Below are 132723 nucleotides of genomic sequence, written 5' to 3' on the forward strand. Positions count from 1 at the left end.
GTGGATGTTGCATTTTTAACTGAATCAGAAGCACAGCCAGTAAAGGAAACACTTTCAGCTTGCTGATCTGTAAACCTGCTCTTATTTTGACTTCAGAAGTATTTTTAAAATAAGAAAAACTGCTAAAAAGGTTCAAATTAAAAATTTTTTATTTACATAAATGAAAACATCCAACTGTTCTGACTTGAATGTCGGGAAGAACTAAACAATCACAGTTAAGTAAATGACAAAAGAGAATTAAAAAAAGATACAAAGAAAAAAGATACATAGATAGATAGATAGATAGATAGATAGATAGATAGATAGATAGATAGATAGATAGATAGATAGATAGATAGATAGATAGATAGATAGATAGATAGATAGATAGATAGATAGATAGATAGATAGATAGATAGATAGATAGATAGATAGATAGATAGATAGATGCCATGGAACATTTTCTTTTCTTTTTTAGGTAGGTAGGTAGGTAGGTAGGTAGGTAGGTAGGTAGCTAGCTAGGTAGGCAGGCAGGCAGGCAGGCAGGCAGGCAGACAGACAGACAGACAGACAGACAGACAGACAGACACAGACAGACAGACAGACAGACAGACAGACAGACAGACAGACAGACAGACAGACAGATAGATAGATAGATAGATAGATAGATAGATAGATAGATAGATAGATAGATAGATAGATAGATAGATAGATAGATAGATAGATGTGAATTAATGTAGGGTGGCACAGTGGGTCATGGTTAGCGCTGTCACCTTACAATAAAAAGTCATGGCTGGGCCAGTTTGCGTTTCTGTGTGGAGTTTGCACACTCACTCTGTTCATGTGAATTTTTTAATTGGATGAACTAAATTGGTCGCAGTGTTTGTGTGTAAATGTGAGAGTGTATGGGTATTTCATAGTATTGGGTTGCAGCTGGAAGGGCATTCACTGCATATATGCCGGATTGGCTGTTCATTCCACTGTGGCAACCTCTGAAAAATAAGAGAATAAGGCCAAGGAAAATTAATGAATGAATATATTAATGTGTGAGAAAACTCTATTTCACCATTTCATTTCAAATCACTAACTGTTTTACACACAGATCAGCATACAGAAATTAATAACAGCTAACATATATAAAATATGAAAGTTACCTCAATCAATCATTACTAAATCAATAAAAACACTTATTACAAAAAAGTGTTTTTTTTTATCTCACAATTTTGACTTTTGTAAGATAAAAAAGTTGTTTTATGAATGAATTGATTAAACTGAGGGATTACAAGACATTTTTTCTTAGAATTATAATTACATTTTGGATTGTAATTCTTGGATTTCTGAGTATATATCACACAACGACGACATTTCTTCATAGAATTGTGAGCTTATTTCCAAATATACGCTTACAATTATCATTGACTGGGGTGATGGATTTAAAAATATGGTCATATTGATTCCACCAGCAGCAGGATTTTGGTGGACTCGCAGTTGTAATTGGTTCAAAAAGCTGCAAAACAGAGTTTGTGAAGCAACAGTGGTCACATTAAGGCTACAAATATATCTGCTCTTTATTAATTGTGTGACTGTTAGTGTCTGCTTTAATTTTCCGTTTTTATTCTGTGATTTATTTAGGATAATCTACACCCCCTCAATGTTTATTTTTATTTGATTATCACTGCACAAATCAGAAAAATAAAATCAAATGTTTGGACAAACAAGACACATGTTTGGGTGGATTTCTGACCATGCACATGGCTAGAGTCAGCTCTGATTGTGGGATATAAACTCAAAATTCTGAGTAATAAAGTCAGAATTGCGAGAAAGCTCATAAGTATAATTTATAATGGCAAGATCTGTACCCGCAACTCTTTGATGGTCAGAAGTGTTAGAAATGAACTCATAATTGCAAGAAAGCTTAAAGTTATAATTCCAAGAAATAAGTGCGTTTATGTGACTAAAAATATCAGAAGTGAGGCATAAAAGCAGAGATCTGCACCACACAATCACAATTATGAACTTATATCTTGCAACTCCATATGTATAAATAATTTCAGAAAGAAAGAAAAATGTGAAAGAAACTTTTAGTTTATATACGGTTTAATTTTACTGCTGAAATCAGGGCCATTTCTTACAGTGTAAACAGATATATTTACAAGAAATAAGCTGTATTCCTCCGAGGAAAAACAAAAACAAACAAACATCATTAGTGTGAGAAAAGCAAAGAGATCCGCATTTAACAACTTTTTTGTTATTTTTTTTTAAATCACAATCTTGCAATTCTAAAATTTTAGCTTACATCGTGACCTTTTCTAAATAAGTTCAAAAACAAAGAAAGAAAGTAAGAAAGAAAGAAAAAAAGGAAGAAAGAAAGAAAGAAAGAAAGAAAGAAAGAAAGAAAGAAAGAAAGAAAGAAAGAAAGAAAGAAAGAAAGAAAGACGAATATGGCCAATCAGACACACAATTATTTTGCTTTATTAAATGGAGTCTTTAGCCTCAGTAGACATGCACATATCTGTGAGATATCATCAATTCAGCTTCTGGCTCTCTCTGTTCATCCAGCAGGCCGAATGCTAATGTTAGCAGGGCAGGCTTTGGCCCAACATCCAACCTTACCAGTGTACTGCCAGACTTTATCCACTAATCTACAGTACACTCGCTTTGAATGTTATCACTCGATTAAATTTGTGTTATCAGTGGTTATCTGCTGATAGATATGGGCCAGTAGGGGCCTTCTGTGCCTGGTTAATCAGCTCTACTAATTGAGAAAACTCCAGTTGCATATCTGTTTTAATGTTTTTTTTTTATGTTTATCTGTTATCTGTTTTAAATTTAATAAATAGCATAAAATTTATTTTTACATTTTATATTTAATTTGTATTTTATTATAATTATTTTTTGCCACTTAATTTTGTGTGTGCTAGTTTTTAAGAAAGAAAGAAAGAAAGAAAGAAAGAAGGAAAGAAAGAAAGAAAGAAAGAAAGAAAGAAAGAAAGAAAGAAAGAAAGAAAGAAAGAAAGAAAGAAAGAAAGAAAGAAAGAAAAACGAATATGGCCAATCAGAAGCATAATTATTTTGCTTTAATTCAACAAATGCATCGGCAAACACAGCATCAGCTTCTCCCATACAAAAAAAAAGGCTGGATGGTCAGTTGTAATCGGATTCCAAGGTATTTACGACACAAAGGAATGTGCTCAGGACTGGACACACAGAAACCCGGAGAACTTCTATAAGCTCCTTGCTTAAGATTGATGGTTTAAATGTAAACTTTTATACTATATGTGCTATCAGGTGTATTGCAACAGGTCTCTTGCTCATGTATTGATATTATGGTTTTAATACTTCTGCAATCAATGTTTAACTGTACCACAGCTAAACAAGATCATATAGAGATGATGTCTGATGTCCCTGTAAAGCTAATTTGGTGTACTGAATGATTGTTTACAATTCATGTTAAAATGTGTGCAACATATTAACATTTTAAGAAACTTGAACATTTCTGCATCAGTATACAACCAAAATGCCTACGCAAATGAACCCACAATGAAACGAGGAGTTTAACTTCTCAGCTTGGCACCTGAGAGTGGGTACAAAACCATCCTTATAAAAGCTTGTGCCTAAAGCCACTGCCCAGAGACCCCAAACCTTGATACTGTATAAGGAATCCAGAGAGATTTTAGTAGACTACAGACTAAAAGCAAGCGGGGACCCAGACAAAATGGGCTAATCGCACAACTCTGACATTCTTATCTCTGATATCTTTTTTTCTTTCTTCCTTTTGTTTAAGTTTAGCATGCCGCAAAACCACAAGTTGAAACAAACAGTCTTTTTTGCCGCCTCAAAAACTTGAAACAACAGATTCCACCCCACTACAAGCCTTGTAAGGACAGAAGAAGTGATGACCAGCTAACCAGCTCAACAGAGGGAGTTCTGCACATCACAAAGGAATGCAAGTAACACCTCTAGACCAGTGGTTCCCAACCTTTTTCTTAGGGCCCCCCCCCATGAACATATACAAACATTGGAGCCCCCCCACCATTTAAATACACACGCACGCACACTCATATGTACTATATATATATATATATATATATATATATATATATATATATATATATATATATATATATATATATATATATATATATATATATATATATATATATATATATATACTGTATGTATGTGTTTGTGTAATATTAATATATAATATGTATAGAAAATATAAATTAATCAGTTTTAACTTGTCTTGGCCTTCAATAAAACCAAAATTTAGGTAGGCTTTGTCATACTGTCTAATCTTTTTCTTCACATCTGAAGAATAACTGCATTTAAATTTTCTCTGCCGATTTTGTTTTGATTTTAACTTTACGACACGTTGACAAGCACATTGCGTGAGTGAGCAAAATTTAAATAATTATTTAAAGTTATTTATTTTAGTTATTTTTACTATTATGTTGGAATTTTAAGCATGCATTTTGATATATATATATATATATATATATATATTTTTTTTTTTTTTTTGGTACTTAAAAATACCTATATAATAGTAGGGCTGCTCGATTTTGGGAAAAATCATAATCATGATTATTTTGGTCATAATTGTAATCACGATTATTCAAAACTATTATCAGTTAAAGTGAATATTATTAGCGCTCCTGAGAATTTTATTTTTTTTTTTATAAATATTTCCCAAATTATGTTTAACAGAACAAGAAATTTTAACAGTATTTCCTATAATATTTTTTCTTCTAGGCTTTTTTTGTTTTATTTTAGCTAGAATAAAAGCAGGTTTAAATATTTTGAAACCAATTTAAGATCAATATTATTAGCCCCCTTAAGCAATAAATATTTTTGATTGTCTGCAGAAGAAACTACTGTTATACAATGACTTGCCTTATTACCCTAATTAAGCCTTTGAATTGCACTTTAATCTGAATGCTTGTATTTTGAAAAATATCTAGTAAAATATTATGTACTGTCATCATAGCAAAGATAAAAGAAATCAGTAATTAGAAATGAGATATCAAAACTATTATGTTCAGAAATAAGTTAAAAAAAAAAAAAAAAAAAAAACTTCTTTCCATGAAACAGAAATTGGGAGGAAAAGGGTTGCAAATATTCTGGAGTGCTAATAATTCAGACTTCAAGTGTTTACATAGTTATTTTCCACCCTGCAAAGGAAAGAGAAATAAATACAATAGAACAAAAATATTAAACAAACTGTGCTTTAAGCATCTTCACTGTAAGAAAAACACTTTAGCTACAGCAGTCCTTTAGTCAAGACTAGTGAGGGATTTTCTCGTTGTTTGATTAATAGTCATAAAAACAGGCGGCAGCAGGAATATTTCTCGCTGTCTCTTTGGTTTCTCTTTCACATGTCTTTTGATCCTCAACTCGTTTGTTTATTACACAAATGAGGGTTAATATAAATAATCACTAAACACCGCGTTTTGACACCTATTTGACCATTAAAGCGCTCACGTTAATGACTTTAGATGTCTTCACTCCTCTGCTCGTCTCAGTGTGTGAATGAGAGTGAATGCTGACCGGCCGCATGCTTCTGACTGCACACACACATAAGCACGTGCTCCTTCGCGCTTTTAAGAGCAACACGTGTACAACTGTAAAGGTGGCGGTACATGATGCAATAATCCTTTATCTCGATTAATGCTTTTTTATAATTGTTTGAAATCGAAATCGGATTTTCGATTAATTGTACAGCCCTATATAATAGAAGCATTTTTATGCCTTTTTCTACCTCAACACTTATCCTCTCCCGTGCCCCCCTTGACCCCAGGTTGGGAACCACTGCTCTAGACTACCACTGAACTGGTGTAAACTAAATGCAACCCCAAAGAGACCAAAGAAGAGTTACACTGACTAATGTTGGTTCACTTGGCTTGGTCTTACAAAATCCAAGATTTTTCCATCATTACACTCTCTCAAACTCTTATTTTACTTTCATTACTCTTCTCTACACCTGTATGAATGTGTGTTTAAGTGTTAGTTTCTGTTAGATTAGTCAATAAAGTTTAATGTCTTAAACTTCAATCTTGCTACCCTGCCTAAACAAAAATGGGTTTTATTTGTTCAGATTTAAAGAGTTGATTCATTTGAATCCCCGTTCAGATGAATCTTCAATTCCCTCTGAGCTAATTCGCTATAAAAGAAAGACAAAACTGTAATGTAAAAACTCAAAAACAACCTTTAATTGTTTTTTATTATTTGTAGTAAACATGCTTCTACAAGTACACCAGTATTTGGTTATCAGACCTTGAATTAATCTGCTGAATGAGTGACTGGTCACTATCTAGTGCCTAACAATAAAATTGAACGACTCCCTTGACTAAATCTAAACCAGAGTCATGCAATAAAATCAACTCTCTGTAATTTTGTCATCCACACTATATGTACAGTATGCATTCGATTGCTTCACTGTGGTGATCCTCCAGTGGTAAAACGATAGCAGGGAACTGTCCTCCAGTCTGAACACTGGTGTGCTTTGTTTGCTCTGTTTCAGCCATTAGAACAGAAGATGACTCACTGCTCATCCACAGAGGAAATGATGTTATGATTAGTATGTGATCCTACAGTACAGCGAAGCCCAGAGGGGCATTACGTCCTTCACAGGAGGCGTCAGGAGAGCCCTTAAGGTCTTATTAGATGCTTCTGAAGAGCTTTTGCGGCCTCGTGATCAGCCAGAGCACATGCTGTGAGACACACGAGGTGAGCTTGCTGTAAGGCACCTGAGCTTTTCTCGATTGGAGACATGTCTGGCGATTTCATTTAAATTGGATATTTTAGGACCAGGGGATCGAGAGATTATTACGATGCAGACGGCGAGGCCTGTCTGTGACAAATTACCTGTGTATCTGTATGCTGCGAGTGGCATAATTAGAAAAGATCATATACTGAACTTTTGTTATTTAATATAGATTAGAATGGAAATGTCAAAATAATAATAATGAGACTGAAAATACTTGAAATATTACAGCACTCTTATCCAAAACACATTTCTTGTAAATACAACAAATGCCCTGGCCTATTTATTTATTTTATTTTATTATATTTATTTATTTTTTATTTTTTGTAAGCTATTGGTGTCTTTTAGATCTAATTCTAATCTAATCTAAAACACTCAAAATTTAAAATAAAAATGTTTACATATATGGCCCGTTTGCTCTGAGTGGTAGAGTATGGTACAGGTCAGTATGGGTCATATTTATAAGGCTTGCGTTTCCACTGCCAAAAGGGTACCAATGGTAATAATTGGTAATAACAGTTTAACGTATAAGTTTGTTCATGTTTTAGGTTGCTGAAAGAATCATTTGCTCCTTTGTTTTTACGGGCTTCTACTTTGTTTTTCGCACTTACCTCTTGTGTTTGTTGATTTCTAAAAGGATCGGATGTCAGAAGCACTTCAGTAATCATGCGTGCATTATTATCATCAGCTCAAGAAGTTTGTTATTTCAAATATACATGCGCGACGAGCTCTCTGGAGAAAGTCCAACCACTCGCATTTTTAGACGGCCTTGTAAAACAAAAACAGGACACTGCAGGTTTTGTTCTACTTGGCTTTGTAGCTGATCATCAAGACGACGACAAGGTTTGTTTGAGCTCAGGTCGACCATGGCTTGTTATTATATGTATATATTATCAATGTTTAAAGTCTCGGCTGTGTTTTTTTTATAATGGCGGTTTCTTAGTTTTCGTTCTCCTAGCTTGTTGCTGGAGTGATTGACATATGTGTGTAAACCAATTGCCTCCAGTTGGTCGTTTAGCTCCACCTTTTGATACCCTTTTGGCATGCAAGGTACCCTTTGCAAAGGGTACCCAAAAAGTGATATAATAGGGTTTGATTTTAGGCAACTTTTGACAATGGAAACAGCCATAAAAGCATACCGAACCGAACCACTCAGTGGAAAAGGGCCATTAGAGTTTTTATAACATATGAAAACATGTGCTATGTTTTTATACATTTTGATACCAGTTTAAACTTAAATTTATTAATTTAGCTGACATTGAGACATAAAGACACTCCTCCTGTCTTATGCTTCAGACATTTTGTTAAAAACACTTATATGCTTTACATTAGTTTGTGTTTGTTTATGTAACTGCTATTTTCATTTAAAGCACTTCATTTTTGCGTTGAAATTCAATATGTCTTGTTTAAATACACTATGAACAGCAGCTACGCTAATTATTTTCTTTGTTTTCTTTTCCACCTGGGGATACTCATCCCGAGGCCTCCAGAGATTGTGTAGTGCCATTGATGTGATTCAAGACCTGTGAAGAAATGATGCCAACCAAAGAGGACTTTCAGAGATATCCATAATCTTGGACCAGGCCGTATCCTGAAGCAGATGCGGTGGCGGTCATGGAAGAGTGGAGAGCATGAAGCTGAATCCTGAAAGACCCTAATGACAGATGAGTCTATGCACTGATCCTGTGGGCCAGCCTGAACACCTGCCGATGACCTACTCATACATGCAGCATCTCCACAATGGTCATCCAGTGTTCTGCAGCCTCCAGCACCTAGACTGCAGCTCTGACAGGATGTTTGGACAGAGGAAAAATGGTTTTGCTCAAATGAGCCGTTTTTCTCTAAAAGTTTTTTTTTTTTTTTTCTTCACTTCTTCAGTTGGTAAAGGTTTGTTCCTCACCACTGTTGCCATTGGCTTGCTTGGTTTGGGACTTACGGAGTTGCTCATCAATGGACTGTGTTTGGACTTTCAGCAGTGAATATTAAACCAAACTTAACTAAACTAAAATGAACTTCAACTCTGAAAACTGGACTGACACAATTTCAGTTTACTAGAATGTCTATGTTAAGCTGCTTTGACACAATCTACATTGTAAAAGTGCTATAGAAATAAAGATGAATTAAGAAATTAATATTTGGGAATCAAATGTGATTTTCAAACATAAATAAAACCTGTTATTTTAATGGTTTTTGTCACTTTTCTGTAAAACAAAAATTCTATATACTAAACACTGTAAAAATGCTGGGTTCCAAACAATTCCTTCACAGAAAGCTATGTTGATTAAACATAAAACAAACAAGTTTTCAAGAAAAACATAAAAACTCTGTTAATTCAGCTCATTTTAAATAATATATATAAAAGAAGGGATACTCTTTAAAACAGAGCAATAGGATGCACCTCCATTTTTTCTGGCATCCATTTTAAAAGCCTTGTCACATATACAGTATGTGGGTACACTAATGACATTACCAAAGTAAGCCATGCAGATAGCCTGGTTATGCCTGAACACACACATCTGATTTGACCACTTACAATTAAAAGTGTGGAAAGCCTGCCTGCAAAGGAAATATATGAAGAAGACGAACAAAGGACATATTCCACACAAGGTTGTATGGTTTTACCTTTATAATACAAACATTTTAAAACACACACAGAGGTAAAAAAAAGTATAGAGCACTTAATAAATTTTCTTAAAAAATATATTTCTAAAGGTGCTGTTGACTTGAATATTTCACCAGAAGTAAAATTCAAAGCAATACATTACAAATAAAACAAAACTAATCACTTTAGAAATAAGTAAGAAACTGAAATGAAACAGGGAAAAATATTAAACAAATCAAGAAAGGAAGTAGTAGAAAAGCATGGAAAGCTCAGACAGCTGCTGAAATCTTCTCACTGCCCTCCATCAGTGTAAATGAATATTAGATGCTTTTGTCACAAAACCTAAAATAACAGGTGATGAATATAAAAACAGGGTGGCGAGGGAATAGCAAAGACCCAAACACAGCCAAGGAAATTCTAAAAAAGTTTGAAAAAAGAAAAAAAAAGTGCAGGATGCCAGTCACCTGACCTGAATTTAATGAAAATTAAGAACCAAAAATCTGATTTGAAAGACGAGGTCCACAAAACTATCAAGATTTTTAGGCTCTGTTGGAGTCTTTAAAAAATAATAATAATAAATAAATAAATCAATCAACAATTCCATTCATCATATAAGTGCCATTTTTAAGCAAAAAAAGAAACTTTAAAAAGCATTAAATGCAATTCAGTTTTTTTTTTTGTTTGTTTTTTTTATCAATCCAATGTTATTATACATATATATAACTTTTTTGCTTGTTTGTTTTTGTTATTTAATTTATTTATTTTAGCTTGAATTGTTTACACTGTATAAAAAAAAGAAAAGAAAGAAAAAAAATCTTGGTAATTTATACATCACATTTATACACACTTCAATCTTATAAAATTGTTTAATGCAAATGTCATTTTGCACATTTTTTATTGACATTTACAACATTTTCCAGAAAGGTTTGTGAAAAGGAGTAATAAAATTGCAGCTTTGTAGGCATCATTTCAATGAGTTCATTGTCTGGTGTTATGTGATTCATGCACACTGCTGCAAGTGTTAGGTGTCCTTGTGTCTTTCTGTTGTGTAATACATTGAAGCTGTGTATAGATCTGCTTCACCCAACCTTGTGTTCTTTCACAACCAGTACAAAATAAAATTTATGAATAGCCATTATCTTGTGTTGCAAACTGCTTTGTAGACTAGCTATTATCCATCGTGGCATTAATATAAAAGAAACAACTATATTAAAACCTACTCAATATTTTTAAATGATTTTTCAGTAAACAAAAATCAAATGATTGAAGAATAATCAAAATGTGCATGTCATTGATTTGAATGAATACCATATTAGTAATAATATTGTATAGTACTATATGAACATTTATTAATTAATTGTGTGCACATCTTGCATTGAATATTATGAAGATGATCAAATAATAATTACTATGTTCAGTTGTGTTTAAGAACACATAAGTAGCCAAAGCCAATCAAGAAACAAAAAATATGAAGTAATCATATTGTTGCCTGCATTTTTCAGAGTTTAAATGACCATTGTTACAATTTTTTTTTCTGCAAAGAACCATCAGGAGAAAAGTATTTGACAAACATGTGTAATGTTTGGTTTGTTTTACATCCTGTTTAAGGGCTTGGATGTCTGACAGAGTTAATCCCACAATAACAGACCAGCATGGCAGAAAATCATTGGAATATCTGCACAGCAGCAGTGTTTACTTGAGGGGGAAATAAAGAATAAGAGAGAAGGGGGTCCCAAAACGCTTTAGGAGAAGTAAGGATGATAATGACAAAATCTATTCGCTCTCAGCAGTCAGCAAGACAGCAAATTCTAGGAATTACTCATTTACAGTAATTTATGCTTTTTCATATATATATTTTTTTTTTTACTAGACATTCTGTTCTGGTTTTTGCTGTTTGTATAAACATGTTACTTAAAATGAGCTGAATCAACACATTTTTTTTGGGGGGGCACAACTTTATTGTTTTATGTTCAATACATTTAAATTTGAAAAAAAAAAAAAATAAAAAAAAAATAAATAAATAAATAAATCAATAAATCAATCAATCAATCAATAAATAAATAAATAAATAAATGAATAAATAAAAAAATAAAATAAAATAAAATAAAATAAAATAAAATAAAATAAAATAAAATAAAATAAAATAAAATAAAATAAAAAACTATTCGGTTAACTTAGCAGGACAGTATGAAGGAGTTGTGTGGACTCCAACAGTGCAGTCATCAGAGATGACAAAAGTGCTCAAGTTACTCAAGTAGAAGTACAGATACTCTTGTTTCAGCCTGGAATTGGTACTTAAGTGAAAAGTATTAATTACTACCTTTTATAGTTTCTTGTTGGTAACTACACTGTACATCACGTACAGTTGTGCTCAAAAGTTTACACACCCCTTGAAGTATGTGTTAAAATGTGATTGATTTGAACAAAATAAAAGAGATCATAGAAAATGCATGTTATTTTTGTATTTAGTATTGTCCAGAGTAAGATATTTTACATAAACAATGTTTACATATACTTCACTACACAAACATTTAGCTGAAAGTATCAAAATAACACTTTACAAAAGTGTACATATCCATGGTTTTTAATACTGTGTGTAGTTTCCTGATGATCTGCGAGTGCTTTTCTGCTTTGTGATGATTGTCTCTTGTTTGGACTGAACAGTTCCCAAATTAAGGGTACAACTGACTGCTGTTCTTTAGAAACATCTTAAATCTCCTGCAGGTTTTTCTGTTTTTCAGCATCTTCTGCAGATCTGAACCCTTTCCAGCAGTTACTGTATGATTGTGAGATTCGTCTTTTCACACTGATGACTTTAAGGAAGATTGAGAGACTCAAACAATACTGTTTAAAAACACATTAAAACAAAAGTAGCGAGCCCGATTAAAAAAAAAAAAAAAAAAAAAGATGTCAGAAAAAGAAGTAGTGGAGTACAGTACTGATACCATAAAAATCTACAGTAGCTTTAGTACAGTAGCGAATCATTTGTACTTTGTTACTTCCCATTTCTGGCAATCTTTGCAATAAAAAATTAATTAAAGATTGGAAAATACTATAGATCTGAATGTAACATTAAAAATAATATTTACCACACTTAAAACATTTTTAAAGATGATTCATTGGATTTACTAATTTTCTTTTAAGGTAAGTGGTTGTAAACAACTTATGTGGGTTGAATTTAAACAAACAAATTCAGTTAAGTACTAATTTTTTTACAACAAAAAATGGTTTGCAGAAATCTTTTTTTTTTAGTGTAACAACATTAATTTTTTTTAGCATGTACACATTTTTGTAGCCCTTTTCAAGCATATGTTGTCAAATTGATGTGTGAAACTCAAATATGAGAAATATAAAAAACTCACTGTAACCATATAGGACATTCCACCAAAAATGTACATTTTTATAAAAAATGTGACAGGGCATGACCTTTAAGCCTGTCCTCCTCAAACAATCATAGAAAAAAACAAGCATAAAATCATGCAGTTCGATGATGGAGCACATCCTTGATGACTGTCAGCTTCTCCTCTGCCAAATGATGTCACTTGCTCTGAGTATAGCCAATGCAAATGTGACAAGACTGACAGATACATGCAAACAACTGCAAGAAAAAAGTATTTATTTGTAAAATGTAGTTAAAATTTCATGTTATATATACTTGCAGTTGCTGAAGTATTTAATTCTAAATAAAAGTGTTTAGCATAGCACAACTATTAAAGCTGCAGCCGGCAGCTGGCTCTCTGCAACTCTCACATGATCGCCTACTGAAGCTAAGTAGGGCTGCGTCTGGTCAGTACCTGCATTGGAGGCCACATGGGAAAGCTAGGTTGTTGCCGGAAGTGTGTTAGTGAGACCAGCAGGGGCTGTTCAACCTATGGTCTGTGTGGGTCCTAACGCCCCAGTATAGTGAAGGGGACTTGATACGGCTCAGTGAGCACCATCTTTCGGATGATACATTAAACCGAGGTCGTTAAATATTCCAGGACGTGCTTCTAAAAAGTTTAACCCCGGCATCCTGGCCTAATTTGCCCACTGGCCTCTGTCCATCATGGCCTTCTAACCATCGCCATATCATAATTGCCTCTCCACCAAATCAGCTGGTGTGTAGTGTGTGGTCTGGCACAAAATGGCTGCCGTCACATTATTCCGGTGGATGATGCACACTGATAGTGAATGAGGAGATTCCGCCCAGAGTGTAAAGCACTTTGAGTGTCCAGAAATGAGCTATATAAATGTAAGAAATTATTGTTTTATTATTATTATTATTATTATTATTATTATTATTATTATTAAAATCCTATAGGATCAATTGGATAATGACAGTGTTTGTGAATTTGTAAAGTGTTTTTAATAAAGAACAATCTGAGAACAAAATGGATGACATATTTCTTTACAGAACAACCAACAGAACCAGGAGTCCATTTTAGATTTTTTGGGGGATTAAATACTTTTTATTCACTGTATTTGTGTTTTTATGTCAAGGACAGATAATATTTCTGTTAGATAGACTCTTATAGCTAGCCTTTTATTACATTTAAATGCTGCACAAATCTGTTGTATTAATGTAAAGTACAGGTATGATACAAAATGTTTACATTGTGGATAAATCAGAAAAAAATGCTAATGAAATGAAATGCCTCCTGCTGCCACCTGGTTTATAAAAATAATAATAATAATTAAAAGTCTAAGCTAATTTGCATTACATTGAAGCTCAAGATGGTCTTTAGATCATTGCAAATCTATCTGGGGAACGTGATTATCAGGTTTAACACAAAAAGTGAAAGGCTAAACATTAAAACTGCTACAAAATAAACAGAAAAGGCTTATTGGATAAATACAGAATCTCTACTGTTATTCACAGGCTTTTGGACATCTATTAAAAGACTGGCTTGACAACTAGTGTGATTTGGGATTTTCTCAGTTCAAATAGCACCACAGAAAAGAGCTGCACAGCGTCAGATGGCTGCCGACTGAACTGACTATACTTTGTCACACTGGGGCTTGTTATTTCGGCAGTCTTTTGACATTTTTTGCGTACAATATGCATCAGGTGGTCCAAGAACAGACCATGGCAAGCACACACTTAATGTCGACAAAAAAAAAAAAAAAAAAAAAAACAGTGCACATCTTCAGTCTGACGGAGTGTGAGTTTTTGCAGAAGTGACTAGTTTTCTGTTCTACAAAATGTGAATCCATTTCAGGCCTTTCTCCAGGAAGCGGTGCTGTCACTAGAGGAAATGATCAATGTTTTAACCTCCATTTCTTCTGCTTTATTTTCTTTTTTAGCAGAAGGTGCGAGCTATCTCATCCAGCGCACGCCACCTGTCTACGCCTGAGCCTCTGCCAAACTGCTGAATTGTATGAATATAGAATTGGTCCTCTGTGACAAGACAAACTATGCAGAAAATTGAGAACACCTCCATCAGTATTTGCCACAGTCATCAAGCATGATCAAATATTCATGCATCTTTCCTCCAACCTCCTCCTTTCTCATATATAACAGTCCATTTATTCCAGTGCTCTTATCGACATCATTTTCTTTATTAAGCATATCTTACAATTTGTGTGGCATTTGGTGACTCTGGAAGTAAAATGTCAAGGTGTCAATAAGTCTTTTTTAGCAGATATTAAAATTATAGTCTATATGATTTAAGCTGATAAATGACCAATACCAAAAATGTCTATGTGTGTGTGTCTATATATATATATATATATATATATATATATATATATATATATATATATATATATATATATATATATATATATATATATATATATATATATATATATATATAAAATAATGCTTTATTTAGTAGAAATTCACTTATATAAAATTCCAGCCTTCTAGCCTATGGGATTTTAGCAGATAACAGATGAAATGATCGATATTAAAATTACAAGAGATACACTTATCTTATATAGTTTAAGAAGATAACAATATATACTACACACTACATTTTAATTATATACAATTTTATAATTAAAATAAAATTTATAGCCTATGCCATTTAAGGACACAACAGATTACTTTTTCAATATTAAAATATAAAACACCGCTTTTTTTTGTGTGTGTGATATGTCTGTATATCGGCAATGAGGTTAGGGATACGTTGCCTTATTTCCACACACCTGCAGCTGATGTCAAAACAGCAGAAACTGTTATTAATTAGCAGAGACGTATAGTAACAAAGTACAACTACTTCACTACTGTTCTTAAGTACTAGATGGCTGTATCTGTACTCTACTGGAGTATTGTTTTTTCTTCTACTTCCACTTTTTCAGTACATATTTTCGATGAGTTCAATACTTTTACTCCGAAAGATTTTTTTTATGTGCTGCATCGTTACTCGTTACTAGGGGTGTCAAAATTATTGATATCGGTTCAGTAATAGATCATTACCGGTTATTATGTACTGATGTAATTTATCTCCTATGCGCGATGACGTGATAGAATACTATGCCGAAGAAGACGAGGGCGAGTAAATAGTGCTCTTTCTACAATGAAGGTGGTACAGCACATAAGCTGTATTTCAGTACTACGGAGAAATGCTGTAAAACATGTCTGCCTCTCTCCCTCTCTCTCTCTCTCTCACCTTGGACATTTGACCTGCTGCGCTGGCCTGTTTGTGAGATAACTTTTCCTCTCCTCTTACCTGTTAAAGCGATACTTGTGGATCCAGACACGAGCGTTCCTGAGGTGCAAGTTTTCTCCACTGTGTATGTTATGGATTACCTGTTAACCGTGTATTATACGCATATAGACTATAACCGCAACTTTTCTTCCCGCCAATAGTGAACACTTTCATTTCTAAAGCCGATTGCGACCTTTCTGTTGAGCAGGTGAAGACAATAACCAATCATAGGGGTGTAAGACCTGTCAGCATTCAAAAAGCAAGCAGGATAATATTTACATTAGTTTATTTGCTATAAATGTTGCTGTCTTCGGTGCATGTATTGGAGTTTTGTTTGATACATTCAGCAATGTTTTTTTTGAGAAGGTCAAATTAGGGGTATAGTTCATGTATCTCACTGCTGTATTAAAGAACAAAATTGTATTACAAATAATATATAAATAAAAACATATTTATGGATTTAAATTTTTTTTTTTAATTTGTTATGTGAAGAAAAAAATAATTATGTATGGAAAGTACCGTCAATGCACCGAGGTGTCGAATTGAACCGAATCAATGACATGATATCCGTAACCGAACAAAACTGTGAGACCAGTGTAGATTCACACCCCTACTCGTTATAGACCTTTTTCTTGGCTGCTGCATGGAGGGCGCCATAGTGACCAAACTATAAACTACTTGCAATACTTAAGTACATAAAATGTTGAATACTTTAGTACTTCCACTTTAGTATGGTGCTTAAAGAGCATTTCAACTTCTACTCGAGCCACTTTTTTGATAGAGCACTTGTACTTTTACTTAAGTCTGGGTCTCTAGTAATTTATACATCTCTGCTAATTAGCCAACATCACTTTAGAGCTAGCATTTGAATGATTCTCTAGCCTAATATCCAAAGTGATGACAAAACATAAAATTTTACTCACAATCAGGAGATCAGAATAATTAACCTTGAAAAAGCCAAAGCAACCCCACTAAATTACTATGGTATATTCATATATATATATATATATATATATATATATATATATATATATATATATATATATATATATATATATATATAAATATATATAGCATATAAGAGAGATCGACTTAGAGTGTTACGAGTTTTACATGTTTTGATTAGCTGTAATTTGAAATGTATGTTTTTCTCCTTTAAAGGCTTATTATAGAGTCTCTGTCACCATCTTGTGGCAGAATGTCAACTCTCTTTGCTCTGCTCAATTTGACAGGCTGACGCGCTGAATCTCTGAAATTATAAATATAAAAAAAATATATAAAAAACACCATCCTTATTAATAAAGTGTATAGTTGTAATCTAAACAGTTACATTCTCAAAAAGCTTCAAAAGTTAAGTACATTATGTTGTCCAACAGCTGCAATAATTGTCAAACTAGTGAGTTTATTCATCTGCTATCACTTTATGTGGGTGGAATAATACGCAAGGGTGAAGAGGCTGCACAAGTGCTGATATTGCAGAATATCAAATGGTTATCAGCCAATCAGATTCAAGAAACAGACAGAAATGTTGTACAGCAGACTAAAATTAAAATCCAAGCTTATGTGATATAAGCAAACAACAACAAAAATATCATATTAAAAATTCTAAACTGTTTTGTATAAAATTTTACTTAATTCTAGCCCATGAGATTTATGCTGAAACAACCATTATTACATCTGTATACTCTGTATTAAAAATAAATATGAAAGCACTATGTGAGAAAAAGTATCTTCATTTGGACCTTTATTTTGAAATTAGGGGCAATATTCATTCATTCATTCATTTTCTTTCCGGCTTAGTCCCTTTATTAGTCTGGGGACGCCACAGCGAAATTAACCACCAATTTGTCCAGCATGTTTTACGCAGCGGATGCCCTTCCAGCTGCAACTGGAAAACAATAGGAGCAATATAAAAAAATGAGAATTATATTATCCTTTAGACATCTACAAGGAACACACAGTGGATGTTTTGATTCATTCAGTTATGAATCAAGTTTTTTAAACAAATTGGTTAAGTGAGACATTCAACGACTCCCCCATACAAACTGTTATCAGTCAATGGTTTTGAATGATTTGGAGGAGTCAATTTATAGAAGGACTCATGTCCTTCTTAATGTAATTGGTATGCTGAACAAATCATTTAAATTATTAAATGACTGATTAAGACAGTTATGAATCAGTGTTTTTAATGACTTATCTAATATAATGAATTACCCAGTCATTTTGCTTGTTGCTAGTCTCGTTTCTGAATCCGTCAGTGTTTGATTGAATTGATTGAAGGACTGATTGACTGATTGATTGATTGATTGATTTAATTAATTAGCTAAAAGATAACTACTTATTGAACTAGTCACTGAAAATATTGTCATCAATATGCAAATACAGACAAGCAGAGTTTTCAAATCATCCAATTAAATTAGACATCCTTAACCAGCTGCTGCATAACAGATGACACTACAAATAAATGAAAGATCTATAAACGTTGGATGATATCTAAATATGACATTAGCATATTGTACATCCATACTATTTATAACACGCAAGTCTAAGAAGACTTTGACAGCATCAGCCAATTGTTCACTTTGAACATGATGTGCCTCATCTTGTGTTTTCTTGCAACTGCAGTCTGTGTGTGGCATTTTGAGGTATTTCATAAGCATTGATCTAGGAAATGTTTTCAATGTGAAGCAGCAGCCAGCTATTTTTTGCTCTATGTTCCTTCCCTTGTAATCATATGCCTTTCAGTTTCAATCCAGGCCCAGATCCTGGTAAGAACATTAATTGAGAGCTGATATTGGAGGCGATAACAGTAGCTCGTCTGCTCTGTTGAAAGCAAATGAGCAGAGACTATGAAGAGGAGACTAAGCAAGATCCTCCCATCAATAATGAATCCTGCTAAACCTCTGAGAACTCTAAAATTTCTCCTTTACGTATGAATTATGCATGCGCTTCAGTGCATCGCTGATCTCTTTCAGTCTTTTTGCCAGGGTGTTTGTGACAGTAAAAGGCCAAATATTGCTGTCCTGTTTGCTCAGGAAGAAAGAATTATTACTGAGCCCACATACTGCAGAACCAGCCATTAATGTCGGCCAGCTCTGCGTGAGGCTGCCGAGAACTGCCAGATATTTTGATATTGTGATTTTTCAAGCCCGTTTTTTATTACTCGTAATAGCTTTTCAGGCTCACTTTTGTTTCTTGGTTGTCAAAACACTGGCATTTCTTGTCGTATAAATGATGATGACCAAAAAATGAAGATCCTGTCAACATTTACTTTAATTTGTTATTGCAAACCCGTCTGTATTTTTTTAGTGGACAGTGTATAAACAGCAATTAAAAATGGTAAAGAGAAAAAATATATATCCAAGTTGAACTAACATTCTTGTTTTGATTATTACACTCACCATGGTGAGTTTCACACTAAGAAATAAAGGTACAAAAGCTGTCACTGGGGTGGTATGTTTTCAAAAAGTACACGTTTGTAACTTACAGGTGCATAATGGTACCTTACAGGGACATTTATGTACTGTGGGGTATACTTTTGGTCACACTTTATTTTGATGGTCTGTTTGTTGAATTTATTTACATCGCATCTACATGCCAACTAGTTCTCATTCGATTGTAAGTAGATTGTTAGGTTAGGGTTAGGGTTAGTGTAAGTTGACATGTACGTGCAAAATTTATTATAGTCAGTTAAATGTCTGTTGAAGGAGCAGCATCAACAGATTTTAAGCACAGTCTAGTAATACTCAGATGGACCATCAAAATAAAGTGTTACCAAGTATACTTTTGTACATCTAGGGTACTATGAAGTGCACACATGTACTTTTTTATGTATTAATAGAATACATATTGCCTTTGCCTAAGCAAAGTCAAACCTTACTGTCCTAATTAAATAGTTTAAAAAAATCAGGGCATGATCATCTTATTTTTTGGTAAAATAAGTATAATCTAGAGGCCTTTGCCTTACATATAAACCACTTCTGATACCAAATGATCTACTGAAGTCAAATTATTACTTGTTGTTCCTAAAACTTGGATAGGTGACAGAACTTATGTCAGGTAGTGCACAGATATTGAAAGAGTTAGTAAATTATTACAGCATGCATCAATGTTTTTTGTCCAAGGGCGTACTCTCACTAGGTACAGTTGCATTGAGCCGTGCCGAAGCACCCCCCTTCCTTCTCCCCTGACAGTCTGCACTCACTTTGCATCCGAGCCTGAGCATGCCTACGTCATCGATGATGCGCTGTTCAGTAGAAAAGTGCTCTCCCTCTACACAGTTGAGAATTCTTTAGTTATATGTTTTAGTCATTTAGGATGCAGTGATACGCAGTCAAATATTTCACTCATAAATAATTATTAAAGTCCTAGTGTTGCAGGTTTTAGGAGGTTTGCTAAAGGTGCAGCTCTCGTGCAGTGAGGGGTTTCCGTCTTCAATAAACTATGACAGTTTTCGTTCATTGACCAATAAGAATGATTAATAAATCCATATGAAGCAGACCCTTAAAAAGTCACATCTCGTCTTCAGTTTCCGGCTCAGGCACGATTTGCACTCATACTACAAGCATACCGCACCAAGGCCCAAGTGAACTGCGTTCTGGCACAAATCTTCCAACAGGGCCAGGGCCGACCAACTGAACCATGCCTGAGCCCGATTCAGAGCACTCACACTTCTCAAACGAACTGGGAAACTCGCCTGGGCATGGTTCAGATAGCATAGTGTGAGTGCTCCCTAATTGTGTATTTTTGTGGCAAGTAGCCGTGTAATGAGCCAAATAACGTACATCTAGGTGGTTGTTTTTGCAGAATGAAGCCATTGAGTGTTATTCAAGAGCCTAGTGTGAAATAAACCTGTTTGGGCTTTATTTTGTGAGAACAACCACCTATTTATGTACATTAAGCCCTAACTTAAATTAACTACTAGCTATTGCTAATAGCTTTAAATCTCCACTTGCGTGAATAAAGGAAACTGTTTTCTTTCAGCAGTCTTCTTTTATTAGCACACCTTTCATATTGCTGCATAAATGGTTTTACATTCTTAGCATTTAAGCCTTTTAATCTTTACCTGTGATTGATGTTGACTCTCTCTTGATAATCAAATCACAGTATCTGCCCAGTTTTTATTAGGTTACCTGCTGTACCTCAATCAACTCCCCACTGGAAGGGTTTTAGGGCAAGCACGGGCCACTTTTGACTTTTTAATGCGAACACATAAACAATGTTTATCAACAAACTAGGCAGCCTGGGTACTAACACCACACTAGTCTCAACACTTCGACATTATTTTCGTTTAACTAAACAGTTTGTAATCAGGCAAGCCTACCAGCCCCAAACCATAACAGACAAAAAAAAAAAAAAAAGAAGTAAAAAAAAAAAAACTGTTGCATATATGGACGCAATCTATTAGCTTGGAAATGTATAACACATATTATCACCTTAGAGTTATAAGGTTATATCTGACATTTTTGTCAAAATTTAGTTATTGATGTATTCTTAATAAATGCTAATTTATTTACATTACCGGATGTTTTTTTTATTAGTTGTTTACATTTTAAGACTTTTTTATTTTAAAAAATCAAATGTTACATACATACCGTTTGCTATGGAATGCAAAAACTTTGAAGCTCAATATCTCAAAATCATTCAGAACGCAGATGGAACCTAATAATTCCAAGGTGACGATATCCGTAACCTAGTGGATTTATGACGTACATGAACACTGATAATATGTATATGCAAGCAATAGCGACACATTTCAGAAAGTCCTACTGTAGCTTTATGTTTCAAAGCATGTGATTGTACAGGCATCAGCTGAGCTTCCAATGAGGTAAAGTTGTTGTTTTTTCAAAAAATATGTGGGCCTGTACCATCATGCCACCAGAAAAGCCTGATTGCACTAATTTGGTTTTGTCAACTCAAATCTTGTAATCCTGAGTTTGTGAAGCCAACATTAAAGTACAGACACCAGGTGAGCTATCAAGCATGTTTACTTAATTGGAAAAAAGCAATACATATGCAGATGCAACAGTTTATAAATAATACAAGTTCTAAGTAAAATTGTTTTAAAGATATAACACAATGCATGGAACTGTGCTGAAGAGATTCATTCATTCGTTCATTTTTTTTTTTTTCGGCTTAGTCCCTTTATTAATCTGGGGTCGCCACAGCGGAAAGAATCACCAACTTATCCAGCATATGTTTTACACAGCGGATGCCTTTCCAACTACAACCCATCACAGGGGAACACTCATACACTCTCATTCACACTCATCCACTATGGACAAATTAGCCTACCCAATTTGCATGTCTTTGGACTGTGGGGGAAACCGGAGCACCTAGAGGAAACCCACTCAAACTCCACACAGAAATGCCAACTGACCCAGTCGAGGCTCGAACCAGCGATCTTCTTGCTTTGAGGCGACAGCACTACCTACTGTGCCACTGTGTTGCCCACTGAAGAGACTCAAAACATCACAATCACAATATGTATTAAAAATGTTTTAAATTTGTAATAGTCCATCTAGTGTTCAAATTTGTGAAAAACTGCAGATACTCATGCATATATGTTGATTAATGCGGAGTTCAGACTGCATGATTTTCAAAGTAGTCATTTCACAGATGTTTTCACACTGCATGACTATCTGGGCTTGCGTTTCGTCGCTGCTTTGTTTACACTGCAAGATGGATCGGCGACAGGTACTTTCACATTGCTTGACTTTACAATAGAAAGAATTGCCGACAACTTCATCTAAACTACGTTTCACAGCCAAAAATACATAATCTTTTGTTATTAACTACATAAAGAAAAAGAAGCCTTTAATGGGGTAAATATATGGGGTAAATATATGGGGTAAAGCAGGTATATATACACACACACACACACACACACAAGTGAATGCTGCTCTCTCATTGGCTGTAGATGATCGCTGATGTTATTATCAGTCAAAACTCATTTCACACAGCATGATTTGAATCGCCGACAGTTCCAGATATTCACTGTAGCACGCCAAATATCTCACAGGCATCGGCGACTCATCATTGATTCTCTCAGATCGCGTCTTTGATTATTCATACTCTGTGATTGTCACTCACATGCACGAGCACCGATTTGCCTGTGATTTTCAGGCATTTGTCGGCGATTTCTTAAAACCTGTTGGCAAGCCAAAATCGGGGCTAAAATCACGCAATCTAAACTAGGCATAAGGCATGTTTTTATGCAGTTTGAGCTTGGGTTGTATATTGTTTGACTTCTGTAGTGGGGAAAAATGTTGTACAATCACCTCACAGGTGAATTTGAAGACCTAAATCAAGCATGTTATACAGTATTTCCATCCATTTAACAACTAGTTAAATTGCTGGTTTTAGCAAATTAATCACACACAAGTTCTAGTGCTAAAACGTCATACAGTGTGACAAAATGGCCAAAAGGAGTCTGTTGACAGTAAAAAGGAATCAAGAGAGAAAGGAGGAAGTGCTGTTTAACCTGTTAGCCAGCACTTACTTTACCTAACTTTACCTACCTAATTTTAAATAGTGATACTTCTTGAGCCCTGTGAGCTACAAAAAATATATATATATAATTGGAATCATTGGAAAATAGACACTTTCAGCTTTACTATGGTCCAAGAGTTTCATACATAAAGTATAAAAAGTGACACATTATGAAGTAATGAGAAAAAAAAATGAATTGTGTTCAATATTTCTTTTTCCATAAACAAACACTGGAAAACATTAATGTAATGACCTAGAAAAAAATATATAGTTTTAAAGCCTCATGAGTTTATCTTTCAAATTTGATGGAGATGCAAAACGAGATTTCTGCAAAAAGTTTTCAGAGACTATATTGGTGTCTTTCTTTCCCTCATTGTCAGAGGCATTTTCTCAAAAATGAACCTCCCAAACTAAAACAATAACAGTTGCTGGACTATTTGATCAACATTCAAAGTTCATGTATCCTTTGAAAGAAGACACTTTTGCCTTTATTATCTATTATCTGGAGTTTATAATGCACAAAATAATAATAATAATAATAATAATAATAATAATAATAATAAAGGTTTAGATGCTTAAGTAATGTAAAAAAAAGTGTTAAGTCAACAACATGGTACAGTCACCAGGTGAGCTATCAAGCAAGTTTACCTTATTGGAAAAAGCATTACATAGACAGATGCAACAGTTTATAAATGATTCACTTGGAAAAAACTGTTTTGAAGATATTGCAAAATGCAAGGAACTGCAACCCATCGCTTGGAAACACCCTTACACTCCCATTTACGCACTTACCCAATAGCTTCACTAGCTTCCCTAATTCACCTACAGCGCATGTCTTTGACTTTTGGGGGAAATTGGAGCACCCGGAGGAAAACCCACGCCAACACTGAAAGAACATGCAAACTCCACACAGAAATGCCAACTAACCCAGCCGAGGCTTGAACTAGAGACCTTCTTGCTGTGAGGCAACAGCTCTACCCACTGCATCGCCTTGCCACCCACCATAATCATAATATGCGTAAAAAATACAAACACATTTGTATTAGTCCGTCTATGTTTATTTCTGTATTAAACTGCAATGACTTCTACATATAAAATGTTGGTTGATCAATGTTTTTTCTAGCTTGATCTTAGGTTTTATATTGTACTACCAGTTGCTTTCTGTCGGTGGGAAAACAAAATAATAATAATAATTGTTGCACAATCCATAATAAGCCAAATTCACAGAGTAATATTTGAAGACTTAAATCAAACACAAGTCATATTTCAGTGCTTTTAACAACTAGTTAAATTGGTGGTTATAGCGAATGAATCATACTGGTGCTAAAAGTCATATAAGTGTGACAAAGTGGCTAAAATGAGGCTGTCCACAGTTAAAAAGCAAGCAAGTGCTTTTTAATAGTGGGACACCTCTATGTCAGTTCTTCACCTACACTGTGCGCGTCTGCAACCTAATGAGCTTGTTCCCTATCTGCGCCACCTGTGAATGCTTAAAAAACAGCGACTGAAAAAAATAAAATATACAACTTTTGCTCTATGATGAGATGGATTTTCCTCCCATTAAGAAAAAGCACAGCGCAGCAGCCTGATTACTCTGACTTGAGGCGAGTTTGTGCATCTCCCTCATTAGTGCGCATAGAGTCCGCTGGGGTTTTTGCACCATGTTAATCACCTCCTGGATGCAATATGGATTCCACTCTCAAGCCCTCATTTTCAGAGCACTGTTTTGACCAGGGCCTGGAGCAAATCACCTGCTATAATTGTGATCAATGGGCCATGTCAACCGATTTCACAGACAAGTGCTTCTCTTGGTGGCTGAGGTCAATGGCACAAATAGCAATGATTTACATAGCCAATACTGAAAGTTGCAGAATCACCGCCAACAACTTACCTAACACGAGAGATTAAATCTTGCAGAGCTGGTGGATTTGAAAGCTTTTAGGGAAGACACTTAGCACCGCAGCCCTCGGATAGCACTGGGATCTGCGTATAAGCCTTTAAAGAAGATATATTGTCAATTTACCGAGAACAGAGTTAGCCTATAAAATGGTGTGTGGCAGTGGTTATTAGGTTGTATTTCTGACTGCTCTCCACAATCTCACTACTGATGCTACAGGTTTTACATTAGCAGTCTAACATGTACTGTACTGTGGGCTGTTTGTGTTTTGGCATCATTTTAATTATGATTGTAATTCAGTGGCATATAGGGCTGCGATGATGATTCCACAGTGGTTGAGAAGTGGCAAATTTAAGCATCTTTTTAATTCAATTGAAAGTCTAAATTATTTATTTTCTCTTAATTTAAAAATTACACAAAACAATAAAAATACACAAAAAAAGTCCAAGTTGTGTTTTAATAAATGATATATTAAGTCAAAACGTAAATGTTTTAAATGGTGCTTTTTGAAAATGATGGTTGAATGGATGGATGGATGGATGGATGGATGGATGGATGGATGGATGGATGGATGGATGGAATCAACAACCAAAGCACAAAAAGGCAAAATAACAATGAAAGGAAGCTCTGTTCCACCAAACCAAAACAAAAACTGTCATATTTACTCAGTAAACAGTAAATGTACTGTACTAAGACATAGTTATGAAATTAAAAAGTTAAAATTAAGAGATAAACAATTTCACATTCAGACAAAGAAATTAAGAATGATGAGGTAACAAGTCATAATTAAACACTAACGTCACAATTGTGCAATAGAAAAATTGTTTTGCAAAAGGTTTTGACCTTGAAATTATGAAACTGAAAATGTAAACAAAATGTAAAACCTCACTTGCAGGGTGTTTTCTAAATTTAAGCTTATTTAATGAAATCATCAAGCATTATTTGAAAAAAAAAACTATGGAAAGAGTTTATTTTCCACTATGATAAAACAAAACTGTAATATATGAATTAAAAAGACTAAGACCCAATCAAAATTCTATTCTAATTTTACACCTACCCCTTTCTCTTGGATCTTGAAACAGTGTGAAGGGGAAAGGCTTCGAACTTTACTCCTAAGAAATGGGACAGCACTACAACACCTGCACCTATCATCATATGACATTGCGATCTCTTATGAGATCAACAATGCTGACTGCTTGTTATTCCAGTTGTGTTATTAATTTGGTATTTATCTTCAGGAAATTACTGAAGGCATTTATCATGTTATCAAACCAATCTAATATGGCAATAAGCTGGCAACTATACTGTGCATTTACAAAGTGGCCTTATTCATCAATGCAAACACAAAAACACAGCATTAACATTATACCACACACTGTAAAAGCTCATTCCCAGCCACTAGACTTTTTCGACGGGGTATGTTGTGGGACAGCTATACTTCACAATTTACTCTAGTGATGCCAAAATACTGGAGTTATCAAAATCATACACTTATTCAATTACATAATGTACTTCAACACACACTTAGAAACATGGAATACAGTCACAGGAACAATGGAGACAACTAATGCTGAGTTCAGATTGCGTGATTATAGTCCTGATTTTGATTCGCCGACAGGTTTTGAGAAATTGCTGACAAACGCCTGAAATCAGGGACAAATTGGTGCTTGTTCAAGCGAGGTAACCACACAGTGTGAATTATAACAGACACGATCTGAGAGAGGCACAGATTAGTCACCGACACCTATCAGATATTTAGAACGCTGAACATCTGTCTGTGATTCAAATCATGCCTTGTGAATGTAATTTGACTGAAGATAACTTCGACAATTACCTACAGCTAATGAGAGAGCAGCATCCACTAGTATGGGTACCTGCAGGCCAGCAGGAGGTTAAGGGAGAAGTTAAAAGCGCTCATTTTTGGTTTATTTGAACCCAAGAAATGAAGAAAAGAATAATGGAAATTTTGCTACCGGCATTCGTGTCTGTTTAAAGCGTTTCATCTGAGCAATACCAAAACCAAGTCGAAAAAGAAAATAAATTTGAGGAGAAATTGCGAATTCCCTTCAAACCCAGGTGAGCAAAATAAGTACATGTTCCACCCCACTAAAGGCCTCTTTCTTATTATTTAGTTAATAATTAAAGATAAACTACATGACATCGTGTTGTTTCAAGGAGAATCACAGTAAGACATGAATGCAGTTATGAATGTAATAAAACATAGTTGAAATCAGAATTAATAGCCCCCTTTGAATTTATTTATTTTTTATAAATATTTCCAAAATGATGTTTAACAGAGCAAGGACATTTTTACAGTATGTCTGATAATATTTTTTCTTCTGGAGAAAGTTTTATTTGTTTTATTTCGGCTGGAATAAAGCTGTTTTTAAATAATAATAAAAAAAAATAATTTTAAGGTCGAAATTATCAGCCCCTTAAAGCTACATTTTTTCAACAGTCTACAGAAAAAACCATCAACATACAATAACTTGCCTAATAACACTAACCTACCTGAATAACCTAGATAAGCCTTTCAATGTCACTTTAAGCTGCATGGAAGTGTCTTGAAAAATAGCTAGTAAAATATTATGCACTGTCATCATGGCATAGATAAAATAAATCAGCTATTAGAAATGGGTTATTAAAACTATCATGTTTACAAATGTATTGCAAAAAATGTCTCTGTTAAACAGAAATTGGGAAGAAAAAAACAGGGAGCTAATAATTCAGGTGGTTTAATAATTCTGACTTCAACTGTATGCTTGTTGGTCGTAAAAATTCATGAAAATGAATATCCTGACTTCTATTTGCAGCCATACTGCCGTTGTAGAGGGTGTATTCTGGGAAATATTTGTTCCCTTTGATTTTTAGTGTGGTCCTATAAAAATCTCAGTTTCAAGGGCTATCTAGCCCTTCCCCTTAGCCCTACGACTTTAATCTAAGGAGAATTAGGACACCCCTAACCCTTCATGTGAACGCCCAAGATGAGGGGTAGGGGTAGGGAAAGGGCTAATTGGTAGAATTGGGATTGTGCCTAAATACTGTACTAAAGCATAATTAACAGTTCAAAAATATCATGTTATGCTATAAGAAAATTTGAGGGTAAAATAGCATTAGCACAAAATACTGCATATAGCATAACAATGCAAAATAACTGAAGATGTGAAGCCATTCTCTGCGAAATAAGAAAATTTATTTGTCATTAAAAGTGTATATGATGGCATATAATTCAAATAACAAGATAAAAAGGTCATGCCATAAAAATCAAAACAAGGCAATAACGACAGCAATCTATAATCAATAGAAGAAAACAAAGAAAAGTACAAAATCTATGAGATATAGAAAGCTATTTTCTGCTACATAAAAGGAAAATATTGATGGAAAGATGAGATAAGCTGCAGCATTAAAATTACATAATTATGGCAAAATTAAAATAATTAATTAAAGTCAAAAGTTATTAAAAATTTGAAAAGTATTTCTAAAATTAAGAAAAAAAGTAACTGTTAAAAATTAATATAATGATATACAAAAGGGGACAGCCTGTGACACACTAGTGCTTTACAAAGCTTTTTTTGCTTCATAATTGGGCGGCGTAGTGGCTCAGTGTTTAGAACTGTCGCTTCATAGCAAGAAGGTCACTGGATCAAGCCCTGGCTGAGTCAGTTGGCATTTCTGCATGGAGTTGGCATGTTCTCCCTGTGCTCGTATGGGTTTCCTCTGAGTGCTCCAGTTTACACCATAGTCTAAAGACATGATATAGGTGAATTGAATAAACCGAATTGGCCATAGTGTACAGTATCTGTGTGAATGTGAGAGTGTATGGGTGTTTCCATGTACTGGGTTTCAGCTAGAAGGGCATGAAGTTGCCAGTTCATTCTGCTCTGGCAACCCCTGATGAATAAAGGGAGTCGAAGGAAAATGAATGAATGCATAGACAGTGTATATATTAAATGTCATCAACAACAGGAAACATAATAATTAAACAATACTTTTAAAATTTTGTTTCAAACATCTATACAGTACTTTAATTTTCTCAGCCATTCAAACACAAAATATTCCATAATTGAAACACATAATCTACAATAGTAATTACTGGTATTGCATCAGATTACATAGTTTTAAGTGTTTTTTTTTTTTTTTTTTTTACTTTTTTTTTGCCAAACTGACAGAAAAAAAAAAAAAAGAATCAAAATGTTAATAATTTCCGGTTGCCGATTTGACCACAATATGTCAATATTTACAGCAAAACCTGGTTTTATTTTGGCTATATTTTGGACATGATGAATTGTCTTATCACTGTCTGCTCTTCTGTGCTTCTTCTTAGTATTCATCATCGGCTATTGTTTCTGCAAGGACTTCTGCAGTCTGATTGCACATCACAACCTAAAGAAAAAAAAATCTAGTCAAAATCCATTGAACACAAACTGTTTGCAGTGCAGTTTCTATTTGCAGCCTGCCTGAATGTGAATCACAAGGAGATTGTGCTTCTGTTTCCAGACTAGCTCACAAAATTCTCTTTGCTACTGCCATTTATAACTTATAATCTATGTTTATTAAATATAGATGCTGGACTGTGAATGTGAATTAATGGGGGTTCATTAACCATTAATAAAACACAATTAATTGATATAAGGTTTATAGGGGTTATTCATTTATGTTATGCAGTTTAATTCCAGCTACACATTTAGTTTAATATCAAGATTTTGTTTAGATGTTTAGTTTTTTTTATATATATATATCTGTTTTTGCAGACCTAAACCAAGTTTTAAATACAATATTTATGAGCAATATGAACTTTTTCTTTAAAAAATGTCGAATGAATTATTGAAGTATATTTTAGTCTATAAAGTGAACAGAGATATATATGAGATAAAAAGGTAAAACGGAGACAAATGTTTAGTTTAGGAAAATGTATTCATATAATGCCTGATTATCAGTGGTCACCACAGCGGCATGAACCGCCTACTGTTTCAGCATATGTTTTACGCAGCGGACACCATACACTCCCACATTTACACACAATCATACAACCGGAGCACCTGAAAAACAATGCCAGCACAGGGAAAACATGCAAACTCCACACAGAAATTACAACTGGCACTGCCGGGACTCAAACCAAGGACCTTCTTGCTGCAAGATGACAGTACTAACCACTGAGCCACCGTGACACCCCTAGTTTAGGAAAATATATAGCAAACTTTTGAAAAGGCAATTATTGCTAACATTTAGGAATTTAAAAACAGTTTTGACATGAAGTCAAAATGGTGAAATGAAAGTCAATTATAGCATCAACGTCAAATTATTATATTGAATTAAATTAGATTAACATAAGAAATTATTATTATTATTATTATTATTATCATTATTCATTCATTTTCTTTTTGGCTTAGTCCCTTTATTAATCAGAGGTCACCACAGCGGAATGAACCATCAACTTATCCAGCATATGTTTTACACAGCAGATGCCCCTTCAGCCGCAAACCAGCACTGGGAAATCCCCAGTTAGTGAAAACATAAAATGACTTTTACAAAAAAAATGATGAAATAAAAAATTATATAAAAAAATTATAATAAAAGTCAAAAAGAAAAGTCAGTTAAGACATGAAAGTCTGCACTGTATCAATAATGTCAGAAGTCAATTATGAAATAAAAAGTATAAAGTATAGTATGACAAAAGACGATATTACAATAAACTGGAATTCTAAACCAAGTCAAAACTGAAATCCATAGTTACATCATCAAACAGACAAAATTATTTCAACAAATTAAGAAAAAAAAACTACTGAAAAAATGGAAAGTGTAAATTATGCTATCATACCTTTCAACCATCCTGTTTTTAACTGTTAAAACAGGATAGTTTAACTGTTTATTTACTTATCCCAACACGCATCACTCACACACACCAATTCCAGTTCTCTACTTGCTTGCAAACACACAGCTGAAGCTGAAGACTTATTACAAGGACTATAAATACACTTTAATCTCAAAATGCTGAGTCTTGTTTGCTGTAACGTGTTCTTGTACAGTTTTGCAGTGCTTTTGACCTTTGCCTTGTTTTCTCATGTATGTTGTTTTGCCTGCTGTATCGACCAGTTTGCCTGTGATAACGACTAAGATTTTGGATTACACTCTTGTACTTGTTTGTTCCTGTTTGATTATTGCCTGCCTGACTATTTTAAAGAAACTGCATTTTGACAATTACCTTCGTTGTCACCCGACTCCTTATGTTACAGTTTAAGAGTTATAATTATGTAATGCAAATAAAAATTAAAACAGTTATGACATAAACAGAATTATGAGATAAAGTCATAGCATAAAAAGCACAAATAACGACAGATGTCAATTTTGGAAAAAAATTAAATTATGATAAAAATTGTGACAATTAAATTATTTATATATATATATATATTTTTAATTTTTTTTATTATTTCTTGTAACACTTTGACAAATTAAAATGTCAAAAGCCATTCAACGCAAGGTTAAGTTAAAATTATATGAAAAAAAAACAACAACAATTTTGCATGGTGGAAAGAAAATCTACCTCAAAAACCACGTCTTAATAATTAGGGTTTTGTAATTGATGTTTTTGATTTTCATCTCCGGATGTCTAGCTTGCTTTTCATGCTCCTATAATGTCCCAAAAATAAAAATAAAACACTAGCACAATCTCAAGGGAATCCACAAATCAGCAACAAAAGAAAACTAGAAGTTGCATCTGGTTAAGCCACATAAAACGATCAATAAACATTAATAATGGCCCTCCTGTGCAAACTGAGAACCATTACGCAAACACAAGCCGAATAAAGAAAAAAACGAGGATGTGCAAATTCGCTCACACCATCTGCAAATCAGAGCTTAATGTGATGATGGTGTCTAATCATTATCCATGACCTCAGCCTCCAAAGACAAGCCGGTTAGTTTTATTTGCACAGGGCAAAGGCACATATCATTAGCGGAGTCATTTCAAGTCTGTGTGATAAATGACATCAATGAGGGCCGATGCTCATTGCTCTGCCATTTTGTTTGGATTGGATTTAGTCGGAGCTCTGACACTTTTGGTTTGGCCCTGGAAGCGGCCGCTTTCCTCAGAGTGCCAGAGAAGCAGATGCTAAAAATGAACATGAGAATTCTGAAAAAAAAAAAAAAATAGGGAGAGACAAAAAGAGAGAATGGTGAAGGTGTTGAAATGTTCATTACACCTGCAGAGTGATTATCATGTTCTAGAGAATGTCAGAAATAAATTAAATAAAGCTCTATATGATTTAAATATAATAAAAAAAATATAATGTTAACATGCATGAACATATAGAAATAACTGAAATAAAAGAGGACAGTAAATTTGCATATTGTAGTAAATTTACCTTTATTTTGAGGAAAACGTTATTAATTAGTCATAACTAGTATTTAGATAAGCTGCACATGTTAACCTGATGCCTCGGTATAAAGTGTATAAATTAAAGCTTCTCCAGCAGGCACAGGATGTCAGCATGACATCAGCTTGACGTTGTATTCCAATGTCGTTGGATGTTGCAATTTGTTTGGAAATGAAAATCAGGTTAACATCAGAATCCAACGTCGGACAGATGTTGCAGTTTGGTAATTTTCTGACGCAACCTAAAAACAACCAAATATCAACATCTAATGATGTTATAGCTTGCCGTTGTGTGGACATTACCACTATGACATCTATTAGACGTTAGATTTTGGTTGCTATACGTGATGAATAAATGTTAGTATTTGACATCAATTTGACATTGGTTCAAGCAGCCACTTCAAATGTTATCACTTGATAACATGTCAGAAGGCTGTTATCATTCATACGCATGGTTAATCTGCTATAGATCACATATCACGTATAGATACGGCTGCAAAAGGTCACTGGTTTGAGCCTCGGTTTGCCGTTTTTGTGTGGAGTTTGTATGTTCTCCCCACTGGGTGCTCCAGTTTCTCCCACAGTCCAAAGACATGCGATATAGGTGAATTGGGTAGGCTAAATTATACGTAGTGTATGAGTGTATGGATGTTTCCCAGAGATCGGTTGCGGCTGGAAGGGCATCCGCTGCGCAAAAACATATGATGGATAAGTTGGTGGTTCATTCCACTGTGGCGACCCCACATTAATAAAGGGACTAAGCAAAAAAAAAAAGAAAATTATTGAATGAATGTATTTTATTAACGTCTACCCCTACCCTAAACCCAATTACAGTAACGTAAAAAAAGATCTGGATCTAAAGTCTTTTCTATCAGTATAGCTGATTATCCACATGGATGGATGATAACAGCCTTCTGAGCCTACCAGTAGCCTATCAGCTGATAACCACTGACAACGCCTATTTAATCGAGTGATAACATTCAAAGCAGGTGGTTTAAGATCTTGGCTCGATGATGGATTTTGGTCACTTTCCAACACAACCCAAAATCAACAAAATTAACGTCATTTTATGTAGTTATTGGACGTCAAAATAACGTTGTCCTTAGACACTGACAACCTAAATCTAACCTAATATTAACATGCTGTGAAGTTGTATGTCTGCTAGGTGTAATCAGTTAAAAGAACATTCATTTGAAAAAAAAAAAGGTTTGTTACTGTTCAAAGCTTCTTAAAGCATTGCATTTTTATTAAAAACTCCTTTTTAGCAAGACATTGAACAACCTCAAGAGTTCTACAAGGTTCATTAACTATGTTAAACACTTAAAATTCATACATTCATTTATTTTCTTTTTGGCTTAGTTCCTTTATTAATCAGGGGTTGCCACAGTGGAATGAACCGCCAACTTATTTAGCAAATGTTTTACACAACAGATGCCCTTCCAGCTGCAAGACATCACAGGTAAACACCCATACACTCTCCGTCACACTCATACACTACGGCCAATTTATCCTACCCTATTTACCTGTATTGCATGTCTTTGTGATTGTGGGGGATACCGGAGCACCCATCCACACAGAAATGCCAACTGACCCAGCCGGGGCTCGAATCAGCGATCTTCTTGCTGTGAGGCAATCTTGCTACCCACTGTGCCACCATGACTCCCAACTTAAAATACATACACACACATTTAGTTAGTATATACGATGAGGTAGTGAAGAGTAAAGAATAACAGCATAATCTTATAGCAGTATTTAATATTCAGCAGAAGGAAACATCAGCTTCATGTGCCAAACACTTTGTAAAAAGGTGTAGATGATACATCATGTATAAATTAATTAATGAGTTCAAAAAGTGGAGATCTTGTGATCAAGATATTTTAAAGGCTGATGATATCACACCTTTTAGAGCTGAGTGCACAAATTAATGAGTTGTGAAGGCTTTTATGCTTGAGGCACTTGTCGTTGTACTTTTATTTGTAACAACAGGGGGCGACTCTTATTAATTGTGATAATGAAAAGTGCTGAATAGAGGTCAGAATTGCTGAATTAATGACTTTAATAATATTTTTGCTGGGTCTGATTTTAGAGGCTGCATCCTCCGAAGGATGCAGACTTGAAAGGTGAGTCTTTCTTTGAGTCTCAGGCTGAACCGAGCATTTTGAAATGAGACTATCTAGCAGAGGACGGATCTCATCACAATGCAAGCATAACAGCTGCTGTTAAAAGCACTAAAAAAATTTGTAATGACTTTTTTAAAAGTAATTTTAAACTTATTTTAAGCGATCTGAAAGCAAAACAAGAAAATATAATTATTTTAATCCATATGTACACATAAACATGTAAACTGTCTATAAAATCACTCTTTCGTTAGTCATATTATTTTTGTTTTGTAAAATTGTTTAGATGTTTAGATATCCAAGTAAAATAAACTTAATTCATACATTAAACCAGAGTTTTCCCTTTAAAAGTGTCCTGCCGTTATCAGCTTGGGAAGTTCGAGGAAGGATCAACCAGTTGTGTCCTTAATTAACTGGGAAACGAAGGATGCCTTTTGAGGCTGCTTTTGAATTAGCCTTCGAGTTTTTTTAAATGAGACAGCCTTGGTTGCGCCATGATGACGCAGCGCACTTCGAATGCATACTTCGGAGGATGAAGCCTCTGAAATGAGACACAGCTATTGTGGCGAACCAGCTATTGCAGTGTCAGCGTCACCATGGAGATATTTCCTTTACCTAAATCAGTACCCCACACGTGCCGATCAGGGACACCACCTGCTCGTTAGTAGATGAGTACTTAACCAACGCCATCGAGGAAGCACCACCCCCTTCCCTAAACCCAAGCGACAGTATTTTGAAAAGCAATTCAGAGAAAAAGAAAAGCTCCCACAAACATACCATTCACACTTCACTACATCCAAACACACATACATTACACATAACTAACCCATATCTGCCAACACTCCCGTTTTCCCGGGAGTCTCCTGTATTTCAGACACATTTCCCTTTTTGTTATTTCTCCCTGAGTAATTTCATAACTCAGGTAGGTCTTAAGACAGGGGTGTCCAAACTTGGTCCTGTGGGGCTGGTGTCCTAGAGAGTTTAGCTCCAACCCTAATCAAACACACCTGAACCAGCTAATCAAGCTCTTACTAGATAAACTAAAAACATCCTGGCAGGTTTGTTGAAGCAAGTTGGAGCTTAACTGAGCAGGGCACCGGCCAACCAGGAACGAGCTTGGACACCCCTGTCTTAAGAGCTCCGCCTGGTAAAATGAGGAGATGGGGTAGAAGGGGGGATTCTTCCAAAATGAAGATAAAGGCGTAGGGTGAAATCTGTCTATTTATTGTAGGCTTGGATCAATCTGATTGGATTTAAACAGATGAGAGACCAGCCGCAATTAATATCACATGCTACTCTCAAAATTAGTTTGTAAAACTTCAGTAAAATAAGACAACTTTTTGTTGTTATAACTTTGTCATATAATTTTTGACAGCATCTGTGAGTTATTTTGAAGCATTTTGGGTAGAACTGTCATAATCAGGAATTTTTGATGTGCGTTATATTGTCACAGAATATGTTACAATAAGCGATATTATTGTGATTTTAAGATCATTTTATGCCACTGATTATATAATGACTGTATAACACCATGATAATGCAAATAGCCATAAACACTTTAAAAATTGACATCATTCCTAAGATTATTTAGATTTCTGGTTTATGTCTTTTGAATGATGATTCTAATTTCTGTATAAGTACACTTAAGAAGAGAATGTTGTTTGCTGGTTTTACAGCTGCAAAGACGGCAATCATACAAATTTGGTTTACTCTGCACATGTGCACAAAAAAAAAAAAAAAAATTGGATTCATAGCCTCCTTAAAATAGTGACTTGTTAAGGTACATTAGCACAAATTAATAAGGCCAAACCAAGTACCACTGATGCATGGCAATGTTTTTTTTCCAGCATTTTGGACTATATAAAGGAATGACCATGTAAAGGTGTTTTTTTTTCCTTCTCTTCTTTCAGGTTGAACATTGTTGATATGTCTGTTGCTCCCCCTCCCCTGTATGTTTGTTTAAATGTCTTTTATTTTGGTAATCTAAAGACAATAAAACTTTTATCACAAAAAAAAAAAAAAAAGATTTAGATTTTACAATTTGAAAGGATAAAGGGTAATTGTCCCGTTACAGTATATATTGTATATACTATAAACTTTGACAGCATTGTTGTTAAATTTAAATGTTATTGTAAAATCACTTTAATGTTATTTGTGAATTCGTGAATATATACTGCAATGGGTAAAAATTATCAAGGTCAAGTATTGCAAGATCAGTCGATATATTAATTACTGTGACAGTCCAAGTTTTGGCTTTACACCGGAAATGCATGTGATGCTATCTGTAGAATAAAATACGTATGCTGAATACATATTTTTTATGTATATGTGAATGTTAAGATTAATACAAATTAATAGTAGTTAATTCCTAGTTAATATATCAGCTATTTAACAGCCCATACATCTTTTGACCATTAAAATATATCTGTTAATTTTGAGATTAAAAATACCTACAGTATAACATTAATGAAAGACATAAAAAAAAATGTTCAATCATTTTAAACTAGTTAACTAATGTAAAAAAACAAACAAACCCAGCATCCATCAGAAATGATCAGTGTTGGAAATCATACACAGAACAGGAAATCTCTGTTTTCCACACATTGAAGCTGCAGTTGGGGAAAAAATAAATAAAAATCTGGGAATTCTGCCAGTCAGAGGAAATTACCAAATGCCAGTCGGAGCAGCCGGTCCAAATAATGATCACCTCCTCAGTCTTGATCAAAATCCTGCGCTTCAACCATCACTGATAACTGCTAAATTACCATTAAATGAGAAATGCTCATAAATAGCCTACAAATTGCTGGACAAACCGGCATCGCCAGAGAACTGCCCTAAAATTGTTTTTAATATGGACTATGTGGGCGGCTCATTTTGTAATATACGAGGAAAGCTTTATGACACCCTAATAATATTTTACAGTGAAGTGTTCAGCTGTCTCGCAGAGAGAGACAAGCCAGACTAGATAAATTACTGGCAATTTCCAAGATGACGTCTTGAGATAAAGGATCCTGTGTGTTGTTGTAAGTGTCATTAAACTATCCATCAAAGAGCCGAAGCGCCCTCTTTGCCCACAAACCATTTACTAAAGTGTTATCAGTCCAAATGCTTGATGTTTGAATTTATTTATTTATTTTTTGGTTTCTTTATCTCCAGACAAAACAGGTTCATTTCGACTTGCTATGGATTGAATTTTAAACTGCTCTTGCTTATGTGTTTATTTACTTCAGTTTACAGAACAAAATAATTTGGCAGACATTTGACAATGATTTTAAACAATTTATCAATTTTTGGTGTTCCACAAAACAGATTTAAAAAAAAGAAGACAAAATCAGAGTTTCCTGAAGGTCTGTTATAACCAATATTCCTCAATTAACTTTAGGTAAAACAAAATAAGATATTATGACAAATGTGACAATTCATTGTTGTGTACACTATAGAAGTCAACAACAAATAAACCGTTTGCTTTTCATAATTCTTTAAAATATCTCTTTAAATGTTCTACAGAATAAATAAAGGCATTCTCTTTTTAACTTTCTTCATTTTAAAAAGAATAAAGAATAAAATGACTGTTTGTCCATATGATGGAATTGAGTGACAACTAAAACACTGTGGTTACTGATATTAAAACCTGATTTCAAAACAAAACTTTTTTTTTTTTTTTTTTTTTTTTTTTACATGTTGACAGATAAGTGGCTCATCCATAGAAAACTATACCATTTCATTCAACTGAAAACATGATTTTTAAAAGGAGGCATGTCACCAAACACCACCCCTAACCCTACTTCTCAGTGGGGGATGAGCAAATAAAACCAAAAAAATAAAAAAAAAATAAATAAAATAATAATAATAAAAGGATTGTACAAATTAATATTATAGCTACTAAATCTGAAATGTATGAATTTCTGTTAGATCGTGTTGGATATTCTTCAATACATATTTATTAATCTTCCACAGATTATGGGAAAAGTCATATAGGTCTGGATACAATGAGTGTGAATAAATGAAAACAGAATCTTAACAATCATTTTATTTGAACAGAAGATGGTTTTCTATGTTTTCAAAAATGCTGAGTTTTTATGATCCAACATTCACTGAAAATAATTATTTTACTGTGTAACTACTGGTTTAAAATGAGCTGAAATTACACAATTCTTCAGATTTTTGGAACAATTATTTGGTGTTTGTTCAATGAACTTAAACTTGTAAAAAAATTAATTAATTAATGAATAAACAAACAAATAACAACTAAATAAATAAATAAATAAATAAATAAATAAATAAATGAATAAATAAGCTTACCTAATCATTTTATGTTGGGACAACATGAAAACTGTCGGTGCAACCATGCATGAAAAAAAATGTTTGTCTATAATGTTGTATATAATAACTTCAGAGTTGTTATGGAGTTAAATTTTAATGTGAAAAAAAATAAATAAATAAATAAATAAATAAATGAACATTGGGTTTTTAGATGGTTGACCCAACTTTGGGTTTCAACAACCCAGCATCTTCTTTTGCACTATTAACTGAAAGAAGGCCCTTTAAGGTGAACTGTCTCTAAGAGGATTTTCTGTACTTTCCACTCTAATAAATTCTGAGTTGTTGTAAGCCAACATTTGCTTTTTGTTCAAAATGTTGTTTAAAATGAGCTAAAACAACATGATTATTTAAAACTTCAGGGAACAACTCGTTCAACTTAATTTTGTTCAATTAACTTAAAATTGTAAAAATAAAAATTAATTAAAAAACTAGCTTAACCAGTTTGTGTTTGAAAAACATGAAGGAATTGTTTGGTGCAACCTGCAAACCCATTTAAATTTATTTGAAGAAAAAAAAATAGTTTTGTCATGATCGGATGCTGTTACGGCAACAGAGCATACATCTAGTTAAAAACACTGAAAATCTCCTCAAAGAGACAGTTCACTCAAAACGTCTTCCTTCAGTTACTGCACTTTAAAAAAATGCAGAGTTTGCATTAGATTAAATATTGAATTTAAATTTAATTAACTCAACAATAACCCACATTCCTGACCCAACTTTGGGTTACAACAACCCAGCATTTTTTATTAGGTGAACTGTCCCTTTAAGAGGATTTCCAACACAAAATCAAATGATAAACAAATGTCTCAACACGCTTTCCTATACATGCTAAAATGTTACTACATTTGGCAATCCAAGAAACAGTCATTTTACAGTGAAAATGTGGTGTAAGGTCTGTCGGCTGTCTGTAAACTTCACAAATACCACAGGGCTAAAATGAGGGTTACGCTGGCAGCTCTCTGGACAGGAATATCTGTAAATATCACTGCCTGCTGAGTCTCCTGCTGACTTCTGCCAATACAGACTGGGTGACAATTACCAGCTTCCACAGAAAAGCTTCAACCAAGACTCTGGGCTGATGACCAAAAGGGTGACATTTCTGCCTCTTGTCCCCCTTTGGTGAGCAAACATTAGCGATCGATGGATCAAAACAGTTCTGATTTAAACAACACAAGCAAAATGTCAGTAACAATTAGCTGATATGTTCATGGGTTGGAGAAGAAGCAACCTGCTGTTCAATGGCCTTTCCTGGGCGACTAGCTTCTGTGATATTACCTTTCCCGTTTAAAAAAAAGAAGAAGAAGAAGAGATAGCAGCGTTTATGCTTCTGGAACGGCGCTAATGGCGAAGGCACTGCGGTCGAAACTGTCACATTTTCCCACTTGCAAAGGTTTGGAGCTTAAAAGGGGTGAGAAAATTTCCTCCAGCCTTTGCTGCTGAGAATGATGCATGCAAGCGAGGGCTCTGATCTTATTACTGCTGAATGATTGCCCCAAACTGAATTCAGAGGAATGAACAGTCGTACAATGGTGATTGGAGCTTAGAGAGGAATGGCTCAGCCTTGTGGAAAGGCTAACAAACAAAGAGCACACATCTAAAACACCCCGTTCATTTTTTTTCTTTCTTTCCATGAGAAGGACAAAAGCAGCAGATTGGATTATTCCATTTGCAGACATCAGTGATTGGTAATACTAGTATAGTTTGGATTAATCTTTAAACAATAGTATTAACAGAAATGTGTTTGTTTGCATAAAAAAATAAAATAAAATCAAAACAAAAACAAACAGTTAAATTATTCATTCAAGTGAAAAGGGCCCTGGGGGTCTGAAAAAACATGTGTATGTATTAGTGAATGCAAGTACAGATGGTTCAGTTGCCTTGCTTTTGTTTTTTTCTGATGTTTTTAATTTTTCATTTGTTTTTAATGTGTTCCTTTGAGGGGTCACTGTGCACTGTTTCTATTGTTAAAGAGTAAAACAGCTTTTTATAGTGCTTTTATGTTTATTGTTGATGTACAATCTATTTTAACATGAAAAACATTTGAGGCATGACTAAAAGGTTAGCGTGTGTTGTATAAAGAAAGCTCCTTTGAGAAGAAGCTGTTTTCAGCACCATGGACAGAGACATGGTGCTTAAATGAGTTTAATGTTGTAGAAATTGTATCTTTTTTAATTTAAAAATAAAAAAATATTATTTTGAGGGCAATAAATAATGTTGGATCCTAATGACTTACCAAAATAAAATAAAATAAAATAAAATAAAATAAAATAATAAAATAAAATAAAATAAAATAAAGTTTTAATGTACTGCGGATAAAAACAAAATCAGGTGTGTGACAATATGAGTAAGTAAAACATCACAGTCAGAGATATGGTGCTTAAATGAGAGCATGTTGTTTGAAATATACAACTTTTTTTTAGTTTCAAATTAAAAACTAATTATTTTGAGGACAATGGATCATGTTGGTTCCTAATGACTTTCTAAAATAAAGTGAAATAAATAAAAATAAATAATTAATAAAATAAAATAAAAATAAAAATAAAAGTTTTAAAATGTACCACAGTAGACAAAAAAATAAATAAAATAAAACAGGTTTGTAACAATGAGAGTGAGTAAATTAAAACGCAAACACCACAGACAGAGACATGGTGTTAAATGAGAGCATGTTGTTTAAAATACTGTATACAACTTTTTTGTTTTTTTAATTTCAAAATATATATATATATATATTTTTTTTTTTTTTTGAGGGCAATGGATAGTGTTAGTTCCTAATGACTTTCTATAATAAAGTGAAATAAATAAAGAATAAATAATTAATAAAATAAAAGTTTTAAAATGTACCACAGAAGAAAAAAAAACAGGTTTTGTAACAATGAGCATGAGTAAATGAACACCACAGACAGAAACATGGTGCTTAAATGAGAGCATGCTTTTTCCAACACAAAATAAAATAAATAAAAAATAAAATAAAAGATTAAAAATAAAAAATATATATTATTATATAAATATATATATATATTTTTTTTTTCGAATTTCAAAATAATTAGATATTCTTTAAAAAATGAAATACATTTAAAATCCTACAGGTTTAGAATGGCATGTATTTACAAAGGAATAATATTTTAAGTCATTTAAGAAACAAGCATCAGCGTACTGATGATTTATAATTAATAATAAATAATTCATTATTAAATATTAATAATAACTTAATAATTTTAAATATTATTATTTCATTTCATAGAGAAAGAAAAAAAAATAATATGTTGTGTGACATTTATTTATTTATTTTTTTTATTAATATGATAAAAGTCAATGCAAACTAAAACTGTTTGGTTACAGATATTCAAAATAGATGTTGTGTTGATGTTCAACAAAACTGGACAAATGTAGGTTTGGAAACAATATGTGTATGTAAATTAAGTCAAATTTGGTATAATAATATGTCTTTTTAAAATCATTTACAGGGCGGCACTGTGACTCAGTGGTTACCACTGTCGCCTCACTGCAATATGGCCACTGGTGAATTGAATAAACTAATTTGGTCGTAGTGTATGTGTGTGTGTGCATGATTATGTATGGGTGTTTCCCAGTACTGGGTTGCAGATGGAAAGGCATCCGCTGGGTAAAACATATGCCAGAATAGTTGGCAACTCATTCCACTGTGGCGACCTCTGAAATTGCTCTCTTTCATAAGCCTTTTCATGCACAACTGCAACAGAAAATATATTTTAACAAACGCCTTAGAGTTTTTGTCCATATAATGAAAGCTAAAGGTTTCTGAAACTGTTTGTTCACCAATATTCTTCTAAACATTTTGTTTATGTTCCACAGAAGAAGAGATTGGTAAAATGGGACAATAGGAGCACCATATTAAGTTAACTGTCCCTTTGGGAATATTTTTACATGTTTGTTTTGATACAATAGTAGTCGATAACAAATAAATAATTTTCAATGTTCATAAATATCCCATTAAATGCGTTTGATTTCATTATAATTTCAGTCTTTTGTGATTCTCATCAGTGTGATCTTCATTCTACAAAAAGAACAAGGAGGAAAGTGGTAGTTATATTAGAATGTAATGGAAAATACAGAGTAGGGTTACAAAACACATTAAATAGGTGTGCGAAAAACAACCCCCAGATGTGCCATTCCAAGATATAACCAAGTAATTGAAAATGATTTTGAAATGGCGCTCCACTCCTCCAGAAATATTACATCCAGCAGAGTTTGAAATTGTTCCGCTAAAAATTAAACAACTCCTTATAGGCTGACCGCACTTTGACCTGGGCTATTTCAGATCATATCTCGAAGCACTAACCTCTGCAGCCAATAACGCTGCTATATATTGTAGAAAACGCTGGCGATCGCGTTCGGAGATATCCAGAATGAGACTCAGAGCTTGGCGGAATGAAAAGGTTAATGAAGCCCCATGCTTAATTGTATCAATGTCATCTGGGCCAATGCTGTTGACCCAATTGATCCGTAGTCTCTGATCACATTTCACTAAAAGCGGATTCAGAGTCTCAGCAAGGGTGGCTGATTAGCAAGACAGACTCTCTGGTGCCCCACTAATTGGGAAAATTGTCTGCAGATAGACACTCTCTGCAAAGCACACACTTTTACTGAAGAGAATAGTCCAGTGGCTTGCTACTGTGTTTACATTTAATGGCATTTGGTGGAAAGGTTATTATTATTATGATGATGATGATGATGATGATTATTATTATTATTATTATTATTATTAATAATAATAATGATAATAGAATAAAATATAAATAGAATAAAATATCATTCATTCATTTATTTTCTTTTCAACTTAGTGCCTTTATTAAACCGGGGTCGCCACAGCGGAATGAACCGCCAACTTATCTAGCAGGTTTTACGCAGCGGATGCCCTTTCAGCCGCAACCCATCTCTGGGAAGAATAAAATATCAAATAATATATAATTTCTTCACTGAACAACTGATAATCAACATGTTAATGTTATTTTGGGGTACAGTTAAATACATTTCGTCTTGTCAGGTTTGGAATGGCATTAAGGTAATTAAATCTTAAATGAAATAATACTTATAAAGAGAGATAGAAATAAATAGAATATTATTAGTGGACTATCACATTGATAAGAGGTCATAAACCTCAACCTCAACATAAACCTATTTAATGTTTTTAAATACAATACCAATGTGTGTCATTCAGGACAGATTAATAAACAAACAGTTTTAAAGAGCCCCTATATTGGGTTTCTGAAAATGACCTGTCTGGCAGTATGTAACACAGCTCTAAAGCCAGGTTTATAGTTCTGCATTGAGTGATCGGTGTGACCCACGGTGCATGCCTTGTGCATGGTCGTGCGTTTATACTTCTGCACACCGTTTGTTTTCCTCTGCAATAACACTTAAGAAACACTAGTTGGTAGTAGGTTTATGTTTCTCTGTGTCGAGTTTCTTCACAGGTGTTTTGTTGTATTCTGAACGCTACCTTTATGTATTAGTGGTTCAAACTCGCTCATTCAGAGGCGGGAACCAGCGGACGCGGAACAACTTTAATCATAAGGCAAACACAAAACAACAGTTTACCTCTAGAGCTCCAGTTCCTTCACGGGACTCGACACTTGTAAACACTTGCTGCATCGGGTTCGTGCGGCTCTTACCTCCACCCACACTCATCAGCACTACCAAGTCGACCAATCACAGAGCCTGCGCTACTCATCGTTGCGACTTGTATTTACATTTTTTGAGATGTGCGCGTCAGCGTGGCCACCCAGTGAGGGCAATGTGACCAGGTATAAATCAGACTTAAGTGAAGTGAAATAGCCAGCAAAGGCCTAAATCTGAAAGTGCACCATGTTTAAAACTATTGATTCATCTACGAAAAAGAGTCGACTCTTTTTAGATAGTGGTTCGAATGAATCGCCATTGTAACTAATTTTTAGTAATGTTAACATGACGTCGATATGGAACTCAAGTCCCACCCATTTGTTGCGCAAGCAGACTCATGAAAATGTAAGCCCCCCAACCCCGCCCACAAACAAGGATCAGTTTCTTCCTCCGTTTCACAAGTAAGTCCGATTAAAATGGTTGCCTCCTTGATTTTTTTTTTTCTGTCTTGCAAATTATGTATTTAATTGTGTTTTGTTACTTGTAACCATTCTACGTGGCTTGTACTTTATCTGGTTAACTTTATATTCTCATATTGCATCTAAAGCCACATTGAAAATGCGACATGTGGCGCTTTGTTTTTGGATTTAAATGCATTTGTGAGCTCGCGATCCACCGCAGTTTTTCATTGCTATGGTCACCGCCTGCTGTTCCTACACACAAGTTTCAAAATTTTTCAGTTTTTACCACTGTGTGGATTAATACTAAAGGTGTGTCACTGTTTTTACTTAAACTGCATTGCTTTAATGCACTTCTGCATTGGGCTGACACATACACTCTGCACTCACACTACTTCAAAATTGTTGATAAGCCATGGTGGGTGTTTCTCTTTCATGTGCTGAATGCACTCGACCAAACACAACAGACTGGGTCAACAATCAGCGCAGATTAGCATTGTCCTAGGAGGGGTTTGGGAACAAATGAATTGCTGATCGAATTATATGCTGTTGGGATAATTAGGTCAAGATAAATGCATATTATAAGAAAATGAAAGTGTTTTTTGACCTTGCATGCATATCAACTGTTGTTGGAGATGCCCAAAACCAAAATATGACCTTTTTTAATGCATTATAGGAGCTCTTTAGGAGTATTCCCAGGTTTTGATTGATTCATCAAATGACCAAATGATTGTAGCCAAAAGAAGATATTTGACAAATGTCCTTGTTTATCACTGAAAACTTTTTGGTTACCAAGATTCTTCAATATTATTATTTTTACTGAAGGGAATATTCCCATAGCTTGCTATTATATGTTTACTTATTATGCCCTTTGGGGCTTTTCTTCTTATTTTATTCAAAAAGAAGACACTAAATAAAACTACCACAAGGCAGATTTTTCACTGAACAGCAGATAATTCCAACATGTTCATATTATTTTGGGGTACACTGCTCATTTCATGGTGCCAACGTTTATATAAATATAATCTGCACATTCAGTATTTTTTTGAGAAATGTCAGACAGACTCAAACAGAGATAGTGACATTTGCTGACTGAAACGCTCTTGTTCTCTGGTGCAATCCGTGTCTACAACATCCGAGCCTTTGGAGATGAGAGACGCTCCGAGTGATTTGTTTGCCTACACACAGAAGTAAAGGCCGCTTAGGATTATATCCAATAAATGCAGGCAACTTTAATAATGAAGAATTTGTTTATCACCTTAAGCCTTTTACTCCACAAAGACGTCTGGACGTTGAAATCCCCTGCTTGAAGAGGATGATTGCAATCGTAGGGATTTCACCTGTGTAAACCAAATCATTTTTGAAACTGTCTCACGCAGCTGCCTGTCAATATTAATGTCAATATTTATGTTCCTCTCTAGACAAACAGATTGAAATAAAGCTCTCTGCTACAGATTATGTGATGTGGAGTAAGGGCTGTTTGTCTTGATGATTGTCTTTAGGAGATATTTAAACACTGAAAAATTGCATCTGTCAACAGTCCAGTGCCTTTGACCTTATTTAACTTACGACACAATGCTGAAACAAAAAAAGTCTAAAACAAAATAAGCACCCCTTATATTTAATTTCTTGCACAGACTAAACCTATTGTCTCGTAAGACCTGAATGTATGACCTGGAGACATGAGTATTACATTTTTTTGACCGGTTTTGATTCTCAAAGTGCCTATAGCTGTTGACTTGTGTGTTTTGAATCATCAAGGACCACAGTTTTAGCTAAAAGTCTTCATTAATGTTCTACTAAAGAAAAGGTCTGCTACATTTTGGATTCCCTGAAGGTAAGTAAAATCAATGGCAAATTTTCATGTTTTTAATTAACTATAACTTTAATGAAAAAGTGAACATTGTAAATATTTTATTTTGATATATTACTTTAAGTAGAATAAGTTAGAATAGCATGAGTGCATGTAATACTGTCAACATATACTGTATTTATAAAGATATTTTTTATTAAATATAATACTTTACTATGCATGTATTTGATTGATTTGAGTATGAGGTTATTTTAATGACTTGAATGAAAAATGCTTTCAGGTACTGCAAACATAAGAAATATTTTACAAAATAATGATGTTTTAACTTTTCAGAGGTTAAAAACATTATAAAAGTAGAATATAAAATAAAACAAACATGTCTGAAAGCATGGGGGAATTTGACGACATGCTATTTTAAAAACACCTTTGAAGGCACAGCATGTTTGGAAATGATGTAGAATAAATATATTACCTTATCAAGCATTTACCTGGAATTTTCTTCATGTTTTGTTAATGAAAATTTTTATTTCCTCCATCTTGAGCATGTGCTCGTATGTCACTATTCATTTTCATAGAAACCACGTAAACAATCTTTCACACAAACTTTTAAAAGTGACATTACAGTGTTGTGGTGGAAATGACACTGATACTGTGCAACAGTCATATTTTGTAATAAAATTAATATTGATAATAGTCTCACAATAATATCTATAAAATATTATATTAAATATTAAACCTATTTAAATAACCTAATTAAGTTACCAGATAAATAATAATTTTAAATATTTTTTTTTCGTTGTTGAAGTTTAAAACTCTGGGCGAAAACTGTAATTTTGACACCTAAAAAGTGGTTGAATAATATGAAATATATATATTAGAAGGTGGTACATTTTGTAAAAATAAGTTTTATTATTAGTTTTATTATTAGAGAAAGAAAGAGGAATTTGAACAAAATGCCATATATTTTGCATGTATAATCAAAGGACATAACAGTTTCCGTAGTTAAATAATTACCCATATACAGCTGAAGTCAGAATTATTAGCCACCTTTGATTTATTTATATATATATATATATATATATATATATATATATATATATATATATATATATATATATATATATATATATATATATATATATTTCCCAAATTATGTTTAACAGAGCAAGAAACTTTTCACAGTATTTCTGATGATATGCTTTTCTTCTGTAGAAAGTCTTATTCGTTTTATTTCAGCTAGAATAAAAGAAGTTTTTACATTTTAATCCCCATTTTAAGGTGAAAATTATTAGTCCCATTAAGCTATATTAATTCTGACTTCAGCTATTACTTAAATTTATTAACATTAACTCATAATTAATTTTTAAATGATTTATGACGTATGCATTGTACATATCTGTATACATCTCTTTCCTGTCAATCTGCAATTTAAGGAACAAATAATTAACAGAAACAGTTAAAAGTCACTGAGTTTTCCTACAAAGTGCATGGCTGCATGTGAATATTAGCAAAATCTCCATAATTCATTGATCAAACAGTACCCTCTTAAAAGCCCCAGTTGTGAGCACCTCATAAATAACAGTTTAAGTGGAGAGTTGTTTCTTTTCGGGTCTAAGAGAAGCAATTTTGTTAAACTATAAACACTATTTACTATAATTGAAGAATCGATTAAGAATCCACACCATGGTCGCAAGCAATTCACTCAGACGCAGGGCAAATGTGAATTTAAGCAGAATAATGGCACTTAGTGTAATGGCACAGGCTGGGCAGTACTCCTTTAAAAAAGACAAACGCACGAGGAATATGAAAATATGACGTGACGTCAGGCGTCGTCTTTAAATATTGATCTCAAGCGCTTGACTGCCGCAAAGCCGCTCTTGAGAACTTTGGAAAGACACAAACATGAGCTGAGCTGAGCGGTGGCGGGGCGAGCGCTGCGCGGCTTCGCGTTGGGAGCAAAATGTGCCTTTTAGACATGGAATATGAGGTTTCCAAAACGGATTATATTTAGTAGGATGTTGTTTCACACCACCAGGTCAGACGAAGGGATATTTTAACACTATATCAGCACAGAATCAAGTCCGTCCGTGAAGTCTGTCCCTGAGGTGATTTTTTTACGCACAAAAGTGGCGCGAATCTGAAACTAAAGGGCAGTGGAATTACATTCGTTTTCGCTCATTTGGAAACTTTACCTTGTTATCGATACCTGTTCTTCTTTGACTTTCTGTCTTGTGTCTGGTCGGAAATATTAACTATCTTTTTCCCCCCAAATGAGATGTAAGTTGGCGCCGTTGGAGTTGATGGGGAGCAAGAGAAAGCCAGCAAAGCTCACAGAGAAACTTACGGAGAAAAACATGCCGTCTTTTCACCCATGGAGACATGGCATATAGGTTCCTGTCAAGCCGAGTCGTGCCATCCTCAAACAGATTAAGCAGGAGGTTTATTTTTATATTCACTATCTCTTTGTCTTTCATGTATCTATGCTACAGCATCCTCTTCTGCTCCGGTACAATCATGCCTAACCAGAGATTGGAGGAGCAGCGCTGCGTCCATCTGAAGAACGTTGGGAGTAAAAAACTTTTACAAAAGTCACATTATTGCACTATATCAGCAAAGGCGAGAGTTATCTCGGATGAGACGAGGGCTGTGGGTCTCCTAAACCTTACAGGCAACCAAAGCAAACATACAGCCTTCCAGAAAACAGAGCTGGCAGATCACAAGCAGAGTAATAATAGTAATTCGCCAAAATATGGGAATAAGAAGTTGCCCAATGCACTTATAGTTGGGGTTAAGAAAGGAGGCACCAGGGCGGTTCTGGAGTTCATCCGGATTCATCCAGATGTTCGAGCTCTTGGGACTGAACCACATTTCTTTGATAGAAACTATGACAAAGGACTGGACTGGTACAGGTAAGGTTAATTTTTTAATGTCTGCTTTTGGAATATATTTTGAATTCATAATTAAAGGATAACCAACATTAAAGTTACTATTGTTTACACAAACACACACAAATCTTAAAAAAAAAAGTGCTGTTTGTTGAAAATGTGTAGCAGGTATCACCGTCATGCAGATGTTCACAATTGCAAGATTGATATTGTTAAAAGTAATATTGTGTATCTTGTATTTCAGACAATAAATAAATAAATAAATAAGGCAGTTGCCCATTTATAAATAAGTCAAAGCATCAAGCTTTGTATGTCATCAAGAAGTGCACAGACTATAAGTCGGACTGGAATTTATAACATGATTCTTCTCCGATGCACTTAGGGTTTTACATGACATCACTAGCCAAGGAAACCTAAACATGAAAAAGATGTATAAATAAACAGGCTATATTGCACAAAAAAAAAAAAAAAAAAAAAAACTATTTGATGTCATTTGCAAGGGGGGAAGACAATTAAATATAATTTGCCATCATTTATTCATTTGTTTTTTAGCCCATTCTTTATAAAACATTTACTCCAAACCACTGAAGTAATCTGATCTAAAACAATGTAAACAGTCAAAAGAGATAATTCAAAAAGTCAAATTATTTTAGTTTTGCTTTACATAGCATTCCTGAATTGCAGACAAATGAAAAACATTATTCTGATATTGCAAATAAAAGAAACATTCATTCATTTTCTTTTTGGCTAAGCCCCTTTTATTAATCAGGGGTCGCCACAACCGAATGAACCGCCAATTTATGTTTTACGCAGCGGATGCCCTTCCAGCTGCAACCCAACCCTGGGAAAGAAACAATATATTCTAAATATGTCAAAGGATTTGTTTCTCTAACTTTACTGGATGTATTAGTTATGCATTAAAGTATTTTATTTCATTTTTTTTTTCTATAAAGGTTTGATCATTTTTCTTCCAAAAACCACAAATATAGTATTTGAGGTTACTTGCTTGTCTAACAATGAATATAAAATGCAAAACCTTAATTTTAAGTTCAGAATAAATGTTTTCAGCAGTTTACAGAACAAAATGGAAATGGTATTTTACTCAATTATATAGCAACACAACTATTAAATAACTATTAAAAATGTAATAAAACTATTAAATAAAATTCCTACTAACTATACTAAATAAAATTAGACAACACTAATGCATATTAAATAATATTAGTACAAAATATTAAATTAACCAATATGAATAAAATAGTGGATCAACTATATATAGCTACACAACTATTAAATAAAATTAGTCAATTTCATCAATGGCGAGTAAATATTATTACTACTAAATATTATGAATAAAACAGTTCCACAAGACCCTCAAACTAAAGGAAAAATTTTAGAAAAATCCCTTGCAGAAATTGCGGAGAACTTAAAAGTTGCTAAAATATCCCAAATGTAATATCAGCAGGGTGCAAAAATGATGAAAAGTGCCTTTTTTCAGTGGCAGCAAGACAAGAGCTGAAAACCCGAACTGCTGACAAGGAGATGTTAGCAGTAAGTCATACTGCGAGAGCAGGAATGATAGCGTTTTTGGCCAGAGACCCGGAGCGGAGTGACACAGAGTGATTGCAGTGTTCGGTTTCAAGGGGGAAAATATGCAGATAAAGGCCAATGGATCTCTTTCAAGAGTAAACCTTCCATAAAGCCTGCCAGGGAAAGGCATGGATCATATTGATCAGTGGGCAGATTAAAATCAACTCCTTCCTTCCTTCTTCCCTTTCTGCTGATGGGCTGCCATTCAAATACCCATCGGGGAGCCGTTGGACTAGCTGTGCAAGGAGTCTGTGTCGATTCAGTGTAGGGCTGTGGTGTAGGGGTCTCTGGGAGACAATATCATTCCTCCCACTTCCAGCACGGCGTCTGCCTGCAGCTCAGCTTCAGTAATTACACACACACATCACATCCCGGCCCAGACAGGACAGAGAGCGAAAGACAGGACTCCCCATGGGCCGTGTCCAAATGTAAGGGGGGGAAAATCCATAGTAGGCAACAGAACATACCTGTGCGAGAGCAGCCTTTCAGCCATTAGCAGGTGTTGCGGCTTGTTCTGTCTGCCCATCTGGAAACCGCAATAAAACACACTTCTCCTGTGTTTGTGTTAGTTTAGGGGCAGCTCCACTCACCCACAGCCAACTGTGCTTAAATCAATTGAAGCGGATGTGTTTGTGAGATGTGCCGATCGATGCCAGTCCCTTGTATTTGGACATGGGAAGAAAAAGATGCGAGAGAAAAAAAAGATGTAAGCAGTAAGAAAAAAAATGAGGCGGGATGAAGGGGAGATAAAAGAATAGCAGAAATGTTGCGTGGTTCTGTGAACAAATAAATGCCTACAAACAAGCTATTATTAGAGCAGATATGCTCTTTTGTTAAGTACGGCAAGATAAGTCTGTTATACAGTAGTTCTTGTGATTTATTTAAAGAGCTATTGATGCCAGAGGAGTTTGTGTATGACAATGCTGGTAATTAAGGTATATTGAAAAAGTAGATTTGAAATGGACTAGCTAACACTTTGACTAGCTGCTTATTAGCATGCATATTATCATTAGGAATGCAACGATTATACATTTTGGTTGTGTGATTATCATCTGAGGAAAATCACGGTTTCACGGTCATCACGATTATTATGCAATTTCAAAACACTTCTAGCTTAAAAACTCCTTATATTTTTAAGTTTTATTCATTTATTCACAGTCGCTAAATGATAAAGCACAAAATAATAGTAATTAAAAAAAAAACAATAGTTCATTTCTCTTTGGACTTTGGAATAAATTTACTGAAAATAAATAACAGAACAATGAAAAAATAAATAAATATGATAATAAAAAATGGGGTTGTCTAATGTTAATCTAAGCATAATATTAGCTTGTATTTCCCAGACCCTCTAGTTTTTCACAATTTCTTTTTGTGATTTTTTTTGCGGTAATTTTGTGACGGTAAATCCCAGAAATTTGCTGCAAAATTTTTCGATAAAAAAAAAAAAAAAATCTATATAAATGTAAAACATTATATGTATTTACCATATTAGGTAGCCTGTGTTAGGTGTGCAATCTAAAACAATGACAATGGCACAAATCATAAAAATAAAGCTTCTTTATTTTGGTCTCTTGTCAAGACAAGATCTAAAACAGTTGGGATTAATCCAAAGAAAGGTTGTATTACTCTTATTTTTATCCTTGATTTTACTTTCTCTCAAATTTTACTACCCGGAGCATCTTACATCATGTCATACATGCCACATGCATTAGTGCTTGCCTTACCGTATTACACCTAAAACACGAATTGTAGTACAACGTGTCAATGGCAGGAAAGCATTTTCTCTCGTTAACTGCAGGGAAAGAGTTAAACAAATTTTTAACTCATTTAATTTATGGATTTGACGCACATCATAAAACCAGCCATACATGTAAAGCACAAATAATGTTCTTCAATTCAGTCACATCTAGCAGCCATCACCCTTGAACCAATCTCATCTCCACCTGTCTGTTCCATTGCTGTTTACAACTATCTTTTGCAGTCTGATGCACGTCAAATGCTCAAAATGCCCAATATGCGCTGCAATATGTCTATATCTCATCTTAGCTATGACCTCACATGTAAATCACTCACGCTTCATCTGCTTTTGCTTACTGAACAGGCTGCAAAACAATTCTGCCCCTTTCATGCAATGTAATGATTGTGAGGGCGTAGGTAACGTCATTTTTCGAGAGACACTCAAATACATCACATGCATTATATGTTTATAAGTAGGCCCACCCGGAATCTGCGCATGCAGAATTCCACAGACATTCAGCCCATCATTAATTCTGTTTATTTACTTGAGTAAATGTGTTTAAATCTATATTTAAACTTAACAAAAATCTACATTATCGATGCTGTAAAAGGTCCTTATAAAACTGAAAAATTGAAAAACATTCACATCGATCTTTCAACCAGAAGATTTCAGTGGCTGAACAACACTTCAGTGCCTATAACCCATTCATAACAGCCCAATCTACATCAGCTCTGCGTGACAAAAATAATCAGAACATTATCTGTCTAAGAGAAATACTTCAGATATGGTGTCGTCCTTCCTCCAGCGTGCAAAAGTAACTCCAATGTTGATTCAGGATTTAAAAAAAAAAAAGTTTCGATTCAGCAGGTTTTAACAGTTCTCTCTCGCTCTCTATCACTCTCGTGAACGCGCAGCACAGCAAAGCTGCGTACAAACAGGTGCGCAGTAGCTAAAATTTGCATTTGCTGACAGACAGTTTAAGCTTGGTATCAGAATTATGGGAATTATCGGCCCGACATTTGGACAAACATTTTTAGTCTTATGCCTTACCCAGAACATAAAAATGCATTTATATAATTTACTTTAATCAGTACTAATTGCAATGTGAAAAGACTTTCAACCAGCACAACAAAAAAAAAAATGTTTCTGAAGACAATCACCTACTGCACCTTTAATACCTTATTTTGCATGACGATATTTAGACTTGGGATGATAACCAGTTTTATGGTTTAGTGTGGTTCAGAAAAGTCAATTTTAAAATCTCAAAATTTTGAGTTATACCATTTCAAGGTATATGCATGTAGTTGTTGTTTTGTTTTCAAAGAGTATTTAATTTCATTTATTTAGGGCAAAAAAACTAATAATAAATAAATATATATATATATATATATATATATATATATATATATATATATATATATATATATATATATATATATATATATATATATATATACACATCTTACCAACTATAGACCTCAACAGTGCAGTGGTTTACTTTATATCCAAAGAAAAGTAAGATATCCAAGGATGCCTTTCTAAGTTGACCAGATATTTCAAAAGAACACATTTTAGAGCAGTAATCACAATGTTGTAAAACCAAGATATTTTTATGCAAGGTTATCATACCATCAGAATTTTACGCCCCATGCCTAACCACATTGCAGATCTCATAACTGAACCTCATATCTAAACATAATTGCTATGACAACTGCTTTCCTATGGATATGTGGGAATTAGGAACTAATTTATTGAAAATGGTGAATATGTTACCAGATAATATACAGTATAAATGCTGTAGACAATAAATGACACTCCGGAAGTGTACATATTGCTAAGTGGCATTCATTCATTCATTTTCCTTTGGCATAGTCTCTGATAATCAGAGGTCCCCACAATGGAATGAACCGCCAACTATTCCAGCATATGTTTACTCAGCGGATGCCCTCTCAGCCGGAACTTAGTATTGGGAACACCCATACACCGTCACATTCACTCACACACTCATATACTATGGACAATTTAGTTTATCCTATTCACTTATAGCGCATGTCTATAGACTGTGGAGGGAATCAGAGTACCCTGAGGAAACCCACACAAACACGGGGAGAACATGCAAACTCCACACAAAAATGCCAGTTGACTCAGTTAGGACTCGAACCAGCAACATTCTTCCTGTGAGGTGACAGTGTAAACTACTAAGCCTTCATGCCGTCCTTGCTAAGTTGCATTGTTGAAAGTACATGTAATGCTACTTGATAGGGTTGAGAAGTTTTAGCACAAGACAAAATTATTTTTTAGTGCTATAACTGATAGTAAAAATGAAGGAATGTTTGCATATACTCACTGTTTGAAATGAGGCTTCTATACAGTGGTCAGTAAAAGGGGAATTAATCATCGTATTATCTTCAAATTGCCCAATAAAATTTGACCTATTTTTTATCAAACATAAGAACACAAGAAACGTCACAACTGGTGTAAAAAAAGTAGTGGGCACTAAATCATTGTGACAGAATCATAAAATTATTAAATCATAAAATCATTGAATCATAATGACAGAGCTAATCATTCTACAATAATGTTTGTGTGAACTTGTGTAGCTTCTTAATGCACTCTTATATATATTTTCACATAAAATAACTTAGCAAACTCACCTTATAACTTCAGTACAATATGTTAAATAAGTCATTCTGTTAAATGATTCCATAGTCATGATTATTATTCAAACTTATTCAATAAAAGTAGTTACATCTTGTTTATTCTGCTATCACTATGGGGATTTGCTGGGTAGCACCATGGGTATTTGGACAGGTTTGTGGGTTTGTGTAAGAACTCCCTGTGGCCTTCAGAGGATATTTTACAACATCAAACGATGCTTTCCTGACAAGATGTGCATGACTAATGCAGCTTTAATTAATTGCGTTTGCAACTTCAATTTGATATATCACCCAGCCCTAAATAAAAGATTGATCTTGGAATTTAAGAATCAATATCTATACTTCAATAAATACTGTATAAAATTATGAAATTTATTATTCAGCCTGTTAAGTGGTTAAAACAATGCCGTTTGGTACACATTAGGTGTGAGAATACTATGATTCCTTTCAATTGAGTGCTATTCGATTCTTGGGGTCACAAATCAATTTAAAATTAATTCTCAATTTTGAATGCTTTAAATCCAAAATGAATACAGTGAGAGAACAGAGGCCAAACCATGAGCATCCCACATGCTTCGGTATGTATTTGCATTATTATTTATTTTTACTTGCACTGATGGTTCATGAAGATCCTTTAATAGCATCCATATAATTTATTAAAACCATTTATAAATGGTATATTGAACAAAAAGTGTTTTTTCTATGGCTTTACAGAAGACGAAATAACAAACAAACAATCATTTGTTTATTTATTTATTTATTTATTTATTTATTTATTTATTTATTTATTTATTTAAATGTTGTTAATAAAACCACACTTCACTCATGGCATACTGTAGGTATTTTTTGGGTTAGTATTAATTGACAGTTTCCATATGGTGATTTGATACGTAATTCTTTGGAACTTGCCAAATTCGCTAAACATAATTGTGTTGTTATTATCATATTACTTAACATTTAGAAGATTAAAATGTGAAACACTGAATATTTGTGGAATGAATAAATGTATGGTTAAACCCCTAATGCACACTCAGTAAATCATGCCTTTATAAAGCACTCATGCGATCACATATTAACGAACAAACACACCGCTTCTCTTACTCTCTCACTAAAAAACTCATCAATACTATTTGTGGATGGGTTAATTAAAATGCCACGGAGGCCAAGACACTGAAACAGTCCCCCTAATCCTCACTGAAAGCCATTTTATTTTAGCCACTGACATCTTGCAATAAGAGGACCAATAAGGGCTGCAATAAAGGGCAGAAGTAATGAGAAAGATGAATTGGCTGATTAAGTCAAAAGTTCCTTATAAAGCCCTTTAATAATGTGTTTTAGAGTCTTGTTTTTCTTTTTACCTCAATCTCAGCACTGGCAGGGTGCGTTCATTAAATTCACGTAGCGTAGTTAAGATTACCCCTGGGATTTTACCAGAAGTCATCCTAGATGGAGAAAAAACAACAACAAAGTCTTAGGTTGAAATAATAAGATCTAGCTTTATAAAAGAAGGTCGCAAGGTTTCTGGACAGTTTCATTAATTGTTGAGTTTTGTGTGCATGACCACTCCTCCGAAGAGAGATGTCATGCATATGTGGCCTCATTACTTTATTTTCCGAATGCACAAGGATATGGCCTCATTTGTTGTAGTCAAACCTGTTTTCCCATTACGAGAGGACGCTCGTGAGCCTGCTGATGTTGGTTTAATATTCCAGCAATCAAACAAATATTCTGCACCATCCGAACTTGAAAGGGCATCTGGCTTCGATTGATTTTACCATAGTTGGACGATCTTCAAGTAGATTCCCTAAGAAGTCCTCAGATTGTACGAGATGTCTTTTTAACATTTGCTGGAGCCAAGAAATTCCTCCTGGTCCTCCATTAATTGGCTCGAAGGGGGATAGGAGCAGCAAAACACAACAGTCAGAAAGGTTGACGAGGACGTAAAGTTGGGCAGAGCTTATTTAACTGGGGGAAAAGAAAAACGCACATTCCTCTTGCCCACAAGAGACTTTCTATTCCCGCGCATCACTAACGGGAATTGCTAATCCCGGCATGCTTCGGAGAGTTGTAGAACTTCCTATAGCATTAATTACTTACACAATTCATTCTTGAATGCGTCCTCAGCGGGGAACGGGAAGCCACCGAGATGGTTTGATTTGGCGATTTTAGTGTAAATTACTCATTAGACATGAGTGCCACTAGCTAGAGCTACGAGTAAATACAAGCTACTCCGAGACGGTGCGTCTACCGATGGGAGTCCATTATGGGACTGACTGGATTAAGGATGAATGTTGAATGCTCTGAGTCACTCTAGAGACAAACCGCACAACCGCTGAGGAGCTGAAGGTGAGCGTTCAGATTCACTTGAAGAGAGGCAGTCATCATATATTATCATACATTATGGCATCCAACTGGTCCTCTAGTGTGCAAATTAAACCATGTTTATGCTCAGCCTATAAGATTCATTGACTCAGAGTAGAATTTAGCACATTTTGTTGTGCCTCTCTGAAATAGGCTAGACATTTTGTCAATTTATTTTTTTTAAATCAATTAAAAGCACACTTAATGCATTTATTGTAAGTCATGTCCTTGCTTTATTGCAAGTAAATTATCTCTAGAGTTTTCATGTGCAATGAAAACACATGTGCTTGAGAGAAGCCTCTCCAATGTATTATATTTTCAGGATAACGTTACAGCATAAAGACCAAGGACACTCTTCATAAACCTGCCTCGTACAGTGAGAAGAAAAAAAAATATCTCTTGAACCTTTAACACTACAGGCTGCGTTTGGTGATAACCTAACATCACACTTTAGAACACATTCCTGACAGTGAATAACAGGTAGCAGTTTTTGTTGATGCTTTACAGTTCATATAGACAGGGGCGATGAATGGAGCTGCGGGAAGAAAAAAAAAAAGAGAGTAAAAAAACATGCTGCAGTCTGTACCGAGTACCGAGACTTGGACGATGATTAATCTTCCAAAGGGACAATGACCCAAAAATATACCCCTAAAATGTAATAGTCACACAGAAGTGGAGAGAAAAGTTCAGCTTCTGAAGTAACCCAAATCAACGTCACTTCAATAAAAATAAAATTGTGTTCATATAGACCTTTCTTAGAACGCAAAATTACCAGTTATGCTTTGCGTGTAGCGTAAGAAGGATGCTTTGAACATCTGGTTGGCAGCTTGATGTGTATAAAGAGTTACATTTGGACAGCTTTGAAACTATAGTTTTAATCTATTTTACTTCCTTTTATTGTCTTTGAACTTATACTGCTATTGATCAGCACCACCTCCTAGACTGATTTATTTATTTTTTTCATTTGATCTAATGGGATAGAAAACAACTCATTGTTTATTTCCCTCATCTGCCGTTAAAATGGAGCCTAGGCATAGCTAAAGTGAACATTCTTTTTCTTTTTTTCCAAATATATAACCAACCCAAACAACTGTAATTAACCAAAATGTTTGTTGCACATACATACTGTCCCACTAACACGCTTATTTGAACGAGTGGCACAAGGTCAAAATAAAGTGGTATTTTGAAATTGCAGAAAAGCATATAGTGCTAATTAATTCTTAAACTGCTTCTGATTAGAATCAACATGCAAATCAGCCAGAATAGTGTCATTACAAACTTGTATTGGTAATTTTTGAAATTGCATACATACCTGTTAAGTTCCATGCCGGTAATATGGATTGCTCTAAAATGCAGTGACGTATTGCATGTGATGCATGTGTGCCTTGATGAGCCACAGACTTCGTTATAACAGCTAACAAGTTACGAACACGGATGTCATATTTCAACATGTTATCTGGTGGAAGACCCTGAATTTAAATAATGTTGTGTTTAATAGACGTCTAATAGACATCTAAACGTAGAAAGCTTGGCTAAAACAAGGTTAAACTTAGGCTGTCAGTGAAAATCGAATAGACATCCAAGAATAGCCCAAAACTAGTCGACAGATTAGACAGACTTTATTTGTGTAGTCACTTATTTCTGTTCATTTAATGACTAGTCTAGTTTTGGCTTATTCCTTGATGTCTATTAGATTTTCACCGACAGCCCAAATTTAGCCTTGTTTTTAGCCAAGACGACTATGTTTTGGCGTCTATTAGACATCTATTAGACATCTTTAAAAAACAAAAATTGCTTGCTGGGCTAGGAGAACGTTTTTCTTTCTCACTTGAACCACATCAAACAAGCATAATAGATTTAACACATGAAACATCTCAAAAACTTTCCGAAAGCCACACAAAACAGTATTGAACCCCAGTTGAGAAACGCTGACAATTATAAACGGAAGTACTAAGCATTCTACCTGAAGGCGCTGGTCACTATGGCATCCTCCATGCAGCAATGACGAAAAAGGTCTTTAGTGGTTTGAAAAAAAGTGTTTGCCTTTATGGTTCAGATCATCAACCAAATTTAAATATAGTCAAAGATAACACAAATAAAACACATCATACATTTCTTACTATTAGGAAAAAACAATCCAAAACCACATAGCCCTGTGTGAAAAAGCGTTACCCACAGTCTTTTACATTTTACTGTATAAGCTTATTCTACACATATAAGAGTGTGCTGCCATTGAAATCTATTTGGCTGAAGGCATCAAGTCTCATTTTAGAGGAACGGCTCATTATGCTTCTTTATGTTGCAAACTGATATTTTCTTATTATATTAATATACTTTTTATGTGTAGTCACGAACACACTTGCTTGAAGTGCAAGTAATTTACCGTTTTCTGCCGTTTATTTTCTGTTCCTAGTCATTTCTCCCATAGGCGTCTGAATCTGAAGTTTTAAAACAATTGCAAAAACGGTCGAACTTACGCATCACAGTATAAGGTCAGTAAAATGTCTGCATCTCGAGGTCGGTCTGTCTACCTATACGCTATCTGATGTGATTTTTCACTATGCACAATTTGATTGGATGAGAATCGCAAGACTGATTATTCTGCTTAGCCAATAAACGTACAAATAAAACATGTACAGTTTAATGACTACAGCAGGTTTAGTGCAGTAAAAGTACCAAAATTGCTGTAAAATTTACTCGGGTGAAGTGAATGTACACATTTTTTTTTAAGACTACGTAGTTAAGTACAAGTCCGGAGGAAGAAAAAAAAATACTCAATTCCAGTGATTTGAGTATTAATAATTTGCTATTTTACAACACTGTTGACATGACAACTGAACACTCTGTATAGATAAAGGTCTTTAAAGTGTGTCATTTAACTTGCTTTTTCATTTATGTTTCAATGCATTGTAACAGACTGAAGAAGGCCAGGAAGCATTTAACAGTTCAAACTTGTCTTTTAATGAACTTTTGCACGTTGCAAACTGAGTAATCCTTTAACTCTCCAAAACATCGACTCACTCTCTCCAAAAAAAAACACATGTCCTCTTTTATGGAAAACATAATAACACAACCCCCCCCCACCCTCCTCTTTCTCGAGTTTATAGACTCGCTTTCCATCCTCAGCCTCACATTACACAACATAATCACACACCCAAAATATAACACAGGAAACCTTTTCTAGCATGCTACAGTATGTTTCATCTACACAGAATCACCTTTCGCATAAAATTAAGTATGCCCATGAGACAGTGTTGATTATATGCATCTAAAAAATGACTTGTCATTCATAAACAGTCCTCTCAAACTAGGAGCATCAGCAGTTTAACAGGCGTATGCATCACCTGACCTATCTGAAGAACACAACATCTAGAGCAAGGGGGATGAATACTAATGTATTCAATTATTATCTCTTTTTTGGTATTATTTTTAGATCAGTATGTTAACTGTTCCTTTCAACAACATAGAGGACTCCAAAAAGATTTTATACTGCACATATAAGCGCCAGACAGAGATATAAATATCGTTTTTCACTTTTTTTCAGGCTCCAGTGCATAAAAAAATAACCATTTCCCATTTTAAAATCAATTCACAAGCCAATGCTTATTCACAAGCGTGCCTTCTGGGAGAAGATGGTGGTAGGAGATGGTGTGCGGTGAAGCTATTTGTTGATATTGGATGCCATTTTAGTCATGACTTCCTCGGGAATGGTTTTAGTGCACCCATAGATGGTTTCATATATGACCATTACTTCAAAAGCTGCATCAAGAAAATGAAAAATAGCGATAATAATGTGTTATATAAGGATATACAGATATACATCTGTTTTTGCTAATAAACAAAGACACATCACACTTGTTTAAAGTCATTAATGTGACAATTTCGAGAAAATAAAAATAATAGATTCTAGTAACAATGCAGTGTTAAAATTATATATTGTATCAATAATCACACTGTAAACCAACCATAAAATTTTTTTTTTAAAGTATGTACAATAACAAAGAAAATAAAAAAATGAACATTTAAAGAAAAACATGTTTTTTTTTTTTTATATTATTATTGTATTTACTTGTTTAGAGTATTTCCAGTGTATCGTATTTTCAGCCTGATCTCATGGGGAAATACAAGTATTTTACGTTTTGTCAGTTTAGTGGCTAATTCGTACGAATTCGTACAAGTTCAGTCATGCGAAAATGTACGATTTTAAAAAGGAGGCGTGGCACCCAACCCCATCCCTAACCCCAACCGTCATTGGGTGATGAGCAAATCGTAAAAAATTGTATGAATTAGATCGTACGAATTCATACCAATTAGCCACTAAATCAAAAAGTTACGAATTGCCGTGAGATTGCGTTGGTATTTTTGTGTGAGTTTCAGAGCAGAATAAAACTAATTAATCACTGATATGTCATGCAATTTTCTATTTTTAAATAACAAGTAAACATTATAGGGAAATATAAGAAAAAAACAATCATAGTTGTGTATGTTGTAGAGCAGGGATACATAAGTTTAGAGATCAAGAGGTACACAAAAATGGGCCACAAATTTGAATTTGCATTAAAAAAAGCTAAATTAAAATTGCATTATTAAAAGCAGTTTATCACTAAGTCGTCCTGTAAATTCTTGTTCTACATAAAAATAATAATAATAAAAATAATAATGCACAAAATAATAAAAAATAATAATGAACGTGGTAATAAAAGGGGCAGCACCCACCTTGGTTACCCTCAGTGGTTAGCACTGTTGCCCTTACAGCAAGAAAGTTGCTGGTTTCCTTGTGTAGGATTCCTCTGGGTGCACTGACTTCCCCCACAAACCAAAGACTTGTGGTATAGGTGAACTAAATTGGCCATAATGTGTGAATACGAAAGTGTATGTGTGTTTCCCAGTAGTGGGTTGCAGCTGGAAAGGCATCCACTGCGTAAAACATATGCCAGAATAATTGGCGGTTCATTCTGCTGTGGCGACCTCTGATAAATAAGGGACTTTTTTGGTAATAAAAAAACGAATGGTAATAAAAAAATTAAAAAAAACTCATTAACATCTAAAGTCATTAATGTCACAATTTATAGGAAAATTGGAATTTTAGCCACAATACAGTTATATATATGTCAAATAAACACACATTTACCTTTAAATCTAACCATAAATATTTATTTAGGATTTTTTTTATGGTAAAATTACAAATCGTAATAAAATATCTTTAAATGGCAATGTTTTGCAAATGCTGTGCACTCTGGCACAATACAACAGTTCTGTGTGCGGTGCGAAGCAGAACTTAAATTATTAATTGCTGAAAATTGAATATTGGAATTAATTTTAATGAATTCTACGGGAATGGTTTCAGTGTCAGCCATTATACAAATCAACTACAGCTCTTTAGCAGCTGCGTCAACAAAAATAAGTTGTAGACTATGCTATTTAAGGTCTCGGATTTAATGCTAATGAACAAGTACGCCTCAGAGTTGTACAACATCATTAATCTGACAATTTGCTAAGAAATTATGTTTGGAATATTCTTTATTTCTGCTTTAATGGATCGTCTATGAGTTGAAGTGCAGGTATTTGGCGTTGCGTTCGGGTGTCCTTCCAGCCATTTGCATTTCTGCCACATCCTGCGTAAGCCTGCTTCTCATTATTCCATGGTAATGTTCCCATTATATCCTGCAGCTTTGCAATGAACCCTTTAAAGCAGGAGAGAAAAATAGCTCCGAGGAGGCAAGTAAACTGAATACGAAGTTACACCGGGCTGGCAAAGCATGACACGAGCATACTACTAGCCTAGCTGGATGTCTGTTTGAATACATAACACTCTGGAAGCCACCCAATAATGAATGACAATGAATCTAAAACACTGACACAATTAACTGGAAAATTCACTAGAGAGCGGGCAGTTTTCCGGCCCCAGATTTGGGAGGCCATCTATAAAGCATTTTCTTTGTGGGTGGTTCAGATCCATTCCCTGTTGGACAATGAAAGCTTTGGCTCTTAACTTCCACAAAAAGCGAGCACAAGTCTGTCTGTGGCTCAGAAGCGAATGATAACATATTGTGTTTTGACAGTGCCATTGATACACACTGAAATTAATTAGTATAATGATGCAACATAGCCATAAAATGTATAATTTTGTAATCGCTGACATAGAGGATTTTTTTTTTTATGAAATCATCCTACACAATTATCTGTACTGTTACAATACAATACAAGTCAGATGGAGACTAAAAACAATACCACAATTTGCCATATTTTGTATATCAAATTATAAACAATACACTATGCTAGGGATTCTCAATGTTCGGACTCTGGTCTGGATCTGGACCGTGAAGGTATTCAATCCGGACCTGACTCCATTTCGCATGGCAAGACCATAAATTGTGGATAAATAAAATCGAAAGCAAAATATTTCAAGTTTTCTTGCGTGACTCTGTTGTCATGACATCCAGTCATTTTACGAGTCTTCATGTAGTCAAGTGCGTGCACCTGCTTTAACGCACTGCCGCAAAGCAATCATTTGAATGAAGATGTCAGTCTCAAGAAAAAGAAAACTTGATAAAGAATAAACAGTTCAAAGTTGAATGGACAGATAAGTATGTGCTCATTTTGCCACAAGCCAGCACAAAGCCATTCTGCTTGATTTGTAATGAGACAACTGGAGTTGTAAACAGTGAAAATGCGTAACATCACTATGAAATGAAACACGGACATTTTGAATGACAGTATCCACAAAATACAAAGAGAAGGACCGCAAAACTACAACATAGTAGGTTTTTGTTACACACCTATTTTTCACCCTTTTTTTGGAGAGAGGTCTGGATGCAGACTCTGTGCAGTTGCAATCTGAGCTGCATGCAATGATTTTTAATGTGCACACCTAACCCTACTCCTCACAGTGACGTCACTAGCTCTATTGAGTGTATTCTGTCTGACACTGCATGTCTTAGATATGCAATCTCAGTTTACATCATCATGGCTGCATCCAGATATTATTGGCCTACCTTTTGTTGTGTTTTGCACAAAAATGCACTTATATTAGAGGTTTTGCCACATTTTAATTATATTTAATGTGTTTTAAATGCAAATGCCACTTTATTTATTCATTCATTCATTTTTTTTTTTTTGTCGGCTAAGTCCCTTTATTATTCTGGGGTCGCCACAGCGGAATGAACTGCCAACTTATCCAGCAAGTTTTTACACAGCGGATGCCCTTCCAGCTGCAACCCATCTCTGGGAAACATCCACACATTATTTTTAGATTATTCAACGCAAACAGACTACTTGCAAATAGGCATTATAAAGCAAAACAAAATGAATCAATGTAAATATAACAAAAAGATGGGCCAGGATCATTACAAATAAGTGTGAATGTTCAATTCCATAAATGGAAACTACACCTCCAATGGAAGTGTGTAGTTGTGATCCACTGACAATGTGCAAATGAAAGAACATTGATGCAGCAGCTCATTCTATAATGTGAAATGCAGCATATAATCTAGAGCTAATTTGATATACATGTTGTACTGTATTAACATCAGCACAATAAGGGTTAAGACGTGTTTTTTGTAATGATAAATAATGACACAACTACCAGAAAACCTTTTAAATGTCTATGTATAAATAACTTAATTTTCAATTAAATTTGGCATTTAATTTTACTTTACTCAAGTTTTTTTTTTTTTTTTGCAAGCTTGTCATGTAATTCTGAGAAAAAAGTCAGACTTGCAAAGACAACGTTTTTCTTAGTTTTCTCTTGTAATCTGATTTTTTTTTTCTCAGAAATGCAAGCGACAAACTAGAAAAAAAAAAAAAAAGTTTCTTACAATTCTGTGAAAAGAAAGTGAAACATTAAACAAAATCAAAGACCAAAAGTCACAATTACAGGAAAAAAGCCAGAAATCTGAAACCAAAGTAACAAACAGCTTTTTTGTTTTTGTTTTCATGAATGTGGAAACAATTAAACTTTCATACAATGCAGTATGAACGGTATATAATATGGTCAGTTAAAAAAATAAAAAATAAATATTGTCTAAATCTTTTTTGTCTCTAATTTCTAACTGGATGTTTTTTAGTAGGGTTGGAAAAATTCTCAGATTGGCTTGGTTCATTGGTAAAAAGTTAATGATGTGATGCATTGGTTAAAAAAGGTTGACATTAAATGTGCTCTCTGTAGAATTTTAAACCTACATATGATAGCAGCTGTAATGGGAGTCTTGCAATGTGTAAAAAGAAAGTAAGCTGGTACAATCCTGCGCTCAACTGAGTTACGGACTTTTTTACAGCAAATGGGATAAATTGTAGTATTTTTTTATTTAGTTAACTTACTTAGTGATTTTGCTTTAAACAGCAGTGTTATTTGTCCTGCTTACTATAAAAAAATGCATCTGCCATAAATAAATACATAAATAAAATCAAACAAATACAGAAATATACAAGGCAGGTATTTTTATAGAGCACATTTCATACACAATAGTAATTCAAAGTGCTTTACATAAACAAGAATAAAAGAAACGAGAAAATAAAAAACAACAAATAATAAACAAAGGTGTTAAAGGAATGAAAAAGAAAATAAAGACAAGTGTGATCTGTCGCATAGCACAGTGCTCATTCAGTAAAGGCACAGCTAAACAGATAAATTAATAGCTAATAAATAAATAAATAAATCCACACAAGCATACAGTACATACATACTTAGCTATACCAGAAGCCTCTATGAGTTAGTCCGGGGTAATATCAGTTGCACACCTATTAATCAGTGTTAGAGGAACTAAGCTTAGTTGTATTTCTAATGTATCAAGTCGTTGGCTATGCATTGAATTGCACATTCTGTCAGCCACAGTTCTGAGATGCACATCCCTAGGCTTTAGTGAGTACTGTTCTGTTTTTTGCTGCTAAAGAGTAAATATTCTTCTAAATATGTTAGCAAATATGGGCCTAACACTTGTTTTAATAAAGTGCCTATTGAGTTTAGAAGCCTTAAAGTGTGCTGTATGTTTGGTGGAGCGTAATTGAGAATGAATGAGAAAATGCCTCAATTACACTCTGATTGTCCTGTAGTGCTGTTCGAGCAATAAATCCTCAAAAGCCTCTTGTTTCCATGCATGTTCTGCATCCGTAAAACTGATTGAAGGAATAATTGTGTTAATAAGAAATACTCTTACTTGAGAAATGTATTAAGTAGACACAAATACTGAATTTGTGTTGGTTATTTGGGTTGTTGATTTCTTAATATTATAATTAATGTTTATTATACCTGTGTAAAGGGCAACACTGTAGCCTATATACAACTTTCATGTAATAATAGCTTTTTATTGCCCGTGTATGTACTGTACAACTTTCAATAACTTTATAGTACCATCTAGTAGCATGAAACCAGTGATTTGCAGAACTTGTGTACATAGCGAATCCATACTATGATCAGATGCTTTCTCCACAGTGGTTTTCACCACTATAACTTTTGTGTTATTGAGATGTCAGCACATATTTTCATATCAGTCTAAATGAAAAGGGCTTTGTTGTGAATATATAATGTGATATTAAACCGCATTCAGTCTCTTACATTATGAGTGCATGTGAATAATATGTTGCTGCAGTTCACTTAATGTTCACCAATGTCACTAACAAGACAGGTTTCTGAATTCTTTAACACAGCTGACAATAATCCAGACACTCACACAGACACAGCTGTAGCTCATGATGGACTGATTAGTAGAACTATAAAGACATTTAACTTTCACATTCACATTGCTGAGTCTTGTTTCTTCACAAACATTACAAAGTGTTTTTCCTTGTTTGTTTTTGATTCTTGCCTTGTTCCTGTTATAATTCTTTGCTGCCTAGCCTGACCTGTCGCTAGTAGTTAGCAAAGCAAGGCTTCATGAAACACTGAAACAGTCAAAGCAAATCTGTCAAAGCTTTGAAATGTCACCTAGTGGTAATTTTTATGTATTGCTCTGGAACAACTTCAGCACAGAGACAGTTCAGCATATCGAGGTATTAAACCCAACGTTGCAGAGTTAAGGTTTTAAGTGATTTAGTGAAGCCGTAAAAGTTCCAGACTAGCATGCAGAGACAATGGCTTCGTATCTAGAGTGATGCAGATATAGATGTTAATTTGGTAATGCTTTTTTCTTGTTGCGTGTTTTAACACTGGTCTGATGTGCAAATGAAAACTTGTTTTAGTCATAAAAGTGTAACATTAATAAAATACAGCAAGTCATAATTTCAGATTATTTGTGCAAGTCGGGATTTGAACTCAAGCTATTTGCAGCACAGTTACTCTGTGCACATCCAAAGTCCACTAGGTACAGGAGATAGAGATTGTTTTTTGACCCTGTCAGTCAAACTCAGATTCGCAAGGTTTCAAAACGCTGCTGAAATACTCGATGCTTTGAATCGTTGTACTCACGTGACATGGGTGTTTCGAATCACCTTAATCACGTGACCTGGCTTTTTCGGATCATGCTTCGTTGCAATGTTTTGAAAAACTTACGATTCGGGATCTCGACACTGTGCCGAAACTTCCTTTCACATGAGCCATTCCTACCTGCCGCCTGTATTTTCAACATGTTTATTGAATTATCCTTCTGCTGCTGTTTTGCTCCTGTTTTTAACCATTGCCTGCACAACTTTACCTTTAATAAACTGCATATAGATCCGCAAATCTGTTTGTGGGTGAAACAACTTATTCAAAATTAATATATTTATATTTATATTTTTATAAATTTGTTAAAAGACCTAGAATGTACCAAAACAGTCAAAAGTTCATGTGATTTTAGTGGTTCAATAAGAATATCATAGAGCCAGGATTTTTCTGTGCACACTAAAGATCAAGTCGCACTTGTTGTTGCGTGCCCTACTGTGTACTGACTATGAGGAGAAGAATCTGTGGTATAAAGACATTATTTTTTATTTATTTATTCATTTATTTTCTTTTCGGCTTAGTCCCTTTATAAATTAGTGGCTGCCACAGCAGAATGAACCGCCAACTTAGCCAGCACATGATTTACGCAGCTGATGCCCTTCCAGTCACAACCAAACACTGGGAAACACCCATACACTCTTATATTCACACACATATACCACAGACAATTCAGCGTACCCAATTCACCTGTACCGCATGTATTTGGACTGTGGGGGAAACCAGAGCAACCAGAGAAAACCCACACGAACACGGGGAGAACATGCAAACTCCACACAGAAATGCCAACTGAGCCAGCTGTGGCTCGAACCAGCGACTTTTATTTTTGATTTATATGCTTACAGATTATTCTTGTAGCTTGATAGTATTCCCATTGAACCACTAAAGGTGCATGGTCTGTTTTGAGGATTTATTTTTATGGTAACACTTTACAATAAGGTTCATTAGTTAATGCATTTACTAACATGAACTAATCATGAACAACACATGTACAGAATTTATTAATCATAATTGAACATTTACTAATGCATGATTAACATCCAAGTCCATGCTTGTTAACATTAGTTAATGCACCATGAGTTAACATGAACTAACAATGAACTACTGTATTTTCATTAACTAACATTGACTAACATGAACAAATACAGTAGTAAATGTATTGTTCATTGTTTGTTCATGTAGGTAAATACATTAATTAACATTAACTAATGAACCTTATTGTAAAGTGTGACCATTTTTATAAACGGGACCAATGAAGGTTAAGGGAGCTCTCAGATTTCATCTAAAATATCTTTATTTGTTATTCTGGAGATAATGAACATTTTAGGGAGTTTGGAAAGACATGGGGGTGAGTAATTTTTTAATCTTATTTCGATTTTTGGGTGAACTAGCCCATTAAATGTAAATAAAACTTTAAAATTAAATTGAAAAAAAGACTGCTTTTTGCCTTCTTATTTCAGAATAAGTCACTCGATCTATTTGTACTACCAAATGGCACTGGAAAGTGTATAAGAATTCAAATTGGGATGCACCAATAGAATTTGATGGTCCTATTTGCTTCATAAGCGTGTGATGTTGTGAAATCGCAGCTTGAAATGCGAGCGTCGGACCACCGTTCTCTGAACTGAAGCCAGCATCCAGGAGACATCATCTCTTTGAGCTCTCCTCCTCCTCCTCCCAGGGCCGTATCTGAAGTAAATGAGACCAAAAATACTGTGGCACCGCTGAGGTGCAAAAGATGTTTCAGTTCCAACACAAATGAGTTTGGAGATTGACAAGTCTGGGACCTTTCATCTTTTTATAGTCTCTGTTGAGGAGCTCTTTGAGCAACTACGCATAAAGTCTGCCAGCACTCTGCACTCTAAATCAAAATACACCGTTTCTCAGAGAGGTAAAGTTCATTTATCATCGTTCGCCGGCCTTCGAGTCTATTTCGGGGGTAGTCGATTGTCTTAATTGTTCACGTTCCTTCAGGCTAGATCGATAATACCAACAGATCGTTATTGTTTAATTTCATATGTTGCAATTACAGCTAAGACAACGCATGATGAATCTATGAGGGCGAGTGAGTCATTTATAAATGGACAATATACATGTTGACAAATGTCTAGCAGAGCTTGTGCATGGATAAATCATTCATTAGAAGTGACCGGCTTGAAGATGAATGTATGGCTGAAATGATAACACATTTTTAAGGTGTCAGTTTGAAGGAGTTATAATTCATTCAAGTGCTGGTTTTAGTCGCATTACTACCGCCAGCACCGTTCACCTACGCCCACGCTCATGATGTATGTGTGGATGCTTCATGGTTAACTCTTAATAGGCTTTCTCTGAGGCCAGTTCCTGTTGCTGACTGGTCATTAATGGGCTGACATCCTTCCAGAAGAAAATCTGAGTCCTTGAAATATTCATGATCCGTATTATGCTGGTGGCAGAATTAAGCCATTTGCCAGGGCAGGAAATTAGGAGTATTAGGAAATTAGTTATACTTTTTTTTTTTTTTTTTCATTGTTCATATATCATGTGACCTCTTTTAATGGTTCACATGACAATGTGCCTTTTAATCGATTTCCTTTTTTTATTTTTTTTACAATTATGGTTAACTAAACACTTTTGATAAACTTTCCATACATTTGACATAACACCATGTCTTAACCATGCAATACCTTGTATGTTCCCTATTCATCAGGGGTCACCAGAGCATATGTTTTTTTTTTTTTTTTATACAGCTGGTGCCCTTTCAGCTGCAACCTAATACTGGGAAACACACATACACTCACATTCTACACATACTCTTCTTCCTGATTCACACCCGCTTCAACATCAACATTAGATTAAAGGCGTGTCTTAAGTTGATGCTAACGCAATTGTCATTGCAGCATCAGCCACGGAAATTAGTCCGCAATTGGCTACTGTCTGAGCTGGCCCATTTGCATAAAGTGATCTGATTGGCTGACGCTTCCATTGGCGCTTGAATAGTCTATAATTGTCTATAGCGCAGACAGATCCACAATTCAGTTCACCAATGCTCGACGTCACCAATTCAAAGTTAATGGGAAGCATTAATGCTGACGCCCTGTGTGAATAGAGCGTAAGGCCAATTTTGTTTACTCAGTTTACTTATACCACATGTTTTTGGACTATTGGGGGTAACTAGAGCACCCAAAGGTAACCCATGCAAAAACAGGGAGAACATGCAAACTCCTAAAAAAAAATAACTTTTGTACGAAGAACTACTTTCTTCCTCCGCTCATTCACATCTGCAGCTGATGGTCAGAACAGCAGTAACCATTGCTAATTCACCAACATCACTTCAGAGCTAGTATTTGTATGATTCTTTAGTATAATGTCTCAAGTGATAACAAAACAGGTGATTTTGCTCACATTTTAAGATAAGGCTGTACAGCAAGAAATGCCATAAGTCTACAGAGATTTCCCAGCATTTCTCTGTTGCAATTGGGATTTCTCAATGAATAACCCCGAAAAAGCCAGAGCAAAGCAAACACCAGTTTCTGTGGTATACAGCAATACAAACTACAAAAGATTGAGATCGACTTAAAATGTCACTTACATAATTTATAATGACTTATGCTGTTTTTCTCCCCTAAGGACCTTTTATTCAGTCTAAACAACTACATTCTTACTAAACAAAGCCTCAAAAGTACATTACGTTGTCTAACAGCTGCAATATTTGTCCAACTGTAGAGTGTCCTCTGCTTGTCGCTGTATGTGGGCGGAGTAATACACAAAGATAAAGGGTTAAAAGGCTGGATGAGTGATGTCATTCAGAGTATTTGAATTTCACTCCTGCAGAACAATAGCATGCAGTTTTGCAATATTTTTTATTCCTACAATATCCCAGTTTACAGCTCAATACAATTTTTTTTTCTATTTTTATTTAAGGACAGCTCATAACCCTGCCCCAACCCAACCAAGAATTACAACAAAATAAAGGTTATCAAAATGGGGCTTTGTAGAGATGGGATTTTTTTATCCCAAGGAAACATATTCAAATATTCTGATAAAATGTTAACATGTAATAAATTAAAACACCAGAAAATGTACTGCTAACTGTAAATATTTATACAAATATTATATTTATACATAGGAAATAACTGACAATGGGGCGTTATTATTTGAAAATAATGCACAAGTGAGGTGGTGAAGCTGGACCTGAGACCACACCTAAAAGACATCGCTCAGATGATCAACATATAGTTTAAGATATACAGTAAATCCAACACAATCTCATGGGAATTTGTAACTTTGATTCAGTGGTTAATTGGTATGAATTTGTACAATCTAATTCCTACAATTTAGTATGATTTGTTCATCCCCCAATGATGGTTGGGTTTAGGGGTGGGGTTAAATGCCATGCCTCTTTTTTAAAAATCGTACAATTTGGTATGACTGAATTTGTACAAAGTAACCACTAAACTGAAAAAACGTAAAATATTTATGTTTTCTTGTGAGATCAGGTTGGTATATCAGGTTTTTGTCCACAAACAGCTTCTGTGTTTGGGACTACTTTCTTGCACATCTCATCTGAAGTCTTATTTTAATTTCTATTTTGACTTTTGTACACTGTGAAATAACTGTATTTTGTACACTGTGGAATAATATTTGGTTTAGTGAAATGGAATTTAGCCAGCACGGTGGCTCTGTGGTTACCACTGTCGCCTCTCAGCAAGAAGGTCACTGATTTGAGTCCCGACCAGGCCAGATGGCATTTCTATATGGAGTTTGCATGTTCTCCCCGTGTTCATGTGGATTTCCTTCTGGGGCTCTGGTTTCCTCCACAGTCCAAACATATGTGCTATAGGTAAATTAGGTGAACAAAAAAGGCGATAGTGTGTTTCCCAGTAACAGGTTGTGGCTAGAAAGGCATCTGCTGCATAAAACATATGCTGAAATAGTTGGTGGTTCTTTCCTCTGTGGCGACCCCTGATAAATAGGAGACTAAGCCAAAAAAAAAAAAAAAAAGAAGAACGAATGAAATGTAATTGTAGTACAGACAGGATCCACATTTAAACTACTTTAGCTGTGTGTTTATCACAAGCCCTGTTTATAAAACAATATGATATAAATATTTACCAAAATGCCATTTATGGAAAAAATAGCAGAACGCGTTTGCTAATCTTTAGTTCTCAATTTGAGAAAGTCTTTAAACCAAAATCTCTTCTGATTGGTTGTGATTTGTGGTTGAACTTGTCGCATACATTAAAGCGTGGTCAAAATTGCTTGACACTGGAATGTGGTTAAAGCAAAAATTGATGCCTAAAAATGTTATTAATGGACTTTTAATGATTTCAATGCATGGCTAGGTGCATAACTTCAGTCTCTCTGCTTTAGCTGTCAATTACTTCATCCAGTAAATCAGGAGACAAATCCATTTTGTAGTCTGTCTCAGGCTTCAGGCCCACTGTGACCATATGATGCAAGCTCTATTCTGATTGGCTGCTGTGCAATTTTTTGAAGCCTGGGCTCTATTCACCTTGAAAAAAATAGTGTTTATAGATACAGGGTCGAAACAGTCAATATTTTGAGGAAGAACTAGTTACTAGATTCAAGGCTGTAGCCAGGTTTAAACATGAGTAAGATCTGGGAGTTTATTTAAAGAACTTTGCAATATAGGCTACAAACGCAACTACCATTTAAATGGGGGGCACAGAGACGTAATATGGACGTTTAGAAGGGGGAAAAAACACTCTATAAAAAGTGATTCCATGTGGACATTTTGTAGTAATAATTTTTATTTATTTATTTATTTTTTTTTTTAAATATTCAGTGATTCAAGAGTCTTGGTAAATACATTTTTTTTCAGTGTTTAGATTTCTCTCTCTGCCTATCTATCTATCTATCTATCTATCTATCTATCTATCTATCTATCTATCTATCTATCTATCTATCTGTCTGTCTGTCTGTCTGTCTGTCTGTCTGTCTGTCTGTCTGTCTGTCTGTCAGTCTGTCAGTCTGTCAGTCTGTCTGTCTGTGTCATTTGAAATGAGTATTTTTGAAAGATTAAACATATATACAATTGTACATATAATACATATACAGTGTATCTGCATGGTCTTAAAAAGTCAAAGTCAACAAAATTTGAAGCCTTAAAGCACAGGTGTCAAACTCAGTTCCAAAAGGGCCGCAGCTCTGCACAGTTAAGTTCCAACCCTAATTAAACACACCTGATCAAACTAATTGAGTACTTCAGGCTTGTTTGAAACGTACAGGTAAGTGTGTTGGAGCAGGGTTGGAACTAAACTGTGCAGGGCTTCGGCCCTCCAGGATTTGAGTTTGACACTCCTGCCTTAAAGTCCTAAATTAATTCAAATATTGTGTTAGATCGTTTTAATAGCTCCTAATTTTCCTATGTTCGAGTAAAGCTACCCAATCGAGCCAACACCCATCCATCACTATCATTTCATCTCAATAAAAGTGGTCAAAAGTTTATTTACTAACTCTATTTACTAACTCTATGTCTATTTATGAACATATGGTTTATTTATCTTCCTTACAATAACATTTGTTTTTAAGGTTTTTTTTTATGTTTTAACTGGGCCATTAGACAAAAATCCTTAGAGTTTAGCCTTGTGTAAATCTGAAAATTATTTCATAATGGTCTTAAAAAGTTCTTTAAATTTTCTTCAAAAATGAGCATCGATTTCAAGGTCCAGTGTGTATGTTCAGTAAATACACTCTATAGCAAAAAATAGGTTCTTTGCATTGCCTTTACAGTGGAATAACTGAACAAAAATATTGGAGGCTGAGAAAAATGCTCATTTAAAGGGCCATGACACCCCCCACTTTCGGTTAAAGTCTACTTAAAGTCTACAAAAGATGCATGATTAAAGGGCGTGGAGCTCCGCGAGCATAGGGCAGGAGTGGGCGTGGCCAGCAGGGGAGAGAACAACTGCTGTTGACAGTTAGCTCACAAAATGAGACACAAACCGTGAGGAGACGCATGAGTTTATAGTTCACAAAGTTAAAATGCAAAGAAATAAACAGTAATTTAATGCCCTGCTACATTTGTTATTAGTGATTTCATATACACATAACCATAATTTATATCATTATAAAGATAAGTGTGTTCATGTAAACACTATAAATGAGGACTCTCCCTCGATCCCCGGGTTTATTATAGATCTGAATGCAGACTCAGTGCAGCAGGTCTCCTGACCTGTCTATTTTAACCATTAGCCCTGCTGGTAATCTGGAGGATTTAGGCAAACACAGCAGCACGGCGATGTGTCTGAGTGTGAACGAACTCCTGATACAAGACAACATGCGCCATTCTCCAATTCTCGTACTGCTCTCCCCACAAAAATGCTTGCAGCACACACACAGCTTTGCTGTATGATCGGCCCTGACAAGATCCGGGGAAAAAACATGCAACAAACCCCGTGGATCATGGAAACAAACACATACGAGCCTTCATGAACGGCTTTGCGTGCCGTGGGTCCTTGACTCCGTGTCTCACAGCTTGCTTGAAACTGGCAAGTCTGTCTTGCCTTCGGAAAGCACGTGCTCTCATGAATAATTAAGCAGCCGGCTCTTCTCATAGGATAAAAAAACTCCGCTATGAATAATAATGAGAAACCGACGCGTCATCATTGCACTTGCAGTACTGCGCTACGTCACCGATTTTGATCCCTCCCCAAAAATCATTCTAAACCCGGAAGCTGAAATTAGCTGACAAAAGCTCAAAATTATCCAGTTTTCCCCACAATTAAAGCTGACAGGTGCTAACATTGTCTTAACTGATGCTCAACACACACATCTGTTAATATAAAAAAAAAGTATTCCAGGGTCTCCTGAACCTTTAAGAAGAAAATTTCAGATGGCACTTGAGGTTCAGAGGTTTTTGCATCTGAACTTCACATATATTGAGTAACTTCAATAATCCTCAATGATTTATGACCATTTAGGCTTATGTCTTATGCTTAGGTTCATGCTGAAAAAGTGGTTAGCAGTTCAGAAATGGAGAATAACTACTGCTTAAATACACATACATACATACACACATACATACACACACACACACACACACACACACACACACACATATATATATATATATATATATATATATATATATATATATATATATATATATATATATATATATTTGTGGCAAAAATCAATAAAAAAACAAACAAAAAAATAACAAAAACATACATTGTGGAACTAATACAGATAATTATAACTAAGCACATTAAAATGATAAAAAAGCACAGTGTTGAGCTAATAAAAAAGTAAACATATGAAAAAAAATATATATATATTCTCACTGAAATATTAACATAACAGTTGTAACTTTTTTTTTATTTTAACAAAATATCTTGCGCATAAAGATGCAAAGGGAATACTCAATCAAATGTAATGATAACAGCTCATAACCAAACTCAAATTCTGATCCGGAAAAGAGTGAGGAGGATATTGTTGACTGGGCAGGGCTCATTAACAGTGTCAGCGATGACATGAATTTGAACTGAGGAAATGAGGCAGTATCTGTCCCTGCAGATTCATCGCACTGACTTATGCTTTTCATCTGAAATACCAATCACATCAGCACTTACACCGACATCCCACCAATGAGGCACAGATTAATTATAACTGCCTAGTTAATAATTGCATATGTAGGTTTAAGCAAGACCTCAGCTAATGCAATATAGCAGTGTCTCTGAGCATGCATATATATCAATATTACCAGGTTAAGCTTAATGCCAGTGGATTGAGTGATTAGATTTCAGCTCAGTCTTGTAATAAATGCAATGCAGTACATGCCTTTGTTGTATTTTCCTTTTTTTCCTACATTTTTTTTTTTTAAATAAAGATTTTAAGCACTAAATAATATTTATAGTTCAAGTCAGAATTAGTAGCTCCCCTGAATTATTAGCCCCTCATTTTATTTTTCCCGTTTCTGTTAAACGCAGAGATTTTCTCAACACATTTCTAAACATAAAAGTTATGATAACTCACTTCTATTACCTGATTTGGTCCCACTTTATATTAAGTGTCTTTAACTACTATGCACTTACATCAAAAAAATAAATACATGTACAAATATGTACTTACTGTGTTTATAATGTATATGAGAACACTTGTGGTGCTTTTGAGTTGGAATGGAGGTTGGGTTATGGACAGGTTTGGTGGTATGGGTAGGTTTAAGGGTAGGATAAGGTGTAAGGGATGGTCAACAGTGTATTTACAAATGTAATCACCAAAGTTAATTACAGATGTAATTACATACATGTCTTTAATCAAGCATAAGTACACAGTAAATACATGTATTTACACAATAAGTACGTTGTAACAAACTATTAATTCCTGTGTAATTACATATCAGTTAAGGCCACTAAATATAAATTGGGACCCCTGATTTATTTTATCTTTTCAATGATGACAGTAAATTATATTTTACACTTCTATACAGTTTAAAGTGACTTTTAAAGGCTTAACTAGGATAATTAGATTAGGGGTTAGCAGGTTAGGGTAATTAGGCAAGTTATTGTATAACAGTGGTTTGTTCTGGAGACTATCAAAAAAATATAGCTTAAAGGGGCAAATAATTTTGACCTTAAAATGGTGTTTAAAAATAAAAAAAAAACTGCTTTTATTCCAGTCGAAATAAAACAAATAAGACTTTCTGCAGAAAGTGAAATTTTCCTTGCCCTGTTAAACATCATTTGGGATATATTTAAAAAGGACAAAAAACAAAATTCAAAGGCTAATAATTCTGACTTCAACTGTGTGTGTATACATATATACATACATACATACATACATACATACATACATACATACACATATATATATATATATATATATATATATATATATATATATATATATATATGTATATGTGTGTGTGTGTGTGTGTGTGTGTGTGTGTGTGTGTGTGTGTGTGTGTGTGTGTGTGTGTGTGTGTGGATTGAATGATATTACATTGATCGCCCTCCAGAGGGAAAAAAAAAAAGATTTTTCCAAATGTTTCAAAACAGTAATAATGTAATAAAGACAATTTAATTGACACTCTCCAAACCACTTGTTTGAAACAAAAGGTTCAGAAATGTTTCATAGCTTCATGAAGCAGTGCTTTAAAGCAGTCATCACAAGTGTTCAACACTTTGTTCTGTTGCTATTTCAAATATAGACGCTAGTACTTTTTTTCTTTTAGTCAAGCAAATGTTTTGGTTCTACATTAAATTAAAAGTTTAGAGCTGTTGTGTTTGTGTGTCGAAAGACAGAGAACCCATTTAGAACTAGACCCTGGCTTTAAACCCTATAAAACCCCCAATATTTTAAGTGTAATTAGATTTCTATTTTAATGATCTAGGCGCAAAGTCTGTAGTGCATGGCGCAAAAGCATTAGGTGCATATCTGAATCCACTTTTACTATTTTAAGGACAGAAAAATACGCTCTGTGCCCTGGCGCATGGTCTAACAGGGTTGTGCTTTTTACTTAATGAGTTATGGATGTGTTTTGAGCATAACATGCATTAAACCAACCAAAGTCTCGTCTCCCATTCCCTTTAAGAGTCAGTTGCGTAGCGACGTTACTTTTGTGTATAAGGAAACAGTGTTGTACGCACTCCACTGAAGACTACATATTTGGACTACATATTTATTTTTATTTTTGCTAAGCAAAAAGATTTGTTCCAAAAATATTTCTAAATTCAGTTCTGATTTCCAGCAAACGAATAAATGAAAAATAATAACAAAGTGTGGTCAAAAAACTTGGTTATATCCAAACACACGTCCTTTTCGTTTGCCCCATATGGTGATGCAGACGTCTCCAAAAGATGATCTCCAGAGATGAACAAATCTAAACTAAATATGCATATAATAAATAATACTGCTAATAATAATATTATACAAAAGCAAATTTTCATGAATGAACTGAAAAAGAATATTCAGTTTCTAAATTAATTTCAGTAATATTACTGACTAATTTGAAAATGTTTATAATATTTGTTTACAATACAGTTTGTAAAGTAATATTTTCTGTCTTTTAGAAGACATTTAATAATAGACTTGCTTTGTTTACCAAATACTGTAAATGGATCTATTTGGGATCTACTTTGATTAACACTAAAAAATGTATTTTTAAAACATTTTTTTATTGAATATATTAAGTTTTTATGGGATTCCAATTAAATATTCAGATTTTTTACAATATTCTGCACAGAAATAGCAAAAAATATCTGCCGATTCTGTTTGGCCATACGCAAAACTAACACACACTGCACTGGATTTTAGACCAGCTTTCAGTTGGTCTTTTTCAGTTTCTCAAAACTCGCCAATAATCCTCCTCAACACACCTTGTTTATAGACTGGCACACCCTTGAATCCACAAAGTGGCGCAAATGGATTTGCTATTTAAAAAATGTGGTGCAAAACGTGAATATTAAGGTTGCGCTTGTCTGAAAATAGCAACAAATCACGCCAAACACATCTTGCAACTTATTGCGCCAGTTGTATGATAGGGTCCTATGTTTTCAAAGAATAACCTGAAAACAAACCTTAACATACCATCACACAATAGACTAAAACCTACCCTGGCTCGCAAAGAGCTTCACACATTTAATCCTGGGATTTATACGTATGGGATCGTTAGACAGGTCAGATGTGCTTAAGTGCATTAAAACACATAAAGGGCACAGCAGGAGAGGGAAAAAAACAGACTTTATTCCCATCCCAGCTCAAACAGCATCAGGAGGGCATTTAGTACTGTATATCATATTGACTGAACATCCAGAGCTGACCTTTTCATCAGACGTTGGTAGACATTTCTAAGGATCAAAACGCTGGACTTACAAGTTACAATTTGAAGTGAAGGTTCAAGAGCACAGAATGAAAAGAATATGCTATGACTCGCAGCAATCAAAGCCAAGAGATGACTTTACTGTAGCTGTGCAGCATTCCCAAGTCTGAGTGAACTTTCAGAGAAATCCTCATGAGGTTGCATCAGAACAGTGTATAATGATAACTGTTTTATATATATTTATATATATATAGCTGCAAAGTCAGTGAAAGTCAAATCCTAATGTTTCACAGATAACCTAAACAGGCAATTTGCAAGTCAAACTATTACAAGAAGGAGCAAAGAAAGGCAGATTAATGAGAGTGTTGTTTAGTTGTAGAATCTTAAGTGCTGTCTGAGCCCGTTTATACAATTTCTCTTCACACATATCGGCTGTAGTTGCTGTCTAAGGTTAGGTTAAGGTTTTGTTTCCATTCGTTAAACTATTTCAATGTTTATTTAATGCATTCAGTAATATTAGAAAGCGTATAAGATAGATATGCTAAAAATACTGCAATACAGAAGTTTATGAAGTTAAAAAGGTGGTTATTATCACTCAGACATATTTGTTTTATTTGCAATCAATTATAGAGAGAAAACCCAAGTAATATTGAAATAAAAGTAGTAGATGTTTGAGCCACTTAGCTAGCCAATATGGACATAAACCACCAAATAAAATACATTCAGGAAAACATTATACAAAGTTCTAATGCATTATAATACATTATAATATTTATAATCCATGTAATGTTGGCACATTTTACTTTTGGAATTCCTTAAATCCAGTAATTAAATAATGATTCATGTATTTAATTTAATGATTATTGTGTTTTATTTTAGAATCCAACCAATTTGTGGTGTTGTTAGCAATGTTTCAGTGTATTAATAATGTACGTATGTGTAATTGTAAAAAATGCTGGGTTCCATACAAATCCTTCATGTTGTCCCAACACAAGCCGATTCATTTAACTTAATTAAATCATTTTTACAAATTTAGGTAGACTGAATATAAAACAATTAAGTTACAAAAGGCCTTTTCGGCTGCTTGCGCCACTCGCTTAATGTCATACGACACACACTCTTTGCAGTCTTTAACTGCAGCTCATGCTGTTTTGATAAGACGCACATCACTTCATAACTTTATAGAGTCACACTCTTGGTCACACTGTTTGGAGGGTCAGAACAAATTGCCTCAGGGGCCAGGTTTGGCCTGCGGGCCGCTGATTGAATATACTAGGCGTGGCTTCATTCACCATATTGACCGTTACACTTTTCCCCATTCAAAACTATACGAGTGTCACGAATTCTTGTGTGAACACTTGTGAACAATTTTTAATATCTAACTTTAACTAACATGAACAAATACTGTTATAAATGTATTGTTCAATGTTTGTTCATGTTAGCAAAAACATTAATTTACATTAAATACTACAAACTTATTGTAAAGTGTTACTGTTATTTCAGTGATCAACTGCACTCAACTGACAAAACTCTTGAAATGCAGCATCTAAGCAACTTATTTAAGTCATAATCATAGTATATTATTGGTATATATCTAATAAAATGACATTGGACATATTCTAAAAGGATTTGTGCATCGCTGCGTTCTGTGCCTTTTTCTCTGCAAATGTGCACTGTCATCTATTAGACAAACACACCGCAATGTGTGAAACGCAAAGGTGCAGCACATAAGAAAGTCATCTCAGCGCGCAGGTTGGCCAGAAGCCTTTTTTTTTTTTTTAATCAGAATCAATGACCTCAGTAGGAACGGCACATTGGTTTGCACTTAGCACTCCATGCCGACTCGCCACATTTTTTTATTTATGTTTTTTTGTTTTTTTTCTTAAGTTGTGTTTTGTGCATCTACAGTCCAACTCACAATGTGGTCCCAGAATAGAGTCGCCTGCCCTGACAAAAGACCTGCAGGAGGCTTTTAATTCGAGAGAACAACTTCAGGTTGGTGGTATTAGTATGACAGTAGCTGATGTAATTCACAGAGCTTGTTCTCCAGAGCCTTCACGACCTTGTCAGCAGATCCCAGACAAATCAGAAGGGCTGCCCGGCTCTCTGAAAGTTCTCTTCAGCTGGGAAGACAACAGGAATGCATGGTGCTCTGGCAGACAATTAGCAGCACTGTTACTTTCAGATGCAATATCAGACCTTTGCCTGATGTCATTTCTCATTTCTCTGAGCCGCTGGATCTGTTGGCAGTAAGTGCCGAGCGAGCCCTCGGATGAATTACAATGTCAATCTGCATTAAAAGTAAAAGCCAGTGATAGCAGACATCGGGATATCCTCCATTATGTGAACCCCAGCCTTACATATAGAGCGATCTAATTAAAGGCAAGAAAGCTGGAGTAAATGTTTTGATGGAAAACGTCCACCATAGGAGCGTTAAGTTCCAAACTACTGATAATTGTTTTGTGTCTTACTTGTTTACGATTAAAATTCAATTAGGAATTAATTCTAGTCATTCTGCCGGAGAGGGACTTCAAAGTTAATTCAATGGGAAAAGATAAAAAAAAAAAAGTTTCCTTTGGTGCACCATGATAAGTGCGTTAATTATGTAATTGCTGAGGAATTATGCCAGTGATTAAAATGTTTACATTTTTGGCATACTTGCTGTTGCTATTAAAATTATTCTTGTTACAGGGACTTTGTAATCTGAGGATTCTGCGTACATGTTTCAGATTGTCTTTTTATTATTATGCTAAATAGCATTGAAAAACAATGGGCAAATGGCTGATTAGCATGCGCCACCCGCACAATGCTACAGTATAAGTCGCTACTTAAAGGAATAGTTCATTTACTCCCTCTCTCTCTCTCTCTCTCTCTTTTTCTCTCTATACACTCTCAGAAATAAAGGTACATGAGCTATCACCGACTTTATAAAAGGTACACATTTGTACTTAAAGGGTCCATATTGGTACCGCAAAAGCATATATTAGTACCCAAAGATTTTAAGAGGAAAACTTTTGTACTTTTTAAGTACTAATATGTACCCTTGAGGTATCAGTATGGACCTTTAAGGTACAAATTTTTGAAAAGGTTCCAGGCCAGGGACAGCTCGCATATCTTTATTTCTGAGAGTGTAGAACTACCACAGTGGTCATTCTGACTGTTCTCATATATGACATCATATTGTGACTTCATATCAAGTTTCAACATACAGAAAAAGTAATTGATTGAGTGTATGGAAACACACAGTGCTTAGGATAATTGAACATACAAATATTAATGTTATAAATGGGGTATGTTTTATCCAGGGAATATAGGCACTGTATTTTGGTGCATTTAAACAAAACAGATTTACTAAACACACACACACATACATATATATATATATATATATATATATATATATATATATATATATATATATATATATATATATATATATATATATATATATCACCAATTTGTGTTAAAGAATATTGGTTGTTAAGTAGACGTCAAAGGGCTCCAGCAACCAGCATTCTTTAAAATATCTTCTTTTGTGTTCAACAGAAGAAAGTAACTCAAATATGAACAATTAAAGGGTTCTATTAACTAATTATCTGGTGATTTAATTAACCTGTTAACTGTCACTGTAGTTTTTTTTAGTTCAAGCCTGCAAAGGTAATTTTGAAATTCAAATGAATATAAATCTGGAAAGCTTTAGAATATAATCCTCATGCTGGTCTTGTTTTAAGAAAAAGACTTTGACGTTTTTTGGACAGATGTCTGCAAGCTATAGCTGTTCAGGTTTATTGTAATAAAATACAGCAATGCAATGTTTATATTTTATTATAATATTATAATATAGTATTTATAAAAAAATACCATTTGCTTGACCCTAAAAATCATAAGAAATATAAGTCATGGGTCTAAAGAATTATGTTCAAATTGTGAGATCAATATTGAAATAAATATAAATAATTAATAAATTTTATACCACAACGGCCACACATTCATACCCAATCTGTACTTTCTAAAATACACTTGGTTATCACTACTTCATGTTAAATTTCATTTATATTATCATTATTTTAGAAAATATTAGTAAAAAATAATTTGTTTGCATTATTAACAAAAAAAATAAAAATAAAGTTTAAGTGGTTGTAGCTTTTTAATGGCCTTTTTTAAGACCACAATTTGCTATATTTTAGATATCATTTGCTAACTTTTCTTGTGACAAATTAACATATAATTGTCCATATATTTCCTACAAAAATGTACAAATATGAAACATACACACTTATAGATTTCCAATGATATATAGTTTGTTAATATTAAACCAGGTGAAGTGAAGGTGATAGAATATAATGGCTTCAGATATGCAACGGCAAATGTTGACAGTTAAGAGGTCAAATGAATAACTCCTGTAAATAATGAACAAGGTATCTACACAAGTACTTTTGGACTATTGATGTAATTTTAATAGTGGTTTTATATTTCATAGCTAAAAGCTGTAAACATGAAGGAGTGTTTATATGTAAGCATGTCTGTTTTGTATGTTGCATTTCATATATGAATCTCTATGTATGCAAAGATTTTTGTAGATGTACATTTGTATGCATGCGTGGTTATTTAATAGATTTAAGAGCTCCTTTCATAAATGTATTTAAGTGAAGATTTGCATGCCTGTGTGTGTACCATTTGTCGTATATTGTGTAAAATTTGTCATATATTGTCTGAAGAATTCAGTAGTACACATGTCTGCTTTACATACAGTATGTCTATGCAAGTGCTTGATGTGTGTATGTATGTGTGAGTGATGTTTGGTTTTAGCCCTGCATGGTGCCTCTTACTCAAAAATTCTCTTTTATCATAAACAAGTGTGCAGGCATGATACAAGTAGGACACTCATATCGCAGCTTCGGTGATTATTCAGGAGCTTTTTTCACATGATTCAAGTTCGAAAAAATGCTTTCTCTCAACAATAAATGCTTTTTCTGGACATGATGCTGACATCACAACCTGGTTACAGTGTTTGAGGGTCAAAGTAGATGTTGTGACATGAAAAGGATTGTGCATTCCTAAACTAAAATATGTTTAGCTGAATCTGTTGTTCTCTGTGATCGAGTAGTCAGATGTCAAATAGAACCTTATAATTCTAAGGTGAAGAATTATTTTTAAATTAGTATTTTCTAATTACAATGTCTGAAAATAAATGCTTAAAAAGGTATTTAATTACTTTAATTACTCAATACTATTTAAAATTTATTTAAATCTAAAAACACACTGTAGACAATAAAAAAAAAACTATTAATTATTTTTATTGGAGTCAAACATGGATTTTTTTTTGTTACCAAACATTAATACTCTGCAAAAAAAGTTAAACATTATACTATCAAAATGTATAATGTTTTTAAAAAGCTAATTAACATTAATCAAATTCTTAACATTAACCATCTTTAGTAAGAAAATAGAATTATTCTGTAAAAAAAAAAAAAAAACATGTTTAGCAAACGAATACAAGTGCTTTTCTGAATTGACTTATACAGATCGATTGAATGAAGTATTTAATTAAAGTACCTGAAAATGACAAGTAATGCTTTACTTTTTTTTTCAGTGGATCTGTAATGTAATTGCAGAAACTAGTTACTTTGTTACTAATTACATTTACACACTCTGATATGAACTACAATGACACACATTTACATTTAATGGCACAATTCCAATTCTGAATTCTCATCCACTGGAAGTTTGTGGAAAGTTTATTTTTTTTGCTTTTAAAGTAAAGCAAACAGAGCTTTCTCAATGCATTGACAACATCAACAAAACTCTTCCAGACCTCAAATACAACTAAGGATTTGAGGATGAGCCAAATGAAAAACACCAACAGCGTTATGGAGCTATTAGTTCGATCTATTTGTGTAAAATATGAAAATATTGAACGAAAATGAAAATCAAGTGAAGCTCCATCAAGCCTGCAATTTTTGTTTCCATCTAGTTTTACTTCTGCATTAGCCACAAAAATCAAAGCTCTTCTCTGTTTTACAAATTGCCAGGAACTTAAGGCTACTTCACGGGCCATTCTTTGCAGTGGACCCAATTGTACGCTTCTGTGGACCACTATGCAATTAGCACCTCTCTATTCCAGCTTTCAGCCAACTTAGCCTTCACTCTCCTCACTAAATGAGTTTCCTCTAAAAGAGCAGACTCTTATGCAAGCAACAGAGCACCTGCCAGCCCCTGTCTCAAGACGGCAGATGAGAGACACATCAGTGATGTGATAACAGGCAGACTGGCAAATTCATGGCATCTTTTGATTCTTGAAAACGCAATTAATTAAAGAACTGCGCACGGAGGTAGGCGATGATGCAAGGACTGAATAAATTGGAGCCAGATTCTTTCTTTTAATAAATATTCCGCGCAAGTGGACGCAGTTTTAACAGAACGTCGTCTTCTGTGCAATTTAATGACCATTTCAAACGGAAATTCATAAAATAAAAAGAACTATTCAATAAGAACTTGAGTTTCACGGCTCTTGGTTTGAGTTAAGAAAGGCATAAATTCTCCCTTAGCGATGCATGAATTATTACAGCCTGCAAGAGAAAAAGTGTGAGTGCATTGTAATTGATGTCTGGAAAGAACTACAAGTTTGATTATGCAACTTAAGCATGCATTGCATCAGTGTGAGCCTGTGATTGGTGTTCTGCATTCAAACGCACAGTGAAGTTGTTTAGTGGTTGAAGTTACAATGCAGCGTATGCAAGATTAATGGCTGCCTCTGGCCCTGAACCGCTAAGGCTAACAGAGACGCCCTGGCCGGCAGCGCACCATTTATAAATCAAGCTAAATGGATCAATATTTTCAGGACTGTGGTGGTGAAGTATAGCAACTCCTGCTTTAGGAAAGCCCATTATGAATTGGGGATGAGTCACAACTGGTGATGGAAGCGCGAGGTTATTCTGTGACCCCTGCGTTCCATACAATACAACGGTCAATATAATTTCCATCTTTATTACCGCCTTTCGCTAAGATTTAAATTCTTAAGCCCTCGCTAATCCTGTCTTATAGCTGTAATTCTCAATTTAATGGATGAACGCTGATGTAATCACATAAAAAGTTCATTTATAGCTCTGGTTTAATATCGTCTCGAGGGGAGGTGGAAAAAAATATGAGGGATTTGTAAACGTAGCAAAAAAATCTCATTAATTACCTGATGTTGATACTTAAGAAGTTTACTTGATTAATCATAGGACAAGGTCTATTCGTGGGGAGCATTTATAGAAATATGTATCTGTTTAAATTTAATTGACTTGTTTGCGTGACTTTGTTTGTTTGTTAGATTGTTTGTGTTTAGACCTAATTCATGACACATTTCAGTGAAGGAAAAAATTACAGGTAGAGATATAAAATTAGTAATCAAAAGGTGTTTGTTGTATCTTTAGAAACACACACAGAGTAGCAAACATGCACATACACACACACACACACACACACACACAAAATACAGTATATATATATATATATATATATATATATATATATATATATATATATATATATATATATATATATATATATATATATATATATATATATTTTTTTTTTTTTTTTTTTTTTTATGGGGAACTCCTGCATAAGTAATGATTTCTATCCTGTACAAACTGTCCCCCACCCCTAAAACCAACCTTCACAGAAAGAAAATAAATAAAATCTGCATTTTAACATTTTCAAAATGCTTCATTCTGTGTGATTTATCAGCTGTTATAAAAGCTGGTAAAAATATGTTCCCACAAGGTCAAACTTTACTGGTAGCGGTATTTCTTTCATTTTGGCCCCACAATTTAAGGAACACAAGGCACTCATACACACAGGAGTTGCATATCCATTTTGAAGTTATTCTCTTCCAATTAATGAGTTTAATATCATTGTCCAGATCTAAAATCAAACTATATATAACATTAGTCGGTAACACTTTACAATAAGGTTCATTAGTTAATGCATTTACTAACTAATCTTATGAACTAATCATGAACAACACTTGTACAGCATTTATTAATCATAATTGAACATTTACTAATGCATTATTAACAACCAAGTCCATGCTTGTTAACATTAGTTAATGCACCATGAGTTAACATGAACTAACAATTAACTACTGTATTTTCATTAACTAACATTGACTAACATGAACAAATACAGTGGTAAATGTATTGTTCATTGTTTGTTCATGTTAGTAAATGCATTAATTAACATCAACTAATGAACCTTATTGTAAGGTGTGACCCATTAGTCAAGTAAAGAAATAATTTTAAAGGCCCACTTAGAATCTTGGAATTTTCCTCATAGAATGAAAACTGTTTTTACCTTATTTGGAAGGGTCACGAATATTAATGAGCTCTGCCCTCATGCTCTCACAGCTCGTCACTGAAGCTCACATAATGTGATTTACTCTGAAATACTCATGTAAAAGTGACTAACAGAGATATATTTAGTGTTATATTTTACAAGTTTAATGTACACTCACTGGCCACTTTATTAGGTACACCTTACCAGTACTGGGTTGGACCGCCTTTTGCCTTAAAAACTGCCTTAAATCCTTCGTAGCATAGATTCAACAAGGTACCGGAAATATGCCTCAGAGATTTTGGTCCATATTGACAATAAAGCATCATGTAGTTGCTGCATTCCAAATGTAATCTATTGGATTGATTTCTGGTGACTGTGGAGGCCATTTGAGTAGATGGAACTCATTGTCATGTTCAAGAAGCCAGTCTGAGATGATTCGCTCTATGACATGGGGCATTATCCTGCTGGAAGTAGCCAGAAGATGGGTACACTGTGGTCTTAAAGGGATGAACATGGTCAGCAACAATACTCAAGTAGGCTGTGGCATGGACCTGATGCTCAGTTGATACTAATGGGCTCAAAGAAAATATCCCTCACACCATTACAACACCAGCCAGAACCATTGATACAAGGCAGGATGGATCCACGTTTTCATGTTGTTGATGCCAAATTCTGATGCTACCATCCAAACGTTGCATTAGACCAGGCAACGTTTTCCCAAAATTATATTGTCCAATTTTGGTGAGCCTGTGCAATTTTTTTCCTTTGTTTCCTGTTTTTAGCTGACAGGAGTGGCACCCGGTGTGGTCTTCTGCTGCTGTAGCCCATCCGCCTCGATGGTTGCCGTGTTGTGCGTTCAGAGATGCTTTTCTGTTCTTTATACCTCGGTTGGAATGAGTGGTTATTTGACTTACTGTTGCCTTTCTATCAGCTTGAACCAGTCAGGACATTCTCCTCTGACCTCTGGCATCAACAATGCATATACACCCACAGAACTGCCGCTCACTGGATATTTTATCTCTATTTTCTATATTCTCAAACCATTATCTGTAAACTCTAGAGATGGTTGTGCCTAAACATCCCCGTAGATCAGCAGTTTCTTAAATATTCAGACCAGCCTGCCTGGCACCAATAACTATGTCATGTTCATTCATTCATTCATTCATTTTCTTGTCAGCTTCGTCCCTTTATTAATCCGGAGTCACCACAGCGGAATGAACCGCCAACTTATCCAGCAAGTTTTTACGCAGCGGATGCTCTTCCCCATTTGGATGTTTATTTTAAACTGCAGCAGATCATCTTGACCATGTCTACATGCATTGAGTTGCTGCCATGTGATTAGCTGATTAGAAATTTGCATTACCAAGCAGGTGTACCTAATAAAGTGTATATAAAAACACAGGTAAATAGAAGAGTTTGAGTTTTATTGATATCCTTTCAGAATCACAGTAAAAATCACAGTAAGAGTTGAGCTGATAAGATATGATGCATAAGCGTGAACGAAACAGTTCAGCCGTCTACATGTGTATTTTGCTTCATTACAAATGTATATATCTGTCACCTCATTAAATGTACACAACAAATATCACAATATACACATTCAGTTTTTTCGGCTTAGTCCCTTTATTAATCTGAGTTCGCCACAACGGAATGAACCGCCAACTTATCACCTTCCATCCATAATCCATCACTGGGAAACATCCACACACACTCATTCAAACACATACACTATGGACAATTTAGCCTGCCCAATTTACCTATACCACATGTTTTTGGACTTGTGGGGGAAACCGGAGCACCCAGAGGAAACCCACACCAACATGGGGAGAACATGGAAACTCCACACAGAAATGTCATGACCCAGTCGAGGCTCGAACCAGCAACCTTCTTGCTGTAAGGCGAACGTGCCCACCACTACGCCACCGTCCAGCCCGCAATATACACATTAAACTTACAAAAGATACAGTTAAAAAGCTGTTATGTCTCTTTCAGGTGGCCCTGAATAAACTTATAATCTCACTCACTGACAATCCTTGGCTTTAGTGCTTGATTTATCAGGGGTCGCCACAGCGGAATGAACCACCAATTACTCTGGCATATGTTTTATGCTGTTATATGTTATATGTTGGATGCCCTTCCAGCCACAAACCAGCACTGGGAAACAACCAAATGCACACTCTCATTTACATGCACATTAATTCACAGCAGCCAATTTTAGTTTACCCAATCTACTTACTTTACTAAGTCTTCTGGATTTGCCCCTGTGTATGTTGATTGGTTTGGACTGCTTTCCTGTTGTACACCATTTGCCTGCTATCTCGTTGATGTCTTTGTCTAATCCCTTCCGAACATGGATTCTAACAAAGCTTCAGCCTCCTTGTTACATGTGGCCAATCAAACACTGTTGGATTGTGCATTTGTCAGTGTTTTTTTACACTCACTGTATTTACACTATTCAGCTCTTCACTATTCACTTATAAACATTACACATTCTAGTTTTTTTAATTAAAAAATATGCATAAATGAATCATTGATGAAAAACAATTTCAGTATGCAGAAACTGATAATGTTGAACTTTGCTAACTCAAAGATGTACATGATGTGTGCCAAAAATGACTTCCAGCTTCAGAGTCTTCGCATTGGCTAAACAGCGCCGTCCTGCATTCAGATAGCAGTTTCCCTGCCTATGGCTACTGCAGGCATGAGTGCACTCTCAAGACACCTGTTTCAGTGATATCTGTCAGGTCAGAGGCAACTTTTCTGCGTGCTGTTCCATAAAAAATTGCTTACGGCGTCGTTAATGCACTCGCTCCTCCAAAGAGCTAGACAGAACAGCAGCGATCAGCTACAACAACACAACTGTGACCGAGTGGATTTCACCTCATGTAGTTCATCAGTTCAAGCTGAAACAACTCTAAAGTTAGACTCGATGGCTCTCTTGAAGAAACTTGCGGAAATAATGACCTATTTCGCATGTCCCAGATTTGCTGAAGCCCTTTCTCTCTATTGTGCATCTGTAATGCAGGTGATGGTGATTTATGAGCAGCAGTGGAGGATGTGCCTGAGATTTGATAATTTCCCAAACCCTTCAGCATTGCGCCCGCATGGGGAGATAAGAGACTAGAAATATTGGCTGCCAGTATTAAAACCTCATGTGTGTGCTCTGATTACTTTGTCACTTTGCGCTACCGACTTCCTATTTGTCATGCTGGAGTCTACAGTAATGCAGGGGTGGACCATAAAATCTCAAACAATAGTATTAGCATTCTGAGCATTCATTTTACTTTTTGTAGAAGATTACAACAGGGGGGATATGAAATCTTTTCAAATTTCATTGTAATTTTGGAAAATAAGATGCATCATTTTACATATGTATATGTATAGATACAATGAGGTCAGAACGTTTTCAATATCACCTTCTTAGAAATCATGGAGGGGTCTAGAATTTTCAGTATAGGTGCATTTCCACTGTAAGAGACAGAATCTAAAAATAAAAATCCAGAAATCACATTGTATGACTTTAACAATTTATTGCTAAATTACTGTGTCAAAAAGGTATTTAATCACTTGAGTCAAAAATGTTTATTATTTGGTTTAAAAGCATTTTTTAAAGGGTCACGAAACACCAAAACACATTTTTTGAGCTGTTGACAGTCGTATATGTGTCCCACACTGCTAAAAACACTATTAGGACACCTATATTTCACTAAAAAGTGTAAATTGGTTATTTTTGCGTTATTTCAAGCAAATTCGTACTTCCTGCTTGAAACAGATTTTTGAAGCTGCGTCACGGCCATGACATAATAGCGTGTATTCCAGCGTGCAGACTGGACGTCTGTGCCAGAGTGAGTCTTATTACCTCTTACAGTGTGTTGCATTAATGCATGAGTAAGGCTTGGTTCAAACCAATCAGCGCACTCTATTGTGCAACTTCATTAATATTCATTACTGTCAGAGTGTAGATGGCAGAGACGCCACGTTGTGTTGGCAAAACAAGCGTGAAGTGTTGCTTTTATAGTTTGCTGCAGTTAAGTTTTGTTTTCATTTTCTCTCTGTGAGAGCTCATCTGGAGTCACGTGTGGATTAACAGTGTACGCGACGATCGACAACAATAAATTACATGTCTAAGGAGGAACATTGTTTACCTGAGAGCTGTTCTCATCTGCAAACGCTGAGATCCAGATTTGCTTGTAGTCTCCTCTAAATAAAGACGCGGCTCTAGTTGCTGGTGATTGATCTGTCTCTACAGATTTGGTAAGTGAGTGACCAGTGCTCTTTGTTTATTCAGTTCGTATTTTATTTGTATTAAACAAACTATTGCACCGAGTGTAAACAAGTTAGCACTAACAGTTACAACCAAACTATAACCTCGTGTTGGATTTTGTGACCGGAATAACACACGCGGCTTTCTGACACTACCTGCCGTGTGCATTTAAGTTTCCGGGAAATGCTGAGATTTTTTTTCTCTCATTCGCCGTGCAGTATCAAACATTACATGAAAAATACACGCTTAGAGCAGCGCCTCGAATCAAATATCACGTTTGTCGGGAGGGACATGAATGAATTCCCTGAATGAAAGAGCCAAACTGCAGTTAAAGTCCACCATTTAATAATTTGGCAAATAATTCGACTATATATGTCCATGTAAACACAGTCACATTGTCAGCTGTGGTTGTGTGTTTTGACTCTGAAACTCAGCATGCCCAAATAGACACTCCTAGACCAAGCCTCTTTTCTTCCTCCGACACTCCCCCCTAAACAGAGCTGGACACGCCCACTTTTCTGACTTTTTCCAAAGTAGAGGTGTGAAAAAACCCTGCTGAAACGAGGGGGTTTCACGGCCCTTTAACAATTACAGAGGTCAAACGGTTCCTGTGGTACTTCACTAGGTTCGCACACACTACAAGAGGGATTTTGGCCCACTCCTCCATACAGATATTCTCTAGATCTGTCAGGTTTCGAGGCTGTCACTGAGCAACACAGCGTTTCAGCTCCCTCCAAAGATTTTCTATTTGGTTTAGGTCTGGAGACTGGCTAGGCTATTCCAGAACCTTGATATGTTTCCTACGGAGTCGCTCCTTGGTTTTCCTGACTGTGTGCAACATGGGTCATGTTGGAAGACCCAGCCCTAACCCATCATTAATTCTCCGACTGGGGAAAGAGGTTTTTGCCCAATATCTCGCAATACACATGGCCCGATTTATCCTCTCCTTAATACAGTGCAGTCATCCTGTCCCCTGTGCTGAAAAACACTACCAGAGCATGATGCTTCCAGCCCCATGCTTTACTGTAGATATAGTGTTATCCGCTTGTTAAGTAGTGACGTATGTAATACTGTTTCCGGGTCCAAGCCGGCATTCATTTGAGTGGAAAAATCATTTGTTTATGATTACGTTTTATTCCTATCACACATTAAAGTTAATTTTATATAAAATCATAGTATACACAACGATCTCTAGGCTTGCTGCATAGCAAATACCAAAAATTTAACAATTTATAAAAAAATGAATCACTTTCTGGCCATCGGATATTAGGCATGGACATATATACTGCGATCGTGATTTTCGAAAGTATTAAATCGCTTTGTAAACGTTTATTATTACCATTTCATGAGTCTCCCCATTCAGTTGAATAGAGCGCTTGCACGTGGAAGCCGCTTCGCCGCTCGTCATTCTTCTTCCTCCAAACACGGTGAATGTAGTTAAGACCAACCAGTTCTACTTTGGTCTCTTCTGACTACAGGACTTTCGCCCATGGCTCCTCTGGATCATCCAGATGTCCCTGGCAAACTTCAAATGGGTCTTGACATGGGCTTACCTAAGCAGTGTAATACAGTGCAATCCAGCTTTGTGAAGATCTACAATTTTATCTCTTGGCTCTTTTGACAGCTCTTTGGTTTTGCCAATGTTGCTACTTAGACTTCTGACTGATTGTGGGGTGCACAGGTACCACACACTGGTGCTTCAAAATTAGAATCATATTTGACACAGTAATTTAGAAATTTCATTACATTTTCATTTTGGTCACACTTTACAATAAGGTTTATTAGTTAATGTTAATTAATGCATTTACTAGCATAAACAAACAATAAACCATACATTTACAACTGTATTCGTTCATCTTAGTTAACGTTAGTTAATGAAAATACAGTAGTTCATTGTTAGTTCATATTAACTCATGGTGCATTAACTAATGTTAACAAGCATGGACTTGGATGTTAATCATGCATTAGTAAATGTTCAATTATGATTAATAAATGCTGTACATGTGTTGTTCATGATTAGTTCATGTTAGTAAATGCATTAACTAATGAACCTTATTGTAAAGTGTTACCTTCATTTTTAGATTCTGTATCTCACAGTGGAAATGCACCTATGGTGAAAATTCTAGACTCCTCGTTGATTTTTCAATATGTCCCACAGAGAAATCACGGAGGAGTCTAGAATTAAAAAAACAAAATAAAAAAATATTTTTTGCTTGTTTCTGGTAATTCAAATAATTGTGGTTTTAATGAATCACTCTACATATACTGCAATTTATTCCATAGAAAAATACTTCATCAATTACATGTGCAAACCAAATAAAAATCTAAATATAGCTTAAAAACCCTTTTCAGGTTCATAATTTTTTTATACTTGTACAGCAAACAGTGTACAGTATGTCATGTCTAAAATAAATCAAGATTCATGAATTAATAAAAAAAAACAGACAAACAAATTAAACAAACAGCATTACTGTATACACACTCACTATACAGAGCCTAATAACATCATTTATCCATATTCCTTTTTGAGCCACAATATTATTAACACAGCTTCTTCTTCTGATGTACCTTTTTGCAAAATTCATCTACAAAAGCATTGACATCTTTGGCCCTTGTAAGTCAACCAGCAAAAAAATTAATAAAAAAAAAGATGCTAAATAAACTACATTCTGAAAAGCTAATTTCAAAATGCATTAATTTAATTATTTATTCATTTGATTTGTGGTTTTCAATCGAATAAAATTTTTATTCAATTTTTCATTTGAACATTCAGAATTTTTATATATTTTGTCTCTCGTTGTCAAACAATACTAAGCAAATTAATTTATAGGAATTTTGGCCTTGAACATAACGAAAACTAAAGAAATTGTTGTGGTGAAGTCAGACCATCTGCTGTGGTTAAATATCAGCAGTTCATTCCTAAGGTGCAGCCAGAATAGACCATTTCAATGTGGTGATGTCATTGGCCCATGAACATTTCCGGCTTGACATCAAAATATTTTATAACTGTAACAAGAGGCAATTCAATCATAACTACATGTTAAAACAGCTATCATAACATTATCAATATGTGGCTCTTTTTGGATTCTCGAAAGCTATAGAAATTAAAAGTGTAAAACAAGAAATATGTTTGGGACCATTGTTTTTATGTACATCCCTCAAAATTTTCTATAGCATAATGATCAAATATCTATTTGAGGCATGTTTAAATAGGAAAATAATGGAAAACTGGTGTTTCATAAAAGTGTGCAAACTAAGCGAGTAAGCAAAAGCGAACAATCTGTAGAAAAGTGAAAACATTAAACAAATTCAAACCAAAATGTCCTAATTTCGAGCACTGTTAAGTGGGTAATCTTAACACATTTAGTATGTAACTAGAACGGTTAACAGAGAACATAGAATAGTTACTTAAGTGAAGAGATAAATGTATGCCATTCATACCCGTTGTTTCCTAAAAAAAAAAAAAAATTGACATTGCTGTCATGTAGCTGAAGGTGTGTGCATACCGTCAACAACGATCTTGGAGTGACAGTGAATCAGCTAGTGTACATCGGTGGCACCAATCAATCCTCAATAATTTTAGTGGCTGCATTTATTTATTTATTGAAATATTGTGAATTTACATAATTACATTTAAATTAATAATATCAACAGCAAAATCATATTGAGGTGGTCAGAGTTTACACAGGGTTCGCCCTGTGTATAAAAAGGTATATTGGCTAACTAGCATGTTAGCTTAAAATCAAGTCAAAACAGCAATTTACAAGATTAATAACAAGGGATTTACTTTGAAATGAAACTTTTGAACATCAGTTAAAGCCCTGGTCAGATTGCATAAATTTGTCACAATTTTGGCATGATTTCCTTGACGTAAGGTGTCGTGGTGATTTGTAAATGACAAATGGGCACCGTGACACAAGATTGAATAGTTTCTTCTTGCGTAAAAATTATAGCAAACAAATTTTGTTTTAAAAAAGAGATTTTTCCAAGAAGTATACAAATTATATTTTCATTTGTAACCCTCCACTACTCAACTATACGAGTGGATGATTTGTTTTGCTCTGAGGAAATTAAAGATTTAATGAATGCTTCACTGTGATTGATCTCATTATGTCGTTATTTTAAAGATTTTGTCTTAAGCCTCTGATTTTTTCTTGCTGCTGCTGATGTGCTTTCATTTTCTCCGTCTCACTTGCGGCAAGCGCAGGCAAGAAAGTATTTAATAAGAAACCCATGGCTTGATAATAAACATTTAGATTTTAAAGAAAATATCTTAATATTAAAAAGGAATTAAAAGTTTGTAAGTTTAACTTTCGCAATCGACAATGAAAAGCGTGTGATCTGAGCGGGGCTTAAGTGTTTGAAATAACCTTGTTGTGTGACTAATCATTTTAAATTAGGAGAAAACATGCTATTTATTTAGACACATTTTGATTAGCGTTGTAATATTCATATTTACTTATGAAAATGCATAAATTGCATTGAAGAACAAATATTAACCAAGTATTGTTGCAGGAGCAGGTCTGAGAAAAAAATATTTATAGGGTGGCAAGCCTGGCACGAAAATTATGATGAATGGCAACATTAAAGCAAGTATCATTGCATTTTGTGTTGATTCAAAGACTGCTCTATAGTGTTTTGCCAACTTTGCTGTTTAGCTGTAACTAGAAACATCAAGAAACAAAGCATGACAGTAATTCAGTATATTGAGTTGTTAATGTGATGATCCTCAATTTCATTTCATCAAAATGAACTAACATGCTTCAGTTCGTAAGGAACATACTTTTGTTAGCATAGAGGTTGCCAGGGTTTGAAAATTGTGAGTTCGGGGGTGTTAAAAATTGTGCTATATTAATGGCTAACACATTTTTGTAATTTCTTTGTTGCAACATTTTTCATAACTTAGATTTGATGTGTGGATTACAAATGAAAACTTAGATTCTACATGATATCAATAAATGTTTGATGAACATTATACATATTTGTGTAACTTCCACTGTAAGTGTAGCCAACTAAGCATAGTCTTGGCCAGTGTTTTTATTTCCTTGTAATTATGTGTAATTATGTGGGTTTGATAAATGTTCATATAGTTATCACGATGACCACTGCATTTATCTATCCTCACTGCAATGCCATCAATCAATTTTACCACCATTCACAGTACAGTGCTGCTAAATATTACTATAAAAACAAACAAAAGCTATTTTGCAAATAGGATAAGGAATCCATTACCCCAAATTCCATCATCCCGCTTCACTAAAGTCCAAATCACTTTATTAACACTGTCAGTATCACTATTTTAAAAAATCCAATGATTTAATGCTTATAATGACTATATCTGGCAAAATGATGGAGTACACAGCCGCATGATTCCCTTAAACAAAACAATTCATAGCAGTTTTTTTTTTTTTTTTTTTCAGACTGTATTTTAATTATTTATGGCTATATGGTATTTTTTATTTCCTTACAGCAATGATCTGCCCCAGCTGTAAATCTGTCCAGGAAACTGATTTATATTTAATACACAGGGATACCAGTGCTGGGGTGGTAGATTCGGGTGAAATGCATTTTTTTGTGCCACCTCGGTAGATGTCCTGTACAGCTGCAATCGTGTCTTTTGGTTTTATTAGTCAAAACAACTCTATCTGTATGTTATTCAACTGCAGCAATTACCTGTAATGTTACATAGATTTCCTTTATAGTATTTCATTCATGGATTTTGTGCAAAAGCAACACGAATACACGCTCACACTTTACAAAAGGTTTCTTTAATGTATTTACTAACGTGAACTAATATTGAACAATACTTGTACATCATTTATTAATCTTTAACATTTACTAAAGCAAGTAAATACAACATCCAAGTTGTTAACATTAAATTTACTGTGAGATAACATGAACTAACAATTAACGATTGTATTTTCATTGACTAACACTCACTAACATGAACAAATACTGTAAAAATTGTATCGTTCATTGTTCATGTTAGTAAATGCAATGACCTTGATGTAAAGTGTTACAGAATATTCAAAAATGTATCTTTAATTTTTTTTTCACAAAGTTGTGAAAACACTAGGATTACATTTGGGTAACTTTAAAAACAGCAGTGTGCTGTGCTTTTATGTTGCTACGCAACCACTGTTTCAGCAGTCTTGGTGCTGGAGTGCGTGACGTCAGGCGGTTTTTGCACACTGAATTGACCTTTTCTTAACTGCAGCTGCACAGTGCACTCAAAAAAGTGAGGCACAGCAGATGGTTTGAACATGAGGTATTCAATGTAACCAGCAGGGCCTTCAGACTCCTTTTCTACTGTACACAACAAACGACAAGCGACAGACCGGAAGTCATTTATTTTCAATGGAGAGTAATCTGGGAGCTGCGTGGAGTTCCAATCATCTTTGTATGCGGAAAATTCAGATCCGAATTGAGCTGTGGATCCGTTGAAATAATTGAACTCCTGCAACTAGACAATATACAACCAGCTGACCGGATGTAATGCGTTTCAGTGTTGTTTAAGCAGGTCCGTGCGGACGAGATGAGAAATAGGAGTTTTTCCATTATTTTTTGAGTCATAAAAAGTCTATATTAAAAATATATTTCCATTTATAAATGAGTAATAAAGCATTATTTTTTATGTTGTTTTCACATTCCCTCCAATATTTTTAGCCGTCTTGGAGTTTCTAGTATTCATTCATTCAACCATGGTGAACGCATGGTGAACTCTTGCTTTTGTACTCCTTTATTTCTGACACTGCAAGATCAGCTTCTCTCCGATGGTGCATGACAAAACTGAAAATTCTGTGCGAGTGCCACAAGGGGGCGTATTCCGACAGTCGCGTCCAAATGTTGTGTGCAGTGGAAAGGCGGCTTTAGTCTCTTCCTACTAAATGCAATAATTTGTGGGCAGGGCTAAATGGGGTCAATAAACTATCAATGGGCGTTGACCTTCTTTTGCAGAGTCTTTCGTGTTACTATTATATCTGAGACAAAATCCGAAACAAGCTGCTTTGACAACTTGGTTTCAATAACAAAAGTTAGTAGACTAACATACAAGTAGAGGACATTATTTTTGTACTAAAGTGACATTTCCATTCATTCATTTTCTTTTCGGCTTAGTCCCCTTATTAATTCGGGGTCGCCACACTAGAATGAACCGCCAACTTATCCAGCAGGTTTTTACATAGCGGATGCCCTTCCAGCCGCAACCCATCTCTGGGAAATATCCACACATACTCATACACTACGGACAATTTAGCCTATCCAATTCAACGGTAGAACATGTCTTTGGACTGTGAGGGAAACCAAAGCACCTGGAGGAAACCCAAGTGAACGCAGGGAGAATGTGAAAACTCCACACAGAAACACCAACTGACCCAGCTGAGGCTAGAACCAGCAACATTCTTGCTGTGCAGCGACAGCACTACCTACTGCGCCACTACGTCACCCAGAGTGACATCTTATTTGATAAAAAAAATCTAAGACACATTTTGAAATGATTGATTTCTGACACATTTAAGATAGAATTAGCTAGATTAGTACTATAAATTAGCAAATAAATATACTACTTACAGGTGTTATTGCAGTGTGAGCCAGTTATTAGTTTTTGTTATAATGATGCAAAAGTATGTGGTTTTTGGAAAACTTTATTTCAAAGAAGACATTATAATAGTAATCACTTATATGGGTTTAGTGTTTTTAAATACATAAAGCATATAACAGTAGGATGTTTCCATCCAAAGATGCAAATTAACTTTTTGTGCAAAACTGGATTATTGCATAAAAAATGTGCGAATAAAGAAGCGTTTCCATCCAACAAGCCAAAGCGAACAAAATCGTCACTTTCTAATTACCTGGCGCCAAATTTGTAAAAATATAACTGTAAAAGCAGAATTTGATGCAGTAGAAGAAGCTGCGTCAATCTTTTCTTCATCTAATAAATGACTTGTGCCTCAGAAGGCTATCAATTCAGTGAGTGCGCGGTGGCGTTTAAAGGTGTCAGACACTCTTGATTCTGGAGGTATTTAATAATATGATAAAACTAATACTGAAACAGTTAGGGCGTTTTAGAATGACCAAAACAACATTTCAGATGTTTTACAATGTGCTTAGCTGGCTGGTTTGTCCATTTACACACATTTTCATCATCACATGATCTCTTATCACAAAAATCACATGACCTTTTTTAATGCGCATACTGAAATGTGTGCACTAAAAGTGTTTCCATCATAGTTTTTAATGCGCATTTTCAAAATGTATGCACATCATGGCATTTCCATCAACCGTTTTTTATGCGCATATGCAAAATGCACATAAAAGTAGGTGGATGAAAACATAGCTAATAACACCTTAAAAAAAAAAAAAGCAAAAAGAGTTTGTACCCATTTTATATGTCCAGTATCAAACTGTTTGGAAAAGCAGTAGCACAGCCCAGCAATTGATGTATCATTCATGCCTGTTGGGGCATGTATGGAGAGTAGCATGATGAATTTTAATACGTGGGTCAGTGCTTTGTTCTAAGTATCAGCAACAATAATAGTGAAAAGGTGGGGAAAATACTAAATACATTAACAAATAATTATTATATACATTTATGATATTATTATGAATATGTTTATGATTTTATTATTATTAGTTTTGTTGCAAAAGCAAGTTGCACAGGTATTAAATGAAAAAAAGGGAAATGCCATTAAATAAAAGATTAGATACATTAATTTATAAAAATGTACATACCATCTTATTATTTGTTTTACTCACATCAATTTTTCTTTATTTTGTTGTTATTTCAGAGTAATAATTAAAGATAATAACATAATTCAAATTTGTTTTATTGACTACTTTATATTAAAGACTAAAAAAATGCATGTAGAATATTTGTCAGATAAATGACTGGATGTAAATGAATAATAAAATAAAATATGGGTAAAAATATTTTATCAAATAACTGCACAGATATAAACTATTGCTATATATGAGAGACCACTTGAAAAGTTTCTCTGGATTCCCGAATTAATTACATACATTAAACCATTATTTTGTTGTTTTATTCTGTAAACTACTAATAACATTTATTCAAAATGTAAATTGCCATTCTGTGCATGTAAAACACTATATATTTGTTTATACTGTACACACATACACTATTAAGAATTAATACATCTTATCATTTTATCCCACAGGGGGCTTATGCCAAGGACGCTGGACAGCCAAATCACAATGGAGAAAACCCCTAGTTACTTCGTGACCCGTGAGGCTCCGCGGCGCATCTCCAACATGTCTCGTGAAACCAAGTTAATCGTAGTGGTGCGCAATCCAGTCACGAGGGCCATCTCAGATTACACACAAACCCTCTCCAAAAAACCCGACATCCCTTCCTTCGAAGACCTGGCCTTCAAAAACCGCAGCCAGGGCATCGTGGACACGTCCTGGAATGCCATCCGCATCGGCATGTACATCCTACACCTGGAGAACTGGCTCCAGTACTTCCGGCTGTCCCAGATCCACTTTGTGAGCGGCGAGCGGCTCATCACGGATCCGGCCGGAGAGCTGGGCCGTGTGCAGGACTTTCTGGGCCTCAAGCGGATCATCACGGACAAGCACTTCTACTTCAACCGAACGAAGGGTTTCCCGTGCCTGAAGAAGCCAGAGAGCAGCAGTCAGCCGCGCTGCCTGGGCAAATCCAAGGGCAGGACTCACGTTCAGATCCAGCAGGACGTCATTGAGCAGCTCAGAGAGTTTTATAGGCCATTCAATGTCAAGTTTTATGAGATGGTGGGTCATGACTTTAGATGGGACTGAGGAAGAGGACCTTGCCGAAAGCAGGCTCTCTCTTCTGAGCATGAATGTGCAAGGGATAGTTAGGACGAAATGAAAATTCTGTCATTGTTTGTTCACCCTCAAATCGTTGTAATAAATCATATATTGTTTATACATATAAATTGATTCTTTTAACAAGAGAAAATTAATCTCACTATCATATACTTTTTAGAATTGATGCCTTTTCAAACAAACAATTATTATATTAAGATTATATTATTATAAGAAATATTTTTTGATCAAAAGACAAACCAACCCTATATAATAATATTATATACCTTATTTTTTTTAGAGTATATTTTTAGCATAAAAAATGTTTGTCCATTAATTGATCATAAATTCCTTTTCTTTAAACTTATGGGCCATTTCCTCTGAGTAGTACAGTAAAATACAGTACATGTCAGTACGGGTCACCTTTATCAGGCTTACGTTTTAGTCAACGTCATTCTCGCAAGAGGAAATGTCAAAGTAAAGCTGTACCGGTCGTTCACATATTATATGAGCAGCACTTCACACAAAACAGATGCTTTATTCACCTTATTCTCAGCTGTCGAGCGGGCGCTGCCATTTGAATCTTTTTGTCTCGCGACTTCCGGTCACATTCACTTCCAATTATTTTTTGACGTTAACAACTGCTCGTTACGCTGCTTGATGTTGCAATTTAAAATTTTCTTATTATATTATGCTACTTGGTCTGTGTAGTCATGCAAACATTTGTTTGTTGAGCAAGTAGTTTGGCCATTTTCTGCCGTTTATTATTCCTAGTCATTTCTCCCATAGGCGACTGAATCGGAAGTTCTAAGACAATCGCAAAAACAGGCGCTCTTCCGCATTTTAGAATAAGGTCAATACACATAAATACTATATAAAATGTTAATTACTAAAATTTCGTTGATCATGATTTGATTATAACTGCAGATCAGTAATAGCCTACTGTAGCCTACATAACTATAGTGTGAAATAGCCTGCTGTAACGTCTGCAACTATATAAAATAAAAAATAAATGCAACTTATGAACACATACAGCCCCTTACAGTCTCCAATGTTATCAATTGCAGAAAAACTACACATTTAGCGCTTATTTGGGTTAAAAAAAACAACAGGCAATGTCAGTGCAAACCTCTCATCTGTATCTTTAATTTTTACCAGTGCGTTACCTCTTGGCACAAAGTAATTCAGTCATTTGAGTTCATGGTAGTCCAAAAGGTGATGTTAGTAGTTAAACGTGGCTGTTTGTTCATGTTTTAGGTTGCTGAAAGAATCATTTGCTCCTTTTTTTCGGCTTCTCCGTTGTTTTTTTTCCTGCGTCAGTCTCATGTTTGTCTGTTTCTGAAAGGGTTGGATGTCAGAAGCACATCAATAATCAAGTGCACATTATTATCATCAACTCGAGAAGTTTGTTATTTCAAATAAAGGCGTGGACGCAAGCTCTCTTTAGAAAGTGAAGCTGCTCGCGCTTTAGACAACTTTGTAAACAATGACAGTAGTTTTTGTTTTTCATCTTGGCTTTGTGACTGTCTAGCAAAATGACGACAAGGTTTGTTTTAGCTCGGGTTGACCATGGCTCGTTATTATATGTTTATATTATTACAGTTTAATGTCTCTGTTATGTATTTAAAAAATGTTTGTTTTCATTAGCCTAGCTTGTGCATGAGCTAGTGACGTATTGCTGTAAACCAATAGTGTTCAGCTGCGTGTCAAGCTCTGCCTTTTGGTACACTTTTGTTGTGCCAGGTACCCTTTAGAAAGGGGACCCAAAAAGTATGATACGGTTCGCTTTTAGGGACCTTTTGACAGTGGAAACAGCCAGAAAAGCATACCGAACTGTACCATACCATTCAGTGGAAACAGGCCATAAGTCCCTGATTTATTAGCAAAACGAACCGCCAACTACAATTGTTTATAATGTTTATCATTAGCATTTAGTTAGCATATTATTTATGAAGGATCATGTGACTCTGAATGATGAATCTTCAGCTTTTAATAACAGAAATAAAATGTTTTAAAATACAATCAAGAAGTAAATCAGCAGCCTTGATGAGCATAAGACTTTCAGTATTAAAAGCCTTACAAACCCTTAATTGTATCCAAATAATAATATATCTAACACAAATGTCAAGGGCGAGTAAACAATGACAGAATTTTAATTTCTGAACCAACTATCAGTTTGAATCAGTTTACTGGAGGAAAGGAAACAGAAGACCTCAAAACAATTAAGAACCAGTGCTCTTAATATATGTAAAAGATCAAAACATGGGCAAAAGTTGTATGTACTGTAGCTCAAGAGACTTTGCCTTTGACATGAAATGCTTTAATACATCTAGAACTCATGCAAGGTCATTAAACAAACAGAATGAGAATGAGAAGCTCCTGTTCGTTGTCACAGCGTTTTGGTATTCACAACATTGGTCTCATTCATTGCCTTCCTGCTTACTGTTTAAAACACTCAAGCAAGTCAATCATCTTTATATGAAATAGAAGGGCATAAAGCATACAGTGACTGCTGAGGTGTGTCATTACGGTTATCTCACCAAATGTAACACAGCAAAATAAATTAAACAAATCCCAACAAAACACATTTCATCCTCAGTGCCATACGAGACAGGCTTTGCTCATGCAATGAAAACAATATCAAGGTCGATGGAAAAACAGCATCAAAAGATTACACATTTTTATTGGTGATTCTGATGAACGATTTAGAAAACCCCCCTTATTTTACAATGTGAAAGTAAGCTCTTTCTATTGTGTTCATTCACAAAATAAATAAATAAATAAAAAATGTGCCTTTGAGCTCCATTTTAACATCCTAGGCAAAAAGTCTAAAGCACATGGCGCAAAAGCATTAAAGGTATATGCAAATCCACTTTTGCTATTAAAAGTCAGTTGTGTCACACATTTGCTTTTTACAGGTTGACCTTTGTAAGTGGAAAAACTGAACGCTTCACTAGTGAGAAAACAGTTAAACAGTCCTTCTGCAGCGCGAGGATAAAGCCTCCTCCATTCGGTCACTTTACTTTTACTCCTTTACTTTCGAGGATATGGAAACTGTGTTGTACGCACTCCAATGAAGACATTCATTAGCCTACATATTTAATTTCTTTGTTAAGCGCAAAGTTTTGTCCCAAAACTATTTCTAAATTCAGTTTTGATTTGCAGAAAACAAATAAACGAATAATAACGAAGTGTGGTTAAAAAAAATCCAATTAAACATCCAAACAAATGTCCTATTCTTATGGCCCATATGGTATTGCATTTCCAAAACTCGACAGGTGGACATATCTAAACTTGTTTTTATTAAAACAAATATAAATATGCATATAATAAATAATACTGCTAATAGTAATACATTATACAAAAGCAAATTGTCATGAATAAACTTTAAAAAAGCCCATCGAGGTGAAGAAGGCATGGAGGCAGTGGTTTTTAAAGTTATGTAGAAAATAATCAATTTCTTGTAACATTTTAGTCATTTATTTTATTTTTATTTTTTTTCATATGTAAAAATAATTGTGTATTTCTGTACATCCTGTGTGTATTAAGCAATGTGTAAGCATTTGGACCTACATAGGTGTATAAGTAACACACCCTGTGCTGGACTTTAGACCGGCTTATTATTGACCAGTTAGTCAATGGCACAATCTAATTTAGCTCCTCAAAATAGCAATGTGCCAAGAATGAGCCTTAACACACCTCCATTTCAGACCAGCACGCCTAAAAGTCCACAAAGAGGCGCAAATGGATTTGCTATTTAAACAATATGGTGCAAAACGTGAAAATTACTGTTGTGCTGGTCTGAAAATAGCAACAAATAACGCCAAACACATCGTCTTATTGAGCTGTGTGTATGATAGGGTTCTTTGTGCTTAAAAGCACCACTTAATGTGTCTGTAAACAAAAACTAGCAAAGCTTGTCCCACTTCCGAGTTCTTCTGATTGGTCCACTGCTTTGGAACTGACACCAATGAGTAGTGGTGTGTGTAAAAGCTGAAGTACATTTAACTTTTTACCAAATGTGAATTAAAGGTCAAAATACTTGCACTACAACCTACTGTTTTTAAGAGAATACATAAAAATAATAATATAATGATAAGAAAATAACGGTTGGCAACATTAATGGGTAAAATGAGCTGTTTTGAATGGCTAAAGAAAATGGACCTTAATCAATATAATGTGTTGTTTTGAGTAAACAAAAAAATAAATAAAAATGGGAGAGAATGAGACCAGAAGTTTCAGCATGTTTAAGATACAATGGCGTTAATACTTGCATAAATACGTGCTGCTTGTAAAAATTGAAGTTCATTTAACTCATTACGTCATCAAAAAAATAAATAAAAACAAGAATAGAAAAAAATAAAATAGAATAGAAAAAGTTTGCAAGACCTGAAAGTAACATTTATGCACATCCACCAAGAGCTTATTGTACAAATGTTGGTAAACAGTCAAACTGCTTGTGATTTAAGAGAATACATTATAATAACAATATTAAAATAAGAAAATTACAATTGGCAACATCAATACATATAATGAGCTGTTTTGAATGGCTAAAAAATGAAAGTGAATGGGACCAGAAATGATGACACTTTTCTTGTGCAAAAAATTAAAATATGAGCACACTCAAACAAGAGAAGATAACTATTTTCAAAATTGTCCGAATAGCAGTTAATTAATAAAAATACATAGATTTCAATTGGATGAAAACAACTAAACCTCTAATCCAAAGTGTCATTGGGTGATGAGCAAATAGTACTAAAATATATGAATAAGAATTCATACAAATTAGCCACTAAATCAAAATCTACCAATTGCCATGAGACAATTTAGTGCATGACTGTATGTGGTTAAAAGTAATACAATGATTAATTGCTCTTTTGATGCACTAATGCATAAACTAATATTAAACACTCAGAAATCATTGCTGCATTGATGCCATGAAAAACATTGATATACAGCATAGACGACGGTGCTGGCAACCACAAGGTCACAGGTCTTTCATTCTGTGATGAAAATGATTATATGCATAGCTCGACACTGTCAAATCAGTAATGTGAATAGTGTTTAAATTTAAATGACTATTTAGGCTGATGAAGAACAGTGCAAACTATGTCAGGTGTCATTTTTGTGCAAAAAGGTCTTTCTAATTTGCAAGGTAATAGACAGTGGGAAACTGACATGTACGTTTCTATGAAAGGAAATTAATGAGAAAGGTTTGTTGAAACAGCAAAGCGTAAATGCACAGAAAAAGCTCTGCTACTACTGGAAATATTAAATAACTTAATTTGTGGAAGTAAAGAGAAATTATATCTTCTGAAAAATGCTAATTGCATATGTATTTTAAACCAACTCATTATTTTTTGCAATTCAATTTGGATGGTTAATGATTATGATTTGTGAAATACTGAATTAATTATAAAATGTTCCAGTGAAAATGTACGTACTGTTCTCAAAATATCCAAAGCATTCCGATTGGCAATTTGTAACTTTTACATTTAGTAGCAAATTCTTATGAATTTGTACGATCTCACTTAAACATTTCAGAAAAATTTGCTCAAAGTCAAGAATTTGCATAAGTCAGCAATTTTTCTGACAAAGTTTCCATAGGAGCGTCCCAAATCTCTAGCACTATACTACGCCATTTTGTAGTATAAAAGGTGAAAGTAGTGCAAAAAGAATAAGGGCAGTTTAAATACCCGGATGATGCACATATTCAACTGTTAAAATTAAGTGTGAAATGATGGACACTTCATGCACTTAACGGAGCTCATGTTTACATTTATGTGAAATTGTGGCTGCAATAGGGATACATTGATACACTGTTAACTGCTGTCAATGCACATTTTGTTACACCTGCCACTCTATCGATACTTGATATCGAGTGTCTAATTTAGTAACATTAAGTCAAGTTCACAATTAAGTTCAAATCATTGATGCACATACCCGTCAACCCTCCCGTTTTTCTTAGGATTCTCCCATATTTTACAATTCTATCCCGCTTTTGTCCTGTAAAGGTATTTTCCCGTATGTCTCCCATATTTTAATACTTAAATGAAGGGTGGCAATAAACGTTAAAGAGCCGGTATCTTTCCTAAATGCAATCCATACTGCCGAACCACAAAGGGATGCTCCTTGCTCTTAATTGTCAATCTGTTCTGTACTTTTGTTTTATTTAGGCATGAAAACACTTTGAAATAAATATAAAAACAGCGGGATTGCCTTCCTTTCCATTACAGGCGCCATTGCCCCTCCTATGCAATCCTCAAAACAGTCAGTTCATGTATCGATGCTTGACTGTCAGATGCGCTCCATAGTGATAAATAGATGCCGAGTCTGGGCGGGACCGAAAGCCGCAAATGGCGCGAACCCAATGTAGCGATTGTTTACAAGTGTGGAGTCCCGTGAAGGAGCTCCGGATGGAAAGTTTTGTTTTGTGTTTACCTCATAGTTAAAGTTTATGCACTTCCGCCGGTTGCTGCCTCAAAATGAGCGAGTTTGAGGAAGTGTTCAGGAAGTGTTCAGGAAAAGCAAAAAAGCAGATAAGAAACTCGACACAGAGGAACATTTACACCTCACTGCCAACTAGCGTTTCGGAAGTGTTAATGCAGACCAACAGAGACAGCGCGCAGAAGTATAAATGCACAGCCACGCGCGTTGCCTGCGCCGTGGGTTACGCCGGTCACTTGACGCAGAAGTATAAACCAGGCTTAAAGGTCTACATCACCTCCAGAAGCCTCCGGTTGGAAACTGAGAACCACCTTGTGGTACCATCACAGAGAGGTGATGTAAGTCAGTTTCCAAAACCTTTTCATTCAATGTTCCACGCTGGTGAAATGATTATCCCTTAGCTACACAGAATGCAGACAGGATCATTCTGAAAATGTAGCCCTATATACATTTCTGGAGATCGCAAATTATGTAGGGAGAGGTGCGTATGGCTGCATTTCGTCTTTAAAATGAACACTACAGAGGAAGCATGATGCCATTCTTTTTCTCGCTTACCAGCTGTCCTCTTACCTTCATGTGGACAGCTTTTCTACATTTACCAGTTAGTCCAGTGGCTTGCCGCATACATCGGTGGACTTGTGACATGGAGCAGAGTTGACCGCGAAGACGGGGTTAGAGTCTATCGAAGAATGGTTCCGGAAAGAAGGTAAACAAATACAACAGCTGAAAAATAGAATAAACAGGTAAATAACCGGGTAAGAATCTGGTAAAATCTAAAAACGTAGTAAAATCCGGAGAGGGCTTTTCTTTTTATGGATTGCTTTTAAAAACATTGGCAGTTGGATTTAGGGAAGTGGGTGGGCAGGTCAATTGTTTTTATTTTTATTTTTATTTTTTTAAACACTATTGGATGGGTTTAGGGAAGGAGAAGGGTGGTAATCAGTCAGTTAGATCAGGTTTACACTTTCAGGTCTTGATGCCTAATTTCGATTTGTTGCCATATATCTGATTTTCTTTGCCTCTCCAATGACATGTTCTTGGAATTGTGACCAAATCACATTCATGGGTTTACACTTGCCATACAATGTAATACTTTGCACATGCGTAAAGGCAGGTTTTAGCATCTGCGCCACACAACCCACAATGGAAGAAATTGTCTTTCTTTTAGCGACGTTCACCCAACTTTAAAATGATTTTGAGGCGGAGAAGGAGGGAAAGGGCCGTCATCGCAGCTTGCGCCCATGGTTTACAAATGGTGTCCTTCACCATTCAGAGAAATTTGTGTGTACGAGAGCGATCTCAGGTCTGGTGGGAGAAAATTGTGACCACTTTCTTCCTCCATGTTTCATCTGTTGTTGTTGGTAACCTCGTCGGCGTCTTGACACACGATCTTCTTCATATGTCAATAAACCAAAGAGAAGCACCACATTGTCACAAGTTAAATGACGTACAATACTGAATACGTCAATAAATCTGATATGTCTGTTTACATGATAGTTGCATTGTCACATATGCAACTTATATCTGATTTATTTATATCTGACCACAAAGCCTAAAACTGATCTCTGAAAATCTGAATGTATGCGGTTTTTTTTTTTGTTTTGTTTTTTTGTGGGTGTTTACATGGTCATAGAATAGATCTGATCTGTGTCATATATGCGCAAAAAAAAATCTGAATTGGGTCACATTTAACTGGCAGTGTAAACAGGGCCTTAGTGAGTCAGTTGACAGCGACTTCTGGTGGATTTACGCGAGAAGAGCAGGCGCGAATCGCACTTGCGAGAGAAATTCTGAAAAAGTGTACACAGCGGCCTCTGGTGGATTCACGAAAACAAAAACTGCAAAAAACATAACTCCGGGGACATATTTTGTGCTCTCCAGAAATGTATATAGGGGTATGTTTTCAGAATGAGCCTGGTTTGGCAGATTCGCTGGTATTATTCAAACACCAATTAAAACCCAACTCTTCTGCAATCACCTGAACCTCTGTGAAAAAAACCAGGACAGCCTCTACTCTTCTCACTTTACCACATGACAACCTCAAACTGAATGTGCCTCACACAGGTGAGTGGGCTTGACAAACCATCTGTATAAAATGCACTTTTTCATCTGTCTGACACTTGTACCAGACACGTTCTTTCAAAAATGATAATAATAGTACACTGTGCATTTATGAAGTGTGCTTCACTCAGGTGAGTGGGCTTGACAAACCACCTGTAGAAACACTGTTCTTCTCTCTATATAAAAATAAAAAAATAAAATCTTACTCTAGCATCTAATTCCCTAATCATTCACAGTTCCTAGCATTTCTTGTCTGTATTGCCTCATGCTGAATTGCTGTATGCCTCCTGCTAAACAACTACTTGTATCATTAGAAGCATCACACAATTCAAAATGGATCCAAGGATTTTGCCACTGCCGACAAAAGTATGGAACAACTTTGGATTTTACACTCAACTGGTGAGCGAGATATTATTCATTTCACAAGCAAGAACTGCAAAGCAAAAGTTAAGTATTCAAGCAACTCCACAAACCTCTCTCTGCATATGAGCAAACATCATCCAGAGCAGCCAGCCTTGGACAGAGGAGGTATAGCAGCAGCACACACCTGTCATCTCAGAAGCAGCCAACCTTACCCAATATATTTAACTCCAAACTCCCATTCACTTCTCAGCACTCTCTGAAGGTACAGTAACAAATTATTTAATGCAATTATGGATCATGGCAATGTCTGGATTTACTGCCAAATAGCACTGTGGAAAATTTCGGTTTCAGGCAATCGCTATTTAATAATCATTGAAGAGATATTACCTTTACTATTACCTTTAATACTGCTCAAAACAAATTTAAGTATAGAATTGAAGTCAGAATTATTAGCCCCCCCCCTTTATATTTATTTATTTATTTATTTTTAATATTTCCCAAATAATGTTAAACAGGCAAGGACATTTTCACAGTATGTCTGATAATGTTTTTTCCTCTGGAGAAAGTCTTATTTTTATTATTTTGGATAGAATAAAAGTGGTTTTAAATTATTTAAACACAATTTTAAGGAAAAAAATATTAGCCCCTTTAAGCATTTTTTTTTCTGATAGAACAAACCATCAATATGCAATAACTTGCGTAATTATCCTAACCTACTTAGTACACCTAATTAACCTAGTTTAGCCTTTAAACGTCACTTTGGGCTGTATAAAAGTGTCTTGAAAAATATCTAGTCAAATATTATTTACTGTCATCATGACAAAGATAAAATAAATCAGTTCTTAGAAATGAGTTGTTAAAACTATTATGTTTAGAAATGTGTTGAAGAAATCTGCTCTCCATTAAACAGAAATTGGGGGGAAAATAAACAGGGAGGCTAATAAATTAGGGGGGCTAATAATTCTGACTTCAACTGTATGTATTGTCCAGATACATTTTATTTATTGTTGTACTGTGTTATTGTTAGTGAGCCCTGATCCACAGGTAAAATTTCAACTGCTGAACAGGCCCACACACTGAAAATACATTAACACTAAGAATGCACAAAGAGTTTTCACCCTCTAGAAATTTTCCACCACCAAAAATGACCCAAAAATGGCATTTTGTTTTTTGGAGGTGAAGAGAAACAACCAAAAATAGAGCCAACAAATAATAATCTGCACTGCACTCTCCAGCAGTGTTCAGCATGCTGGTTTTGCACTCCCTCCAGCCATAACTTGCATGCAGTCAAAGTCTAAAAGTCTGCTCTGTATGCATGAACCGCACATGCTCTCTGGTAGAGTTACAGTAAGTCTGTCAAGAGATTTCTACTGCAGGTGTTATACTAGTTCCAGCTGCTTCTAATAGTGCCACTGTAATGGCAACGCTGGTAAAATGATGCCACTTGACTTTTATAAACATATAAAATCTGGTTATTTTATTAGTGGAGGTAATTCAAAATCCATTTGGCATCAGTTTAAATAGAATAAATTTGTAATCACTTTTCATTGTAAAACAAATGCTCAGTTCCACACAACTGATTTGTGTTGAGACAACATTAAGGAATTACATTAAAACATTAAGTTGTCTCCTTAAAAAAAATAAATAAATAAACACATAAAAATAAATAATATAAAAATAAAATGTGTTATTTCAGCTCATTTTAAATAAGTAGATTGAAATAAGTAGCATATATATATATATATATATATATATATATATATATATATATATATATATATATATATATATATATGTATGTAAGACATAAAAAAAGTCTTACAAACTTGCTTTATTATATTTTAATAAAACAGTGAATTATTTTTACAAAGCAGTTCTGATATAATTTTTCTGTCCAGGTGCATTTAGAATTTTTGATTTTGGCCAAGAAATTTTGGGGCATCTCAAGTTAACACAGTTAGCTAAATTATTTGTTTAATTTGTAAAGGTCTTATTATTTGTGATTTGCCATTAATTTGCTTGCCCTTTTCTTCAGAAAAAAACATTAAATGATATTGTTAGCTGAAAATGTAGCGCTTGAATTAATAAGATGTCAAAAAGTCAATGGCTACTGCCACTTTGAGAGTCAAAACAAGCACATACTCTACATGGCAAAAGTCTTGTTTCTAAAACTTGGATAGGCAACAACACATAATAACTGGACTTTTAGCTGATCATTTAGTATCAGAAGTGGCTTATATGAAAGACAAAGGGCTTTAGAATATGCTTATTTTACCAAAAGAAAATATGATCATGCCTTGATTTTTAAATTATTTAATTGGGACAGTAAAGTCTGACTTTTTTTAGATAAAAGTCTTGTCACTTAACAAAAATAATGTACAGTATAGAATATAGTCAAGGTGCAGTGGAAAAATAATTAATATTGTGTATGACTCCCTGCATCTATACATCTCTGCAATGATTCACATAAATTATTATTAAAGTCATCTGTTATGGCAAAGAAAGCATTCATGCAGGACTCCCAGAGTTCATCAAGATCCTTTGGATTCATCTTTAATGGCTCCTCCATCTTACCCCAGGCTTTCTCAATAATGTTCATATTTCGTGACTGGGCTGGCCAATTCTGGAGCACCTTGACCTTCTTTTCTTTCAGGACCTTTGATGTGGAGGTTGAAGTATGAGAAGGAGCGCTATCCTGCTGAAGAATTGGCCCTCTTCTGTGGTTTGTAATGTAATAGGCAGCCCAAATGTCTTGATACCTCAGGCCTTACTCTACAAATTTTGCATGCCTCCATGCTGAATGTAACCCCAATTTATTTTCACCAAACTTGACTGATTTCTGTGAGAATCTTGGATCCATGTGGGTTCCAATAAGTCTTCTGTAGTATTTGTGATGATTGGGATGCAGTTCAACAGATGATTCTGACACTTCTCTAAATGAACAATTAGAAGTGAAGATATTGTTTGTTGCTCTTACATCTGGGATTGACGTCAAGACTTTTGTCAGGTAGTGTATAGGCAAAACAAAACAAATACCCATGGCTCCTGATTAAGCATTAAGACTTTATGACGTGACTATCTGTCATTATCCTGATACTACTTTTGCCGGCATGTTTCTTTAACACTTAAAGTCATTGACTCTCATTTTGTTAATCACCAAAACCACATTTACACCTAAAAATCTAAATGTTCTACTGGAAAAAAACAAAACAAAACATTACTTACATCTTAGATACACTGACTGAGCACACTGACAGCAAGTTTTCATTTTAGTTTGATCTATGCCTTTAATTTGCTCCTATATGTAACAATTATTACAAACTAAAAGCAACTCAAGGTTTTCAGTGTAAGAAACATCACAAATGGACTTCAGAGAAAAGTAAGCAACACAAAAGGTGTCTCTATATGCCCTCACGCTGCCGCCTCCTTTCAAAAATTACAGCTATACAGTCTCTTGGCTAAAATCCATAAATGAGAAAAATGCATTGGGTTTACTCATCTAATGGTCATTTTTCTTTCATCTTTTGTGCGCAGCGATGTCCTTTATTATGAATGCACTATTTGATTGAAGCAGCGCCTCAGTCCATCTGTCAGAGCGATGAATCAAGCATTAGTCCTTTAAAACACATCTGTGTGCTCTGAAAAGGTCTATACCATTGATTTGCTATGATCATGAGGGTGGAAACAGCGCAATTACTGGTAGAGGCCAGTTTAACCTTCAAAGTAAATACCGGGAAATAAACAGACAGTGCTGAAAATGTCATGAACTTTGAGCTTTTCAGAAGCATCTTGTACCCCGGCCTTAATAAGTAATGTCAACAAAGTCAGGTATGCCTCGTCTGCCTGTCGGAGATACTTGGAGATGTGTGTAATGGTACATTAGAGTGTTATGTTTGGGCTTTCAGATGGTCCTTAGCATTGGTGTGAAGTTTACCAAAGCAAAGATCATTAAGATGTATTTTCACAGTCATCACAAATAGAAATCTGATATATTGAAATTTACACAAATTATTTATATGACATACAATTTCATGTTTGGCTTTCACAAATATAAAAGTACACTACCTGACAAAAGTCTTCACATTTATTCCTGTTGTAAAAGCAACAAATAATAACTTGACTTCTAGATGATCATTCAGAAAAGTGGCAGAAGGTTGATTTATCTGAGGAATCATCTGTTGAACTGCATCCCAATCATCACGAATACTGCAGAAGACCTCCTGGAATCCACATGGACCAACGAATCTCATAGAAATCAGTCAAATTTGGTGAAGAAAAAAAATCATCGTTTGGGGTTACATTCAGTATGGGGGCATGCAAAAGATCTGTAGGGTGATATGGCAACATCAACAGCCTGAGGTATCAAGACATTTGTGCTGCCCATTACATTCCAAACCACAGGAGAGGGCCAATTCTTCAGCAGGATAGCGCTCCTTATACTTCAGCCTCCACATCAAAGTTCCTAAAAGCAAAGAACGTCAAGGGGCCCCAGGATTGGCCAGCCCAGTCACCAGACATGAACATTATCGAGCATGTCTGAGGTATGAAGGAGGCATTGAAGATGAATTTTAAAAATCTTGATGAACTCTATTTGAGTCATTGCAGAAATGTATGGATGCAGCCATCCAAGCTCATGGGAGTCGTATTAATTTTTTAATACGAGCAAAGTCAGATCTTAAAAATCAAGGCATGATAATATTTTATTATGATAAAATAAGCGTAATCTGGAGGCCTTTGTCTTTTATAAAAGCAACTTCTGATACCAAATGATCAACTACAAGTTATTATTTGTTGTTCCTAAACCTGTATAGGGGACAAGACTTTTGTCAGGCAGTGTATACAGTTAAAATCAGAGTTATTAGCACCCCTGTTTATTTTTTCCCCAATTACTGCTTAACAGAGAGCAGATTTTTTCAACACATTTCTGAACATTTTAGTTTTAATAACTCATTTTTAAAAACTGTATTATTTTATCCTTGCCATGATGACAGTAAATAATATTTGACTAGATATTTTTCAAGACACATTTTCTAAACAGCTTAAAGTGACATTTAAAGGCTTAACTAGGTTAATTGTGTTAACTAGGCAGGTTAGGGTTATTAGGCAAGTTATTATAAACATTTTGACCTTAAAATGGTTTTAAAAATAAAACATCCTTTTATTCTAGTAAAAATAAAACAAACAAGACTCTCAAGAAGAAAAAGAAATATTATTAGACATACTGTGAAAATTCCCTTGCTCTGTTAAACATCATTTAGGAAATAAAAATAAAAATTAAAAAATAAAAGGGGGGGCTAATAATTCTGACTTCAACTGTACATATGAACATCCCTAAATTAGTCAGAAAGAATGAGGGGAAAACTTTAAAAGGTATGGATGATGAAACACTGTTGGTGCATCTGTCTTGTTGTATACTATTAACATAACTAAATGGACTGCTAATGTCTGTTGAAGATGTAGATATTCATATATGCATATACTTATTTTTCCAGACGCATAGTCAATCTGCTCTCAACTACTCCAATATGGCAGACAGTTTATATATAGTGACCCAGAGCCACTGAGTCATCTGAGTATGGAAAATAAAATGAAATACATAAGAGACTACTTAAAAAAATTTTTATCTAGATTTTAAAATATTGTTTTTCTGTTTTGTTTTGTTTTTTTTCCAAGGAAATTACAGTTAATAGAAGTAACAAAATGGTCAATTTGTTACAGTTAAAAATCACAGCTATTCTTCAATCAAATATAGTTTGTAAATATCAATATGCTGGCACTTTTAGCACTGTTAATTTGACCATTTGTCATTTAAACGCAAAAAAAGGTTTTAAATGACAACAAGGCTTTAATTACACCTTACTAGTACTGGGTTGGATCCCCTTTTGCCTTCAGAACGTTCGAGGTTACAAAAGTAACCCTTCGTTCCCCGAGGAGGGGAACGGAAGCACTATAAGTGGATTTGATTGTAAAATCCACGCATTGGGAGATTCGGTTCAGAAGCTACTCGTCTGAAAGAGTATTGAACGGGCCAATTAAGAATGAATTGGCAGCGCAAGCCTGCGCAGGTGAGCGGCATAAGCAATCAACTGAGTATATAAGCTCACCTGGCGCCAGCAGACGCTATCCTTTTTAAGCTGAAGAGACTTTCAACAGCTAAGGGACAGTCATTATGGCGACGGAGTATAGTGCTTCCGTTCCCCTCCTCGGGGAACGAAGGGTTACTTTTGTAACCTCGAACGTTCCCCTTCGGGGGGAACTTCAGCACTATAAGTGGATTTGATTGTAAAATCCACGCATTGGGAGCCCATTGAAAGCGCCATAATGACTGCACCTTACCAACACCCCCGATGAGGAGATAGTCAAGCAAGCGTGACGCACCCACATCATGGGGGGCGCGGTCCTCCAACGTGTCCCTGGCCCTAATTTATCCTACTTCAACAGAAGTTTTACGGATTTATATATATTTTTTGGGAAGTCGTGAGCATCTAGATAATTCTAGGAAAATACGACAGTACGTTGGGAAGCGTGCAATCCCGATAGGGAGGACGCTGCGGAGGCCATCCGTTACCCAAGGGGGGGATAGATGGCAGAATTTACATATGGACTAGCCCTAAAAAGGGGGAGTACGCATAGCAAAAGAGTGGTTAGCGGGGAGGGAAGACACGGGTCCGCCCAGGGGGGGGGACTTAACCGTGGCGGAATAAGCATATGGGATCGCCTAGTGGGCATCACGCATAGCAGGCACCTTTACCCAAAACGCGGGCTGACCAGCGGGCAGACCTACAACGTAGTGGGCCAGCAAGTGACTCCTCCGCTGAGTCAGTGCTGGGGGCCACGGAGGAATCTGCAGGGCTCACCTGACGGGGAACTTTACTGACAGATAAAAAAGGCGCACGTATCTCCGTGTTAGGGAAAATGTCGCAGCAAGCGTGTTTCAACACCCTACCGAATTGTTTCCCCAATCACCAAGGGTTACCTAATACCCTTGAGGAAACCGGCTCCACTCGCAGATTGTAACCTTGCAAATGTGTTGGGTGTCACCCAGCCCGCAGCTCTACAGATGTCTGTTAGAGGGGCGCCGCGTGCGCGCGCTCGAGAGGATGCGAAGCTCCGAGTGGAGTGTGCACGCGCTCTCGGGGGACGCGGCTCAATTTCGGCTCTGATAGTGAAAGAAGGCATCCACAATCTAGTGGGAACTTATTTCGGTACGGCACTTCCCTGCTGCCGACCGCTATAACAGACGAAGAGCTGCTCAGATGATCTAAACTCTGAGTGCGGTCCGGATAATACGCAAAACGCGAACTGGACAATAAGAAGGGCTGGGTCTGCCTCCTCCGAGGGCAGCGCTTGCAGGCTCACTACCTCGTATTAAAACGGAGTGGTAGGAACCTTGGGCACATATCGCGGGCGGGGTCTCAGGACGTGAGAGAAGCCAGCCCAATTACAGGCACGAGTCACTGACCGAAAAATGCCTCCGGGTCCCCGACCCTCTAATCGATATCAACGCGACCAGCAGAGCTGTCTTCAGGGACAGAAGATACTGAGTCGAGGATCGAAGGGATCTGACGCGGCTTGTGTAGCGAGGGCGAGATCCTAAGAGGGCATGAGAGGGGGCGGGGTGGATTAATTCGCTTAACGCCCCTGAGGAACCGGATGATGAGGTTATGCGTTCCCACGGTGCTGCCAGCCACCGCGTTATGAGAGCGGAGATGGCAGCCACGTAACCTTGAGTGTGGAGGGCGACAGCCTGCTCTCCAACTTTTCTCGGCGTAAAGAAAGCACAACGCTGATCTGGCAAATTACGGGGGTCTTCTCAGCGAGAGACACACCATTCAGTGAATAGACTCCACGTCAGGGCATAGGCGCGCTCGGGGAGGGGGCTCTAGCCCGAGTGACGGTATTAGCCACCGCAATCGGAGGTTACCTAAGTCTTCCTCGCGTCTAAAATCTCTTCAAAGATCGGCGAGGGTGCCAGGTGGTGCCCTGTCCCTGAGAGAGTAGGTGCTCTCTCGAAGGGACTGCCAGGGGAGGGCTATCGCGAGGGAGAGCTCTGACATCCAGGTCCGGTTGAGCCAGAGGGGCGCAACCAGCAACCTGTTCCTCGTCCTCCCCGACCTTGCACAGTAACTGCGCGAGCAGGCTCACTGGGGGAAACGCGTATTTGCGCGTGCCCCGAGGCCAGCTGTAAGCCAGTGCATCCGTGCCGAGAGCACTCGGTCAGGGAAAGAACAACTGGCAATGAGCGATCTCGGGGGAAGCAACAGATCGATCTGGGCTTCCCCGAATCGCGCCCATATCAGCTGAACAGACTCGGGGTGGAGTCTCCATTCTCCAGGACGCAAGGCTGCCGTGAGAGCGCATCGGCTGCACGGTTGAGCTTGCCTGAATATGAATGGCGTGCAGCGATTTCAGCCGCGGATGACTCCAGAGGAGCAGACGGCGGGCGAGCTGAGACATGCGGCGAGAGCGCATACCCCCTATACGGCTGATATACGCCACCGCCGCCGTACTGTCCGTCCTGACCAGCACGTGTTGCTGCTCCAGCACCGGAAAAAAACGGTGGAGAGCGAGGAACACTGCCAACAGCTCCAGGCGATATGCCAATGCAACTGGGTACCTTTCCACAGGTCCGCAGCCGCATGCCCGCAACGCACAGCCCCCCAGCCCGTGTTGGAGGTGTCTGCTGAAACGACAACAAGACTGGACGCCTGTTCTAGAGACACCCAGGCCTGTAGGAACGAGGGGTCGCTCCAAGGGCTGAGGGCGCGGCGACACAGCGCAGTAACAGAGACTCGGTGTGCGCGCGCGTGCCATGCGCGTCTGGGGACTGGATCGTGAAGCCAGTGCTGAAGTGGTCTCATATAGAATAATCCGAGCGGCATGAAGCGGCTGCGGATGCCATATGCCCCAGGAGCCTCTAAAATAGTTTCAGTGGGACCACTATTTTACTGTCGAGCTCTCTCAGACAGTACAGCATCAGCTGAGCGCGCTCTCCGGAGAGGCGCGCTGCCATGGTGACCGAGTCCAGCTCCAGCCCGAGAGAAGAGATCCTCTGCACGGGGGCGAGTTTGCTCTTTTCTCGGTTGACCTGAAACCCCCACAGGTGGAAGTGCCAGAGCACTTTGTCTCTGTGCATAATCAACTGCTCCGAGAGAGGGCAAAAATCAGCCAGTCGTAAAGAAATTGAGTATGCAGATGCCCGCGAGCCGAAGGGGCGCTGAGGCACCCTCCGCGGGCTTGGTGAGGACCCGCGGAGACAGAGAGAGCCCGAAGGGGAGGGCTTTGTATTGCCAAGCTCGACCTTCAAACGCAAACCGCAGAAACTGTCGGTGGCGAGGAAGAGTGGAGACATGGAAATACGCGTCCATCAGGTCTAATGCTGCAGACCAACCCAGAGGACGAACGCACCGGAGGATGCGCTTCTGCGTGAGCATTCTGAACGGCAGCTTGTGCAGGCAGCGGATCAAAACGCGCAGATCTAGGATTGGCCGTGACCCACCGCTCTTTTTGGGCACGATGAAGCGTGGGCTGTAAAACCCGCTCTCCATCTCGGCTGGAGGGAGCGGCTCGATTGCATCCTTCGCCAGGAGGACAGCAATCTCCTCTCGCAAGACAGGGGCAGACAGGGGGCTGACCCTGGTGAATACACACCCGTGACTTGGGGGGCCGTTTCGCGAACTGAATCGCATAGCAGAGTCTGATTGTGCGTATGAGCCACCGCAAAGAGCTGGCCCGCGCTAACCAGGCAGGCAGAGCTCTTGCAATGGACTCATCGCTACAATCGCTGACGTACCAGCAGTGGGGCAGCGCGGAGTGGGTGTGCTGATCCGGGAAGCTCGCGGGTCCCACGGAAAAGCTGGAGGTGAGATATTTGCTCTCACTCCAAACCCGAGCTCCGGAGGGGAGGCTCGAGGGGTGGGAGAAAGGAGACCGTCCTCCCAGCGCTCGTGAGCCACTGGCGAAACGCACCGAATCTGCAAGCTAGAAAGCATAGCGTCCCAGACTGGCAGATTTCGAGCTGTCACATCTGGGGAAGTGAAAAGTGCCCTTTCATAATGTTTTCATGGCAGTAAAAAGTGCCGTTGGAAATGGGGCCCCGCCCTCCAGCGGGGAAAGAGCAAGTTCCCTCTTCTCCAGATGGCCTGTCCCAGGGGCGCTTCGCGGTCCGTTGCCGGACTTAGCGGCGTTCTGGGCAGGGGGGCTGCCTGCTTCCGAGGTGCTCGACGCGCTCGCTTCGCCGGAGGCATGTGCGGGGGCGGAGCAGCTCTCGTAGGCGGGCGCCTTCGGCGAGGAGCAGGTATGAATGGCACGGCGGGCGGAGCGGGCTACGGACCGCCGATAAGACATCACCCACCAACTGCTCTCTCACCGCCTTGAATTCCTGGGTGAATTCACAGACAGTGTCGCCGAACCTGGCTGGGGATATGGGGAAGTCAAGAAAGCGGACTTTGTCGACTTTGCGCATATCAGCCAGGGGTGGCGCTCCTGGACCACTAATGTGGACATCGTCCTCCCCAACGCACACGCAGCGGACTCAGTAGTCCGAAGAGCTAAGTCGGCGGCGGTGCGAAGCTCGTAAGCCTGGGTTGGACCCACCCTCGTGCAGCTCGGCCAGCGCCTGCGCTTGGTAGCGCTGGTAGGTGGCTATCGCATGCAAGGCGGAAGCAGCCTGGCCCGCAGCTATGTAAGCTCTAGCTCCGAGGGAGGTAGATAACTTACAGGCTTTGGATGGGAGACGAGGCGGACCCCGCCAAGAAGAGGCGCCGCGCGGATTTACCGCCATCGCGCACTCAACCTGAGGAATCGCCACATACCCCCTGGCTGTTTCACCGTCAAGAGTGGTTAGGGTGGAGGAACACGCAGCACGAGCAGAAAAAAAGTGCTTTACAAGACCGCGGGAGCCTACTGTGCACCTCCGGGAAGAAGGGAACGCCCCTCTAGTCGGTCCGGCCGCGGAGCTGGGGGATAAACCATCTCCAACCCACGGCCGAAGCAGCCCGGGAAAGCACGGCTAACATGTCCGTTTCAGGATCCGTAGTGACAGCGCTCACCAGCCCGAAGGGGGCGAGCGGGTCTGGATCATCATCGGACAATGAAAGCCCACCCTCCGATGCCGCGGTGGACATCTGGTCTCCGGTGTCATCGGGCGTAAGGGCTACCATCTGTTAGACGGATCGCTTCCCCCGCCCGAAGCTTGGATGGAGCGCTTAGAGGAGCGGGAGGTCCGCGGGCCCGTGGGCGACGGATTATCTCTCGCTGAAACCCTCAGATCTGCCCGAGTGCCCGCTGCAGAGCAGGGGACAACGGGGGTGGTTCGCCCTTTTGCAAAGGCTAACCGCGATCTTGCGCAACAGTCATGGCATCGCAATGACGACATAAACTGCCCGCGAGCAGCGCATTAACATGCTGGACCCCCAGACATGTAGCGCCCATCATCCGAAGACAGGAAACCACCGCATCCAGAAACGCACAGTCGGAGCGCCGTCCTGATAAGGACGTGCTGCACGACTGTGTTGCTCTTTCTGTGAAGTTTGCAACTTTATACGCACCGCTCTGGAGGACCGGACCCAAAGAACGCCAGGCAAGGGAGAAACCCAGCTCGACCGTCTGCCACTGCGTGTACACACTCTGGACCGGGAGAATGCTCTCGTTCGCTCAGAATCGCTGGTCACAGCAGGAGGAACCCTCATCGACTCGATCAGAAAGTCTCTGAAGCGAAAAGGATAGCGTCTGCTGGCGCCAGGTGAGCTTATATACTCAGTTGATTGCTTATGCCGCTCACCTGCGCAGGCTTGCGCTGCCAATTCATTCTTAATTGGCCCGTTCAATACTCTTTCAGACGAGTAGCTTCTGAACCGAATCTCCCAATGCGTGGATTTTACAATCAAATCCACTTATAGTGCTGAAGTTCCCCCCGAAGGGGAACTGCCTTAATCCTTTGCGGCATAGATTTAACGAGGTACTGGGCATATTCCTCAGAGACTTTGGTCTATATTGTCATGATAGCATCACTCAGTTGCTGCAGATTTGTTGGCTGCACATCCATGATGCAAATCTCCCATTCCACCCAGGCCCGGATTGGCTAATCGGGAGGACCGGGAGAATTCCCGGTGGGCCGGTCCGTTTTTTGGCCGCGAGGGCCGGTGTCCGTAGCTCCAGAATCTTTTGCTCTCAGCAGTCACACTTTTTAAATTTATTTATTTACTTGACCACAGCCTTTTTATTCATTATTTGACCGCAACTCTTCTCTTTTCATCTATTTTAATGATTATAAAACTCAGTTGTGTCTCTGTTTTGAACATAGCTATTGTGGTCCAGCGGTTAGCTTGTTAGGTTAAGACGCCGTAGACCTGGGTTCGATCCTCATTAGAGTAATTTATTGTTTTCGTTTTTATTGTTAAGACATATAATACTGTTAGGGTTGTTGAACATTTGAAGTTCTAAAGCAGCTGTTTTTTTAAAAAAAAAAAGACGTGATAGTGTCATTAGAAACTGATTTGGAAATGACCTTATTTTAATATAGTCAGTCGTGAACTGAGGTGGGCCGGTCTGAGGCTTGAAACTCCAGGGCTGAAAAGGTGTCCCACTCCGGCCCTGATTCCACCACATCCCAAGGGTGCTCTGTTGGATTGAGATCGGGTGACTGTGGAGGCCATTTGAGAGCAGTGAACTCATTATCATGTTCAGGAAACCAGTCTGAGATGATTCACGCTTTATGACATGGTGCATTATCCTGCTGTAAGCAGCCATCATAAGATGGGTACACTGTAGTCATAAAGGGATGGACATGGTCAACAACAATACTCAGGTACACTGTGGCATGGGCACAATGCTTTATTTGTACTAATTGGCTCAAAGTGTGCCAAGAAAATAGCATCCACACCATTACATTATTAATCTTCTATTGTCCAATCTTGGTGAACCTGTGCGAACTGTAGCCTCAGCTTTCTGTTCCAAGCTGACAGAGGAGTGGCACCTGGTGTGGTCTTCTGCTGCTGTGGCCCATCTGCCTCAAGTTTTGATGTGTTGCGAGTTCAGAGATGCTCTTCTGCATACCTCTATTATAACTAGTGGTCATTTGAGGTACTGTTGGCTTTATCACCTCGAAACCCTAGAAATGGTCATGCGCAAAAATTCCAGTAATTCAGCAGTTTCTGAAATACTCAGACCAGCATGTCTGGCACTAACAGTCATGCCACATTCAAAGTCACTGAAATCACCTTTCCTCCCCATTCTGATGCTCGCTTGAACTGCAGCAGACCGTCTTGACCATGTCTACATGCCTAAATCCACTGAGTTGCTGTCACATGATTGGCTGATTAGAAATTTGCGTTTACGAGAACCTAATAAAGTGGCCGGTGAGTGTATTAACATCAAATTTGGAAGAAATGTCATAATTCATAAAATAAAACGAAAGTTAATGTTTTTCTTAAATACACAATTGAGAATTATCTCCATTTTGTTGTATATATAAACTCACAAGTTTAACCAATTTGCCAGTGTAATAAGCATTTCTAATGCAAGACTAGTAAGCAAAGCTGGTCGAAAAATGTCAAAATGTGTTGCAGAAACGTGTGGGGAGAAACATTATCACTCCAGCTGCATACTGTCATCCTTTTCACACCTAAAACACAATGCATTTACTGTGCTGTAATGTACATAAATTAAACCATCAAAGCGCCAAACTTAAAGTAGTTTTTAACTAATCAATTTGACCTCAAAAACAAACAAAACAAAAAAATCCCTGGATTTAAGATCTTATGCTGAAATGGACAGACATATGAGAAAAAGGTAAGTAGGTGGATTGCATCAATATGTTGCACCGTTACAAACATCAAAAATAGATGTGCTAATGAGCAAAGAAAGCACATTGCGCCACACTTGAGACATCATTTGAGGTGCTGAAGAGTCATCATCCATCTGCTAAAATTCATTACAATTCAGCAAAACTTTGCTTCTTGTGAGATAAATAAAGTCTAGGCTTCATAGGCACATTCAATGTACATGCATCTAATAAAACTACACAAAACCCACCATACGTTTTGTAGTGGAAAAAGATTTTGTCTTGCTATAAGGAGAAAAAACAAAAAAAAGTAAAACAGTCTCCCTAGTCAAAAGAAAACCCCAAATCCCACAGATGTCAATGGGCGGAAATACCTGCTGAGAGCTGTTCAAAAGTGAGCGTACCGAGGGAAAGCGCGTTTGCTGTAGCTCATTTTGTGCATGACACATAAAAGATGTGATCTCTGGTAAAAAGCAAAGTGGTTTGTTTCAAACGCCTGCACAAAGGCGGTGCAAAGTTTTGCGAGAGAAGCCTCTCAATTAGCATGCCGTGTTGATTTGATAAGGCCGGCCTCTTGTCACGGCTGTCGAGTCGGAGACAGGTTTGTGTCCTGCAGCGGTTTCAGCATTTAGAGCTCAGACTGGCATATAGAGCGAGCCAGGCCATCAGAGGGCTATGAGTGTCACAACACTGTCTCACCTAATGAACAGCATGCCAGAAACGTCTGTCTTCATGCAGTATTAGTCCATCCTTGTTAAAGGAAAAAAAAAAGAGAGAGGGAGAGAGCTGCTTTTGCACTGAATGTGGTCACATTTATTTAGGCCACAAGCATTTCTGACAAGCTGATTTAAATGGAAAAATCAAGCATTTTATTTGTGAATGACAATGTGCATTCATGAAATATTAATTAATAGATAGAGGTTGTTGTTTTTTATTTATTTATCTTTTTTAAATAATTGTCAGTAAAAAGGTACAGTGCACCCAGAAAGTATTCATTTCACTTCATTTTTTTCCCCCACATTTTTTATGTTACAGCCTTTTTTCCAAAATGGCTTATATTCATTTATTTACTCCATAATACAATTCATAATACAGTATGGAGCATTTACAGTACTCCATAATGACAATGTGAAAAAAAAAAGATTTTTTTGAAATTGTTGCAAATTTATTAAAAATAAAAAACCTGAAAAATCACATGTACATAAGTATTCACAGCCTTTGCTTTAAATCTCTAAATTCCACTGATCATTCTTGAGATGTCTAAGCAGCTTCACTGGAGTTCACCTGTGGTAAATTCAGTTGTTTTGACATGATTTAAAAAGGCATACACCCGTCTATATGAGCTCTCAGGGTTGCCAGTGCATGTCAAAGCACAAACCAAGCATGAAGACAAAGGAATTGTCTGTAGACCGCCGAGATAGGATTGTCTTGAGGCACAAGGCTGGGGAAGGTTACAGAAAATTTCTGCTCCTTTGAAAGTTCCAATGAGCACAGCGGCCTCCATCATCTGTAAGTGAAAGATGTTTGGAACCATCAGGACTCTTCCTAGAGCTGGCCGGCTATTTAAGCTGAGTGATCGGGAGGGAGAGGCCTTATTTAGGAAGTTGATCAATAACCCGATCGTCACTCTGTCTGAGTTCCTGTGTTCTTCTGTGGAGAGAAGAGAACCTTACAGAAGAACAACCATCTGTGCAGCAATCCCCCAATCAGGCCTGTATAGTAGTGTAGCCAGACGGAAGCCACTCTCCGCCTGGAATTTGCCAAAAGGCATCTGAAGGACTCTCAGACAATAAGAAACAAAATTAACTTGTCTGATGAGACTAAAATGTAACTCTTTAGATGGAATACCAGGCGTTACGTTTGGAGAAATCTAGGCACCGTTCATCACCAGACTAACACCATCATCACTACAGTGAAACATGGGGACGGCAGCATCATGCTGTGAGGATGTTTTCCAGCAGCAGGAATGGGAAGACTATTCAGGATAAAGGGAAAGATGAATGCAGTAATATACTGAGACATCCTGAATGAAAACCCACTTCAGAGTGCTCTTGACCTCAGACTGGGGCGGTGGTTCATCTTCCAGCAGGACAATGACCCAAAGCACACCGCCAAAATATTAATGGAGTGGCTTCACAACAACTCTGTGAATGTCCTTGAGTGGCCCAGCCAGAGCCCTGTACTAAATCCGATTGAACATCTCTGGAGAGATCTGAAAATGACTGTACGCCGTCGCTTCCCATCTAACCTGACAGAGCTTGAGAGGTACTGCAAAGAGGAATGGGCAAAAAATCCCAAAGACAGGCGTGCCAAGCTTGTGGCATCATATTCAAACAGACTTGAGGCTGTAATTGCTGCAACAACAAAGTTTTGAGCGAAGGCTGTGAATACTTATGTACATGTGATTTTTCAGGTTTTTTTATTTTTAGTAAATTTGCAACAATTTCAAAAAAAAAAAATCCACATTATCATTATGGACTATTGTGTGTAGAATTGTGAGGAAATAAATGAATTTAATCCATTTTGGAAAAAGGCTGTAACATAAAAAAAAAGGTGGAAAAAGTGATGCGCTATGAATACTTTAGGAATATTCATACGCTGACCATTCAACAGCTTGATTTCAAGCACAACAGGAGAGGTGAAATTTCAAAATAATCTAATAATAATAAATTAAACTGTGATGGCTCTTTTTTTTTTTTTTTGCCAAAAACCCTAATAGATTAATTGTTGTGCAATGAAATATAGCGTTACAAACCGACGAGGTAACATGCATGGACAGTGCTTCTACATAATTAATTCATAGAAAGAACAGCCAGAAAGGGGAAATTGATACATTTGTGCCAACAATTAGCATTATTGACTCATAAAAATGTACAGTACCTATAACTATCAGTATGTTTTTGTGCTTTTTATACCGTTTCTATTCTAATTTGCAGTCAAGTGGACAAAAAACTAATACTTTAAAATACATAAAGTATAAACACCAAAAGTGAACAGATTGTCCATACCAGCAAATATTAAACCAACAACAAATATAAAAGCAGACACTAGCCCACTATAACACCGTCACCAATGACTAAATCTCCAAAAGGCCAACAAAACATCAGCAAATTGTAGCTCTGACATGGACAAAAATTACTGAAAAACAGCTGCATGTGAGGTATATTGATTGCAAGTTTGTGATCATATTTCTGTTTAGTTCGGTCACACTTTACAATAAGGTTCATTAGTTAATGTTAATTAATGCATTTACTAAGATGAACAAACAATGAACAATACATTTACTACTGTATTTGTTCATGTTAGTTAACATTAGTTAATGAAAATACAGTCGTTCATTGTTAGTTCATGTTAACTCATGGTGCATTAACTAATGTTAACAAGCATAGATTTGAATGTTAATAATGCATTAGTAAATGTTCAATTATGATTAATAAATGCTGTACATGTGTTGTTCTTGATTAGTTAATGTTAGTAAATGCATTAACTAATGAACCTTATTGTAAAGTGTTACCTTTAGTTCTGTTGATATGTAATCCAAAATTTTGTAGCTTGAAACTGATGGAAATATGACTGGATTGTGCTGCTTCTACTGCCCCTCACACAGCTTGATCCATGCTGGTATTTCTTCCCTTTGGCTTTAGGTTTTGGAAAGGGAAAAAAAAACGCCACCACCCCATGCAAACATTTAGGATACTGGGTATAAGATTAGCAAAATCCATATGCACAACACTTTGGCTTGTTTTCCTTGCTCAAAAGCTTGACAGACCTCCCGTGCGTAGCTATGATTGCTAAGCCACGATTGGTGTGTGTCGGTTTCCGGTGTGATTTAGCAAAGGGTCACTGATGGAGTAGACTGGATACTGAAAATTCAGCTTTGGCATTACAGGGATAAATTACATTTTAAAATGTAGAACATTGGTAACTGAAATTGTACAATATCTTGAAAATCCCACATGATCTTTAAAAGAAACTCCTATCCACCCTTTATTTATATAATTATTAGCTTGAGTATTTTACCTCAAACTCTCTGGATATTATGAACTTCTTTTCACTGGTCATTATTTCCAGAGTTTACACTTAACTGATGGCTATAAGGCTAATAAGGAATAAGGCTTGTTTGGCATGCTGTCCTGGGAGAGTGCCCTCAAAAGATCCTCGAGCCTGGGGCTCCTCCTGTTTTGAAAGGCGAGAGGGGAGTTTGAGCTTTGGTAGGTCTCACGAACTCCCCTGGTTTAGTTAGGGCCTATGAAAAATTACTGGGTTTGCTATAGAGAGATAAAACGTTGACTGAAAAGCATATATAAGAGCTTGACTAAGAGATCTAATGTGCTAGTTTGTTTTAGTCAGTTCACTTTTGTTGCATGTCTTTGGACTGTGGGGGAAAACTCAGGGAAAACCAACGCAAACATGGGGAGAACATGTAAAATCCTCATAGAAACGTCAACTGGTGTAGTATGGACTTAAACCAGTGATTTTCCTGTTGTGATGCAACAGTGTCGCCCTATCTAGGAAGCAGGGGAGGAGATGGGGTGGTAAGGTGATTCTTCAAGACGAGGATAACTGAGGTAAGAAATTCTGGTTATTCATTTTGTGTTAGTATTCATCTGAATAGTAAATCATATGATAGCTAATACGGGACCAGCCATGATCAATCATAAGTATGATCCTCAAGAAATTAGTTTATAAATAAACTTCACAAAGGAGATGCAACACATATTATTTTTGCTTTTCTATTATATTTTATTAAAAGAAAAGGGGTCTAAATTATGATCTTTGCATGATACTACAGGATGTGTGATAAAAAAAAAAATCTTAGTGTTCTTCTGCAATTAAATTAAAATAAACTAATTGGTCAAAGAATCAAATGTCTTACAGCAGAAAATGACAATTTTAAGAACAAGACAACTGTCAATCATAATGAAATAGTTAAAGGCAGTTTGTGAGCGCTTAACAGCATGTTAACTGTGGATTTGCAACCCCTCTATACAGTATCTGCAATAGATAAGCTCACAAAACATTAAAAACAGTGCAGTAGTTTCAAATATAGTGTAATATTGAGGCAATCCATATAACAGCACAAATCAACAGTCTGACTTGAGGACAGTAAGTCTGTCTATTCTATAATTTAAATATTAGTGGTACTACAACAGGCTCAATGTTAAAGTCCTGTTACTGTGAACGTTGACATGTTATATTTATATAGAACTGTTTATGCTATGCTAACTGTATGTTAAATCATTATTTTAATAGATCAAATACGCATCAACACTGTAGCATATGGGTAATTTGAGTCTATAAGTATAGTGCATTTGTTCAGTGTTAAATTTACTTTTGTCATTTTAGTTCAGAAATTCAGAATAGTTAGCTAAGCTACAGTGCAAAACAGAATAAGAAATTGAATTTCCCTTCCATTCTCTTGGAAGTGCTGTTAAATAAATAAACTACATTCAATTCATAAGTAAAAGTGAATATTTAACACTGCTTTGCAGCTGAATATTTAAAAAAGCCTTCCATAACATTAAAACTCATTAAACAAAACCCATTGGGGAATAAACAAACCAAACTCTTAGCTGCAGTATTAAGGCTCAAGAATGGTTCCCTCAGCATTTTAAGTGATTAAATCTAATTCTCTAAAGTAATCACCTCTGCTCTGCTGCGCACATGGTGAAACTGATGAGCAAAGCACAGAGCGGCAAAATGGTTCGTTCTCCTTAAAAAGTACATGACACTTGTAAAAAGCTCGTCATGTTTTGATACGGCTTTAAATCAATTTTATCGGCGCTCGAAAACCACCGTGTGTTTTCCCCCATCCTTTTCTCCTCGTCACATCCACACGAGCCATTAATGGCGACGGTCGACTTTGTGAAGTATTTTTATCAAAGCGTCTCACCTCCGAGAGGCAAACCCACAGCGGATAATGAGAAGAGCGCCTGGCCGCTCCGCCACAAACGAACACTCGCCTATACGGATGATTTATAGGATGACAGCTATGTCCCACCTTCAGAGGATTTCTTATTATGTAGCCAACAGGACAATCACGTGAAGGGCTTGATTTCACAACAGTCATCAGTAGCAGCATTGCAGGCTTTTCCTAAAACACTGAACGCATTCACATCAGCAATCTAACTGTTTACCAAAATCTGAATAAGACAATAATTCAATTACACAAGTTGACTCATTCCAGACTTACAAGTAGCCTACATTAGGCATCCTCTCTTCATTATAGTAGCTAAACTGAATATATTGTCTATTATTAATACAAAATAGTGCAACAAAAATGCTTACATTTTATTGAAAACAAGCCACAAACATGATAATTGCATGTCTAAAACACAGTTGTATGTATTATATGTACAATAATGAGAAATGCAATAAAATATTACAGTAACATATTTGATGGATATTTATACAAAATAATGACAGAAGAATAACAACACTCCTCATCACATTCCAGAGCTCCCTTCCAGCCGCAACCCATCTCTGGGAAACATTCACACACACACTCATATACTACGGACAATATAGCCTATCTAATTCACCTGTACCGCATGTCTTTGGACTGTGGGAGAAACTGGAGCACCCACAAAAAACCCCACAAAGAAACGCCAACTGAGCCGAGGATCGAACCAGCAACCCAGCAGTGGTGACAGTACTACCTACTGCGCCACTGAATCCGCTTGTTTATAATTACAAATAATAAAGAAAAGAGATGTGTCATGCAAATGTTTAATTACATTAGTAGAATAGACATGCACAAATATATTAAAAGCATAATTGATATGTTCATGATAACTGCAGCTGAATGTATCATTCAGAAGGTGGAGACAGTCAAAAATAAGAAGTATATTGTGAATCTACCTTAATAATTTTAAGACAAAATATTCAGGCCAGCAGCCGGGGGGTTTGGGTGGTTTGAAAGACCCACCCCTCATTGACAATGGTCCAGAATTTTCCCATACATCAGCTCATTTGTCCTATTTTGACTACTTTTCCGGGAGACAGAACAAAACAGTAGATGGGTCTGAAATACAGGAGACTCCTGGGAAAAACGGGAGTGTTGGCAGGTATGGCTTAAACAAATCATGAAGTTTTTATTATTATTATTATTATTTTTATTATTATTATTATTATTATTATTATGTTTCAATTTTGTATTATTTAAATAGCCAAATTCTGACTGAGGAAAGTTGAACGTGATAGGCAGTTTGCTATTTGCCTAATA

The 132723-nt window shown here is 36.0% G+C and overlaps 1 protein-coding gene across 1 annotated transcript; it reads left to right on the forward strand.

Moving 5' to 3' along the window:
• The first annotated feature begins 49424 nt into the window (after positions 1–49424).
• Positions 49425–102835, forward strand: hs3st2 (heparan sulfate (glucosamine) 3-O-sulfotransferase 2). The gene is given in 2 exon segments (NM_001080608.1): positions 49425–49954; positions 102217–102835. Coding segments are annotated over 2 exon segments (1149 nt in total).
• Positions 102836–132723: the final 29888 nt, after the last annotated feature.

Source organism: Danio rerio, chromosome 3 (assembly GCF_052040795.2).
Source record: "Danio rerio strain M-AB ecotype USA chromosome 3, GRCz13ab, whole genome shotgun sequence".
NCBI lineage: Eukaryota > Metazoa > Chordata > Actinopteri > Cypriniformes > Danionidae > Danio > Danio rerio.